This window comes from Siphateles boraxobius, unplaced genomic scaffold (assembly GCF_051911475.1).
Source record: "Siphateles boraxobius isolate OS27281-9 unplaced genomic scaffold, OSU_SipBor_1 46, whole genome shotgun sequence".
Taxonomy (NCBI): domain Eukaryota; kingdom Metazoa; phylum Chordata; class Actinopteri; order Cypriniformes; family Leuciscidae; genus Siphateles; species Siphateles boraxobius.
In genome coordinates, this window is record NW_027509097.1 from 2,130,046 (window position 1) to 2,274,224 (window position 144,179).

Genomic DNA, 144,179 nt, shown 5'->3' on the forward strand with positions numbered 1-144,179 from the left:
ATTTCAACTATTAATTTCCTTCTCTGTGGGCCTCTAGTCAGTTAACGTAGTGTGATTGCGTAGAGCTACGTCACACGTAGGCTCACTATTGGCCGACGCTGGTCATGTGTGTGATGCGTGTGACGTACAACACAGAAGCGTACGCTGTTAAACTAGTGAACTGACTAAAGTCCCACAGAGAAGGAAATGAATAGTTGAAATAAAGTCGTTATTTTAGTTTGTTTTTGCGCACAAAAAGTATTCTCGTCGCTTGATAAACTTAAGATTGAGCCACTGTAGTCACTGGGACTATTTTAACCATGTCTTTAATAACTTTTCGAAGCCGGCAAGTTTCAATCCCTTAGAAGCCTATGGAGGAGTGATCCAGCTCTCAGATTTCATCAAAAATATCTTAATTTGTGTCCCGAAGATGAACGAAGGTCTTGAACATGAGGGTGAGTAATTACTGACAGAATTTTCATTTTTGGGTGAACTATCCCTTTAAACATTTATGATGCCTTGTTTCCTTCCCATAACGCATTGTGGCAAGCTCAGTGAAAAGGTTATGAATAAACATTTTGTTCAATTCTCCAAAGAACAGATAAAATTGCTCAGTGTAATTAAAAACAGATTTATGCAAATTTATGCTTATTAGAGTACCATGCTATTAGCTTAGCAGCGTGTTATCAACTTGTATACTAAATCAATTCAAATCTGAGGGTTTTATAAGTCACCGAGGGTTCAGTTTTTACTTTGATTTCTTCCAATGTCAAGTGGTGCGAAAACATCAACATTATCCTTGAATGCCCGAGTGTGCAGATCTCAATTATCGATTTCGAAAATGTTTTCAACTTTCCAAAGGATTTGATGTTAGATATGACAACCTGAAATTACATTTCATGAAATTGTATAGACTTGATGACACCTCATTTTAGAGTGGCAAAAAATGCTGCTTTTATTTATTTATTTATCTTTTTGAAGAAATCACAATAAAAGTCACACACACACACACACACACACACACACACACACACACACACACACACACACACACACACACACACACACACACACACACACACACACACACACACACACACACACACACACACACACACACACACACACACACCATCTTTGATCCGACGCTCTTGTTGGCTCGTCACGTTTTCCTCCTCGGATCAAAGCGCACGCTTTGAAAAATAAGGATTCTTTAGTTGCATTAATGGTTCCATGAAGAACCTTAACATCCATAGAACCTTTCCAGTGCACAAAAGGCTCTTTATAATGGAAAAAATGTTCTTCGGATCATATTGTTCACACTGAGAAAAACCAAGGTTCTTTGGGGAACTCCTGACTTTGCTCAACCATAAAAAAACAGCAGAAAAGGAACCACAGTTATTAGACACTAAATATCATAGAGATTTATACCAGAAGGTAACCAAAGCCCTAGAAACCATTTAGAACAACCTATATAGCATCTGGGTAGATGGAATATATATTTTAACAATTTCAAAAACATTTGTTTGAGAATTATCAATAACTTGAGGCTTTCCACATTACCACTGCAGGCAAACACACTTCAATGGTAAGAAACAAACACACTTAACAAGGAGGGGTTAAATGAGTTAAATGGTAATAAATGTAATAAACAATTTTAATATTAATAATAAATATTTTATTTAAAATATGTTTTTTTATTAAAAATAATTGCTTATTTTAATGCTCATTGGCCTCTCCTGTTATACATTTGATTAAAAACATTAGATATTTCATTAAAAATGATAAAAATGTTCATTATTATAAAACATTTTTTAATAATTGCTTACTTTAAAAATGTTGTTTGGCCTCTCCTCATATAATTTGTTAAATATATTACTGTGTATTTTAAAGATACAGTGCCTAGCATAAGTGAACACTCATAAAGTTGACTAAAAAGAGGAATAAAAAAATCATCTTTTGGAAATTGATCTTAATGCCTTAATTTAAAAAAATGATGAAAAATCCAACCTTTAAGGACACCAATTGTCTTTGTGAATGAATAATGTATCGTAAATAAATAAATGTTCTTCCTTAAAATACAGGTTGCGTAAGTCAGGACACCCCTATGTTAAATTCCCATAGAGGCAGGCAGATTTTTATTTTTAAAGGCCAGTTGTTTCATGGATCCAGGATAATATGCATCCTGATAAAGTTCCCTTGGCCTTTGGAATTAAAAAAGCACCACATCATCACATTCCCTTGGGACACTTTCCTTAAGAACATCTCTCAATGAAAATCAAACCAGCTCTAACTGAAATAACACAATGTTTAAAATAATTTATTTTAAACATGTTCATTGACCTCACATCTTATACAGTTTATTTAATACTATATTATATTCTATTAAAAATATGTACTTTTGTTTCATTTTTATAGGCCGAAACATTTGTAATCTTTATCTCCTGTTTGCAATAAAATGCAAGCTAATTACCCGGGAGAGCGAGCGCGTCGAGCATTCTTTTGATTATTTTTATAATAAAATTGTTTTATAAAACAATTGCTTATTTTAAACATGTTGATTGGCCTCTCCTCTTATACATTTTATGAAATATACTTCATTAAAATATATATAAATGTTTATTGCATTATTTTATTATATTAATTTTTAAATAAAAAATATGCTTAAATGTTCATTGGCCTCTCCTCTTTAAATCTCACTTATTTATAAAAATAATAAAACAGAATTACCAAAAATGTATACAGCGTGATTCTGGTCACACTTACTGAGCTGTGCTGAGACCACAGACAATATTTAGCAATATAGCAATATTTCCATGCTATGATTGACCATATCAGAACTCTTGCTCACTCTTTCATCTGACACCCAAATAGAATAACCCCATGCACATTATCATATGAAAAATCAAGTCTAAAGCTACATTATTATTGAAGAAACTCAACCTACAACACTCAATTGATTTTTTAAATATGTTTCTATGGTAACAGGCCAGTTTAGTATTCTCAACTGTGGGCGATAAAAACAATATTTGGCTTTCTGGCACACAGAGAGGTGATTTGGCATCCATACTGAAATTCAGCCCGCTCGATCTCTGAAGAAAAAATAGAGCGAGCAAAAAAAAAAAAAAAAAAAAAAAAAGCTTGTTCAAGGGATGCAAAAACACATTATTGAGAAAACAGAAAATACAGTCCCAGAATCATCAATCTCCAACTCACTGGCGTAGCCACGGGTGTGCCAGGGTGTGCCGGTGCCACCCACAGTAGCAGCTGGCACACCTAAAATAGATGGAGAATTCTCTTTTAAAGTTTTAATAAAAATGTTTCCTAAACTTGGACTATTGTTGTTTACCTAAAATATTTGTACATTTAAAATGTATTTTATTTTTTTAATTATTATCGTTAAAAAAATATCTGCCGACATTCGCACTGACAACCAATCCGCAAACAGCCGCAGACTGGTAATTCGGTTGTGCTGTTGAGTCTCGCGCCTCATGAGGAGAAATAGAAACAATGAGCGCAGTTCACACAAAGAAACTTAATGAACATAGAGCGGTTAAAAAATTAATGTGGAGTTTTCATATTTATAATATATGATATGATACAGTTAAGCACCACGACTGCTGAATACCATCACGATTGAAAATATGACACTGATTTCATATGACAGTTCAATAAACAAGTAATCAATATCAAGTCACTTACATTTTAGACACAATATTGACTGTTTTTCTATTTGAGCAGCGAAAATAGTTCCAAACAAACATCCCAAGAACCACAGCGCAGCTCACCGGAACATAACTGCATTAATGAATGATTCCGCGCTTTGAATGAATCGATTGAGTCAAAGATTCAATGACCCATTAAACAACTACCTCATTCCTTAACGATTCAGCCGTTTGAACGAATCATTTGAATAAATGACCGAATAACTCACTCATTAAGACAGTCACCTGACGCCCCCTACTGGTGGTTTAGTTTCGTGTTTACAAGTTGGCTATAATTCTTTCCAATATCTTTTTTGTATCTTCAAAAAATATTTAAAACAATCTCGTAACATTATTTAATGCAGTTGTAATTTTTCAGTGTAAATTAATTAATTTGATTGGTAACAGCATAGTGTCTAATTTTTTCAATTGAATTTATTGATCAAATCTAAGAATTTAAAATGAAAGATGAAGCATACGTTTAAACCGATTTCTGCATTTTTACTTGGACAAGAGAATGGCTGATTTACTTGTTCGAAGGACAAGCACAAGTAAAGCCTTAATGTTGAACCCTGAGTTATATTTTATATACTGTAGGCCTAGTATTAGGCCTATGTTTATGTGGCAAGCCAGTTTTACACATCAGCCCAGTCTATTCTGTAAAGTTAGTGATAAGCCGGGTCCGAGTTTTTTTTGCACATTAATTTGACAATAAATGTGGCACACCCAATTTTTCTTATGCACACCCAGAGACGCTTTTTATGGCTACGCTAGTGCTCCAACTGCTTTCACGCAGTGACACATTTTGGACATTCAATCAAGATTCAAGACTCATTTAAAAGAGGACCGTCCTCCATTTCTCTTGCCCCAACGCCTGTAGAATAATCAATTCAATTTCACATGATGTTCAACAAGAAAATGTTGTAGAATGGGACTGGTTTTTAATCATAAGAAAAAAAAAAAAAAAGAAGAATAAAACCAGAAATTAGAACATGAATTGGAACCAGAAACATGTATTACTAAAGAAAATGATGTACGTAAGCTGGTCAGAAGCAAAGGGAAACTCAATGCATAAACTGCTTTCTATTCCAATGCTCCATTAGCTACATAGACTCCTCCTCATGCACTCTGGGATCCTGTCATGTGAGGTTGTGTAAATCGCGTGTTTCCGGGATCTTCCAAGTGTGCACACAAAACTATCAGCCTGAAGTCATGCGTCCATCTCTGAGAACTTTACAGATTGCAATCTTTATGGTGGGATGCTGTGCAACAAATAGTTTTCTCCTGATATCTTCAATTGGCAAACATGTTTGTAATGCTTTGAGTATTTAAATTAGAAAGTTAAATGAATTAAATGGAGATAATTCCGTTAAATGTTGAAGGGTGTTCACCCAAAAATGTTTAATTCGTTAATGGAATGTCGTTCCAAACCCGTAAGACTTGTTAATCTTCAAACACAATGAAGATCTTTTTGATGAAATCTGAGAGCTTTCCATCCCTCCTTTGACAGTCTACGCAACTATAAAGCTACTTTCAAGCCCTAGAAACGTAGTAAAGACATCAATTTTATGAAGTGATGCGAGTGCTTTGTTTGCGCAAAAAACAACAACTATCACTTCAAATACAAAATGTGAATCTACCGACAGTAGATTCTCTCGCGTCAACACCACGCATGCGTCGAGAAGGTGCTCTCGTGAACACACATTAAAAGCCAGGGGTGGAAACTTTCACACAGGATGATTGGAGGAAATTTCTGAAGTTGAGGTAAAGATTTTTTAAGTACTGTTCAGAAGCTACATAACATACTTACGTCACTTTTCCACTGCGTGGTACGACTCAGCTCGGCACTGCACGGCTCGGTTTGCTTTTCCACTGCATTTAGTACCGCTTCAAAGTGGGTGGGATTATAGACTGATCGTTATAGTTTATCCGCTCCTCGGCAACCAACAAAGGAAACGTCGGCACTTCGTCCACTGACCACGATTCAGCCATCTCTTTTTTGGGACGTTTTTTTTTCTTTTTTCCTTCAAGCAAGTAGTTTTAAAACAGGTGCTACAGCCATTTAAATCTAGCGGGTTTGATGTCTCACTGTATTTATACAATGACGCTGGTAGTGACGATTCAGTGATCTGCAGTGTTTTCAAGTCACATTTAAATATCGGTACGGTACCTCAACAGAGGTGGTACCATTTAAAGCGAGCCGTACCGTACCATGCAGTGGAAAACACCATTACATATTTCCTGGACAACAAAATAAGAACACTTTACCCCCAATCATCCTGTGCAAATGTTCACACCGCCTGATTTTTAACCCAATGCGTTTCCTTAAAAGTTTTCACCATTTATAATAGTGTGTACGAGTCCCTCAGTTGTCACCAGTGAAAAGATGAATCTCAATCAGTATCATTGTTGAAAAGGGTTCAAATATGCAGAAGATGCTGGAAAACCAAAGAATGTGCAGGACCTGGATAATTTTTTCTGAAGAACAGTGGGAGGATTGCTCAAGACAAATATGGGACTCATGAACAGTATTGAGAATCAATTACTATTGTCCATCCATCCATCCATCCATCCATCCATCCACTTATTCACACAATGAAAAAACAACTCATTAGTTCACATATAACCTGGGCTTTATTGTCTGATTCATGTTTGAATAGTCACATATCTTTTTTTTCACTTATTCAATAATATTTTTTCTTTTTAATATTTTCCATATTTTCTCATTTTTTGCCTCCATCCAGATCAGACTAGAAACCCCTGGAGGAGGATGATACAGTTCAGCCAGTGGACTGGGCATCAGAGATCCAAGCTCCGGACAAGTGTGTACCGCAGGCACTGCGGCCTTGACCCGGAGCATCCTCTTCACGGAAGAGACTGAGCAGGACGTTCCCAAAGGAAGGCACAACTTTTAACTTGTGGTTTTTGTCAGGCCTTGAAGTAGTCCAGAGTCTGCAGGATTAATGCGTTTAGAGAAGGCCAAGGAGATGACGTTAGTTTGGCATCCCCCTCTTTTGCTCCTTCTTGGTCTTGCGTCATAAACCGGAATGATGACTCGGATGCAGCCGCGCTGGGCGTTATTGACTGTTGCGCGTGACGTTTAGCAACAAAGAATGAAGTCTTCCATTTTTGAAGCGCAAAAGACGCTTCACCACAAGAAAAAAAACAAGATACAAAAATAACTCTGTTGTACAAAGAAATAAAAACGGGGACAAACCAGTTTCAATCGTATGAAAAAGGAACTGAATTTATACAAAAAGCAGCAATAAATCAACTAAAAAAAACAAAAAACAATTCAAAACAATAGTGCTTAGTTGACCCGGAAGCCTTGGAAGCTCCCAAAGTGAAGACTTCATCCCTTGTTTGTCTTTTTGTTATTATTTGGGATGATAAAAATGGAAGATACCTATAACCACCCCCAAAAATGTTATTTGCCCTCCCAATAAACCCTGAACCTAAATGGCGTCAATCCCCCACGTTCCATCCCTCGCAGAAGAGGGGAAAATTAATAAAAAAAAATTAAAATAAAAACGATACGGGGGGAAAATGGCATGACACCATTAACGTTCAATCCGATTCACAGTGTGAACCAGTCGAAATGTGAAATTCAGGAATTGACAGCTACCTAAACACTCACAACACCGCAGGAAACAACCGAGGGGCACAGTGTACGAAAAAAAGAAAATAACGAACATAAAGAACAAATATTGTAAACACGGCACAATAAATAGGTAGAACAGCAGGTTTCCTCACCATGCACGATTATTCACACACTCACTTTTACCTGACCTCACGGTTCACTCACACACTCGCCCCTCATTCGCTTTTTTCTATTTTTGATTCCCCAAGTGCAAAACATCACAACTCAACAGTTCTGTATTCAAGTAGCGTATATACAAGGGTGGTGGTGGTGGTGGGCTTCTACAAATATGTAGTTCTGTACATTGAATATTAGCCATATTCTTAATTTACACATCTCTTTTCTTAACAGAAACAGCTTATGTTCAAAACTAAAAAAAGGGGGTGAAAAAGAAAAACAAGAGACGGAATTTTGTGTCACGTTCAGACAGTTGCTGTGGAAACCCGCTGTCCTTTTGCTTCCCCAAACCCAATTGGTGCACAGCACCAGAAGACTGGACTGGGCAGAAAAAAAAACAAAAGAAAAGAAAAAAGAACGCCACCCAGACAACAGTCACTACGTCACCTCCATGGCCACTGTGTTCTCTGCTATACTGTTGAGGGACTGCTTTTCCTGCTCGTGATTCTCCCTGTAAACAAACAGGAAACGGATCAATAACCTGGTAATTGATTAAATAAAACCTGACTAATGTACTTGCTTAACGCAACATTTCCAACATTGCGCATTTGCGCCCATGTAAACATGAGAAAGCAGAAAAGCAAGAAGAGTTTAGATTTTGGAAAACAATGACCTTTTAAAATGAATTCAATTTTTTTGTTAAAAAAATCATCATTTGACCATTATGGGATCTAAACAAATATCTCTTTTTACGGAGATCACATTTTGCAGCCGCAGACGTCATCAAGGCTGTCTCATTTCAGAAAAACAACCATTATAAAATGGTGTATATTGTTGTAATTTCTTTATGACTTTGGAATGAAATAGTTATTTTACTGAAATGAGGCAGCCTAGAGGTATGCGGCCAACAAATGCAACCCTGTGGAGGACACGGGCTTCGAGAGACAGATAAAGTTACTTTTAAGCCAAGTCAGTTCACTCAGCAGTTCCCCTGGAGTACAGCTCCTTTAAATCGGCTAAAATAGGGACATTTTACCATACATCTGATTCTTAAGCTCAACTTTCAAGAGTAAAAAAAAATAATTAAGCTGCCATATTTGCCTCGCAATTTCTCATTCATTGTGGACAGACAATTCATTACCATTTATGAATATATTATTTATTTTCAGTTTATTCAAATTTAAAAGACAAAAGAGTGATGTGAATCCAAATCAAATTTTCATGCTTTAAGTCAGGGTGAGACTGCACCTGGATTGCTACTGTTATAAAAACAAATATTTGCAATACAAAAAGCTATATTGAAAAATGCTGGACTGTCACTGTTTGGAGAAATTGACAAAAATGGCAAAACACATGCTGAATTATTACTAAAATATTTGCAGAAAAATGCTGGATTGTTACCGTTATAAAGACAAATAAACAGAATGCGGCGCTGGATTGTTACAATTGGCTGAATATAGCAAAAATAAATATCTGCAAAGAAAATGACATAAAACAATGAAAAAATGCTGGATTTGATATAGTAAAAAACAAAAATGAGTCACGCAATAGTGAGGTAATATTTTTATATTAAATATTTATATAGTAAATATTGTATAATTTTTTTCTCAGAATAGCAGCTCATTAACTCGAAATTACGAGAATGATAGAATTGTGAGCTGACTTTTCAGAACTGGACTTCATACCTCGCAATTGCAAGTTGATATCTCACTATTTCTTAGAACTGAGTGTTTATATTTCTATATTTTTTTATTCCATGGCGGAAACGAGCTTCCATTGGATTGTGTTTGCTAAATATAGTAGTGTGCAATTTTTAATTCAAACAAAATATCTGCAAAAAATTCTTTACCCAGTGTTGACTTTGGGGAGCTGACAGTTGCCGGCGGCGGCGAGCTTCAAGGCAGCGGGTGGCACGTTGCTGAGACTTCTGGGAAGGTGTCGGGCATTCAGACTGGCGATAGAGGGCGTGGTGACGCTGAGACGTAGGTTGTTGCCGATCAGGACCTGAGAAGTGGAGTTGGCTGTGTTGTTGCCTATAGGGTTATGGACCGTGTGGGCGGTGCTTGTGTTAGAGTTGCTAGTGGAGGAAAGGAAGGTGGGCGGCGCAGCGGTCGATGTTGGTTGGCTAGTGAGGACAGAAGCAGAGGACGTGGCGGAGATGCTCATCCCCTTGTAAACGCCTGTCAAAGAGAAAAAGATTAATTATACAAATGTGTACATTTATAATGTTTCTCAGGATGAGCAAATGCGAATGAAAAAGTTTAAGCTTGTCCAAAACACAAACCTGAAGCTTGGACGACACCATTGACTCCACCTCCTATGCCGTCCTCTTTAACCTTTAGGGTCAAAAGCTGGTCAGAGGTCATGAGGGCAGAGGCGGCAAACTGGGCGCTGACTGAGTCCAACGTCTTGGACACAAGAGACTGAGGGCACACCAGCAGATTGTTATATAAAGCAACTCACTTTCAGACGTGAGTGACACTTGTGTCTCTGCGTTACACACCTGACTGGAGCCCGTGTCATTGGCCTGTTGTTGTGTCTGCTCCAGCTGCTGTTTCTGCATAAGGGCCAGCTGTTCTTGATGCTGCTGATACTGCTCAGCTGTGAACGCTGGAACAAACACACATGTAAATATTAGACATCTGACATACAGAACCGCAATTCCACAGCATTTCTTGTTGAATGAAAGAGACTAGAAACATTAAGGAAAACACAATGTTATTTGCAACAAAGGTGTTGTGTTAGTTAGGGTTATGATGTTATTCCTATAGGGCTGGTCCGAATACCATTTTTTGAGCTTCGAAGCTTCGGTAGTAATGAACATCGAATATTCGAAGCTTCGGCGAGAGGGGGCTGAACATATTCTTTTCACTAATAAAGGCAGGAATCTCTGTGTTGGTCTGTCTTTTTGCATTTTGATTATTTCGAGAACCGTTCATCCAACCGACTTCACAAGGGAGTGCAGTGTTGCATTTGGTGCAATATAGATGGACACGCGAGACGCGACACATTCAGAATTAATAAACTTTTAGTCAGCTACAGAACAGCGTGAGCGGGAAGCAGCGCACCTCACGCGGGCAGGGTTTATATGCTCCGAGAACGGACACTCCACTATGATATAAAACGCACACACACAGGTCTGTTAAATTAAGCAATACTTTTAAGGTAGTCTAATATTTTTCTGACTAACAAATTACTGACACAGTAAAGGGTAGATTTAAATAAAGAAAAACGAAATTTAAATAAAGAAAAAAATAAATTTAAATAAGGAAAAATGAAATTTAAATAAAGAAAAAAATAAATTTAAATAAAGAAAAACGAAACTTAAAGAAAAAAGAAACTTAAATAAAGAAAAACGAAATTTAAATAAAGAAAAATGAAACTTAAATAAAGAAAAAACGAAATTTAAATAAAGAAAAATTAAACTTAAATAAAGAAAAAACAAAATTTAAATAAAGAAAAACGAAATTAAGATAAATTAAAAACGAGATTAATTTAGATTGATAATAACGGGTAAAAGGCTAATACATTTTGTTTCTATTATTCTATTTTCCACAATGTCAAAGCAACGCAGCTTAACCCAAAACACAAGCTCAGGCATGCACTTCGGTCCATACAAACTCCGCTGTTCTGCGCTCTAGCCAGAGAACACTCCCGTTGCAGTTAGGCGTCGGTTCTATTTCTAGCATGCACGCATTTTCCGCGTGGCTCGAGCCGCGCCTGAGACGCGTGTTTCACACAGGCAGTGTGCAAACTCCAACCTGTTAACATGGGAGCTGAAATAAAAACGTACATGCCACACAGCTGAGACGCTCACGCCATGCAGCCAGTGTGTCGCCGGCCTTATTCAAGCGCGAGTGAGAACCGTTTCGCGGGGGATCCCAGGTGTGCAAAAAACCCCCCCAAAAAACGAATATTCGAATGTCAAATTTTCAAATCGAATACCAACCCACCGAACGAATATTCGAATATTCTGGTCCAGCCCTATATTCCTAATATAGTTTTATATACAGAAATGGAATTTAAGAGGTGGTGAAAGTTAGCCTAGAAATCTAGACGCACCCTAGCGGCAGCAAAATTATTTTGCAGCAAAGTGTGGTCTAGCAACTCTCCGTTGGCATTCGAGCTGGAAAAACCAAACTCTGGTCAGGCCAATCACATCGTGTATAGAGTTGGTGGGCGGGCTTAACATAATGACGGCAGAGTTGTGACGGTTCCGTGTGATTTCCATAGGTTATTTTGAAATCCCTGCTACTTGAAAACAAAGATGTTGCTGGCGAACAGCGGTCTTTCAAATCGGCTCTGGCCGCGACTCTGGATGATTTGGAGTTAAGAGAACGTCACTCAAGTCATTCTTAAAAAAGGAAGATGTGTTCGGAGTTTTGGCAACAGGATACGACAAAAGTTTAATATAACAACTAGCTCCTGGTGGAAAAAAGCATGGGACTCAGCCACAGCCGTTCATTGCTCTGGTTGGTTGTAGCGTTATCCGATTGCTAGCGGAGGGAATTTGGAAGACAACCGTTTATCCCGCCCCTCGGATTGAGGTATGCCAATTGGTTCCCAGACCTAACATCTTGATGTAGGTCTGGCTTGCCAGGCTAGGTGAAAGTCATATTTTGATGAAATAATACAAAGAAAAACATTTGTTTAGAATAAATGTGAACTGATTAATTCTGCAAATAGACTATAAGACTAGAAATAAAAGTTTGACCAATCAATGTATTCTCTCATAATAATGCAAAACACTTTTTTAAAAGAATATTCTTCCTCATTTAGATACTAATACTGCAAATACTTTTCAACAAATAGAGAGGAAAACAAGTGAGCTGCAACCATGTAAATATTAAAAAATGCAGCTGATCACTGAAGCATTACAGAAATATGAAACAGGAGAATAGACTAGGCTACATAATTTGCAAACACTGTGCGCTCGCCATCATCTGAAAGTTTCATTTAATGCTGGACACATTTAATGAGGTTTTATGAAAAGATGCAGCTGTGCTTCTGATGAACAGTTGCTTCTGGTATATTGGTTTTCTTTTGACAATGAAGAGCCAACTGTCAACTGATTTGTTCTCATTTAAATATTTTGCAATACAATAGAGAATAGACTCTTAAGTAGAGTTGGGAATCAAGAACCAGTTGCATTTAATAAAAGATAAAAAAAAAAAAAAATGAAATCAAATGGTTTATATAACATATGGTTCTGTAAACCGCTCATAAATCTTTGCTTAAACTGAAATTAAACTAGATAATATTTATTTATGTATGCATGTATTCATGTATGCATGCATAAATATATATACACACACACATATATAGATACACACATACACGCATACATACATTTACACACACATGCGCACACACACACACAGTGTCAATATAAAGACAGCATACTACCCATTGGAAAAGCCGCTATACCGCTCTATTAAAACAGAAACCCCAACAGACATTTTGGGCCATTGTGTAATTATACAGTGCTTCCTTAAAACGTTCCCAAAGTCATTTAGTCAAGCTACCAAGTTATTTATAAAAATATAAAGTTTTGCATATCCCTGCTGAAAAGGGTAATGCCGCTGAAGGGCCCAAAATAACATTCCCATGCATCGCTGCAGCAAACACTGCTTTGTCAATTACAATAACCATCAATCATGCAGAGTTTATTTCCAGTTTTCATTGACGACGATGAATTAAACATGAGCAAACAAACAGTTCCAGCACTTTGCATGCACACTTAGCGTTTGAGTTTACTCACCGACTGCAGGTGGTCCCATGCCCGCTGTTCTGCCCAGTGTACTGCCACCCGGCCCAGCGCCGCCCCTGACCAAACCCCTGAACGGTCTCCGGGACAGTGCATCCCCTGCGCCTGATTGGCTGGTTAGTGTCCGTGGTTTAAAGTGCCTCCAGCGACACGCTTTGATGTTTCGGAAGATTTGCCTCAGGTCTGAATACGAAGTCTGAGAGGAAGAGGGTGAGGATTGCGATAAAGAGGATGTGTTGGTTGAGGTAACAGTCTGGGAAGTGGTTTCCGTATGGAGAGGAGAAGCAGGTAAAGAGAAGTCCGGCTCTGAGTCCAGACTTTGGAATAATCCGTTCAAATCCGAATAGGCCCGATCCAGAAGAAACCTGAGGAACAGAATTAATCCGATTAAGAAAACATGAAATACAATTCAAGAAGTCTGAATGAGACCGAAAGACATATGGACTTGACTCACCTGCCGCCCCGTCCCAGCCGTCGCCGTGCCAACCCCACACAGCGGCGGGGAATGGTGAGACTGGTGAGGGAGTATCGGAACCGTGGGTCACATGACGCTCCCTCTGTTTCCCCAGACCAGGGCCAGTCACCACTCTGATCTAAACGGGCCTGCAATAACAACAGAAACCAAACGAGAATGAAGTGACCTTCAAAACAGAGGGAAAAGGGTTAAACGTAGCAGTAAAGGAAATAAAATACTAGGGATGCACCGTTACAATTTTTTCAGAACAGATACCAAAAACACTAGTTTTTTTTTTAAAATCAAGTTGAATTTTTATAACTGATAATCACTCTTTTGTGTGTTAAACACAATCTACTAACTACAGGCAACTTCATTATAAAGAAAAACAACAAAATTAAAAAAATATTTTTACGTAGTAAAATTTACTAAAGAAAAATCAAGAGAGCACAGCACTTACATAGAATCTGAACATTTAGTGAAAAAAAAACATTTAGTGGGGAACAAATAAAAGACAACAAGTGTAGCACTAAATCTGGTAAAACGTTACAAATTGCTCTTTGTTTTGTTGTAAAATACATTCATGAAAAACAAGATAAAAAAATGTATGCTATATATACTATAAAATTAAGAAATTTTTTAAATTTATAGCGCAGCTGTTTGATGAGGCAGCAACATATGACAGATAGGACAGAACAAGAAAGGCTATTAATAAACTTTCATTGCACAAAAGTATTATGATATGAAAGGCTCCAATACTGTGCGGCACAAAGCGCTTATGCGCATCCCGTGTGCAGAATGATGCGCTTAAAGCAACATGGAGTCACAGCGCTTCGAGTCCGCATTGAAAAGTTCAAAGCACTAAGAAAAGACATTGACGCGTAGTGTATATACAGCATACATCTATGCAATAGTTTATTCAGCTTTTTCTTTTAACAATTTAAAATTTCAGTTACTGTGTGCGTGAAGAACAATTATAGTGCTCTCTTACTCCTGTGTTGTGATTTAACAGACAACCGGTAGAAAGTAACATGATTAAGGTACAGCAATACAGTTCAGCAAGATAATGTCATTTTATGCGAAACCATAGACTTTTATCTACAGATCAAGTATAATAATAGTAACACTGAATAATCTTGGAGAGAGTTTAATCGTGTTGACTGTCATAACCGAGAGTGACGCGCTGTTTGAACGCTGAATGACTGACAGCCACAGTTTACGTGAACTTGAATTTAACGACTTAAATATTAATTTCTACCTCACATTATACTATGGAATGGCTTCTGAACACTTTTAATAAAGTGCACGGAAACTTTATGGGACTTTGTCAAGTCCCACAAAAGGCACAACAACATTATAATGACAGAATAGAATACGCACAATATCGGATTAGGATAGGCCTCGTCTAATCGATACCCAGTATCAGAGAAGGTAACAATGCTAAGTTTCGGATCGGCGCATTCCCATAAAATACAGGGAATAAAGGATTGTGACTTGGTCGAGGTATTGTGAACTTATTCGTCAACCATAAAAATGATTTACAAACGGAAGTCTTAAAGGTACAGCAGCAAAAACAGAATCAGTGTCAGTAATGCCTAGGGAGCCACCAATGTTGGCAGCATTTAAAGGGATCATCTATGTGAAGGGATTATCGCATTCTTGTTTGTTAACTTTAGTGTTTCCATGGCTATAATGCACATCAGGATACACTGAGGTGTAGAACAATAGTGGAGAGGAAAGAGGAATGATGAAAGGATGTAGAAAAGAGGAAGTGCAAGGTATGAGATTTGAGGTCAGTGCTCGACACCTACAGCGTTATAAACACATCCTGCTTTCCGCCTGAAGGCAAACACTCCATCGGGCTCGTTCTCTTCCTCGGCCTCTGACGACCCAGAATGTATCTGCACAACAGGAACAGGATGTCTTATGCACCGATTGCATAAAAAATGAAGTTCAAAGTTTACAAACCAACTAAATTACTAAATTAATGTAAATTAAATTACATTAATTTAAATGTAAAGTGCATACATTTCTGTGCAACCAGTGGTAGAGGTACTTTACCGTTCAAAAGTTCGGGGTCGCTAAGGGTTTTCTTTAAAGAAATGTACACTTCTATTCAGCAAGATTTAATTAAATTGGTCAAAAGTAAAGACATTTACAGTAAAAACATGTAACGAAAGATTGATTTAAAAATAATTATGTTCCTTTGAACTTTCTATTCATCGAAGAATCCTAAAAAAAAGGTATGTTTTCCACAAAAATATTAAGCAGCACAACTGTTTTCAACATTGATAATTAGAACGATTTCTGAAGGATCATGTGACACTGAAGACTAGAGTAATGATGCTGAAAATTCACCTTGCATCAAAGGAATAAATTAAAATTGAAAATAAATGAAAATACAAAACAGTTATTTTAAAGTGCAATATTTCACACTATTACCGTTTTACTGTATTTTTGATCAAATAAATTAAGTCTTGGTGAGCTTGAGAGATTTTTTTCAAAAAAGACACAAACTTTTGAACAGTACTGTAGTTCTGCCCCCCAAATGATGCCATTGATTAAGCCATTGTAGGCGTTACAGTAATTCAAAACTTCACCTTTAAACTGTGATACATCTAGGCAAGCAAATTCCCCGTGTGTGTACCTGTGAAAAGGGCTCGTCATCAGAGCTGGGGAAGTCGTACTGGTTGAGGTCTTTGGGGTTAAACAGGGAGGGGCCAGTATGCAATGGGGCAGAGAAAGGCAGGATTTTGGTTTTCTTCTCGTACTTCCTCTTTGTTCTGACCACCTCTGTCTTTTCAGGCTGAAAGAAAGAGAGATACGGTGCATGTAAGTACATGATTTTTCCAGAATATAAGTCACAAGAACCCAAGGTTATTTGTATAGTGCATTTCCCACAAGCTGGTAGTTTCAGTTTAGGTTTAAATAAATTTATTTAGGCTTTACATTTATAATTAATGCTTAGACTTAAAGCAACTAATTTGTATTTGTTTTACACATTTTAATTCCTGTTCTGAATACTGTTAAATTTAAAGGATTTGTTGTGGAGGGGAACAAAAAGGTTTATAAATGTTAATAATAAATAAATGTTAATAATGAATAAATATTTTGTTTATCGATATTTTACACCATTTCTGAATATAATAAAATAATGTGACTTATGTGGGTTTTTTTCTCTCTCAACAATGCATTTTGACCCAGTGTGAAGACATGTTGTACCCACCTTGGTCTTGTAGTCTTTGAAGTCCATGTGGTCCTGGTGGCGGTACTGACTGCTGCTGGAGAAGGGCATTATGGGAATCTTGTAAACAGGTTTTACCATAGCTAGTGCTTCTGCCATCACCTCTGAACCAAAGTCTGGCATGGTGTTCCTGAAGGGAAAAAGTGGACATTAAAAAAAAAATTTTTTTGCAACTGGTGTTTTCAAATTGTTTATCTTTTTTTTTTTTTTTACGTTGAGAGGTATATTTACAAAGGATGTCACGATCAAGCTTTTTTGTGCCCCCGATCTAAGTCATTGGATATCTGTCAATATCAAGTCCCTATCCAACTTGTATTTTACTTAGTGCTTGAAGCACACTTCAAGTACATTAAAGATATAGATCAATTCAATGTATACAGAGATGTGGCAAGATGTTTCAAAAAAGCTAATAAAAAAAAGAAGCTTAATCTGCCCTGATACTGATCCTTGATAGTGTCTTGGGACATCCCTGATATTTACATATGCATTACAAATTTCCCAACATATCACAGTGATTAAAGATGACAAATGAATAATGGAGCCAGATCATGTGCCCTTTATGAACAAGCAAGGTGATGCATAATCGCTCATTTAGCCATTAAAAACAAGGCCCTTAATTAGGGTATGCAATGATGCCTAAGCCAATTAAAAATACATGACCCGTTCTCATTATGCATGAATGCACACACAGTAAAACACAATTACAGAGGCAATTAAGTAAATTCTAGAGTCAAGCAGGTTAGGCATATTAAAACGCAAAACAAAGTTAAGCTCAAACATGTACATTCATCAAACACATGCACTCGACACCACTGATGAGACTTTTGCAGTTCTGAGAGTTTGTCTATGTACCTCTTTTCCACAACCTCCAATGTGAGGTGAAGCAGTTCTCGTTTGCTCTTTTCTCGCTTCTTGATCATCTCCAAGATGGTGACGGCACGACTCAGGTTCCTTCTTAATTTGAGCATCTTCTCATAAGACGCCTCGTCATTCTTACGGTTCTTGGGAGTAATGATGGAAAAATGAGTACACTTCATATTAACAACTGATATTTAGAGGCATCAATTGCATAAGAACACATAGAAACCGAAGTCAATGATTTATAATACTTTAACCTTTGATTTATGTCGAATTGAAGTTTCGACAATCAAAATTGTTAAATGTACTGTTGTTGATACCAATTAGTGGTCGACCGATATGGGTTTTTTGATGGCCGATGCCGATATCTTAGAGAGCAGGGTGGCCGGTGGTCGATATTTATTATATATATATATATATATATATATATATATATATATATATATATATATATATATATATATATATATATATATATATATACACACACACATATACATTATATATATATATATATATATACATACATACACTCACACACACTTTAGATTTATATAAATCAATATTTAATAAATTTGATAAATTTAATACATATTTAAAAATCTTTAAAATAAACATGCTTAGGCCCTATACTAGATGCTTCTTGAATCTGTAATCCTATTACAGAATTTTTCACAAATAAAGTAATTGTTTAAAAATAAATGAATATTTGAATAAAAAGGAAGTAAACACTGTAACAGGGCACTCAGTAATCTGGTAATTAATCAGTAATCACTGATAATCATATTTTTTCAAATAAAGACTTTTTTTTTTACTTTGACTTTTGACAAGGTAACGCTAATTTTACATACAGCACACAGTGAAAATGACATGAATATGACACAGTGGGCCACTGGATATAGCACAGCGTATTTTAAAATGAAGGATTTAAAGTGTTTCGATCGCATCTCCTGTGAAGCTGATCTTCTGTTCGCATTCACTCACTGCGCACGGACCGTCACTCGCAGGAACACGTTTATGCAGGCTACAAACGCACACTTCACAAGATATCACAGCTGGATTCGATTAAATCTGCAAGGTTTGTGAAATTAAATGTTTATTAGATATTCAGAGATTTGTTTAAATTATGTAGATGCGTATTTGCTGAATGTTGACAGTAAATGAGAAAGTATTTTAGGCTGATTGTTTGCCTTTTCGGTTACAAATAATATAAAAGCAAACGCATTACTTTTTCACATACCATTTACTTTCCTTGACCAGTTCTGTAGCCACTGGTTCTGTCTAACAAAATATTAGATCTGACTGACAGAGATCGTAAACCAATGAAGACGGAGAATGTGAGTGAGCGCTGTGTTCTCTTCTCAGGTGCTGGTGTTCTCAGCGCCGCCCGTCAAAATAAAAGTCAGTAGCGCCGTCAAAATAAAAGTCCCGCTTCCAACACATCGGCCAATCAGAAAAACTTATCGGCCGTGGCGATATATCGGTCGACCACTAATACCAATACAAATGAAATTTCACAATTCTTTACATCAATTTCAATACCACAGAAAAATAATGGGCCCATTTACACCTGGTCACTTCATGATTTTTTTACTGATCGGAATATTTAGTCTCACTACCTTTAACTAAGATGACCGTGCTGAGCTTCAGGATCTGATGCCAAATTTTCAGTTTCATTAGCGGCAGTAATACACGTTGGCTTAATGACGAGAGAGAGTCGGCAACTCATCTGCAATGGGCCAAATTTGCTGCGAATGTGATGCGTGTTGCAGTACCAGGCGTGTACCAACATGCTCTCACACATTTACTTTTTTTACCATTTTGGAAGGAGTAAAATTGACATCTGTGCCTTTCAAAATTTCGATCCAGTTTCGATTGGAATGAGTCTCAAACAACCTCAAAGTTTGAGTGATCAGATTTAAATCAGTCTCTAAAGCATTTGAGGGCATTTACACGCATCAAACGCATGAAGTGACCAGGTGTGTAAAACGGTGTGTTGAGCACAACTCCTGTTTTAAGCAATTATTCTGGTAAACAGTCCGTAATAAAATAAAGCAAAACACTAGAACAATGGCATAAATTAAAAAGATATGAATCAATTAAAAAGCTGATGGCAGTTTCAATTATTCAAGCAGTAAAAATAAAAAGTAAAAAAATTATAATATATCATTAGCAGTAAAATAAGAAAAAAAGAAAGAAGGTAAAACAAGACATCTATCAACTCTTCCAGGAGATGACTAATTTATATAATACATGATATAATACATGCACACATTTTAAAATTTGAATGCCATACTAAAAAAACTGCTATTGTCACTACTATGTAAGATTTTATTTATTTATTTTTTTAGTTCAGTTATGCTCAAAACTCAGTCAACAAATAATGCCAAAGTTTAGTGAGGAGAAAAGACCACACAGAAGGATGATCATCAACTAAATGCCTGGTTGTTTAAGGCAAACTCCTGCAAGTCACTATGAGACAAAATTGTGTGGACTTTTTTGGAAAAAAACGAAAGTGTCATCAAAGTGACTACTGTATTGAGTTGCTTTCATCTGTCCAGTCCGTTAGAGGATCAGCTTTAAAGGATTAAGAATAAAACATCGATAGGGCCACAGCTCTGACAGATCGCTCACCTTTCTCGTCTGCATCTTCTCGGTCCTGCGCCTGAAGGCCACGTAGGGGTCACTGGTACTGGATCCATCCCGCCTTTCCTGCTTGATAGTTGGGATGAGGGATCCATTTTTACACAGTTTCCTCTTTCTGCTCCAGTACTCAAACACCTCCCTGATCAGATCGTCATCTTCCTTCAGTAAAAGCTTCGCTTCCTGTAGGGTCACCAGCTGGGGGACAGAACAATTTTATTATTAATAATAATAATAATAAAACATAAAAAAATAAAGATTAAATAAACATAACGACAGACCAATATAAATAAACTTACTCTACGGTTCAAAAGTTTGGGGTTAGTAAGATTAAGTAAAAACAGTAACACTGTGCATTACCATTGCAATAATTGGTTTTCTGTTTGAATATATTATAAGTGTAATTTATTCCTGTGATGCAAGGATCATTACTCCAGTCTTCAGTGTCACATGATCCGTTAGAAATCATTCTAATATGCCGATTTGCTGCTCAAGAAACATTTCTTATTATTTTCAATGTTATCAATAATACACCCAAAATGTTTATTTCTGTCATCGTTTACTCAACCATGTGTTGTTACAAACCTATGAGTTTTTCATCTGTTGAACACAAAATAAGATATTTTGAAGAATGTTGGTAACCAGACAGTTGACCGCAGCCATTGACTTCCATAGTATTTTTTCCCTCCATACTACGGAAGTCAATGGCTACCGTTAACTGTCTGGTTACCAACATTACAATATCATCTTTTGTGTTCAACAGAAAAAAGAAACTCAAAGGTTTGGAACAAAAGGATGAGTAAATTATCATTTTCATTTTTGGGTGAACAATCCCTTTAATATTTATGAAACCTCTCAGGATTCTTTGTTGAATAGAAAGTTCAAAAGAACAGCATTTATTTGAAAAATAGATATTTTGTAATAATGTAAATGTCAATTGATCAATTTAATTAATCAGTGCTGAACAAAAAATAAATTCTGGGAAAAAGTTAAAGGGGTCCCATTATGCTCTTTTACATAGTCGCATATTTGACATTATTACAGCACCTCTCTCCCCAGTCTGTCCCGAGCGCATTGTTTAGTTCTGGTTTCGATGAAGCCTCTCCATCCAAAATATAAAATGTGCTGTGATTGTTAGCTGGCCCAGTGTGTTGTGATTGGCAACGTTTAGCGAGCGTTTAAGAAATGCCCCACCCCTCCATGGCTGCGAGTTCAGCTCTAGTGCAAATACAAAGGCTGGCGGCAATTTCAAAACAGATTCAGACCCTGACAATGTTAAAAAACAAGAGGAGCATCCAGAACTGACTTCATGCAAGGAGTTTGCAAGCACGGATTTCACAGGACGTTTCAGAGTGGTATGTTTTTCTTGTACATTATAGGTATGATGTTATCCTAAATTTAATCATATTTGTCGGAAAACTATGGTTTATACAAACAGTAACGATCACAAAAACATGATTAATTTTCCTAAGGGCCAGTGAACAGCCTTACAAAAGATATACTAAACAACACTATATCAACACTAATGTTGGCTAGAAGGCGAGTGTAGCAACAACATAAAACTTATAATCAGAACTGTTAATAGAAAACGCAAATTAGATTGTCCCGATAAAGTAGAAACTGCTCCATTTCAGGAGAAGCTTTTGTGTGTAGCCTGCTGTGTTTCTGGAAGCTGTTCTTTTTAAAATGATCAGCGCACAGATAAACACTGAGATTACAATGTTCAGGAACAGCGTTTAAAATACATTTTACACATTCTAAGTTCGTCAGCCTTAGGAAGGTCAAACAAATGAGATGTGTAAAAATCAGCGTCTCTTTGACATAGCAGCAGCTCATTCAGGTCTCGTCCGCTTTTCTGCGTATTTTGTGGGCAGGGATTATTTAAATAAGGAACATTATGACTTCATAAAGCCCGGGAAAATCGCATTGTAGTCCAAACGAGCCGTTCGTTGTAGTTCTTGGAAAGTTCATTCTGATGAATAAAATATCTCCCTTTGGAGTGGACATTGAGCTTTGTAACCTGTGTCTGAAATCTCCACTTCAGTAGCACATATATACACACCGAACTTTCCAGTCTTGTACCTAGTTATATTAATAAGACATTTACAGAGGGATTTGTAAATATATTATTCCTAGCCTGATTTATATAACATTTTATTCCAAAAAAACATGGCGAAAATCAATTTAAGGCTATTGACAGTATATTCTGATTTACAGGATAACCAAAGATGATATCCATAAATCCCTCTGTAATTTTTTCCCATCTAATATGTGAACAATGAAAAAATTATTTTGAACCTGGCTTTTACAATACTCAGATTTAGTTTAAAATATATGCAAATTAGCACATATTTAATTAGATAATGCCTAATTTGCATGTTTAAACATTAAATTACAGAACAATTGTAATAAATTTAAATTAATGTAGGTAATCAACTGGGAAAGTTTCATGGTGATATCTGCTAGTTAAAAATATTACTCTATTCACCTGTAGTGTCTCGCCTTAAATGTTAACGTCTTTTTGGACTTCAAGTTTATTTAAGGATTCCACACAGACATCCAGAATTCAGACGGAAAGGTTTAACAGAAGAATCACTTCAGCTTTTAATTTAAAGTTTTGAGCGAAACTGTCTGAAATCCCCAAGGTTTTTATTTATTTTTATATGCAGTTCACATTGTAAGCGGTGAATATTTTTAATAACCTGCTGTCCGCTGCCTTTCTCTAATCTGTCAATCATCTCCTCGAACTGCAGGGCCTCCACCTCCAGCTTCTTTTTCAGCTTATTCACAAAAACATCATCTTCCGAATCCAAATCGTAGTCCGGCTGCTCCGTATCCAGACTGAAAGCTGTGGAGAGAGACACTGGAGGTTAAACAAGCTCAAACAAAGCTTCGGTCTCCTTTCTGATTTTAGCTTTATGTTTTAAGTTTTAGTTCGTTTTAGGAATGCACCGAAATTTCAGCTGCCGAAAATTCTCCTTTTTGGCCGAAAGAGAAAAAAGGCTGAAAATATAAGGCAAAAATATGCCGCCCCGCAGTGTTCGGTGATCAGGTTTCACACTCTCGCAAAGCATATTTTCATGAGCGGCTCTGCTTTTCCGCTCTGTGTGTGCGCTGCGCTGTCCATTCAACGTGTGTGTGTGGGCGCGCAGCGCTCTCTGCTCAATGTTACGCTCCGTGTGTATACTGTGCGTAACCCTGCTTTGTGGCTCACGGCCCAAACACTCCAGCACTCATGCACTGATCACACTCACCAAAAAAGCAAAATCCGCTCAAATAACGTGCCGATATGAAATTTCTCTGCAGTAGACTTCCGTTTGCAATAATCCTACTGTGCTGTAACATGGCATAGCCGTGCTGGGCAACGCTGGTAAAATGACGCTGTACCCTCTCGTTTCACTGATCCACACCCTGCCATCTGCTCACATGCTCTGACAATAACGGTTTTCTAGGACTATACTTGATTTTGATAATTAGTCAAAAAATAAATCTGTTATCCGAGACTATAAAGACTTTAAAAGTCTAATAATAATAATAATAAAAAACACTTCTACAAAAAATGTAAGATGATAAATTAATAATTATCTTAAAGTAATTTCCGGTTTCGGCCAAGTACATGCAGAATTTTCGGTTTCAGCCAAGAATTTTCATTTCGGTGCATCCCTAGTTCGTTTATGTTTTTTATGTTCCTCCACTTTTTAATTCTTTGAATCTTTCATCAAGGTGCAATTTTGTTTTGTTTTCATCTACACATCATCAGAAGCCTTTTGCACAGATAAATTGCAATCACAAGCCAAAATAGCCAGTTTAAGAGAGCATGAGGGAACATGCGTTTAATATTCAAAGGAACAGGATTTTGAAACGAACAGTTTTTGACGACTCCACTACATACATATTACTAAGCCAGACAAAAAGGTTTAAGTACAATATCACAACTTTTATAATTATCATAATTTTATAATTTTAAAATATCTAATGTTCAGCAGAAGAAAAATTCATACAGAATGATTTGAAACAACTTGAGGGTGAGTAAATGACAATTTTCATTTTTGAGTGAACAATCCATTTAAATAAAGCGTGAATGATCGGGAATCGACCTTAAAATCGGCATTAAAATCATGAAATTGGTAGTTGTATCGGCTGCAAAAATCCTGTCCGGAGCATCCCTATCTTCTTACAACCTTTCACAGACTAATTTCTCTAAATGGGATACCACTTTGTTGTATGATAGTCTATTTCTCTAAATGGGCTACCACTTTGTTGCATGGTAGTCTATTATTATGGTAGCATCAATTTCAGATTTACTTGCTCCTCTTATGTGCCATTTAGGAGCATGTAAATCTGAAATTGATGCTACCATAATTTTTTTTAACCCCTTTTTTTGGAGACTTTTCAAAAGGGGTTAAAAAAAAAAAACTCATATGAGTGAGTGACGCAAAGACACATTTTAATCATCTTGTATGTTTGGCAGATGCCCTCAGAGAACCCAAGAGATGTCTCTTAAACACACTTCTCCATCTGAACCGTGTTCCCACTACAGTTCCCAGTGCCTCATCCTCAATTTCACTCCCCCTGCTTGTTTGGTGTGTGTGAGAGCGTGTGCTCAGAGACTCTTCGACAGCAGGACACCTCCTGCTCCTATTACAGACACTCCAGGGGCCGCCAAACTCACTTAAACTCAACAAGTCACTCCATTTCCCCCTATAACACACACACTCAAGATAGACGAAACAGCCAAGAAATTAAGTCATGTCAGTTAAATATTAACTACCCCAGCAAACCTAAACCAGACTAAGAGGTATCTAAGAACACGGCACACATTAAGTACCCTATATCAACAAATCATTTACTGGGAAGTACAAAGTTACAATAAAATTAGGGCGGTCACGTCTCCTCGATTAAATTAGAGTACTCGATTTTAAAAAATCCTCGATTGCAATGTACCCGTGCCGAGTAACCGGCAAAATACCGGAAGTGGCGCATTCCACGGACAAGAATCCATGAACCGCATTATTAGACCGTTTTCTAAGGCTGCACAATGTATTAAACCATTTTAAACATACTACAGCATAGATCATGTTATTGAGAGTAGGGTTGGACGGTATTTCGGTAATATCGTATACCGCGGGGTCTTAAAATAGCAACGGTATCAGTTTCAATACCGTCATTACCGGCACTTATATATAATATATAAATATAATTTATTCAATGCCTAAAAATGCTTATGTAGTTGTCATCAAGTGACAGTGTGGAGAGAGAGAGAGAGAGAGAGAGAGAGAGAGAGAGAGAGAGAGTGAGAGTGAGAGTGAGAGAAGGTAAATACTGACGAGGCAATTTGTAAATGTTGCAATGAAAAAGGTGACCGCGAGAGATGGAAACACCTCTAACCTAATGTCGCATCTCCGAAACAACCACCCACTCACTGCTGCGAGGATGCATTTTGCCCCGAGTTCATTAAATAAGCGCATTAGTTTATATTTGTTAAAATATTATAATGTTATTTTTTTTTACGTTGATAATGAAAACTGAACAGCACGAGTAAGATGGGATGCATCGGGAGTCAGACATTGACAACTTAATTAAGTTTCATTTTGTAAAAGGTCTTTCTTTAAAGTGAATTTCGTTTTGTATAAATTGTATCTTAATTTTAATATTTTTTTATCAACCAATAATAAATAAGAATCAAATAAAGCAGACAACATAATCATGACATGATCGTGCGCTGGCGCGCCGCGGTCACTTGCATTGAAATCTCATCATAAATTAACAGAAACTCAGTGTATGTCTCACAGACATGACAGATATCTAAATAAAGCTTAAAATTTCATTAAACGAAACAATTCAAAACGAAAAGAAATAGGCCACTCGCTGAATTAATCCATGATGTGCATTTCTCTCTATGCGCGTTCATACGGAAATGGCAATCATCAAATTAAACGAAACTATTCAAAACGAAAAGAAATAGGCTAGCCTACTATCTGATTATGTAATCCATGATGTGCATTTCTCTCTATCGTTCACTATGGAGATGGCGATTCGTCAATTTCTTTAAACGAAACAATTCAAAAGGAAAAGAAATATAGGCAGCATACTCTCTGATTAATCCATGATGTGCATTTCTCTCTATAGGCGCGTTCACTACGGAGATATCAATCGTCAATTTCTTTAAACGAAACAATTCAAAACGAAAAGAAAAAGGCTAGCCTATACCTTCTGATTATGTAATCCATGATTTGTATTTCTCTCTATATATGCGCGTTCACTAGGAGATGGCGATCGTCAACTTAAGCTTTGCAGCACTGACAGAAAAGTTGTATTAATAAAAATCAATGGACGCGTGTCACCTGATTTACAAATGCACTTCTTGCTTGTTGCTTGTTAATTTAATTTAAATTAATTAATAAAATTAATACAATTGACATAATTAAAATAATTAAATCTTATTAATTGTGCCATTTTTGCTCATTTATAAATAGTATTTATATCTACCACCCCCTCAGCACCTGGGTTAAAAAATTATTTGGGGCCACCATATTATAACGGCCCACGTATTAAAAATAGTCAGGTCTAAATAGGGCTCCGGCTCATATTACATTTAATGCCGTCAGCCGGGATCAGACACAACGTGCACGGGTTGGCCTTGATTTTTTTTTTTTGCCCGATCTGGTATTCAGTTTCTGAACGGTGTAGACACAAGCCAACAGTTTGGTGACGCTGTCTGAGCCTTATGTCATAATTTTTAATTAGTCACGGTAATACCGTAAACCCGGTAAAATAGGGAGGAGGTTTGACGGTATCAAAATTTGGATACCGCCCAAGCCTAATTGAGAGCTTAATTTATTTGCATGCGCGTAGGTTACGTGCGTCTCAGTTCACAGATGCTGCTCCACGTGAACTTATTCACATGCGTGGAGAGCGTTTCAAACTCCATCTCTGCATATGCGGCGAGTTTGGGTTGCTTATAACGTTCATCTGGGAACACAATGTGTGCCGTTTCATCAGATTTGAAAGGTGAATCATTTATAAACCTACGGCAACACAGGAGGATACATAATTATGTTTCTAAATATGCAAACCATTCATCACAATTTCAAATTAAAAGTCTAAACCCTCGCTCTGAGTTTACATGTGTTGATGATGTCCACATTTTCTTATTCAAGAAATTACAGTGGCTGTAGGCCAAATATTAATTATTGAGTTAACATTTATTGTTTGGGAAATATTAAACAAGGAGGTGATCTACTTTAAAATGTAACACCAGGTAAATCGGGACAAGAATCTGAGCAAAAGTCATGTAGTGTATTCCAGCCTTGACTCATCAATAGGGCTGGGTATTGAGTTTAATACTTTTTAGGCACCGACCGAAATGCCTCGATACCATCGTGTATCAAAAAGTGTCTTGTCATTCGGAACCAAATTTCGAGCCAATGCAGCATGATTAGCTGTGGCAAAATAAAGGAAAAACACTAGGGATGCAACGAAATGAAAATTCTTGGCCGAAACCGAAAAAGAGGAAACCAAGGCCGAAAGACGAAAACCGAAACACCGAAGAAATTATGCCAATTACTAGTACAATTGCATTTATGGCTATGACTGTGTACTAACTTTACTAAATTCAAGGCATTGCAATTGCATAAATTAATATTAAAGTTTCAAAGAATAAATAAATTACAAATTATGCAAATATTTATTTAGCACATTGCAACAATGCACAGTATAAAATAAAATTCAAACTAAAATGTTTAACTTGACCCCACCTATGTGTACATTAAATAATAATGTACAGGCCTACTGTCCTGCAGAAAGGTTTTAAAAATAAATGTTCTCTCATAAAAACGAAGTGCATTTAGGTCAAGTGCATTTAAATTTTTTTGCGGTTTTTAAAAATAGTGTGGTTAGACTGAGCATACCGGTAATGGACGTCTGAGCTCGATAGGGTTCCCCATACGTTCATTTATTTGTGGCGGCCCGCTTTGACTAGCTTTCATGAGGCACACACGCAAGGTCTCTCGCTCTCTCCCTCTCTACTGTGCGCCCGCTATACGGTTTGGAGCACAGTATGTTCTGTCTGGCATGCGCGCTATAGATTCCGCGAGATTTGAACTAATTTGCTGGCATCAAGGAGCCGCTATCAATATGCGGAAGACTCCCGAAAGTTAAGAGCTAAGTTATTGTTAGAATACAGCTGGATCTTCGAGGTCAGCACGCTGTAGCTGGCAGTCAATATCGATGCACGTGCGCATCGGATGCGTTTTTTTTTCTGTGCCGCGTTCCTCTCATATTCAGCGTAGCGATCGGAATGTTTGGATTTCAGGTGATAAATTAAACCCGACGTGGAGAAAGTCTTTGCAGGTGCACCCCCTCTTGTAATTTCGGCATTACATATTTTGTAAATCGCTGTCTGTGGGTCTTTCTCAGATATAGCCTACTGAAATACGTCCACACCGCAGACATGTTGCTTCAGACAAGCACGTGCAGGTCGCCGCCGTTTCTGTTTGCGTCATCCCAACATTTCGGCCGTATTGTTTCGGTGATAAAAGGGTTTCGGCCGAAAACCGAAAATGCACTTTTGGGTCATTTTCGGTGGCCGAATATTCAGTGCATCCCTAAAAAACACTAGTTTACGCCAGTTATGCCCAGAGACGTAGCTCTCACGTGAGGCTGTAGTGTGCAAGTTTCCCATTCCCCATTGATGTAAAAGATGTGGATAAGTTGAAAAAATAAAGCCAGTTTTTTTTTTTAGGTAATATGTAATGTAATCTTGTTAAAACGGATTTTTATAAAATTGGTCACTTAAACTATCGCTCAGGAACTGGTATCGAATCAAGGTATCAATAACTATTACCCAGCCCTACTCAGGGTTTCTGCACACTTTTTACAGTCAAATTTAAGGCTTTTTAAGACCTGAAGAAATCAAAATGAATGCCGTGCATTAAGGGTGTGCAATATTGACAAAAATATGTCTTGATATTTTCAAAGTTTTGTTGATAATAATTAGATATTTTACTGATTGTGTTTTAGTGCTTGGTGCCATCACTGGTTTAGGCCTGTTGTTGACAGCTGACTCGCGAAGATGGTCAGTGGTCAGTTCACAAGAGTGACAGAAATTAACATTTTTTTATTCAGAGGTAATATTCGTCACCTTAAATTGATTTCCAGGGGAATTTTCCCCTATATATGGACATTTGTAGGATGTATGCATCATAATTCTAACAATCAAATTAAATTCTATTAGAAATAACATTATAACAACACAATACCACTGTTACCAGTCAAATTAAATCATTAAATCAAAATCCATCTTTGCAGTGCAGAAGTGACACAGAAGCGGCATCAGAACTGACAGCAATAAATTTACACTGCATTTACAATGGCATAAATAAAGCTATGAGATTGTTTTTTATAACTCAATATTTAAATTTGAACTGATTTCTAATTAAAGTTCTAAATTAAAGGGTACTATAAATGTGAAACTAAAACCGCCAGTAGTTGGCGGCAAGTCACTGTCTTGAGTTGAGGGAGTCATTCATTCAACCGATTTGTTGAAACGGCTGATTCATTCGGGAAAGGAGGATGTCATTGTTCATTGAATCATTAAATTGAATCGTTCAAAATGTGGATTTCAGTCAAAAAATAACTATAACTGCACACATCGCGCAGTGAAAGCACGAGAGACAAAAGCGACGTCAGCTCACAGTGCCTTTTATATAGTTAAAACATTGATTACAATATCATAATAGACAATACACATTGCACACCACTACGCACAAAGAATAAACTTAAAATTGAACTGACATTTGACAACTTGCTTCTTCTCTCCTCCTGTTTCGCGTGCAGGAGACATACGTAATGCTGCCAGCCACGAATGTGAAGCGAAATTTCACGTGAACAAGCAAATCCACAAAGAAAGATTAATAAATAAAAAAGTAAGCTAATTAGACAGTTTTAATTTGGAAAACATTTAGAGATGTCTAAGTCAAATAACCATCGAAAATTTAAGACCTTTCATAAGTAAAAATAAGACAGACTTTTTATGGCCTTACATTTTTAAAATCTAATTTAAGACTTAAGGTTCCGCGGAACCCTGCCTACTTCTCAACATTTAGTAATTCCGTTGTCATGTGAACAAAAACACTTTTTTTTTTTAAATAAATGATGCAGAATACAGTTTAATAGCAGTGAGAATATTTATGGCTAGGAAATTCTCTTAATTCACCCAACATTCATGCTTAAAAAGATGCTCAGAACGGTCCATGCATTCAAATAAACACAGTTTAAAGGAAAGGGTAATTTCAGGGACATCTTAATCAGATTAGTTGAAAACACCAAAATGTATAAGACGTGGCAGATGGCACAGCCTGCAATTCACAAACACTCACAAAGAACAAAAAAAAACAACAACAACAACACAAAACACCTGCTGTTTAGGAATTGGCTGACAGATTTTGGTACAGGCTTTAATCACTTTGTTTTTCCCATTCAAACACTTCCAATACCTGTTCCCAATAACAATCCTTTTGCTGGTACTAGGGCTGTAATCAACCAAAGAAAGTCTTGGTCGACTGAAGTCCTGAAATTTCAACTAATTAGTCGACTTGGGGTGGGGGGGGGGGGGTATTTATTAAACAAACCAGATCAAGACGAGAGCAGAAACGAAACAAAGTGCATAACTGAAAAACAAAGCATATAGTGTAGGCTCAAAACAAATACAAGCAGTGAGCACAGCGCAATTGCGCATTAGCCCCAAAAAATAAATGGTCACAATAATAAAAGTGAACCATAAAATGTTTCCAGTGTGGTCTGGGGGATGCTACCGTCGTTGCGTGTGTGCACCTTCAGTTATAAAACGATTATTACTAGTTGGCATATTTCAATGGTTTATGCCAATTCTGATATGTTCACTCATATAGCCTACTCAAAACAGACGGGGCAACCTAACGCAGACAAGTTAGCCTACCGTTTTTAGGTGTGTTGTGGAAATTTTTATAGTCATTGATCCCAAACAGGTATCATAAGAGAAAGAACCTATTCAATGTATAAAAGTATATGTGTGTACGTGCTTGTGCGTGACTTTTCAGGAACATATGGGACAGGACCTCTGACCTTAGGGACGGTCAGTTTTGGCCAGTTTATTTCAGTACCAGTTTGTGTCTTTAAGCAGAAACTGAACAGCAGTAAGGACCTTATCTGGGTGGGTGAAACGTACAGCGGGTGAGGAGGAACCTTGAAAACAGTATAAAGGCTGTCTCATATCTTCCTGTTGGGTGTCACTCTCTTGCACAGCGTAACTTCTGTGTACTAGACTGAACCTATTCTTGCAAGAATAAATACTTTTCTTTTTATTAATTTGACTCTGAGTGTCTCTTACGCAGTGATGATGTTTAACAGAATTTTTGCCACAACAGGTGATATGCCATGTTTGATGTCGAGCTGTGATATGCAAAATGTTTTTTCCGTTTTCTATTTTCATAAAATGCTGCCACACTCCCGATGTCTTTGACATGGTAGATTACTCTGGCAGTAAAAATACTAAATTCAGCAAACCACCATGGATGATGCAGACCAATGCCTTAGTTCTTTCTTCAATCTGTCTCCAGTGGGTTGGGCTATTCCAAAAAAGTGAAAATAAGAGGGGTGTTCTGAAGACAGACTGTTACCTGTGAAACAGGGGTGCTCTGAAAACCCCCCCATTAGCAACTAGTGATTAAAATAATGTAATGAAATTAACGCGGCAAAAAGTCGACCAATCAGAATTTTAGTCGAGCCAGATCGTATCGACCAATAAATCGACTAGTCGACTGGGAGAGTACAGCCCTAGCTGGTACCACTCTAGAACACTGCTTCATTAGAGAAATACGCCCTCATTCGTTTATGCTCATTAGTGTACTCACGCTGTAAGTGAATGAGCTGCTTTGGCATCTTGAAGTCTCCGGGGTAGAGCGAGTCATAGTAGGCGATGTTGCTCTCGGCCTCTGGGACAGGAATCACCATGTTATCCCTCTTTTCTCCGTACACCTGCTGGGCGGAAATCGCCCTCTGGAGATGGTGTTCCTATGGCAACCATAAACAGAGACATATGCTTCAGTAAACATTCCCATTCACAAAGTAGAGGCATCTCTCAAAAAAAAAACGGATCTTAAAGTAATGTACAAAAGACTATTTTGTCGCATTGTAAAGTCTGATTGATTTTAGCGAATTCATTCGAAAATAATGAAAAAAAGAAATTAACCACAATATTCAGATTAAAACATTTTCATTGTTTCTAAACGGTCATTTATAAACACTTTACAAATTGTACCAAATGAATCATTGAAGACTCAAATCAAAAGAACAAATCTTTTCGAACAGAACGTCATTAGTGCTTACGTATTGCAGGACAACATTGCCATTTGCCAAAGATATTTACAAAACAGTTGACAATATGCAGAAGCAGCATGGGATAGAGATCAAAATATAAATATTTTGATCATCATCATGACCAGCTTGATTCCAAACAATTCACAACATAATTTTTTCCCACAAAGATGATAAAAACATGCCGCAGTAATCTCCCTTCATTTTCTCCCGATAACCCCATTTATACAAAAACCTGTGCTGACTCAGAAGAGGCAATGCAAGAATCCTTCAAAAACAAAGCCAGTTTTATCTTTGAGCATTTATCCTGATCACTAACTTTATCATTATCGTCAACAAAACTACACCCCATTTACGCAACACTTTGGCACTTTTCTTTACCTCCCCTATGAATTTGTAATAGCCTATAAGATCAGAACACAAAAGAGATGAGCAGTGGTTTCAGAGAAAATGGCAAAACCATTTTAATGCAATAACCTGAACCGGTTTTCAAAAACCCCCCTAAATAAGTAGGCCATAAACAGGCTGCATAAAACATAAAACAAACCTATTGTAAAAAACACAAGAGAGCACATTCTCCAAAAATATCCACATCATTTGGCCAGTTCGCCTGACATCATGCACCCCAGGAGCTCATCTGAAATGATTACACTTGGCATAAGGAAATAAAATAATAATAATAAAAAAACATTATGCATGACAGCCTAGAAGCATTTCACCAGAGGAGCTCAAACAAACTTGGTGACGTAATAGCAGTAAGAAAGCAAACAAAATGTCCATTTACTTTTTACTAACATTTTTCTAACTTTCAGTAGTTTATTAGTCACAACTCTTTCTCTCGCTCGCACGCACGCACACACACACCTCGTCTTAAATGACTCAGCTGCGAGCCCTCATTGAAAGGTCTCTCGAAAGGAGGCAATTATCAGCAGACAAAAGCCAGACTTCCTTTGGCACAGTCCTCTGAATAACCTTCGGATTGCAAATGCTCCCCCCGCCGAGGGTGACCCCGTCACTGACCTTAGAGGATCATAATTACAAACAGATGAGGAGAGAGAGAACAAAATAGTCATATAAAACACAAAAAAGCTCTGAAAGAGACCACAACACGATCTCCAAGTGTTTATAACTAGGATCTCTTGTGAGCAAATCCTGATTATGAATTCAGACAGCCATATTTTCTAGTTCTTTTCAGAGGGTAGTTCAATTAAATATTTTAGGACAAAGAGGTTCAAGCTGACCAAAAAAAAAAAATACTCATTTGATTTTTTTGTAATGACTAAAGCTCTGCATTTACATTATGTAACACAAACTTTTTTTTTTTAAAAACACAAAACATATAATGCATTATAAATTACATGTCTGAAGCCAGTTCATTTCAGTTTAATTGCAATAAAGCTAATAGTCCCAGTCTGCACCACAATAGACTTTTTTTTTTAACCGCACAGTGGATTTTTTGTGGTTTTGACTAGGGGTGCAACGGTTCGGTTTGTATCACGGTTTAAGGGTCATGGTTTCGGTATGGTTTGGTGCTATATTCAGGTTAAAAAGGACTACTGCTAAATAAAAATAAAGAAAATAAGAAAAAATAAGCGAATCTATCTATCTACAAGCAACAGCACAAATAAATACAATAGAGTAGGGCTGGGCGGTATATCGAGTTTATCGATATTTAGTTTTTTTAAACGAAATGGAATGAGGCAATACCACAATCGATACAGTAACATCTGAAAAAGACGCAGTGTGAACTCCTGCAGTGAAAGTACATACTACAATTTGTCCTAAAAAAGACACAAGCTTATATTAAGTGCTTCAAAATAACTGGTAAAATACAGTTAACAAGTTTAAAGCAGCTTGCCCTGTCAGATGCTCTGACGGATACTGTTGCTGACTGACAGATACATACTTGCGCTGTTTAATGCCTTTGAGACGTGGTGCTTTCCTCAGTGCTTAACTTACATTTCACAGGTATATTCTCCATCTGTGAATGTTAGAAAGTCAAACAAATATGTCCATGTCACTGTCAGGAGAGGACGAGCTTCTGCAAGTGAATCTCCGCTAAAATTCAAGCTTCCGTGAACAAGCGCCAAACAGACGAGCACAATAGAATAGTAGCGCAATAATTCTGACTAAAATATACATATTGGCAAAATATTTGTTGTTGGAGAAAATAAATGTGCCATTAGGGTTGTGCCGATAGACGATAGTATCGTGTATCGACGATAGTCTGAGATTTCGCCGAAGGCAGATGCCTTTGACGATATCAATACGATATTGGCTCGTTTTACCATGAACATATTAAATTATTATTATTATTATTATTATAAAGCTAGTATTGTTATTAAATTAATATTAGGAACTACAATTAATTTGACTTGCCTAAATTCATAACGACATCACTTGCCTAACACTTGCGACAACACTCACACGCACGCGTATGAGGACTCCTCTAAGAAAATGTTTTTAAAACATAATAAAAAACTAGGCCTACAGCCCACATCAACATTGAATTGCAAGGTGATCCATTCACAAATTGTCAAGAGTGCTTGTTTTAACAGACGCACGCATATCTTATAGCCTACAGATCCAAGATGAAAATGGCATCGTTGTTCATCGTCAGTAGCCTATTTTGTTTCCTTAGCACATTAACAAAAAGTTTAAAGACACTAATAACACTAAAAACAATACAATTACTAAATATTAATAATAATAATCTCACTAAAATTATATAGGCCAGTCTTTATTTCACAAACACAGCATAACTCTGCCATCTGTGAAAATCAAAAGCAGCTTCAAACACTTGTTTAACAAGAAATATTCTTGTAATTTTTTCACTGTCATCATATAGGTCCACAAGAGAAATACTAAGCCAGTAAATTAAGATAGTCGCTATAGCATACCGTTATATCCCATCGTCGTCTCTGAGAGAACGCGGCGTTAATGCAGCGACAGCCGAAAGCTCAGTCCGTTTCTACTTTCACTTTGTTAATGAGCGTGTTTACAGGCACGTTCTTAACCCGATTATTCTGAATAAACTGACAATGCATGTGGTCATGTAAACGCATTAACCTGTTTTCCTTTATCGGAGTCAAGTCATAAGTTTAAGTATAAACCGATCGACTTATTCTGCCAGATTTCTGCCCCTTACTCTGATTTCTCCCGGCATGAACACCCGCGTTCTTCGGGCTTATTGAAGTGCGCATATATGAAGTGCATCCAGACAGAGAGAGCACTGGTAGGATGACATAGATCGAAAACTTCGACTCTTTCTTGACCTTAAAAATTATTAAAACGTGTTTTCATCTTGTGCAGAAGTAAAGTCAAAATGCTGCATCGGTAACGGCATGAGAGGATAATGAGTGTCCGTAAATTTCCTTCTGACATGTTGAAATGATTAGGATCTTTTTTTACCTCACTATACCGGGAAATAACCTGATCTAGCCTAGTAATAAACACTCCACCTTTGCTAGCAAAATAGAAAAATATTCTCGTATAAAATGAAGTAATAAAACAAGCAAATTAATGAGTAAATAATCAAGTTAATAATCAAATAAGTAAGCCCCGCCCCCTCACGATAATATCGTGTATCGCCGATCTCACAGGCTGACGATATGAAAATGGAGCATATCGCCCAACACTATGTGCCATATGTGGAATTTTAAACCTACAAGTATATTTTTATGAAAGTGACCATTATAATTGGGTAATCAAAGGCAGGCTAACCTAGGCTAATTAGTTTGTGCTTTAGTCATTTTAAAAACAAAAGATTGTATTTTTGTTTTTAGATTTTAACGTTACAATGTTAGAATGTAATGTGATTTTAACCACCTTTCTGCAGATAATATATTGAATAGCGTACATTACATTCCCTATATTTGTTTCCATATCCTTCAATATCAACATTATTTGGATATCATTGAGCAGGGTGTGAAATAACATTTGTTTAAATAAACACAGATTTTCTATAACCAGTAGAAAGTACCGAGATATTGTATATCGCCATTTAACCAAAAAGTACTAAAACATGATTTTTTGGCCATATCACCCAACCCTACAATAGAGCAAAAGATACAAATAAAATAAACCGAGCTTTTCAGGTATCTAAAATAGGCACAGAAATAGAATAAAGTAAATCACATGTAAAATAACACTGCATGTTTCACGGTAAAGATTAATCCTTATTAAAGTTACAAAAGCTATTCAGTTAAGAGCAGTGAGTGATTTCCTTTTTGGGTTAACTTTAAAAGCACTGACAGCAGGAATATTAGCCTGATGTCACTTTAAGACATAACACACTAATACAATATACTGATAATGTAAATGAGTAGGGCTAGGTATCGGTCAAAAATGTTCCGATATCGATATCGGTTCCTGAACGACACTTTTTTCGATACCAATTTTCTGAAATCCGTTTTTTCCGTTTGTTGACACTTTTACAGACTCAAAGACTCATATTGTTGCAAATATTGCATTGCACAATGTTGGCATAGAGCCTGGTGAAATTTAGTCACAACTTTTATTTTTTCCACATCTTTTACATTATGGGGAATGGGACGCTTACACACTACAGCCTCACGTGTGGTATGAGCAGGGTCCGAAATTAACTTTTTGGCTCACCTGCCACGGGGACTGGGAGATGAAAAAAAATCCACCAGCCAAGCATATTTCTTACCGACCAAAATAATAAACAGCCTTTTTGTGTCACATATAGGCTACATTAATTTCAGTACATTTAATTGAAATAAGATAGGCTAAAATATGTTGAATGAATAAGAGTACATAGAAGTCAAAACAGAGGAACAAATAGTAAGACATGAAAGATGTGAGCATGGAACTAGTGCTCATAACAGTACATTTGAAGGTTTTGTAAAACTATCAGATACTTTACCGAAAGTAAAAAAAAATACAGATTAATACTATCAGTTAAACGAAAAGTAGCTACTGTGTGGGATCATTTCGACAGAAACGGTGACGAAGTTACTTGCAAAAAATGCTACGCGGTGTTAAAATAAACCAGTAGGCCTAGTGCAAGTACAATGCAATATCACTTGCGAAGCAAACATCCACAAGCAAATGAAAGGCGCTTTCCGAAGTTGGCCACTCTAGTGAGACGTTATCTCTGTATTCCCGGGACATCTGTGCCATCGGAGATCCAGACTCACCCCACATCATGTAGACATTTTACTTTAAGTAAGAACTAGACAAGCTGTGGGTTGAGTTAGGCCTGCTATTTTTATTTGAAGAAAAAAATGTAGTCTGATGAAAAAAAAGCCGTTTTCAAAGCTTCAAACTGATTCAGTAGCCATGTTTCCATCCTCTTGTCAACCGAATTATCTGAAGTTCGGTAAAAAAACTAATGCGAATAAAGCTGGTGAAAGTGTGTTTCCATCCAACGGCTTTAAAGCGAATAAAAACCTGTACGTAATGACGTCACATGCTGTTTTGCGATCAAATTGGTATATCGAATTGATTTGAGACATTTTAAGGTGTTTCCATTCATTTTCGCACTAAATCGAACAACATTCAAGCAAACTTTTGCGAACAAAGTTTTGCTAGACAAAACGGAGCCTAATAGTGCTTATGTGCCAGCTGATAGCGACATATGTAAGGGAAAATGTATATGCCAGGCGGTTGTTAGCCTGAAGGGGTTGTATTCGCTAACAACCGCCTCGCTATACATTATCCTGCTTATATTATTACATGGCTACCTACCAAATTAATCAATAATTTGACACAAAATATTAACTTAAAAAGGAGTTTATTGATTTAAAACGAGTAGTGCTTCTGCTAAAGAAAATAATCTGTTCCGTCTCTGAACTGCGTCCATGGCAACGGTGTGTTATACTTAGCAGCTCCGCAGTCTGTTAACAAGAAATAACACACCGCATTCTACATTAGAATTCAACCAAGCCACGTAATAACAAGCAAACCTAACATAAGACATAACATAGACAACGACTCTATAAACACATTGCTATGATGATGCAGATGCACGTAAATGCCCGACGACAACGGAGGCAGCCTGTGGTGTGGGAACGACAGCGCTCCATCAGTTCTGGGAGATCGTGGTTCAGAGACACTTCACGGAAACCCTTTGGTTGAAGCATTTTTTTGCTTTGTCCACTTACATCTGTCTTTGTTGACATCCGCCATGTGTGCGCAAACAGAGCGGGAATACTAGCCGGAAATGAACTCGTCTTCTTCTGTTTTGTGGCGTGTTGCAACCATAAAAGGGCCTAAAACTTAATCGCAATTCATTATTTATTCGGCAAATAACGTTTCCATCAGCTTTTATCGCATTTGCCGTATATCGATCAAGATAAAATCCGATGAGACCGAACGCATTTCATTTGAGTCGATATTCATGAAATTTAATCGTATTTTACTGTTTCCATAAGGCATTTTTCATTCGATATCACTTAATTCGGATAAAAAGGTGTGGATGGAAACATGGCTAGTGTTTTCTTTTTGTCGTCTTAATTTGTTAATCAAGTTAAAAAATATATTTAGTGTAGGTCTATTTTAGGTTTTTTATATATATATATATTATTTCATTCAGTTTTTCTGTTGTCACTGTCAGAAATGCTGCAGGTAGGTGAAAATGTGATGTTAATCCAGGTTCTGTTGTTGATCTGTTCTGCATGCTGCTGTTTGCACATTAATATAAACCTGTGATAAAAAAATTATTTTTGTATTTTTAACAGGTCACAGACACTCGTTAATTTTATTTTTATTTAATGTCAATTCAATATTATAATCTTATCAGTAAATGGTTAATAATCGGATAACGAGCGGCGGTTGTCAGTCGGGAAAATTAAACGAAATGAGAATCCCTATGAGCCATCATGCCAGATATTTTATAACATTACAAAAGGCAATTGTAATAAACATTATTACATTACTATTTTGGTATGAACATTCACTTGCCAGTGTGGCGGATAGCCTTTTGAGATTTACTTGCGAAACGGAAAAACTACCCGCATTTGGCGCTTGGCGGGTGTTAATTTAAGACCCTGGGTATGAACCACGTCTCTGGGCATAACCAGCGTGAACTAGTGTTTTTCCTTGATATTTCCAGCCAATCATGCGGCATGCTTACTGGCTCACTGACGTTCAAGCGCAAGACTGGAGAGAGAACTAAATATAATTGCGCGCTGTTTGAGACGCGGCTTTTCCATGTGCACACTTCGGATGAGTGCGCACACAAATCTTCTCAGCGCGCCAGTTCTCTCACGTCTTCTTGAGCTTGAATGTTTAAAATGCCAAGGCTTAAAAATAAGTGCAAATGAGTTTAGTTTAAACGGACTGCAATTTGCTGTTCAGGTGTCACCAGCACGATCAACACCCAGCAGACGAATGACAGGTCATGTTTGAGCATATGGCACTCGCATTGAACAAAGTCAACAAAGAGTGACTGATGTCCACGTTTGATCATTGCTGTTGTAATGTATTGGGAAGCCAGAATGTAAGTAAAAAGACCGAATAAATTTGACCGAACAATGACGTTTTTGATGACGAGATCAAATAGTAACCAGCGTAGAGTGAGAGGCGCGCGCTTTATAAATGCAGCAAAACATCAGCAGATAACAAAACAGAAGCTCAACTGATGCATCTGTGGCAGACGTTGTACCCTTACTTGCAGCACTTAAGCGTCTTTTAAACCTCTGTAGTTGACAAACGCGCCGCCGCGTTTTACTGGATTTTTTTCACATATAGCAGCAAAATAGACTTAAATACTGTCATTTATGGTCATACAGACTTAAGAAATATGCAAAAATAGACCGCTAAATGTCTACTTGTGTCCACTACAATCGAAACAAAACTGTGCTTTTGTAAAATCGAAACAAAACTGTGCTTTTGTAAAATCGAAACAAAACTGTGCTTTTGTAAAATAAAGAAAATAAACAGGGTGTGCCTTCTGCCTCTCCGTTGACTTTTTTTCTTGGAGCACGTCTCTAAACTTAAACAAAACTCAGCCAATACTTGGCACACAGGCAAAGGCAATATATCTTTATAATCATTTAATTGTCTACTTTTAAATTATCTAATTCAAAACAAAAACAAATATTCTCTGTTTATGTAATCTGTATGAAAAGAGAGAGATGTCAGCCGTTCTCAACTCATCTGCTAATCGCCACGTAGAGCGCGCGCTATATTGAAACGATCTGTGGCAAATCCATGCAAACCTGTCAACGCCCACGATAAAGTGTAAGTAAACCGCAAAAGTAGGCTTATGTCTAGGACAGTTATTCATTTGTTGTGGGTTCATCCATATTTTTTTTTTTGCACTTTTCAATGCACTTTTTTAGTTACATTCTTTCAACAGTCAGTTATAGGCCAAACATAGACTATTCAAGATGGCCAAATAAAAATATTTTTTTTTATTTTACTAATTTATTTATTTTAAGTTATATTGTGCTTTGTTTAAATAATATCTGCTGGAATGTTACAAAAATTCAGTGTTAAATAAATTGTATTTTTGCAATTTGATTTTTTTTCTCTGAAAAGCAAGACAAAATAGTAAAAAGCATATTTTTACCATTTAATTAAATGCAATGATGAAAAAATTGGCAAAATAAATGGAAAAAATTTGAAACACCGCGTTTGGTATTCGGCTAAGCGTTTCATTATTATTCGGCTTCGGCCAAGAATTTTCATTTCGGTGCATCCCTAGTTTCCATTGACAGAAACGTGTATTAGCGGTGTATTAACTCTGTCTGTTTTACACTTTATTTTCAACAAAACTTAGGCTATGCGTTGTCTGATTTGAGATAAACCGCAATGCAAGTGTATGGAGACCGGTACAATTTGATTTTTTTTTCTTTATAGAGAACCGTTACAGCCTTAGTATTAACTTACTGTGAAGCAGAACCTACTGACTGACACATTGTTACCATTCAATTAAGCCCTGCCTTAACACCATTACTTCAATTTTAAGACAATGGAGCGTGAAGCCCAAATCCACACGACCAGAATCATCGAATCATCATACACGGTAGGGCTTTGACTTTTGCCCAAAAATCATATTTGAAGTTTGTTTGTTTTAGGGCTGCAGCTATCGATTATTTTTGTAATCGATTAATCTAGAACTTAATCGATCGATTAATCGATTATTCTGGTAGTTTAACGCTGAAGAAGAGCTGTAATGTGACTTGTTGAACACGCAGTAAAAGCTGACGCACTTTTTGTTCCGTGCGTTTTAACTGAAAAATGAGTACTCCGAATCTTTATTAAAAACCAACAGACTTGGGACTTACATTTTTTGTTGTCGTCTGTAACTATTTGTCAGACGTGAAATACAAACAAGGTCTCACAAAGACTGCAATACAATATTTGTTCCTCCATCACGTCCCGGTGTGTACAGTGAATGCATGCTGAAATGATTGTTGCGTGGCTACATAAAAGTTTAAGCATTTGTGATGCATTGCTGCAATTGGTCTGACTGGTGTGTGTGTGTGTGTGTGTGTGTGTGTGTAGGGGTTCTTTTTTTAGGCTATACTCTCTTGCAATTGAACGTGATAGTTACGTTTACTACTTAAAAATGTCATCAAAGCTAAAAATCATATCTAGTCAAACCGCATCACGACATCGCTACAAATACAGTATGGGATTAAAATCAGCGAACATCAATAGGCTTAGACAACGTTACCTTGTTTCAGCAAGTTAAGTGTATTAAGTGAATTAAGTGTGTAATGATCACACACTTTAGACAATTTCTGCCGTTTATTTAAATATTTATTCTCCGCCATCGCGCCAACTAAATTCAAAATATATGCTTCCTGAACAGGTCCGTGTGAATAAACGGTCCGTGTGAAACAATCAAATCCCTTCGCCGCGTGTATAGTGCGCGTCATAGGAATTTAACGAGGCTTCGAGGCAGAGTTTTTGCCTCGAGGAATTTTTGTAATCGAATAACTCGAGGAATCGTTTCAGCCCTAGTTTGTTTATTAATATTCGAATATGAATTATTTATTAATATTTTGACCATTAAATGCCGCAGCGCTAGGGCTGGGCTAAGCGGGCTTAAGCCCCGAATGTTTTAAGTAAAGCCCAAAATATTTTGTTACCTTGTCTTTCTCATCGAGCAAAACAATTAATCAGAAAAACAAATGTGAATAAGTTTACAGCAGCCGCGATTAACTTACCTAATCATGGAAAGTGCATAGGTTATTGCAGTTTTATTTATATTTTTACCTCTGCATTAAAGGTACTTGCAAAGTGCTTTTGCAGCGTTGAGCATTGTAGCCAATCACAGACATTTCTGTGGAACGCATCGGCCAATCAGATGCGTTTAAATGAGTTCTTGTGCTGAAGATGTGTTTGCGCGAGCTCACCGTCACAGAGTTCTACACATTATTATTGGCAATAAACTTAAGATGCAAATAAGAGGTTCTCGGCAATGTATTTGATATTCTTGATTCTGCTCTGATGCACTCCACTACGCACCGCTCTGTTTGTTTTCATGATGACTAAAAGTTCAGCGGTCTAACGTTAGCTCATTGATGTCAAAATGATTAAAGAAGACGGGGCTTACCGTTCACAGAAGGATGTTAACATTGAACGGATACCTGGTAAAATGTAAGTAGCGCCACACGTTGCTTTTCAAATTGTCAGAAGTGTAGATTTCGAACTCCTCGTCAGGAGTTGTTGTTGTAGGAGTTGGCGCGGCCATTGTTTCGATATACAAAATAGGCGCTGCGCTAACCAGGACACTAACGTCACCCACAGGAGCCCAGATGACCAATAATTGCCTTGCTAATGAGCTCGTGATTCACAACTTCACCAGACGTGAAAAAGCCTCGGAATCTGAATTGAAAACAACGTTTACAAGCAAACACATTTACAAAACACAATGCCCATAACAGGTTTGAATATTAAAGCCTGCCTAATATTCGTTTGAATATCACTATTTTTTTTTAAATATTCGAATTCTATTTGAATAAGGAAGTTCGGAGTCAAAGCACTAATACACGGTGACCAGCTGTTGGCCTGGCTGATCCAGAATCAACTAACGTGACATTGTCCAAAGCGACTTGTAACAGGGATGAACTTATTTTGCTTCAAATGAACTACATTCAGATATAAGCATAGCCTATTACATACTAGCATGGGGATTTTTCCATGTCTGATGCAGATTTCTAGAGTGCAGGATGACAGAAATAATGCAAAGACAGACATAATACAATTTAAATGGCAATGACACAAATAGCCAAATCGTCCTATTGTCAGCAGAACACTGATACACAATATCGTTGGGGGTGGCGGAGCTTTTTTACTTGGGCATATGCTTAAACAAATGAAAAGCGCAATGGAATGGAAAAACTGTATATTGGATTCATGCATTAGGCAAGGTCTTAATGTGACAGCAACCTAGTATTCCTGCTCTCCGTTTTTAATGTTAATCTGAGTCTGAGAAGGGGCGGAAGAATCAACTCTCTCTAATATTTAAAATTTTGACTGCAGTGCGCATTTCAACCGCTAGGCTAGCTTTTAGGTAATGGGTCAAAAACACCAAAAACAATAACAGGCCCCATTTTATTTCATGTAGCCCATTTATTACTTTCTTTGTGATGGCATCCAACATGTTAAAATTGAACCACTGGTACGACCGGACAGTGGAAAAAAAAACCTTAGTGTAGAGCCTGGACTGCTGTTTGAAGCAACAATGCTAATCTTACAGAACATGCCGAGTCATTTACAAAGTCCTGGCATTCTGTCAGGGAACTAGAGAGAAACAAGCAGGTCACACTTGTCTGGAATACTGCCATGACCTCTAGCCTAGACGACAGACCGGAATGAGGAAACCATCATCTCTGGGAAAACCGGCTTGCTGGAATGTAATCTGCCAAAGCCGACACATCTGCCAAACGTACAAGGCCTACATAGGCTACTAACATAAACAATAACCACAAATCACAATACTGAAAATGAAGCATCATGCTTGGCAACTGTGATGAAAAGACAAATAAATGTAAAGAAGTTCATTACATGATTATCCAACTGAACTCAAAATCGCAGACATTAAAAAAAAGCAATTTTGCAATTCCACTTGTTACCACTAGAGACAGAAAATAGGGATGCACCCATACCACTTTTTTCAGAATCGATCCGATACCAAAAATTCTGAGTATCGACCGATACCAATCCGATACCAACCCTTTTTTTTTTATTTAAGTAGAATTTATATAACTCTCTGTGTGTTGAACTGATAATCACTCATTGTGTGTTAAACACAGTCTACTTAATACAGACAACTTCATTATAAAGAAAAACAAATCCAAAAAAATATATGATAATAATCTATGACAAAAATGCTTTTATAAACTAGATTAGTGGATAATTCAGCAGTAAAATTTAGTCTAGAAAAATCATAAGTCCACAATAATTGTATAAAATCTGAACATCTAGTGAAAAAAACAAAGAGACAATAAGTGTAACACTAAATCTGGTAAAACGTTACACATTGCTCTTTGTATTGTAAAATACATTCATGAAAAACAAGTTAACAAAAATCAAAAAGATAAATTTTTATATATAGATAGGCTACTATACAATTGAGACATGTTTTAAATGTATAGGACACCTGTTTAATGAGCCTGCAACATATGATAGATAGGAAAGAACAAGAAAGGCCATTCATAATCTTTCATTACGTCACTGTGTTATGATATAATGAAAGGCTGCACATACAGTGCGGCACAAAGCGCTTATGCGCATCCAGAGCGCAGAATGATGCGCTTGAAGCAACATGGAGTCACAGCACGCAGCGCGACGAGTCCGCATTGAAAAGTGCAAAGCACAAACGAAAGACATATTGATGCGTAGAGTATTATACAGCATCTATGCAATAGTTTATTGAGCCTTTTATTTTAACAGTTTTAAATTTCAGTTACTGTGCGCGTGAAGAACAATTATAGTGCTCTGACTCTATTCTAGTGTTGTGATCTAACAGACACCCGGTAGAAACATGATTAAGTTACAGCAATAAAGTACAACAAGATAAAGTTGTTTTATTCGTAACCATAGAGCTTTATCTACAGATCAAGAATAATAATAGTAGCCTAACATAGAATCATCTTGGAGAGTTTCATCATGTTGACTGTCGTAACCAAACGCGACGCTGAATACTGAATGAAGAATGATTGACAGCCGCTGCGGAGGGAAAAGTTTACGTGATCTTGAATTTAATTAATTTCCATCTCAAATTATACTATAATAGCTTCAGAACACTTGCAATATAGTGCTCGAAAACTTTATGGTGCTTTATAATGTTTTTGGTGCTTTTGTGGGGCTTAACAATAACACAATAGTATACGCACAATATTGGATTTGGTACTGTAAAGCGCGATGTAGGCCTACATTCACATCCCATTTAACAACACAGCGGCAGGTTTACACTAACATGACATTTTAGTTTTTCACCATCACAAAAGCTTATTATTTGCTTGTTTTTTTAAAGCCTTGCCAGATAAAAAAATGCACATGCAATTCTGACATAAGCTTTTTCGAGTGTGTGTGTGTACACATGAAGCGCGCACACACACACACACACAGTAAAAGCCTGTCATACAGTAATGAAATAAGTTCTTTCGCATCTTAGAATGTGAGGACAGTTCGGATGTGTATCAGTTTATTAGATCCATTCATTACGTCTTAAACTGACAGCTGCTTAATAAACCTGCTGTCTGTGTCACTAATGTTAACCAAACACTTACTGCTCTTGACTGAATAACTTCAGTAGCTTTAATAAGATTCAGTAAGCTATAGCCTAGGCCATTTAATTCATATGGTGAAAGTCTGTAGTTTTCTTTTTACATTTGTTTATTCAATTTTTTTGAATGCTACTGTAATGAAAATATTAATGCACTATTTAATTTCTTATATTGTATTTTTCCTATTAGGCAATTTGTGGGGTTGTCACAATACCATAAAAATGTCTTGCAATACTTAAGCACCTGAAGTAGTATTGTGATACCATGCAGTATTGTGTTAATTTATAATTCAAATCTACAAATTAAACCGAACTTTCATAAATACATCTATGTAAGCTAAATGTAAACAGACCATATTTTCCTCTGAATACTTCATTAATGAGAATGAGTAACTGGCTATTGTTACCAATCAAATAAAATCAGTGTAAACTAAATTATTTAAAAATAAACCCAAATGCTATTGATATTACAATTGCATAATGTTATGAGAATGTTTTAAATATATAAAAAAAAACCAAGAAAAAAAAAGAAATAGGCCTACTTTTAGATGGTAAACTAAAGCCGCCAGTAGGTGGCAGCAAGTGTTAATGATTGAGTCACTGAATCCTTCAATTCGTTATAAACGACTGCTTCATTCAGGAACAAAGTAAATGACCAGTGATTTGCTAGATTTGTTCAGAAAAACGGATTCATTCAGAAACAAAACAAAAACAGCACTGTCGAAACATCAGGAGCATGTTTGCCCGCATATTATAAAAATTCCAACCCTGACTGGAGAGCAGTATTTTATACATGGGGGCCTAATTAATTTATAATGTTAAAATCACATAATGATGGATGTGATTGAACGGAGTGCAAAGCCGCTATGTTGATGAATGGAATTGCATTAATGTTTCTAGAAACAAACTAGCTACACCTTTGTAGGTGGCTACATCAGAAGTGGTCAAATGAGCAAACGGAAAACTGAGAGAATACATTCTTATATATGATGGTATTGATTAAGTGATGCTTGAGCTGCTATTTTTTCTAGTCATTTCAGATCCTTTCTCTAGATAAACTTCAGCCCCAACAACAAATATTAAATGACATTTAAAATATATTTTTGTACAGAATGCTTATGGAGGTTTAAAGGTAACTCAACTATTGCAAACTAGCTACTTGGAAACCTTTGAAAAAGCAGCATATCAGAGCACAATCAGCACATGAAAGCACAATTATAGAGTTATTTATGGTTTCAGAGAGTTCCCACGCTGTTCAGAAAGGAAGTTCTTGCACTTAATATCACCTCCCAGTATTCACAGTGAATCCACTAAAATGGTGGTTTGGGCATTAACATGACAAAAATAAAATGTGACCGATACAAAAATAAAAGCCACAAAACGGAACAAAACACAATAGGCTATATTCTGACAAACTTTGTGTCAGTGCTTGAAAATCACATCTTCGGGGAGTTGTAAAAGCTTGTGACCCGTGACATAACAGCTAGAGAACTAAACAGACAGTAATTTGGCCTAGATTAATCCAGCCTTTATGGATAGCAAAACATTTAACCGCTGGGAGAAACCCACTCTGCCACACATTCCAAACAATCCGTAGGACAGAGCTTTAACCAGTTAGACACATCCTACAGTCAATTGCTGTCAGAAAAATTGTCATCACAAGATTTGAAATGGCTTAAAACGGCTAAGAAATGTCAATTGATATAAAATATCCCCCGTGCCTGTAGTAATAAGAAAGCCTGCAAGCATCCACCAAACAAATGGTACAACGAAACAAAACTGGTTTTCTATTGTTTTTCCAAGAATCACCGGGGCTTGTTGAAAATCAGAGTCAGGGGTCACACAGACCACCAATATTAAGGCTAAGCTGTAAGTTGACTCGTAGAAAATGCACACTTCAAACTAGGGCTGTCGTGACAGCCCTAACTAAAAGTGTCAACCAATGTTTACACTACAGTACACAATTTTTTAACTAAAAACATGCGTTTTGGCTGTTTATTTACACGACAGCACTGTCTGTCCCTCTATTGACAGCTACGCAACGACCACTCTGACACTTCAAAAGGTTCATAGGACTGCACAATATATCGAAATATCGCAAATGTATAGCCTATACCGCAATATGCATATCGCAACGTCTTGCAATAACTGAGGTCATGAACAAAAGACAAATAGAAAATCACTCACTGCTCGTGGCTGAATAACTTTTGTAGCTTTAATAAGAATCAGTATAGGCTATTAGGGGTGGGAATTGGCAAAAATGTGACGATTCGATAGTATTGCGATATTTGGGCCACGATTCAATGCGATTCTCAATATATTGCGATACAGCAAGTATTGCGATTCGATTCTGCGATATTGCGATTCACGTCCCCCGTATTATTCAAAGGCATTACAAAAAATTAGGAAAATAAGACTGCTCACCTCACTTTAAATGTCACATTTAATTCTTTAAACATTATCTTCTACACATTAACTGAAGTGCAAAAACTGAAAAACTTGTTCTTGAACATTCGGGACACATTGCAACACTGGTTTCATCACTTGCCCACCGCGGCACCGCAACAAAAACAAAAAAAAAGTTTAAAGCGTTAAAAATGTTTAATGCAATTACGCAGTATCCATTAAATCCTGCCTGTATTACACACACACACACACACACACACACACGACCCACAGAAAAGACACGCGTCAGTATCAAGTTCTCTTTCGGGCTTGAACAAACCATAACACACACAAATTATGCCAAAATGTCAGTTTTGTCGAGTGTTCTCATAAGAGCAATCTTGAATTATTTAAATAAATGTAGAGATTTGTGAGAAAATGGGACGCGTGTCAGATCGCGTCTCTGTCCCACATTGCACTGCATTAACGAATGTACAGCTTATGTACGCTCAACGCCTGTCGCTCACTCGTTTTCATTCACTCCTTCAAGTGAACAGTATTAGTGGACTAACGTTAACTTAGGGAATAGGCCTAACTTAGTGAATGAGGGTTTAGAGGGCGATTTCAACCCATGTTCTCAAGCAGTGAAAAATAGAGGACAATGACAACGCGCTGACAGACAAGACCGAGCAGGTAATATTTAATATGGAACAAACAAAACTCACTGAGCTCCCAGCACATAACTTAAAATTATTTAAATACAATAGAGTAACATAAAGCAGACATAATAGAGTAACATAAACCTGAGAATAATCATAAAACCGAAATTTACCCACACTTTCGATTTGAAAGATGCGGAGCGTCGTGTACAACCGTAATACTGAAGCCATTTTCATTTGAATTTGCTGTCGAATGTACGACAACAAAGCACCGCAACAAGCGCCACCTTGTGGATGTAATACGCAAATGTAAATGATCAGAGTAAACTCTGAGAAAACCGGGAAGTAAAACAGATAATTTTATAATTAAATATCGCAATACTTTGCGCTACTGTATCGATATAATTGCGTGCGCAAAATATCGCGATACTGAACAGAATCGATTTTTTCCCCACCACTATAGGCTATATATTTAATTCATACAATGAAATCTAAGCAGTGTTTTATTTTTACATTTGATTATTCAGTTTCTGTTGTTAAATAAACCTAATTTAGGCTTTATCTGAAACACTAAACGGATTCAGGCTACACTGATGTTAAAATAACACTTATTTCTTATGCTACAGTAAAACACTGGCGTTCACTCTCAGAAGTTTCAAGAATGTTTTCTTGTCACAAAAAGAATGTGAAACATATGCAGCTTATATAATTTTAAATATATTTTAAAGATTATAATTTTACACCCTTTACGGATTATGGCATTAAATATTGCATATCGCATTTTTCTTCAATATCTTGCAGCCCTAATAAAGAGTTTGTAAAACTAGCCTAATCAAAATGAATTGAGCGGTTTAGTCCAAATTGTCTGAAGAGACTCGATCACTTTATATGATGACAAAACTATTTCCGTTTATGTTCGCTGATCAAAACTTGTTAATAAAAGCCTAATTTCAATCTGTTTATCATAAAGCGATCCAGTCTCTTCCGAAAATTTGGACTAAACCACTCAATTCATGTGGATTAATTTTAAAATCTCATGAACTTTTTGAAGTGATTAAGTCAAGTGGTAGTTGTCTGGCCTGTCAATGGATAGACAGAAATCTCTCAGATTTACTTTAAAATATCTTCATTTGTGTTGCAAAGATGAACGAAAGACTTATGGGTTTGAAACGACATAAGAGAAAGTAGCCTAATTGATGACAATTTATTTTTATTTTGGGATGAACTATAACCCTATAAAAACAAAAACACTTAAAAACTAGGCCTCTCCATTCCAACGAAAGAGCACAAGTGTGAAAAGGTGTCAAGAGAGCACAACCAGCATACACGCTTCATCTTTCACAAGGGCCTCAGGCTTATTTTGTATTTCTATTAAAAAAATATTGCATTAATTGAATTCTTCAAACAGTGCATACAATTTAAAAAGAAGAAAAGCTTCTCCAACTAACCAAACAAACAGCCTCAGACATTAAACAGCCACTCTTTATGAACCTCCACATCAAGCAAATACAAGAGACACTTGACATGCTGCTGTCATAGACCACGTTTGTAAATAATTTTCTGATGTTTATTCTAATAAAAGATGCACAGATCCAACCAGCACAAAATCAGAAAACCAAAAATATTCTCTTCTGGAAATACTAAAGAAGCTCACTCAGGAATTTAATGATCTCACTAATTTTCATTAACATCCATTACAATACACAAAAGAATGCAATGAATTGAAAAAGTAGGCCATGGTGTTTCTTTTTTAGTAAACTGCAAGGTGACATGACCTCATATTCAGATCAATATTTGCATGTGCCAGGGGTATTTTTTGGAGATAAAACAAGAATTTTGTCTTATTCTGGTTAAGGCACTGACGTTAATGTGTGAGTGACCAAATTCTGAATAAGATGCATGTAAATCCAGTCATTGATGCTAGCGGCCCCGGGGCCTAATAAGAATGGAAAGAATCTTATTTAAGGGGCCTTTGGCTCAGCCTCACTCTCCAAGGTTTCCACATCTTTAAACAAATAGCCTACATTTTTCATTCATTCATTATTACATGCATTCAAGGATTTTCTGTATAGAAATTGCATTCACAAAGAGCAATTTACAGGCGATAAATATTTTCACAAGCATCACTTGATAGTTTTCTACACAGAAATACCGATGACTTATCCATGTGTGAAAAAACGAGACAATTGTTAAATGGATAGCCAATTCACTAAAAAAAAGAGAATAATTATTTTATTTACGCAGCCTCACGTTGTTCAAACCATGTATAACTTTTAGAAGAACACAAGAGGAGACGTTAGGTAACATGACAACCTCAGTGACCATTCAGTTTCATTGTATGGGAAAAAAACAAAACATGGAAGTCAAGTGAATGGGGACTGAGGCTGTCAAGACCTAATATTCTCCGTCTGGGCTTCCCAAAGAAGAAATGAAGTTACACAGAATTGGAACAACAACAAGAAGGAGAGTAAATTACAGAATTTACATTTTTGACCAAAGTATGGCTTTCAAATTCGCTGATATTTCCAGATTTCCCACGACAGCGGGAATTCCCGCCCTCTGTCTGCCGTTTGTCGCCACTACAGAAAAAAACATCCAACAAAATGTCGGTACCTCCACGGTCACATGACTCCTTTTGTGTTTTGCTGCACGACTCGGGTCCGAAAGGATTGACACAACCCTACGTTCACACCGCGAATAGCCATCAAATAAATCCAACTGTATATACCACACTTAAAACTAGGTGCAAGCTGCAAAACGGGCACAAAACACCGTGTAAACGCTTCACTAACAGTCGGCCATTTTGTTGCATCCAAACCTGCGCAGACTGACAGAAAAAAACAAGTTTGTATCGCAGAAAATCGGAAGTTGCATGGTTAAAATCGTACCGATTCCTCGTCCTTCTCCATGCCTGTGGGCATCTGCGGCACGGCGCGGTTGATGGACGCGTACTCGTGCAGGTCGGGCAGATCCTCGCAGCGGTAGATGGGCAGCGGTTTGAGAGCGTCCAGCGCCCGCGCCCTGAACGACAGTTTACTCATTTTACTCTATAAATCTATCCGATCCCCTCACAATCTCCCATAAAACCGCCACAGATCTCATGGAGGAGGGTGGATGGAGTTGGAGAATGAGAAAAAATAATGGAATAGAAAAGATCCAGCGAGGAAAAGCAGAGGCGGGTGTGTGTGTTTTCTCTCGCTGCCTCAGTGCGCCATTCACAACATGGCGGACATTAAAAACTCCTCAGCCGATTGCGTTCTTCCCTCCTCCCTCACAAACTCCCGTGAACGCGCACCTCAGCCATTCCAGCACGGCCCATGCACGCGAGCGCGGTCACGAAACATGTGCACGCGCGCACACATTATACGTATATCAGATATTATTTCATTATTAAGGGGCTTTATTTACCATCCAAACAATAGGCTACACAATGTCATACATTTGTCACATGCTTCAACTGAATTAATTCTTATAGCTGTTAAATACAGGTCTATTAAATCGACACAGTAACTGTAAATTAACGCACAAGATAGCATAACATCTTATAATACATACTGTTTTGAACACTGGTGTATAGGTTACATGTTTAGTTGTATTGCCAAAATGAACACATGCACTTATATGAACTAACTCATATGAAGTACAACTTCCAACTCTTATTTTTTTCTTTTTTTAGCTAGCAGTTCTGCTCCGTGCCATATTATTGTGCAGTTGGTAAATAAACTGATGGGCTATAAAATACACCCAATGTTGCATTTATATGCATTGTCACCTTACAATTCAACATAGACTTGTTTTCTTTTAGCTTGAAACTTTGCAATAACTGTATAGAGCATATTTATATCACAAACGTGCATTTTGTCAATTATGTTACAATCAGTTTTATGTTAGGATACTGCGCCCTCTATTGGTCAAATTAAGTTAAACCAATGAAATTAAGTTGATTTCACTAATTATAAATTCATACTGCCTTTACAAACTCTTCGAGATTATTCAAAGCCTATTAAGTTGTCCTCCCCCCCCCCCCCCCAAAAAAAAAAACATACAACGCAGTCACCACATTAAAGTACACAAAATATAGTCAAGAAAAGGAATTGTTTACAAGCTGAACAATGATTATGTTTTACAAGAAAAAAAAGGTAATTTCCACAAACATAAGAACAAAATACAGCAATAATGGTTTAAATGGAACAAATAACACAATGTATATAGCTTTTAATGGAGACTAAAGTCACGTCATCTTCAGTGTAAACACAAATGAATGGCTTTCAGAAAACTGCCACATGGTGGTGTAAGTTAACACCATTGAAAATAACACACTTCACAGAACAAGTTTCATAAGGCTGCAAAGACATCAACAAAAGTCAGTTCCATTTTATCTTAAGGTGACGTAGTTACATTGTACTGAGTAATATTAATTAACCACTTACTATAGAGTTACGGTTAGGGTTAGTTTTTGTTATGCAGCATTAACTATTATTACAAGTACATGTAGCCTATACCGTGTAACACCTTAAAATAAAGTGTCACCCAAAAGTCTGAATGAAAACTATCATATCTGCACATCTTTATACAATGACATTCTGACTATAATTTCACACCAGTTTATTTGCGCACTAATTAAATAATTAATAGCCTAAACAACCTGGCAATCTCATCCTGATGACTGAAGTTCTTAAATCATGCACATATTGTCAATTTTAATCACGGACCATTATTTTTAATGAAGAGACCAGAAACTAACAGATAGTGAAGATATCAGAAAGTGAGAAAAAGAGAAGTGAAAATATGGTAGAAGTGGGCATGATAAATAATTGTTCATCTGTTATCAGATAAAAAAAATAAAAAAATAAAAAAAGACCAATTGGGGCAATCTTGTGCTTAGTAAATAATAATAATAATAATAATAAATGTAACACATATAGATCATATTTGCACACACCACAAAACATTTGCTTGTTGATATGACATTATACACATAAATTGCTTCTGAGCAGGAAGAGGACTTGAAACTGAGGCGCAGTTTAAAAAGCAGGTCTCCTGAAAGGCCAAACTGACCTTTTCACTGGGTTTGAGAAAGATAACAAGCAAAGAAGCCAAAAACAATATGCGTATGCTGCTTCAATTCTACCCTGTCATTTAGACTATAATAAGACAATAACACCTACCATAAAAAAAAAAAAATCACCCTCAAAGGCCAACCAAGTTTACGAGTCTGGGCTGAACACATAGATAGGTAGTTTTTTTAAAACTCATAGTACGAGAGACTTGGGGTAAAACCCAAATGATGGTATAACCAGAAACTCAGGTCACATTGTAAAACAAATTTTGAATACATATGGCCCTTTTAGTGGGGCATGTTGTCACATTAATGAGTACGATGTCATAATAGCAATCTACTGTTTATTGGCACTGCTTTGAGATGTAGCCTATACATTAAATAAATGATGATGCATTTGAATGCTTCAAATATCACTTCCTCTACATTTCTGGTTAAAATGCATTCTAAGGTCATTTAAATAGCTTTGCGGATCAAATTTTTTAAATATATATATATAGAAAAGCAAAAATGCAATTAAACAGCACATAGAGCACTAAAGAAGCTCTGCCTTATATATATGACATTATTTATAATGAAGCTTCAAACTATAAATACAGGATGCTTCGTCAGTTTGGTAGTCGAGGGCTCAACTACAATCCAGACAATATATCTCAGCGTAGTCTAATAAACAGTGATATATTGTGAATAATCATAGAAATATCTTCAAACAATGCCTAATTAAAGAGTGCAAATGTACAACACTTGTTGTGCAAATCTTCTGAGGAATTTAATTCAAACACATCTACAATGAATGCTGAAGAAACACACACTAAAACACAAAGTGTGATTGTCTGCTAAAACACATCAGGCAGGGAGACCAACAGTTTTAGGCTGGTTTTAAGCTGTTTTTAGTAGGAGTATACGTATAAAACACATTGTGACTTTAGATTTTACACATATGCACAATGAAAAAAGTACAATTTCCATTTGTGTTTAACTCCAGAGCTCCCAACAGGGGGAAGAAAAAAAAAGAGAGAAAAAAAAGAAAACAAATCTGGCAACAACACAAGAACAACCCTTATTTAAAGAGGTCCATCTTTAACAGCAATGTAATCATTGTAATGAGGTCAAACAGAAGGAAGGTGGTATATACACAGTAACAGGCCATTAGATGCCGGTTTATTAACATAAAGAGCTCTTGACCAAACCAGGAACAACATAATCTGAGTGGAGCTGAAATCGACTAATCCTTCAATCTAATCATAAAAAAAGTTGTCTATAATAACACTGAAAAGAGTAACTCACCAGTTTTTCCACTAGGGTGGATGGTGATAATTCATCATAAACATGTCAAGACCAGATTTCCAAAGCCATACGAGGGGGATTGGGGAGTTGTGGGGAGAAAAGAGGACATACATCAAAAGCATGTCTAAGTCTACAATCATCTTTTTTGGAATAAGATCTGGATCATTGTTGCGGTAGAAAATCCGTCTTCATAAACCCGATGAAGATATAATAATCCGCGCGCCAAGATCACCGACGGCCGCAGCGCGCACTTATCCACTGCGCTTTCACTTTAAATTAAACTCAACTCGAGACTGCTGGCAAAAGTACCGACCAAACGTTTGTTTTACGATGAAGTCCATCTCAGTCCACAGTCCTGGAAAGATCTGGTTGTTCCCCTAAAGGGTTAATAAGTTTCGCGTCTTCATTGGTTGGAGAGAGACAGCGATCACCTGTGGAGAGCAGCGGGGTTGGTCGAGCTCTGAGACAGGCAGGAAGAGTGCTCGCTTCACACACACACACACAGGCATTTAGGTGGACATTTTATAAGTATTTATCACTTTTATTAAGTGTTTTATTTAGATTGTTTTTATTATAACAATTATTTATTTTTATTCTAATTTTATATTTTATTTAATTAGTGAATAATTATTTTTGCATCTTCATTGGTTGGAAAGAGACACACTCATCAGATAGATTATACTGTATTATATATTATAATATATAATAATATATAATATGTATAATTAAAAAATATTCATATATAAGTGCTGTCGAAATGATTAATCGTGATTAATCGCATCTAAAATAACAGTGTGTAAATGTGTAGCCTATATGCAGTATATATATATATATATATATATATATATATATATATATATATATATAGTGCTGTCAAAACGATTAATCGTGATTAATCGCATGTAACAAAAATTTAAATATATAGGTTTACATATACACATACACACAAACTTCTATGTTAGATGCGATTAATAGATTTGTCACACACACACACACACACACACACACACACACACACACACACACACACACACACACACACACACACACACACACACACACACACACACACACACACACACACACACACACACACACACACACACACACACACACACACACACACACACACACACACACACACACACATGTAATAAATAGCCTATAAATATAGTGTCTCATGTGCAGAGCTGAATAAAACTGAATGAATTCATCAACGCTGAATGAAAAGTATGTAATATTTTCTGGGAAGGAAAACTCTTGCTGGGTTGATACTGTGTGACTCAGAGTTTAATAATATCTCACTCAGAACAAGCAGAACAGTCCATCACGGACTTGTCTCAACATGTAGTTAAGCCCTTTATGACTTTTTACACCCACAACGCACCTCTGACAGGAAATTATCTGTAATTTACCACTCTTCACTTCAATTCCACATATTTGTACATGTCTGACACTAGAGTTAAATGTGAGTAATATTGACATGGATTCCAAAACTCACACTGAAAATCTTTTATTTTTTTATTTTTATAAATGGTTGGGTCAGTGTTGATTTAAAGGGTTTCCTGTTAGCTAAGACTACCTTCTCTTTTGTATTTAAAATAGTGAAGAATCGTGAATACTTATTTTCTTTGTTTAAATTAATTCAAAATCATACACCTTTTTTTTTTTTTTTTTTACCTTTTCTGTCCCTGGTCTTACTTGGAACGATTCACTATGCATGTTATTTATTCAACACAAAAAGATTTTCTTTGCAATCTTTAATAATAATAACTTGCTTTTCCTCTGAAACAATTTTTGAATGTGTCTTTACAGATGTAATGGGTGTGAAACACTGATTCATGTGCTTTGAATATATTTCATTTTAAGTGATTTACATTTTTAAAATGCTCATAAAAACATGTAACTTTTGCATAGTTAAATCCAACAGCTTTTACCAACCAACAGTATACGTATGTGAAGTTGACAGCAGGCTACAGTAGTGTTGCTCCAGAGCCCATGTTTGTCTGACTCTAATGCAGTGTGTGGTGTCTGACTCTCATTTGCAGTAAGAGGTTGTTTCTGTGTTATAACACATTTGCTGGGGGAAAAGGCTGTATCTCCCTCCCAAAAAAGCCTTCTTCTGTGTCCGTCTTTGTCTAACAGTCTCTCTTCCTTGTTTTTGTTCTTCTTCTTTTTTTAAATTCTCTTCTTCTTTCCTGTTGCCTACTCACACTGAAATCCACAATACAGGAAAAGGCATTCGTTCATATGCAAAGTAAGGGCAAAATACTTCCCAAGATTCTTTGACTGTATCCATGTGCTATCAAAAGCTTTTATGCATAAATAACCAGTAACCCTTAGTTTAGCATTAATTTTCACTGAATCTGTTCTGGCTGGCCTTATTTAAACTTGTACTCCTTGTTGTGATGCAGAATAACAGCGGTCAGTCACGTGATTGTCAGACCTTGATCTCCTTCCGCCCTCTAGTGGTCAATAATAGACATGCGCATTGTCTCCACTTCCTCATGAGATTCATGCAGACGTCCACACATAATAATAAATAATTGGATTCGGTTGGTTGCATCAATGTCGTTTTCATTTTAATTCACAGTTTAAGGATAATGTTGGCCAGAAATAAACATTATGTCATAATGTAGGCTACTCACTGTTCCTGGAGTTTTCTTCCATACAATGAAGTGAACGGGCTCAAGAACCGTCCAGAAATAGCAAAAAAAGCACCATTAAAGTAGTTTATACAACTCATGCACTATGTGTGGGAGCCGCCATATGGTGGAGTGGAAGTAACACAGCGAGCGAAGGTCAATGAGCAGAATTGGGACTTCTACATTTTGCTTGACCTTTACATTTGTTTAGCAGACCATCTAATTCAACAACATAAGCAATTCATTTCGTTCCTTCATCGACCTTTGACCTTTAATCTGTTATAAGCCAGCGGTTCTTAACTGTAGGGTCATGAACCAACTGACCCAACATTGAGTTCTAACAGAATATAAATAAATAGCCTACATACATATAATAATGGTAAAAAATATCAAATGAGATACTCCAGATTCTATCCCATTTCTATTCCATATAGGCCTTAGGAGACAGTGTTGCTTTAGTGTCATTGAGATACTATTATAGTTTTAATTAATATTTTGAATGTTTTTCAACATTTTTATTAATTCTGCTGTGTATTTTTGACATTTTTGTTATTGTTTATGTTTAAAAAATGTCTATATAGTTTATATTAATTTTGATTTCAGATTTAGTTGTACGTTATTAAATCAAGTTAAACTAAATGAAAATAAGAACTGTTGCCTTGGAAACTAGCTAAAGTGAAAATTAATTAATTTTAGTTAATAATTACTTAAAAAGTAATGAATTACTAGCTACTAATTACATCTTCAACAGTGTAATTGGATTACTATAATTACTAAATCCCATCAACCTCGAACGGTTAAACATAAACAGGAACTTCTCTTTTAATTCTTTCAAATAAATAATGTAAAATTACATCATTAAATAGTATGTTTATATACTATAAAAAAATATATAACAATAATCACATTATTCTTGAACTGACAAAAGTATTTAAAGGGAGGTTACATTAAAAACATACATTTTGACATTAGACATTACATTTTGATAAATATTCTGTATTGTATTATATAGAATTGTTCTATAGTCAATAAAGTATTTATTTAATGCAATTACATCAGAAGTTACTGTAATTCATTTCAGTAAAATTAAGACTAATCCCTTACTTTACATTTTAAATAATTAAAATACAGTCATTAATTACTTATAATGAATTACACCACTGGTTTTAATTAGAATGATGATGGAGCCAAGTAAAAATGGCAGAAAACCATTAAGCAGTTTTTTAAAATTTTTCCTCATGGTTTAATTGACAGACTGAATTCCTACATTCATAAATAAAGCACAGGAATTCAGAAGGTTTTCATGGTTATTTTATTGCTAATTCTGTTTAATGGTCAGGATTTTTTTAGTAGTCATCACACACGTCATTAACAGATATTGAGCTGAGAGCATTACGGCCCAATGCACAAAACGGCTTTATATGAAGCTGTATATTGAAGATGTTTAAATATTTCCCACCAGAGCAAAAGAAAACAAATGCAAAATGAATTAGAAAAAACAATGGGTAGAAGAAAACAAATGTAATGACGATTAAATCTAATGGTGAGAAAATGAAAATGTGGTTGTTTCTCAGTAATATAATAAACATAAGAAAATGTTGGTCCTAACAGCATTTTATCATATATCAGAATTATTGCAAAATGATGCATGTATTCGAATAAAGAGACATCATTATTTTCCTACTTATGTAATGTAAAAAAAAAGAAAGAAAAAAAGAACTCAAGCAATTGAATATTTGTCCAACAGGGGGCGCTCACTGGCTATTTTTCTTTTTCTCTACAAGGGCATTACCATATTTCATCATAAAGCCACTTCATAACTCTAAAAAAGGAAGTATAATATTACAAGAGTTTTACAGAAAGTACTGACTTAATCGCATCAGTGATGTGGCAAGGTAAAACTCCCTATGTGTCAAAGATCAAGGCAAAATGTCTGCAGATATGCATGTCTTGTTTATCAACTCAAAAAGTCTAACTTTAGACAACTTTTAAACAGTTATTCAAGTCAGAAGATAGCTATGAGGGAGTTTTTGTAAAACACTGACCTACATTATTTCCACTGATTGGTGCTTTCAGAATGTTTCATGCATGTAATACTGTGAACTTTTTTTCAATCAGCACACTGTTCAAAAGCCGGTGTCGGTAATATTATTTTTAATATTTTTGAAAGAAGTCTCTAATGCTCCCCATGACTGCATTTATTTGCTCAAAAAATACAGAAAAATAACTATTATATTTGAATATATTTGAAAATGTAATTTATTCCTGTGAATTTTCAGCATTATTACTCCAGTCTTCGGAAATCATTCTAGTATGCTGATTTGCTGATCAATTTAATGCATCCATTGCTGAATAAAAGTCTAAATTTCGTCACACAATCAATCTGCAGGGGCTCTTTGCAAAGTAAAAACAGTAATATGAAGAAAAGCAGGACAGAACATCTGCAGATCAGACCATTTGAGGTTACACTCCCTTTCCATTTTCATTTTAGTCCGGTGCGCGATTCTTCAGGGGTAGAAACATGTATATTTTAAAATAGAATGGTGAGTTTATATAATCAACTCATCCTCATCTGATTAATGAAGGAATGAATGTGGGAGAACCGAGCAGAGGTGCTGATCTGTGCTTTTCTTTTTATAGAGGAGACTTTAAACTCCTTCGCTGTTCATCATGAGTAGGAGATCACAGATATGCTGAAGAGACTATGAGCAATGCATCATAAATATATTAGTATGGCCGCATACATAAAAAAGTCAGTATTTCTACATTAAAGGTAATTATAAGTTTTCAGGGATCATGCACATTTTTAATCCTTTAATAATGTTAGGCATTTTCATTGAGGATTTTCAGAATTAAACTTATTTTTTTCTCTTTTACATGTGAAATGAGTGACAGCACTTTGGGCCTCTCACATAGAAATCTTGTCCACTGGTTCAACGCTAACCAGCCAAATCTTGACCCTATACTAAGCAGCGAACTTCAGGCACTGTGACCTGTCGCTGTAACCGTAACCCAGACCTCATCGATATCTGTGACCCAGGAGTGGAGCCCGAGCTGGGGCAGCGAGAGGAGCCCCGTGACGCCCGCCGCTGGAGATTTCGGGAAATGGAGCGGTGTAAGTTCTTGTTAGAGGAACAGGCTGCCATGCTGACCAACCACGGGTGCTTGAGAGCTTCCTCAGCGGTCATACGGTGCTCGGGGTCAAGGGTCAGGAGGTGATCGATGAAGCTTTTGGCCAATGTAGATACTGATTTCCATGGCTGAAACAGAGAGATTGAGAGTTTGTCTGTTTAATAAAAGTCCATACATAATGTTAATCAAGGTGTTTTTTTTTTTGCACACACGCGCACGCACGCACGCAAATATAGTGCAAATAAAACACCCCTGGCCTTCTGATGTAAACAATGAAACAAAGATAAAATATCAGAACTTTTGCAGCTTTAAAAGCGAAAATTACAACCTATATGTAATACAAATAACTTGACTGCATAAGTGTGCACACCCCTGGCTGAACTATTATCTTTGCTTCATTTTTTTACATCACAAAAAAAAGAAAGAAGCTGTTTTAAGAGGGGTGTGCAGAATTTTTATATCCGCTAGTGGATAGGCCTATGTATATTGCATAAACAAACAAAACTAGCCGGGAAAGTTTTGAGTTGTGAAAGTAAAAGTATATTTTCATAGCACATCTTTTGTCACAAGGAAAATTGTATTCCTTAAAATAACCCCTTCAAATAAGAAAGGACATTTTTAAATGAACACCAATTGTCTGGAGAGAATGTTTTACAGATCTGAGCATGATTCAATAGCCTTGAAAAGACTCCAAGTAATGAAATATCTTTATCAGAATCCTTAAACTGATCTATAAATCAGTAACTCAAGTTCGTAGCTCAGTCCAGCAAATCCTCCAGCCCACACTTTTGTGCATGAAAACCAACACTACTTTCCATTCATTGCTGGTTTTGCATTCAGTCTGTGTTTAGAACAGCATCAAATCATCACGGATCTGAGAGCAAACACAGCACATCTATGGCTGTAAATGTCACTGAGTACATGCACACGCACGCGCACGCGCGCACACTCTGTCTGAATGAAGACCACCGCCGGCGTCTGACCACCTCTGACCTGTGCTACCGACGCTTAGATGTATAACTTGGCATTTTCGCCTCGTCGCAGTCTGAATGTGAAGACATTAGTCAATAAATGTCACCAGTTTTGAATAGATCTGTGACTCACCGCTAATTTGAAGAACCATTTATCTGAGAAGCTCTCAGAGGAATTTATTTGATGGTAGCCTATAACAAAGAAAAACAAGAAAAGCAAGCGAGAATAAGGGATCGAGCCCTGTGTGAATCAAAAAGAGTTTATAAAAGATGATTCTGATTCTGAATTCTGATTGGATAAGCAAAATACAGGAAGTTGTCACATCAACTTCCTGGATGGGTTGGACATGATGTGAAGAATACACCTAATAAAAACAAAATTACTGTAGAAATAATTAAATTCATGATTTAAACCTTTTTCCTTACTCATTATTTGCATGGACTGTAATAAAACTTTTAATACAAACTGTATTAAAAGACAATAAATGGATGCCACATGTGGAAATAAACATGCAACCTGATGAGGTCACATGACAATGTAGCGTATACATAATACCAGAGAATTTCTAATATGGGGAGAAGTTTCCATAGACAGTAAAATAAATGGACACAGCGACCCCCTTGATTTCAACGGAGAGAATTGAAGCCCAATAGAAGCACTCACTTCCTGATAGCCAAGCGTACTGCGCGGGCTCAAACTGAGCTTGACTACGTAGATGTGACGTGAGCAACCTGACTGACAGTTGTAAATAATCTAGTAGCGGTGCCAAGACAAATCTGAATCACCTAATCTTGCAGAGACGGCGAAGCGTATCCTTGAGCAACTTTTGGTAAGTATTCTGATTAATTATTTTGTCATTTTGCTTAATATTTATTTATTTTTAAATGCAACGGCAGTACGCCATATTAAGTTAATGCATAATATTAAGAAGTTATGTAAAAGGATATTCAAGAACTTGAATTCGTGATATGAATTCATACCCAATAGGTATATGTAAGGAGATAACATACTAGGCAAAGGCTAATTATTGGTAACTAAATGATATTTAAGATTAGTAGTTAAACTTAAACAGCTAATGCAAGTCGAATGTAAGTTAAATGAGTCATATTTATTTAACCGCCCAGGGAGCGAATATTTTAAATATAATTCAAGCACGGTGAAATTAGGCATTGGTAAAGATAGCATGCTTGCTGGGCATATAATTGACATGATTGTTTGATGCACATGATGTTGTATAATGTTAATGGTCGCCGAATATAACCACAAAATGGCGTTAACTGTTATCTACACGGAGACAGTAAAAGATCTATCGCAAGAGAAATGGACGAATCAGTCATATAAAAAAGTCAAAATCAAAAATGTTGTTGAAATATTTTGTCGCGTTGCTTTTATGGACTCTATCTATGCCATGGGCTGACTTTAGACAGTAAAAGATTGCCTGCGAGCTTCTCCTCCTGTTTATACGGTAATATCTCTATTGTGCGACGTAAAGTCGCGTGGTTATGACGCAATCGTTAGCCTATTTTTACAAAAACGGCTTCTACGGGGCCATAACGTAAGAAACAAAGTAATGGAGCCTTTTATACATTGTCGTGTTTCTTTAGAAATAAATAATGGACAAATGGAGTCTTTGGACGCCTCAGATGTAAAGTTATTCGAAAATGAATGGGAGTCAATGGAATGCTAACAGCAGGTGATAGTCTGCTATAATGGCGGCCCCCAGAGGAAGCTTCAGTTTCCGGCGGATGGATTACCCCCTTGGAAGTTTCACTGGCAGTAAACTTCCGGGTTCTGAACTGGTTGCAGTTCCACTCTGGCTCCATATGAGGGCGCTCACAGGACGAGTGCAGAATGAATGGAGGTCTATGGAGCTATATACCCCTGAAAATCCACTTTTCTCAGGATATAATTTTGTCTAGTAATTTGAATGTTGTTTTCGAAAGGAGATGCAAAGAAATTACAGATTACTTGGTGTTAGATTTTTTAGAGTCACTTATTTGCTTTAAAAAGTCTTTTAAAATGGCAATGACGTCATACACATCGTAGGACCAGAGACCTCTTTAATGGCAATCCTTCAGTCACTTTGGTGCTTTCGCGATCTGCACTTTCTTTTATCTCGAGGCATCGACAACACCGCTGACACAGGTAAATACACGTGCTAGAAGGGTTTTTGTTTTGTTGTTTTAAAAGACCACGCCGAAAATACTTCGGATGCCACGATGCCACTTCACTGACCAATCAAAGTCCATTAGCAGAATGCTAGCGTGTTATGGGCAACCACAACTCATCCTGTAAGAAATCGAAAGGACATAAGTACTTGTTCATTCAACGTTGGACCTATAACTCATGTTGAACTACATTCAAATCTGAGATTTCTCAACGGCAATCGGGTGAAAGAGACAAATTTGGCCGTCTAGCCCCATTCTCTTGGTCGGCGTTACGTCACAAATCATGTGACCTGCATAGCAACAAGCTGCCGCCGTGTATGAAGGGTAAAACAAACCGAAGACACAGCCCGAGGCAAATCAAAAAGGTATCTATTCACAGAAGTTTTGCTGTGGATTATGTCAGTTATGGGTATTAAGAGACTACTTTGTATTAATGATGCATGGTATGTGAATGTATGTCGGTGGTGAGAAGTGAATGTAATAAAACACTCATGTAAAGCGCTTTGTGACTAGCTAACGTTACCGCTACATGTCTGATAAAGGCGCTAGCAGCTATATGAATACAGATCTTCTTCTTCTATTACAGAATGTCTTATCAATATATATAGACAGTCTCCTAGCGCCTGCATTGACCAGGTACCACAGAAAGCTGTCGCTTGTAGGTTTAGCATTACAATCTTGTCCCTATCGGCATCCAGCTGAGTCCTGGGAGAACAACCCAAAAGCATGGCCCAGGCTCGAGTATCCAGACATATACAATTACCTCATCAAATCACCTCGTATGAACACCATGTGTACATACCATGTGTCCTACACGTGCAGTCATGTTTAAATACCCATCAAGCATCGATTACATTAACTATGTAATCGATTTTTTATTCATTAAAAAAAAAACTGTTCATTCAAAAGCACTGTACAAGCTGTGCCACTAACAGACTGAGCTCATAACAGCCACTTTGTAACACAATGTCAGTGAGGGACACCGTTTTTTCAAAAAAGCCAATAAAGGCTAACTGCATAAATGTATAGTTTTTAGGCATGATACTCGGCGCTTGTTTATCTTCCGCTTTCGTGTTGCTTTATGGCGGGCGCTTGTTTGTTTTACCCTTCGCCGCGTTGCTATGCGCGCGCAGTGCATTATAGGAGTAAAAGTCCCGGATGTCCGACCTTGAGAATAGACTCCCATTCATTTTGCACTCGGACGATCGCCCCCCAGTGGAACTCTGGTGGAACTACAACCACAATTCGGTACAATAGGGCTTAATAGGGGAGTGGCCAGGCTTTCCTTAGACGGCTTTGATAATACTATACTAACGCACTGCAAGTAGGCTAGTTTTCCACACACACACAAACCTACATAGAAAAAAATGGTACAAAAGCTGTCTCGTTAAAAAGGTTATGAGGATACACAAGGTCAAAAATTACTTTTTTTGTAAAAATTACCCCCCCCCCCCCCCCACACACACATCCAAGTAATGACAATTAATCAGCCATGAAATTGACAATTGCAAGTCTGTTGCTGACAAATGGATTTTAAAGAGCAAGTTTTATTCAAACACACAGAAACACATACATTTAAAAAAAAAAAAAAACGTGTATGAGTTTTACAAGAAAACATTAAGGTGAATTGGTCTTGCTGTGGGCTGTGTCAACTGAAGTAAAGAATCCAACAATGTCATCAAGGAAAAGAGAGAAATCTAACATCAATAAAACATAGTGAGAGCCGAACAACTACCTCTGGTGTTCTGCGGTTCAATCTATCATTCTGTCCTGCAGAGTGAGATTGTGTATTCATGTGGTTAAATATATATCTGCGCAGAAACATGAATCTGTGCGCTGCGTGCCTGCATGTCTTTAACCTATAAAAGGATGGCCGACTGGTTTCTAATTACACACCAAAGCACAGCATTTCAATTCACTTTGAGGCGCAGATAAAAAATGAATTCTGCAATGAGGCTTTAATGAAAAAAAGGTTCAGTCCTTATTTTAAGTTGTTTTTAAACTTTGTTGTAGCGTTCTCCAGAGTCATTAATGAGTGTGAGTATCACCTGTGTAGGCTAGTATTAAATGAGAGAGATGAAACACTTTTGAGCTAAATGATCAGGTGTGTTCAGAGCACAGTGTGTCGCCACTGCAAGATCTTTTGAATTACTTTAACATTAATATACAAGAAATAGAAGTAGCCGCAGGGTTTAAAAATAGAATGCAAATGAAAAATCCATGGAAACATGAATAAATCAGAAACTGTAAGCAAATCAATAACAAAACTGCACATACCAAGTTCTTACAATTGTAGTTTTTATTCTTTACCAGTATTTAAAAACAGCTGTTTTCATATATTTTTGAAAAGAAATGCATCTTTGGTTACAGTTTATTTTAAGGTGTCCTTGTTACTGCGTAATTATACAATTTAAGTAGCTACAGTGTAACATTTAGGCTACTTACAGGGTAACTAAACCCTAAAACAACTTTTTTTAGTTAATGATCTGTAAGACTGAGGCTTTATTAGTGCGCTTCATTGATTCGAGTACATTTTTTTTTTAATTTTAAAAACATTGGGGTTTTAATTCTACAATGTGTAAAAATGCCTGAGTGCTGCCCTCTTCAGGTTGACTGGTGGTTACTGCAGTTGAATTTTCCCATTAGAAGTTGTGGTGCCACATGACATAAGCAGGCACCAGCTCACTACGCCCTTGGCATCGGCTCAGCCCCTGGTATAAAAACATCTTGTTCCATCAAAACCACTCTAGCAAGTCAAGAGTTGGAATTGTGCGCATTGAAAAGAAAACGATCAGGATAGCGTATATTAGCATCTAGTTAGCATAGCATTTATTTAGTCATTTAGATTATTTAGTGTAAGTTAGACTAGGTAGTTAATTAGCATAGTTGTTAGTGTAGTATTGTTAGAAGCATAGTTAGTTAGCATATGTAACGGAGTTTAGAATGTTAAACTACTAAATAATGGGACAGCGCCATCTGTCTGATGCGTGATGGCATTTAGTGTATGGAATAGGGACCGCCAACAGCAGAGAGAACAAGACATGCTGTGGGTGAGTTGCACGTTTTGAGCACTCAGGGAATTATCAGTAAATAACGGCTTTATTATGGATTCATCCGGCAATGAACCTGTTAGGCAACTTTTGATATGTGTTTGGCGTCGAGTGTTATTTCATATCGAGTTATTTTGACTTTGTATTACGATGCACAATCGTAAATAATTTGTGCATTGTCTTGTGTTTTATTCATTCTCTATGAAGTGAAACCCCTGATTTCCACGTTTTATATCTCCATTGTGCAGGTAATGTGTATAAAATGTGTTTTTATAATGTGTTTAATGGATTGTTTTATTCATGTGGTATTGTGCATATTTACCACAAGGTGCGGATGTTTCCCTTCACATTTAGTTTAATTTTAGTTGTTCAGCATTTCATTGAGTTGATTTGTGATTAAATCACTGAAAATGTATTATAATTGTCAATCTGCAAAATTGTATTCACTATACGATCACAACGCTAAAAGATTACATTAATTTAAAAGATTAAAAAGAAAGAGTACTGTTTTAAGTAAATAGAAGCAGAGATAACGAGACACGCTGTGGAACTGATTCATTCTCTCTGAAGTGAAACCCCTATTTCCACGTTTTATATCTCCGTTGTGCGGCTCCAATCGGCAGAGCCTGACTCCACCCACTCGCAATATTTGAAAAATGCTGGAAAAGTGGGCAGAGCCCAGCGGAGGGGGGCGTGCACCTGAGACGCATCTCTTTGTATGGAACCTCCCACAGTCACCAACAACCGCTGCGTCACGAACCACCGCAACCAACAATAGGAAAATTCAACTGCAGTAGCCACCATTCAACCTGAAGAGGGCAGCACTCAGACGTTTTTGAACCATATATTGTAGAATTAAAACAATTTATACACAAATGTCAAAAAAGTTACTCGAATCAATAAACTACTAATAAAGCCCCATTCTTACAGATCATTAACTAAAAAAAGTTGGTCTAGGGTTTAGTTACACTTTAAACAAAACTCAGCGAATACTAGTCACACAGACATAGCCTAAGCAATACATTTTTATCATCATTTACGTCTCTGCTATTAAATTATCTAATTCAAAACGAAAACAGATATTCTCTATGCAATCTGAATGAAAAGATAGAGATGTCAGTCGTTCTCATGGCAACTCATTATCTGCTAATATAAACATGCCTACAGAGAGCACGCGCTATCGAAACGTGGGTCTCAGGTGCACAACCCCACACCCCCCACTCAGCCCCGCCCCCGGTTCGTCCCCTCTGTCTCCGCTGGACTCTGCCCACTTTTCCAGCATTTGTGGGTGGAGTCAGGCTCTGAACAGGGGTTAAGTTACCCTTTACTATAGGATTAGGAATAGGATTAGGGTTTGATTTAGAGTTAGTTGCATGTAATTATCCATAATTTTTAGATATTACTATAGTAAATACATGTAACGTGTAACAAGGCAACTGTAAAGTGTTATCTTTTTACAAATGTGAATTAAAAAAAGAATAAAATTAGCATTTAAATACCAAAACAATGTATGTCAGTAATTTTGTTTATTATAACATTTGATTTAATCTAGTAATGTTTTTCAGGGGATCTTTTTTTTTTAAGCTTCAGCTATTTAATCACTTTTATTTCTCTTTTTTATGATCTCAAGAAATCATTTCAAAATTAATTACATTTGGAAATTAAAACATGTTTATTAAAGAGGCGATTGTCTGTATAAGCACACAAGACAACTTCATATGGATGCATTGTAAAGCCACACACACACACACACACGGTCCGAGTTTAAATGCCAACTCAAAGACACACCGCAATACTGTGGCTTTAGCCTTTGTATCTGTGAAAAGGCAAGACACGGTGGATATTAACCTATTTATTATGATCTTTCTCTACAACTACTTGTTATTTTGTGACTCAGTAGTCCCTCAGTGTAATATATATATACACACACCGGTATATATATATATATATATATATATATATATATATATATAATAAATAACAAAAATAATTCCTTCATGTGCTGGATTACTGAATCGAGCAGCAGGATTATAAAGAGCTTCTAAGTTTATGCTCTTTCTCTTTAAGAGAACAGCAATTATTGCACCTATAATTCCACAGCTCTAGGGGTTGGAAGTGATAAAGAAATGTGTGTGTCTGTGTTTGCAGTTTAAAGGTGATAAAAGCCCTGTGGTGAAGCTCCTCTCCCCTCTCCTTCCTCTCTGATTACCACACACACACACACACACACACACACACACACACACACACACACACACACACACACACACACACACACACACACACACACACACACACACACACACACACACACACACACACACACACACACACACAGTCAGGTAGCTGGTGGCTGTTTACACAGGTGACCAGATTTCACCTTCCCACACACACAAACTCTGTTTGCCCTTTACTTTACACTTGGCTGAATGTTTCATTGCTCTGGTTCATTCCAGGTGTCTAAGTGCTGGTGGTCTAGGCCATCACAAGCTCAATTTTGATTATGAAGATCATGAACAAAGTACGCAAAGAGAATATAAATATACCATAACATATTTGCCCCAAAAAGTATTTGGATATAGTTGATCAGTTAAAAATGTATTAAATGTCATTTTGGCTTTACAACGGAATTTATACATTTTTGGGTAGGTAAGATTTGTTTGTTTTTGAAAAAGTCTCTTAAATCGTGATATAATAGTTGGTAACACTTTACTTAAAGCTGCATTTGATTTGATAATTTGTAATTAATGCAATGAGATTCAGACAATTTTAAGTGTGTCTTAAGCAGAGATGCAATAATGTATCGGCTATAGCATGAAAAAGGCCGATGTAACAAACCGGTAGTTTATTAATAACTGCGTGAAGGCACTGAGTAATGTAGTATAATATATAATGTCTGTTGCATAATCCAAAAATGTTCTCTGGGTAAAATAATATATATTTTTTTGGGCAGAAATAACCTCTAAATGTCGTAAAACTGCCAAAAGTTAAAATCTTTATCGGCATTAAAAAAATCCATTCGGTGCATCTCTAGTCTTATGTGTCCAAATACTTTTTAGGCCACTAAATGTGTGCATTTGTACTAATTGTAAGATAACTGTGAGGAAAGGTATTGTGACACTCACATCGCCATGGAAACTGCAGCTGCCCCTGAGAATGGCCCTGAAGAGCCTCGGTCGGCTGCTCTGGTCGAAGGGCAGTGATCCGCTCAGCACGATGTAAGTGATGACGCCCAGCGCCCACATGTCCACAGCGCTGCCACAGGGTCTCTGAGCCAGCATCTCAGGGGCCAGGTACTCCGGTGTCCCGCAGAGTGTCCTCACAGCCCAATCTTTACTCTGACGGCTCTTCTCAAAGTCTACAGTGCTAAAGGACGAGTCGCAGTTTGTGTCGTGAGTTGAAACACTTGGATCTTCCTTGCTTTGAAATGAGGCCGGCGTCTTGTCCCAACAAGCGAGTCCAAAGTCTGTTATGATCAAGCGCGAGTCCTGTCCCGGGTGGTAGTACAGTAGGTTTTCAGGTTTGAGGTCCCTGTGGATGACGCCCAGAGAGTGGAGATAGCACAGCCCGCTGGCCACCATCTTCAAGGCTTTGGTGGCGTCCCGTTCTCTGAAGGTTCCTCGAGCGAGCATGCGCTCCAAGAGCTCTCCTCCCGTGGCCAGCTCCAGAACCAGGTATACGCGATGTGGCGTTTCGAACACCTCAGCCAGGTGGATGACATTGCTGTGGTTCACCCGTCGCAGGACGCCAAGCTCTGCTTGACAGGCCTCGTGACCCTCACGACCTTTGACCTCCAGAAGTTTGATGGCGAAGGGTTGGCGCGATCGCCGGTGCTCCGCACGAACCACATGGCTGAAGCTCCCACAGCCAATCAGAGCCTTGATGTCATACCTAGAACAGATATACACACTAGTGTTATCATTGAGATACTACTAGAGTTTTTATCTAAGAGGCCATATAATGCCCGTCTTGATTTCGTTTTTTGTTTTTGTCAGTCTTTCAGTAACGCTCTGTTAAGTTCCTGTCTTTATGAAGCCTTCTGAATAGCGCAATATGCTCTGATTGGTCGGCTGGAGCAGTGTGTGTGATTGGTCAACCGGTTCGAATGCATTTCAGAAATGCCACAGCCCTTACCATAACTTTGAGTTTCAACACAGTGCTTACACAACTTAACCAGGCCTCATGCCGTTTATTTTGCATGTCTTTGGCAGGAATTATTCAATTGACATGTTCACATTCCTGTAAAACTCAAGATAACAAGTCAGGGAGTTCAGAAACAGTGACACTGATATAGAGAATAATGCCTTTTGGAGTGACTTTGTAACTTTGTAGACCTTTGTCATGCTCGAACAGCAACATTACACACTAAAGAAAGTTGAACATTTAAAAAAGCATAATAGATCCTTTTTTTATAGATAATTTTTGTTTTTGTCTTTTTTTTAATATGTGCCTAAATAATTTACTCATTGTTATTTCAGCTTTATTTTAGTACATATTAAACTAAATTAAAATGAGAAATGTTTCCATGGCAGCTAGCTGAAATAAAATAAGTTATACAATAAATAATACAATTATAGTGATTTATAATTAAGTGATTTTTCTTTTTCATTTAATTTCAGTTATCATTTATTTCAAGTAATGAAAATGTTTTTTTATGGTTTTAGTTTTAGTTAACTAAAATAACCCTGTTAAACACTGAAGCATCTGCTAAGATAGACTATTGTGCTGCTGTAATTGGATGCATCAAATTAAATTACATCTCATTATTTCTTAAATTACATTTCATTATTACTTTTAGCCTGATATTAAATGCTGAGAGTGGCACTGGTGGACTAATAAATATGACAAATCATTTCATTATAGCAGAGATCTTTAATTGACATGTCTTGTTTGATATCTTAATTCTCTCATCCAGTCTAAAGTAATAAAGTTTATGGCATTGTCAAGAATTTTTCATAAAGGTTATGTTAGGAATGGAATACTAGCTCCCTGTTTACTGCATACTGCGTGTACACTGAATTCTGGCTACTATTTATCGAAGAACTGCAAGTGAAATGGAGTGTTACACTGGACCAACAGCTGTCAGTCAAATGACCGACCTCACTACATCAATGTTTTATTCACTGAGAGGCATCTAGTTATTTTACATTATATAAAATGTTAATTCTATAATGTATAGTGTCTTATTTACTGGCAGTCCAAACAAAAAGTGAGTCCTGATTAAAGAAAAAGATTGAACAAACTGCGGCTGAGATTATTACTAAATCATTTGTCACAATAAAAAAATAAAAGTGCATTGAGCAATGCAGCACCATGTCAAATTATTTGGAGCTTGACAGTTGTGCTCACTTTTGTTGTGAATTGTTGAAAACACACTTGCAAAATTCTTGCAAAATTCGGTTTGTGTTACTCTGAAAAAAACAAAACAAAGTATATGCTTTCTAAAGGATCATGTGACACTGAAGTAATGGTTGCTGAAAATTCAGCCATGCATCACAGGAATAAAAATGACATTTTAAAATATATTACAATATTAATTGTAATAATATTTCAAAACATTACTGTTTTTACTCCATAAATAAATGCAGCCATGGTGAGCATAAATAAATATTTCTACAAAAATCTTACCCGCCGAAGTGCATAAAACAATATTTGTGCTAAATTTCAACAAAAATGCAGCATTACAAATACACAGAAAATTCAGATACTGTGCACAATAAAGTGTCCATTCTACATACTGCTCATTCTATTTTTTGCAGTATGGTTCTGAACTCATCATCAGTACCTCGCTGTGACGCGTGGATCAAACTTTGCACGGAACTTTGCATTAGGATTCCTCATCTTCTCCTCCAGATGAACCAGTTCCTTGACTCCTGATATGCCTTCTCGGGAAGCTCTTCTACCACTTCTCCTCCTCCAAACCCAAGCTTGTCGTTTCTCGTCACACTTTTCCCTGTCAGTCTCTTGTTTCTTGAAGTTCACAACAGAGTTGATAAGAGAAAAACATCCATTTTTGGAGGGCTCAGGTAACACTTTGCCAGAACTACTTCCCATTATAAAGACCTTACAGGGTGAGAAGCATGGAAATAATCCATCCAGATGGAGTTAAAGAAATGACACTTGCCTAGCTGAATGAAGTGTCACAGATCCTTCTCTCGGACACACAGGGCTGGTTTGGAGGATCATGCGCAGGGAACAGCAGCTGTAGTGCACTTGCACACGACCGGTGCATTTTCAGCACAGGTGCAATAACTCACACCTGAGTGATGGGTGTTTGATCCACTGCTATTTCAGGGGCCTTTTAACAACGCTAGCATTGCCCTGTAACATAAAACAAAGGCAGCTTAATCACCTGTGGCTGAAACCATACATACTTTTTAAAGTCACAGTAAAGTTTGAAAACGAAACACTTTTTTTATATAGGGTTTTATCTGTAAAAAATTGGATGTATGAATCTAAGACATAAAATCCATGAGATATTGATAAAAACTCTAAAAGAAACTTACCTCATGTAAGTCATGTGGGCATAATTTTATCTTGTCACTCCTTCAAAAATGTCAAAAGAGGAAACCATGATAACTAAAATAGCAAACTAAAAGGGCAAATGTCATGCACAATTGTAAATAAAAATATGTAAAAAAAAAAAAAAAAAAAAAAAAATATATATATATATATATATATATATATTACATTTTCTTATACACTGAAGAATATAATTGTTGCATTTTTTAACAAAAAAATATTCTGTTTTCAAACTCTAAAGTCAAATCTATAAAGTCATGTGACTCAAAAACAAGACGTTTAGTTTGCACAAAGTTATATATGATGGCACTCTAGGATTGCTCCAATTTCGCTATACCTTCGTATAGTGACAATAAATAATCTTGATTCTTCATGTCCAGAAGCCTGTTATTTTGTCATTAAATGAGGCCTCTTAATTGTCTGTAAAAAAAACCTGCAACATTTACTGAAAAGGCTCCAAGACCTTTCATGTAGGCGGAATGGGAATGGGACATTAATATAAATGCAATATAGCTGGCTATAATCATAGACAAATATCCACCTATTATAGCTCATGCACAGTTTAATGGTATTTTTTCCAATTATCATTAAAATTTAAATGACAGCCGACCAAAGACTGAACAATTCCATGGGAAGGTAAAATCCCAAAAGACTGATCCGGGCAGACATGACAGTTCTGTGAATTTCCTGGACTGTCTGTCTGGACATTCCCCTTCTTAATTTTAATTAGAGTTCATGACACCGGCGAGCTGTAATATACCTGCATAAACAGCTGAGCTTTAATCATCAAAAGTACAAGGATGTTTTCCATCACATTCAAGTGTGCTGTAAATGAAGCTGAATAGAATGAGTGCATTTAAAAGAATCTTTCCATGAAATGAAGCCACTTTTCAGCCTGATCATTCTGCGGCACGTTGAGTCAAATCGTCTGGATCCTTATTAATGAAAACACATCTGATATTTGGTGCTGACACTATAAAATAATATTAATATAATGAATGCACCTTCAATCAACGAGTCTGACTAATCAAGCCTCAGTGTAATTTCCAATGCCTCCACAAGAGTGCAATATTGAGTTATCTATGTTTATCAAGTTGATTGAAATAAATGGAAGGAGAGCGTAATTAACTTGTTTTGACTGCTGCGATCATCCATCGTAATCCCCAGATAATCCAAGCCTAATCCATTGCCTAATCTGAAACTTTAATTGGCATGGAAACGTCACAATACCGAGGAGCCCAGCAATTATGGGCAGATTTACACTCATATGAAGTGCTTGAGATTGCTTATGATGTCACTTATCAGGCAGCATGATAAATGCGGTTGACACATATGACAAAGTGAATAATCAGCCCATTTATAATCGTTCAGATGGAGTTGGCAAGAGAAACTTGAATTACTAACCTTTGTCTCGTACAAGACCTCATTATTGATAAACACGAAATGAGCAGGATGGGGTGTCAGTAAGTATCCTGTTTTATGAAACTCACCACGTGAAGTGGGCATAACTGTCTGTGTAAAATCAATGCAAGTAGTCAAATATTCAGACTGAATGCTCAAACTGACCCTTACAAAAATTAAGTTTATTCAAGTGTGCTAGGCTATTACTAGAAATAAGCTAGCTATTTCTTAAAGTATAGCCTACTCACCTATTTCAAGTTTGACTAATTTGTAGCGTTTATACGCCCGTATAAATATAACTAATTATTATTCATAACGGATTATGATCAATGATTAATAGTTTAATTATTTTCAGAATTTACTGTAGCAGAATCAATAGTATGATCATTTTATCAGTTCATCCAATGAACGGAAAGCATAAACAATTATTAATTCTAGCAAATATAATATCTTCCTGGCCAAGAAAGACTAATTCCCAGTTATCAGCTAAGAAATAATTCAAGGGTAAAAGCATAGATAGCTTTAGATCGCAGATCAAGACAATAAATTCGTAAGCATATAACACATGTAGCCTAATGCTTCTCTTTTCAAATACAAACAATACTTTATTGATTATAAGACTAACACATAAAACGAATATCACACACACACACACACACACACACACACACGAGTTGCAGAAAGAAAGAGAGTGAGGAAGAATGAGTTTTAGGAGTCAGATGGTGACATCCCAAATTTCTATATGCACTTAAAAGACATGACCTGAACGAACCATCAATCATTGATTTAACCCTTCTTTCGTTTCTTATGCAGGTTATTCAATTTTATATTAATTGCACCAGTTCAGTTAAGAGTCTGAAGGCTACTTGCTTGTCTTCGGTTTGCTTTGCGTCTATCACAGGTTCACGTTTAAAGTCTGTTTAGAGAGAACGGTGTCGTCTTAGCGGCCCCTAATTTAATAACAAATGATCATTTAGACGGAAGTGAATCAATCAAAACTAACTTTAGCTGGAAAATACTTTTTTCAAGAGCCACTATAAAACCAAACCAATCTCTGTTACCTTAAATTATATGTTTATCTCTGTAAAGCTGCTTTGAAACAATCTACATTGTTAAAAGCGCTATATAAATGAGGATGACTTGACTTGACTTTGGGGATTCCCTTTTGTCAGTGTAGGGGTTTCCCGGGTCCGTTGCTTGGCTGGCGGTCTCCTCGTGCCTGCTAGATCTTGGGCAGCCAATCACGTGGTGTGTTGGCGGATGGATAAAAGTCTTTGAAGTTGGTAGCGCGTTGCAGTCGAAACGTTTAAACGAATCTTTGCAGCAAAACTTAACTTAGAACCGAGACTTTTTACCGGAAAAGAAAACAAAGGAAAATAAAGGAAAAGTGAGACGAGTTAGATGGCTTGGACGAAGCTGTTTTAAACCCTGATCTTGATTTGGGTCATTTGTCTCTATGCATCTGCATGGTTACTAAAACCATCGTCTGCTCCACCCGACTTGTTCTGCCAAGACTTTTTCCGAGAGAGTGCACGAGAGAAGAGAGCAGAGCAGCAGGAGAAGAGAGAACTTCTGTGTTCGGGTCTAAGATTTTAAACTCAAAGTTTGTCCAACCTATATATATAATATATAATATATATATATATATATATATATATATATATATATATATATATATATATATATATATATATATATATATATATATATATATTTGCACCTTACGAGTATCTATTCTATGTATAATTACCTCTTTTTGTATTTTTGTATACTGTTGTATATTGTAAATTGTTGTATATTGTATATTGTTGTATATTGTATACTGTTGTATATTGTACATTGTATATTATTTATTGTTCTGTTAGTGTATATGGTACTGTGAGTAATTGTGCGCACATTAGATGTGTAATCTATGTAAATCTGATGTTTGCTGTAATTGTTTTCGTCACATCGTGTCATACTGCTATGTTGCTCGGAACTGCACCTAAGAATTTCACCCACTGTTGCACTTGTGTATATGGTTGTGTGACAATAAAAGGATTTGATTTTGATTTGATTTGAACCTCCAGGATGAGTTCTGTCCAATTAGACACTGGCTTAATTTATGAGGTGGCTCTATTTTCTTCTTATCGTAAATCATGCGTTATCTGATCTCCTTGCTCTCCAGCACTAGCAGAGAGAACAAGAGGCCACAGTTTAGCCATTATTACTTTTAATAGAATACAAAACATTTTACCCAGATTTCAATCAAGCCAAGAAGAACATACGATCCTGCCGACAGGAAGCAGGACACACTTTCATTCACACACCTAATATTTATAACAATTATGAATTGTATGGCATCTAAGCATATTAGACACACACATATATTGTAGAAACAACATAGAATTATGTAGTTGCATGATCTTTGATTAAAAGTCCATCGAGAATTGTTCTGGGATGAGTTTTATGGATTTTGATATGTAAAGTGTGTTAAGTGTAAAGTTTATGGGGTTTAAGCCATTCCAGTCTGAGGTCAGGGATAGTTCCTGCTGAAGTCTGTTTTTGTTCATCTCTCATGGGAACTTGGTCCCTAAGAAAGACGTAGTCTGTTAGTCGCAGGGGTCAGGTGACCTCTTGTTTCACCATTTCTGAACAGATCTGTCTTGCCAAATTATAAAACGTTGACAGCATTCTTCCTTTAGTTAAACAATAAAACGTGTTTTTGGTTACAGACTCTCTGGAGCCTAGGGGGTATTTATGTCTCTGGGTTTGGTGATTTGAATCTGGAATGTGAAGCCTCTTTAGTGTGATTATGTATGAACAATCACCTAAAAGATTCAATTGTGTTCATTCTCATTGTCGCTACAACTTTTTATGCACTTCTCAGAATGTACCTCTCAGAAATATACTTAGAAATACACTTAAATACTTGACTTACTGACAGAAAACTTTGTGTAGTAAGGTGTAAAAATGAATTTAGGCTACTTCAAATCTTAAATACTTTAAACTTTACTTCAAACTTATACAGTTAAAGGTATATTTTAAGTATAATTAATACCTTCACTGGAAATTCACCTAAAGTAAACTTAAAAGCAGTATAAAACTACCAAAGAAATAGTTTACGGAGAGTACTCCAAAGTTTACTTTCATAAACTAAAAAAAATGTGCTACAAGTATTTAACTAGTAAACTATCATAAGTTGTAACTATTTTGAGTACTCAAAGTTTATTACTGTAACACTTAAATCATTAGGCCCAAGTACTACAATAGTACACTTACAAGTATACTATAGTCCATTCATATTGTTAGTATACTTACTAGTATACTTAAACCTCAGAGCAATCCGTGACAATTTTCAAGTAAGATCCAAGCGCAGCTTTATTGGAAAAATCCAGAATCTTAGTCATGCCAGGCAAAGGGTCAAAACACTTGCAAACAATCCACAAAAAATAAAAGAGACAAGGGAGAGTGCTCAGACATGCAGTGTAACAATTACAAAATCTCGATGAGAAATGACAGAGAAAACATGGTATAAGTAGGGTGAGACAAATAATGTAACGACAGCAAGGTGAATGCAATGATTCATGATGAGTCCGGGCAAAGGTCAGAGAAGGAGTGCCCTCTAGTGGCCAACCTGGGCACACCAGCTGGTGACTGTGACAAAAATATCCTTACTGAAGTATACTTAATAAAACTAACTTGAAGTAATCTTATTTTTGTAAGAAGAAACAACTTTGAAACAATTTCATCTTGAAAAATAACACTTGAGCCTGAACTCAACTGCATGCTACAGAGGGGATATACACATATAATATAAATATACTGTATACCGTTTTTTTTACATTTTAAAATGGTAAGTGACTTTATTTTATCATAAACATTAAAAAGGGTAACAATGACTTTGCATGTGGCATCCAATTTCTATACTGAAAATAGAGAGGCCTATGGCTATTTTTTCACTTTTCATTTAATATTGTGTTAAAATGCAAAACCCTTGGCAGTCTGATGAAATTAGTCAAAAAAGACATGCTGAAGTTTCTGCAATTACTCATTCAAACACTGTAAATGGAAGGTCAAGTATATAGCTTGGATATATTAATATATATATATATATATATATATATATATATATATATATATATATATAAACACTGTTTTTTATTTATGTATTCTCTTTTATTCTTATTTGTGGTTATAATATTTTAAATTAGATTTTTTTTCTTAAGATTTAAATTATTTTATGAAAGCACCATTGTGTGCTACAGTATATTCATAAACTTGCCTTGCCAATATGCACGTTTAGCAAAATGTTGCAGGTCATTCTGGTTTTATTTGTTCACAGTATGCATATACTGTAGTATAGTAGACCTATATTAGTATTTCTATTCTGAACAGACAATGTGATTTAGCCCATCTGAATCATATTCCGGTTAATCAGAGAACTTGCTAATTAGAAATGCTCTCTGCCTGTCAATCATTTTGAATGTTCCAGTTTGGCTGAAATCATGTTGGACATGTCTGTGGAGGGCGGGGTTTTGGAGAGATTTGCAAAATCACTTACAGCACCTTTAATACTGCTGGCACACACGAGCAAACACATGGACCTGAATTCTACTGAAAATAAAGTTAAATCACCGTTCAGATGTTGCTCTCTCTCAGGCTGTTGTGCTCTATTGAACTGATTATTGCACTGCCCACTGCAAATAAACCACTCTGTGTGTGTGGTGTGTTGTTTGTGTGTGTGTGTGTGTGTGTGTATGTGTGTGTATGTGTGTGTATTGCCTCCACTATTAAAGTTTATACTCCGCCAGTGCAGCAACACCAAAATGTGATCCCAGCTGCTGGACATATGAGTAGAAATGTAATGGAACATTTTTTTGTGACTACCAATAACAATCCCAGTTTAAATCCAAAATCTGAGTCTCACATTCTTGGCAGTGAGATGATGAGGGTGCTGGGTGGAAGGATAATTCACCCAAAAAGGAAAATTCTGTCATCATTTACTCACCCTCATGCGGTTCCAAATCTGTATGGTGGTATTTTTTCTGTCAGACACAAAAGGTGAATTTAGAAGAATATTCACATACATTAAACGTTTTCCAATGAATCCGAACATGATAGACCTTCGCTCTTAATACAGACTAACATTTTATCTATTCCTCTCACAAAGCTGTCATATGGCTTCAGAAGACTCGCATAAAAGTTGTATGAACTAATTTTAAAATACATTTATAGGACCTTTATGGTGCTTTTTACAGCTCGTAAACTAAAGACATGCAGCTGTTGAATGGCTGTGAAAGATATGTGAAGATTCTTCAAAACTCACCTTGATTCATGGAAAAACTGAACAGCATATGGGTTTAAAATAACATGAGGGTGAGTAAATATTGACAGGGTAAAATACACACAATGTTTGGGGTTGGTAAGATTTTTGAATGTTTTTGAAAGAAGTCTTTTATGAAAGCTGCATTTATTTGATAAAAAACAGTAATATTGTGAACAATTATTACAATTTAAAGGGGTCATGAACTGGCTTTTTAAAAAAAATTATATTGTTGTCTGAGGTCAACTTATGAAGTTCGCTTGGTTTTTACATTCAAAAACATCAAAATGAATAAGTAATAGGCTATTTTCTACCCTAGTTTTGAGCCTAGCTCAAAAACGCTCGGTTTTTATGGGCGTCTCGCATTGAAGACTTGGAAATAAACGCCCACTGCTGTATGTGGATAACAGTTTTGTATAATAATGAGTTTCAACTCACTCGTCAGTGCACGTGGGGGAAATTGTTTTGAAAACTTCCAATGTTGTAAAATGGCAACCGGAATGATTCGCCCATACATGTTCGACCCAGAGTCCGATCCCGAATCGCAGGACAATGAACCAACAACACCTCAAATACAACGGATACTTCAGCCTGTGACAGCGTGGTAAGTTATTGTTAATTGTTTATGCCACTTCTAATGTAGGCTATCTTTAATGTTTTTATAGAAATTTTACTCACATAAGTGTGTTGCACCATTCCTGTCGGATCCAATATAGAAGGCACAGCACCGTTCCCTTTCGAGAGGTCTCTCCTATTGCGTAAGTATCTTACGCTATGGGAAAACTCCTTTTCTCGAGAATATTGAAGTCTTTATGTAAAACGCATTGCAGCTGCACAGCTGACAGCAATGACCAAAGGAAGCTCGGTCATTGGCTGTGCTGCGGCAACTTGCTCGAACCAATGACGGGGCGACTCTGAATGCGCGACCAATGAGCGCGCTTCGCGCCCGCGCGCGTCAGAGCCCGCCAAGATGGGCGTGGCCAAGAGCTATTTATTGGGCGCCCCGTCATGAGAGTTCTTTAGATTTAATCTCCTTCAGCGAACACCTTCTTCGCTGGATCCTCCGGATTATTGAAGCCTTCGCCGCCGTCGAAAAGCATACCAGCGGGATTGCTACGAGGACGTCGGCACCTTCAGCCGCCTTCGAACGCCATCCTACTGAGCCATCCGGCGTGCCACACACGCAAGTATCTTTACATCTGTTCGCCCCGCGACACTTGTAAAAGAGCAATTTTCTGAGGCGTTGTTTCAAATGCCTTCCTGCACGTCGTGCAGAGACCTTCTCCCGGACGGGGATCGTCACATCATCTGCGCTCGCTGCCTGGGCCGGGACCACGCAGAAGCTGCTTTGACCCAGGGTGGATGCCCGGAATGTGATGACCTGGGTCTCTCCGCACTGCGGGCTCGCCTCGCCGCAGGGGCGCCAGCAGGCCCCTCGGCAAAGGCCTTCTCCCTTCTTCCCGGAGGTTCATGACGAACTCACCAAGTCATGGAAAGCCCCCCACTCTGCGCGTCTGAAGCCTTCTTTTTCTTCGTCCCTCTCCTCTGTGGACGGCGCAAAGGAAAGAGGCTACGAGGGAACGCCGCCCCTCGAGGAGGCCGTGGCCAATCATCTCTGCCCGCCCTCCACCACCGGATGGAAAGCCAAAGCTTCCCACCCCTCGAAGCCCTGCCGCACTACTTCTGCTCTCGCCGGTCGCGCCTACGCCGCCGCCGGCCAAGCTGCATCAGCGCTTCACTCAATGGCGGTACTTCAAGTGTTCCAAGCTAAGCTTCTCCGCTCTATGGACGAGTCTGGCCCCGAACCCGAAGCCTTTAAGGACCTACGCAGCGCAACTGATATAGCTCTGCGAGCCACGAAGGCCACCGCCCAGTCTATTGGCCGCGCCATGGCTAATTTGACTGTTCTCGAGCGCCATCTGTGGCTGACTCTGACGGAGATGAAGGACGCGGATAAGGCGCCGTTTCTCGACGCGCCTATCTCCACCAGCGGGCTGTTTGGACCGGCGGTTAAAGGTTTCGCCGAACGCTTCACTGAGGCCCAGAACGCTTCACAAGCTATGCACCATTTCCTGCCCAAGCGCTCCAGCTCATCGCAGAGCAGACAGAGACCGCCACAGCCGCAGCGGGCTAGAACAGCTCCCACCGCCTCTCAGCCCGCGCCTCATGCTGACGCTCGACGTCGCTCGCGCTCCCACAACCGCAAGCCGCCTCCTGAGCGACGGGGTCCTCGGCCCAAGATTGTGCTGAACCCTGAGCCTCGAAAGCCGTCCTAGCCACAGGAATGAGAAGAGAGAGTGCGTGTCTAGCAAAAGCCGGACCACTCTCTCTGCAAAAGCTCAAACATTACCCAGTCCCCTTACAGGCGGCTGGAAATGTCCATACAGCAGTCAATGGGCCAGTCACAGAGCTCGCTCACCTGCAAACAAACGCCGTTTTTACGGCGACGCACAGAAAACACAAAAAGAGTCTTTTTCTGCCTGTGTCACTAAGGGTTCACATTTCTACAAAGTGTGCATTCCCAGATACTGTCAAAACAGTGCCAAATTCATTCCCAGCTCAGGCTGCGCGCCCCATGAATGTAGATCACGTGCCTACGGTCATGTACGCACCACTACACACAAGCACTGTTCACACAGTTATGAATTCATCCCCAGTAAAAGCGGGAAACATTATAAAAGTGACGCGTGTGCCTACCACTGTTTATGCACCCCCACTTATAAACACTGTCCTTACAGTGTCAAACACAACCCCAGCTCAGGCTGCGAGTTTTACAGACATAGCGCGCGCTGTTGTTAGCACACACGCGCCCATTCACTCAGCTGCTCAGCGCGCGCCCGCGCCTCTTAGAGCTACGAGCTCAGGCGATTCGCTGGCCGGGTCCCTACGTCACAGCGGCCCGCCCCTAGCCTGTATTCAGCCCATATCTGTACACGCAGCGGCATGGGAAAACATTCCAGATATGCCGAAATGGGTATTGAATATAGTAAAGCACGGATACTCGCTCCAGTTCGCTCGCAGACCACCACGTTTTACGACTGTGGTCGAGACGAAAGTGAGAAAGGAGTGTTCACAGGTTCTACGCACCGAGGTGCGCAAACTAATAGAAAAGGGCGCTGTGGAAACTGTTCCCCCCTCTATGAGCGAGGCAGGTTTTTACAGCCGCTATTTTCTCGTCCTGAAAAAGGATGGTGGTCTCCGCCCCATCCTAGATCTCAGACACCTGAACAAAGCACTAATGATTCGCTCGTTCAGAATGTTAACAACCAAGCATATCCTCGCGCAACTACGCCCAGGAGATTGGTTTCTCTCAGTGGATCTGAAAGATGCTTACTTTCACATTCCAATAGCGCCTCATCACAGGCTTTTTCTGAGATTCGCTTTCGAGGGACAGTCTTACCAGTACACAGTACTTCCGTTCGGCCTGTCCCTGGCTCCCCGTACATTCACGAAATGTATGGACGCAGCACTTTCCCCCTTGAGACGAAGGGGAGTGCGAATACCGAATTATCTGGACGATTGGCTGGTCCTAGCACAATCAGAGAGTCAGTTAATAACACACAGATCTTGGATTATCAGCCATTTATAATGCCAGGGTCTAAGAATCAATTTTGCAAAAAGCATACTATCTCCCAGCCAGAGGATTTCTTTCCTGGGAATAGTTCTAGACTCGATGCAAATGACAGCGCGTCTCTCATCAGAGCGCGCGCTCACCATCCGGCGCCTTGCAACATCATTCAGGGCGGGCGCGCGCGCCCCCGTCAAGCGGTTTCAGAGGATGCTCGGTCTCATGGCCTCAGCATCGGCCGTACTCCAGCTAGGATTGTTGCATATGCGCCCTCTCCAACGCTGGCTCAAGAGCCGCGTCCCTACTCACGCGTGGCGTTCGGGCCACTTTTTAATCAGAGCGAACCACGGCTGTATAAAAGCCCTGACGCACTGGAAAGCCGCCGACTGGTACCAGTCAGGCGTGAGTCTGGGTGTGAACACAAGGAGAAAGATGATAACGACAGATGCCTCCAAAATAGGTTGGGGGGCCCTTTACGAGGGCAGGCCTGTCTCCGGCTTTTGGTCAAACCCGGAGAAGCGCCTACACATAAACTGTCTGGAGATGAAAGCGGTCGCTTTGGCTCTCAGAGCCCTGCTTCCACATCTAAAAAACGAACACGTCCTGGTCCGAACGGACAACATGACGGTAGTGTCGTACATAAATCGCCAGGGTGGACTCAGGTCGAGCTCCATGCATTCAATGGCCAGGAGACTCATTTTATGGTCCCAGCACAACTTGCGCTCGCTGAGAGCAGCGCATGTGCCTGGCGCCCTGAACCAGGGGGCAGACATGCTATCCAGAGACAAGATTCTCCCAGGAGAATGGGGTCTCAACCCGCTGACGATTCAATGGTTATGGAAAACCTTTGGCAAAGCGGAGATCGACCTCTTCGCCTCCAAGGAGAACGCGCACTGCTCTCTTTTCTTCACGAAGAGCACGGACGCGCTCGCCCAGAGATGGCCGAGCCACCCCTTATATGCCTTTCCCCCGATCGCGATGCTGCCACAGGTCATCAGTCGGGTCAGAGAGGAGAAAAACGCAGTGCTTCTGATAGCCCCACTCTGGAAGAACCAAACATGGTTTCCAGATCTGATGCAAATGCAATCTGCACCACGGCCGATTCCAGACCTCCTCAGTCAGGCCAGCGGGATGATATTTCATCCCCGCCCCGATCTGTGGGCCCTTCATGCATGGCCCCTCAACGGGTTCCCAGGAACCTCACGAGCGGAGCGCTAAAAACCATCGCTGAGGCGCGGGCGCCCTCCACGAGACGTTTATATGCCCAGAAATGGAAAGTGTTCAGTGACTGGTGTAATGCCAAGGGCCTGAACCCTGAGACATGCGAGATTACGAACGTACTCGCTTTTCTACAAGGGCTTCTGGAGGCGGGCCGCACCCCCTCCACGCTCAAAGTATATGTGGCGGCCATCACAGCGTCACACAACCCTGTAATGGAACGTCCATTGGGAAGAAACGACCTAATTATTCGTTTCCTAAGGGGCGCTAGGAGGATGAACCCTAGTGACCTAGCTACTGTCCTAGACGCTCTTAAAGGGCCCCCGTTCGAACCACTCCGAACCGTGCACCTTAAACAGCTCTCGCTCAAGACTGCGCTCTTGCTGGCACTCGCCTCGGTCAAGAGAGTGGGCGACCTGCACGCGCTTTCGACAAGCGCTGCCTGCCTAGAATTCGGAACAAACGACTGCAGGGTCGTCCTTAGACCGAAACATGGGTATATTCCTAAAGTGCTCACCACTCCCTTCAGAGCACAGGTTATCTCCCTAACTGCGCTATCGTCTCCAGCAGACGAACACGACGCTAATCTATCTGCCCCGTTAGGGCTCTCAGAGTGTATTTGGAGCGTTCTGCCCTATTCAGACAGACAGAACAACTGTTTGTATGCTTTGGCGGCCGTACGAAAGGTTCCGCCGTTTCAAAGCAGAGAATCTCTCACTGGATAGTTGAGGCTATAGCGCTGGCTTATGAAGCTAAGGGACTTCAATGCCCCTGGGGAGTCAAAGCACACTCCACCAGGAGTGTGGCTTCTTCCTGGGCATGGTCGAGCGGGATACCGATCGAGGATATTTGTGCGGCGGCAGGCTGGGCCTCACCGTCCACATTTATCAGGTTCTACAACCTACAGGTCCCGACATTGCATTCCAATGTACTATCAGCATGATACTAGTTGAACTACGAGTTCGTATCTAGATTATGTATGTGCTTGTGTCACACTGAGCGCCTTCTAGCCGCTCTGTATTTTTCCCACATATAAAGCTCGCCTCTGCCGGCTAGTTGGATGATAACTTTGCTTTTCAGCTCAGGCACCTGCCTCTGGCTATCATAAGGCGAAGTTCAGCACGCACGGCGTTTTGCATGGTGTTCCCATAGCGTAAGCTACTTACGCAATAGGAGAGACCTCTCGAAAGGGAACGACTCGGTTACTAACGTAACCTCGGTTCCCTGAGAGGAGGGAACGAGTATTGCGTAAGCTGCCGTGCTTGTGCTTGGTTAGTTCGCTTCAGTCGTTTTAACCTAAAGAACTCTCATGACGGGGCGCCCAATAAATAGCTCTTGGCCACGCCCATCTTGGCGGGCTCTGACGCGCGCGGGCGCGAAGCGCGCTCATTGGTCGCGCATTCAGAGTCGCCCCGTCATTGGTTCGAGCAAGTTGCCGCAGCACAGCCAATGACCGAGCTTCCTTCGTTCATTGCTGTCAGCTGTGCAGCTGCAATGCGTTTTACATAAAGACTTCAATATTCTCGAGGAAAGGAGTTTTCCCATAGCGTAAGCTACTTACGCAATACTCGTTCCCTCCTCTCAGGGAACCGAGGTTACGTTAGTAACTGAGTCGTTTTTCAATCTTAATCGGTCTGCAAATCGTGTCTCGACCTGTGTCTTGTTTACAAAACAGTCCTCGGCGGAATGAAGCGAACAAACGGACAATGTTTTACCCACATCAGCTGGAACCTCATTAAAAATAAATTTTAACCATGCATTCCTATTGGAATCCAGAGGAAGCTTATTCAGCGACTGTCTTCTTCCACAACCAGGCACTGCACAATATTTAGTAAACGGCATGTTTACTGCTCGGTAGCTCGATCCGGTTTGTCATCACGAGGTAGGCCTATGTTATTTAGCTATGCGTGTAATGCGCGAATCGGTGGGCGGGGCTAAACCGGCCGTGTTGAAGTAGGCGTTGATCTTCTTCTGCGGGGGTGGTCTTTTATCCTCTTTGACGTCATAGTTCCCCAGTTTGAAAAACGAGTCGTTTGCTGAGCCTGGTGTCAATAAAAGCATTTATTGGACTAACAAGGACGTTTTCAGTTCTGAAACTTACAGGATATTCTTATAATATGGTGACCTCTTAGATGTCAAAAGCTCAAGGAAAATTTGATTTCTCAGTTCATCACCCCTTTAAAATAACTGTTTAAATGTATTCCTGTGATTCAAAGCTGAATTTACAGCATCACTACTCCAATCTTCAGTGTCACATGATCCTTCAGAAATCACTTCAACATGCTGATTTGCTCTCAAGAAAAAAATTATTATTATCAGTGTTGAAAAAAGTTTGTGCTGCTTAGTTTACCCTAGTGAAAAAAACCTAGACCAAAATGTCTTTAAAATACCTTTATTTCATACTAAGTATACTACAAACCCATTAACATATTTACTGACATAGCTTGAGACTTACTGTTAGAAAAATCATAATGAAACTTTATTTGGAATATTTATTTATTGAACATTTCCTAAAATGAATCATAAAATGCGTTTTAACATCTATTGGTAAGGATAGTATGATTTATTTATAATATCAGTCTTTAAATGCAAGATATTTAAAGTGTAGCCTACCAAATATATACTCGCAATAGTTCCACTAGCACAATCAAATATGCTTAAGTATTTCCTTAGTTGGACCTCAGCACTATTTCTGGATAACTAATTTTGCATTAACTACAAAATTAGTTGTTCCAATTTACAGGACTTTAAGCATAACAATTTATTGCACAAACAATACAGTTGCAGGGTATTTATATTATGTACGTAATATGTAAATGTGTTTGTAGTGTACATAGCATAAAATAAATGTATTTCACATAAGTATAATTATTTTTCACCAGGCTGTGTGTGTGTGTGTGTGTGTGTGTGTGTGTGTGTGTGTGTGTATATATATATATATGTGCGCGCACACACACACAATATATATACACACACACACACACACACACACACACACACACACACACACACTCACACACACACAAAACCCAAACATTTGAAAAGTTGTACTTTTTAAAGAGACTAAAATCTGATGGAACATGATTATATTCTTCATATGAGATATCCTTTTTTTATTTAATGGACTCAAAGGGCTTTAAAAAAGTGATATTGGCTCAAGGTGCTGCTGTAAATACATATCCATTCATCCATTTGCTTTTAATGAACACTTCAAACTATGATGTGCTCTGGGTCTTACATTTTAGCAAGACTTGTAATTGAAGAATTGATTGTAGGCACCGTTGTTCGTTAGACATCAGTGGGGGAAAAAAGGACTTATTTACCTTTCAGGTCTTTGAGAACTGGACGAAATCAATCACTCGTTCCACCCACTCTCCTGTTCCTTGCATCCATTTGCCTAGTTTTCTTTCTTCCTGCAAAGATCTGGCGAGGCTGTTTTTTCTCCTGGTCATCCTGCTGAGCTGCTTCTGCAATAAGGAGCTTGGATGTGGCCCTGCGGCGTGAAAACTAAACTAATCAGTGTGAGGAGTGGGTCCGGCACTGGCTCTGTCTACTGCAGCAGAGACTCCTTCGTCACAGTGATGGCCTATTTCTCTCGGGAGACCCTGATGAATACTCTCATTTTCCTGTGGACAGTCTGTTGGAGGAACAGGGGCGAGGGGAGGTGGGGTTGGAAGAGGTCAGCAGACAAATAGCCCATGATGCCTTGATTGAGCAAATCATGAACATCGCACCAGTCGGTAAAAACTTGATTAAAGTGACTGATTGCAGCGCCTGTGTCTCTTGCTTTGTGAAGCCAAGGAGATGTGCAGCTCTCCAATGTGCAATTAATGGACGTTTCTGCTAATTGGTTTCTGCTGGTGTTGGCCTCGGGCAGACCAGCAGGAGGGGTGGAGGCACAAAGGGGTGAAAGGCATGTACAAGCAGATAACCAGGAAAAGGCATCCATTCGTTGCTGGATCATGTTGTGTTGTGGCCGTTCTGGTTGTATTTCAGGACGGAGCTTTTGCATAGGACATCAAGTGACACAAAACAGCGTAGTTTATCAAACTAAAGTGAACAGAAATTTGCATAATTACCAGGAACTTCGGATGCAAATTACACAAAGTAGACCCTTCAAAAGTTGATTGTTTAACTATTATTCTGAAAGGACACTTTAAATTGGTCGAAAGTTACAATAATGACATATAATGTGACAAAATAATTGTATTTCAAAGAAATGCTGTTCTTTTGAACTTGCTATTCATCAAAGAATCCTGAGAATATTTTCCAAATATTAAGCAGCGCAATATTTGTTTCTTGAGCAGCAAACCAGCATATTAGAATGATTTCTGAAGGATCATGTGACACTGAAGACTGATTAATAATGATGTAAATTCAGCTTTGCCATCAAAGGAATACATTACATTTTAAATTGTAATAATATTTGACAATATTACTGTTTGATCAAATAAATGCAGCCTTGATGAGCATAAGAGACTTCTTTCAAAAACATTAAAAAATGTACGGTAGTGTATATTTATATGAGATAGACAGACAGAGAGACAGAGGTGGATGGACAGACAGATAGATAGATAGATAGATAGATAGATAGATAGATAGATAGATAGATAGATAGATAGATAGATGATGATCTGCAGTACAGGTCTCCATGTTAGTGTTTTTCTATAGGAGAGGACATAAGTAAAGTAATGATTCTGAGACATTTGATATCTGAAGAAGGTCTCTTGGTGACAGTGAGGGGGAACATTACCTCAAAGTGGCCAGCTAAGGCCATAACAAGAGTAAATATTGCTACCATACATCTCGGTGATAAAGCGGAGCGCTTCAAAGGGGTTAAAATCACTCCTCGCTGAGATGTTGCATGTTGTGACAAACAAGGAGTGTTTTTAATGCATTTCTTTCGATAGCCTTGACAGGCCGTGACAGATTAAACCATAACATTTGAACTACAGCAACAGTAAAAAGGCATTCCAGTACTATTTCTCCTACTATATTTCATTCACATTGAAAGAAAGTTTACTCAAAGGGGTAAAATTAGTCTGTAGGGAACCATTCAATTAAACACAAGAGATATGCCACTTATGGTGGAGCTTTCAGAAATCTAATATCCGTTCGGCACATCCATCAAGCCGCAGGGCAAACTTATTTAAGCGCAGACCCGTCCAATGCGTAAAAAGTCTCATGCATTGAAAAGAAGCAAATTTAATTTGAAAACGGGGTTGTCAAATTACTTCAATTATACTGCACCCTGAATTTCCATCACATGGATTGCACTGAATGGATTACGTTTCCTAATTACTGAGGCACTTTTCAAGGGGAATGATTTCTGTCACTTTGATTTGGTTAAACTTCTTTTTCTCCTGCTTAAGTGCACTGGTTGCTACTGTGAGGCACTTAGCAAGAAAGTAGCTTAAATGTTTAATCATCAAACATTTGCACCTTATTTAACAAACTCGTTTGAGGATCTTCATTCCGCTGCTTTCAATATCGTGGAGCGGAAGCATTTGGGCAAGACGAATGCAACTGTGACGAAACATGAACTGAATTTATAATCAGCTGGTTTTAAAGCAACAAACACAAGATGAGGCCCAATGAATATTTCCCCTGATTGTTTTCCACCAAAAGTTAAATCTCACATCTGCATTTGTGTTCAGGTTTAAAAATGGCACTTTGAACGGCACTTCAGGCATAGCAGTGAATAAAGACTTATTTGTCTGTTGTGGTGTAATCCTACAGTTTAAAATGTGCTGCTCAATTCCATATTACTCTCTTTTTTCACTTTCTTCACTAAAGACAGGATGCTTTTAGCGCTAGTGCAATCTAATAAAGAGCAAAGCAAGCATGACTGTGCAATTGATGCTTTCTCTCTATATTTCATAATTTTTATGCTGCCACTGAGAAGTTTGGGGTCAATAAGATTGGTTTTAGAAAGAAAGTAATATTTTTACCCCACAACGAAGCTAAACTGATCAAAAGTGGCAGTAAAGACATTTATAAAGATTGTATTTCAAATAAATGCTGTTCTTTTGAATTTTTTTTTTAGCAAAGAATCCTAGAAAAAGGTGTGACAGTTTCCACAGAAATATTAAGCACTGTTTTCAACACTGATAATAAGAAATGTTTATTGAGCAAATCATCATATGTGACCCTGGATCACAAAACCAGTCACAAGTCGCACAGGTATATTTGTGGCAATAGCCAACAATACAATTGTATGGGTCAAAATTATCGATTTTTCTTTTATAGCAAAAATCATTAGGATATTAATTGAAGATCGTGTTCCATGAAGATATTTTGTAAATATAAAAAAACATTTTTATTTTTTTTTGGGTGAATGCAACACAATCGCGTACATAAATGGACAACTTTAAAGGCGATTTTCTCAGATTGCCTGATGATCTTTCAATATTTACAGCTGAACTAGTAGCAATCACATGGGCTCTGTGGTGGGTGGAAGAAGGTGGGGTGGAGAAAGCCATCATTTGTTCTGACTCACTATCTGGCTTGATGGCGATATGGGGAGAAAGAGGAGGGGCTAGGTTAGATTTGGTCGGGGAGATCTTAACAAGGGTTTATAGATTGGAGAGGCGGGGGTGTAGTGTGGGTTTCTTGTGGGTTCCAGCACATGTTGGGGTTGAGGGGAATGAGGCTGTTGATGAGGCTGCTAGGGCAAGTTTAGTTAGGGAAAATGTGGAGGTGGAGGTGCCATTTGACCGACTGTAGTGACGTAGCATCATTAAGGAAAGACTGACACAACAATGGCAGCACGAGTGGAGTAAAGACACTAGCGGGAGGAAGTTCTATGACGTAAAACCTTTAGTCAACCCTGGGAATACAATTATCCTGCCTCGGATGGATCCGATTAAGTTGGCCTGACTTAGACTGGGTCATTGTGGATTGGCAAGTGGGCTGTTTCTGGTGGGAAAACATAGGGACGGCAAGTGTCAAGTCTGTGGAGTACAGGAGTCTGTCAAGCATGTCATCATGTTCTGTACGAGATATGCTGAGGAAAGGAAACTGTAATTCACTGGTCTAAACGTTCTGGGAGTTGATCTATTCTCTGTTAAAACTCTGATGGGTGATGGTCCTAATCAAACAGAAAGAGCATTGGAACCATTTCACTTCCTAAAGGCCGCAGGCGTATATTGGAAAATATAGGCTAGGGGGAGCATTAAAGTAGACTGTTTTTTTTTCACCAGTGGGAGGCAGCAATGCACTAACAGTGCCTAGTCTCCTGGAAAGGAGAAGAAGAAGAAGAAGAAGAAGTAGTTGTTGTTTTTGTTGGTCGTTGTTTGCTGTTGCTTGTAGCTGTCTTCATGTTCCTGTCTTGAGTTCCGTGTTCCTTTGTTTTGCCCTGGATGTTTGTTTCATTAAAAATAGTGCTTGCATTTGGATTCTCTCTCCGCTTCATTCCTGCCTCAACGTAACAGTTTTACTGTATCAATTATCAAATAAATGCAGGCTTTTGAGCATCTTTATTAAATAACATTAAAAAAATATTACGCTTCTTTCAAAAACATAAAAAATATCTTATCGACCCCAAATTGTTCAATGGGAACTGTACATTAGGAGTTTCAGTTTAGCTTTAATGTCAAGATAAAATGCATAAAAAGTAAATGGTACTGTCAACCTTCACAATTACAAGAAGTTGTAAATTTACTTTTTATGCATTTTATGACCAATACAAATCATCTTCCATTATTAAATCTTTCATTCAAACATTTCGATCTCCCAAATCTTACAATCACACAAATAGTGCATGATAATACTTCATAAAAAAAGGTACAATCTGTCTCTGGGGTCGTACCCTTTCAAAAGGTACTAAAATAAACCCTTTAGGTACTAATATCTACTTTTAAGATAATAATATGCATCCTTCAGGGGTAAATAAGGTACAAAGCTACCGCCCCAGGGACAGCTTTTGTGCCTTTTCTTCTGAGAGTGTATGGACCATTTTTATGCCTTTATTCTGTGTAGCTGTTTAAATATTGTTCAGAATTTTCATTTTGTGTTGATATAAAATAATGTAGCCTACACATTTGGAATGACACGAGGGTGAGAAATAATGACAGACTCAGACTTCATTTGTGGGTGAAATATCCCTTTAAGAGAAACACACACACACACACACACACACACACACACACACACACACACACACACACACACACACACACACACACACACACACACACACACACACACACACACACACACACACACACACACACACACACACACACACACACACACACACACACACACACACACACACACACACACACACACACACACACGGCTGTATATTAGAATGACATATTGCTCCAACAACCATTGAAAAAGCTGATATCTCAGCAGAGAGCATCTTATCACAAGAGCACAGTCCCTCTACATTACATCTCATATATTTATCTACATCTCCACTTCCCACATGTCATATTTATTTACACACTTTAACAAGACGGGAGGATCTTGGTGTAAACTCAAGACCTGCAGTTGTGCTGTTATGGACCAAAGTGCACCAAGGTCCTTATCCACATTCACTACCCCAGTAAACTCAAAAAGTAAACATACCTGGGGAAAAGGACGTTAGAGGTGACCTGTACACCATCTTCACTATGATCTTGGGATTTTCCCTTTACTTTGCACTATACATTTTTACACAATTTACTCACCCTCATGTCGATATATATATATATATATATATATATATATCACAGCGTTTTCATTTAATACTATTACTGTATCTTAGTACAGCCAAGGATGTCTAATATACCTAGAGAAAGCAATCTGTTAGCATTATCTACATTTCAGTTGCAGATAAGTTGAAAGTTTAATCTGGACGCTGTCATGTTTGCCTCAATTGGCACTCAGTTATATATTTTTTTTAAATCAATCCCATGAGCCATAAATGCCTGCAAGTCCCTGGCAGCAGATACAGGGAAAACGCCAATCCATATCCCACTGTTAAGAGCTTTAAAAAAAAAAAAGTCTTACCAGCCAAACCATAGTACTTTTTTATTCATTCAGGGGTGTGATTTATCGATTGGATACACTGGATGCATCTTTTCATTCACTCTAGTTTCTGCTGACTACCTCTGCTGTGGTCTTGTTTGGTCTGCACCCTAAAGTGTCCAATGTGTGATTTATCCAAAGCCTGCTTCATCCCAACATCACTAATGTTGTGGTATGTGTTGTGGTATGTGAATAATCTCTCCCCAAACAGCGCAGGGCTCTCTACAGTCTTTAAACACTTGAGAAACCACTCTCTTATGAAAGCCACTAGATAAATGTAGGAGCCTCTTGTTAAGATGTAGTTTTCTAGGTCAGAGAAGTGATGTGGTCTTGTTCAGCTAGCATCTTGAAACAAGCTGATGAAAAATAAAGGCAGGGGAACAGGAGACGGCTTGTATTGCTTTCATTTCCAGCTCTCAGTATCCAATTTATATGCTCTGAGAGGTAGCTTTCTAGCCTGTCTTCTTGATTGCAGATTTGTTGGTGCACCAGGTGCTGTCCAAGGTGCTGGATCCATGGGGTGCAATAAAGCCGCTGTCCATGGTGCTGAATTCAGCAGCACTGAGGTCTGTCAGTAATTCTTTTTCAGGATTTTGTGCCATTAATCCTGTAAAACAGAACATATAACTTCAATTTTAGGGCTACCAATAAGCTCATGGCTTTTATCAAATTATGTAAAAACAAACAAACAAACTAACAAAAAGACAACAACACCATATGCATGTTGTCAGTTTATATCAATGGATCTTAAATGACTTGTGAGTGATATTTCATACAATTTGCAATGAATTAAATTAGTTCATTGTGCCACTCATATTGAAAAAAAGAAAAGAAAAAAAAGAAATAAACTATTCAAAATAAAATAAAAAATTCAACATAAAATAAAACAAACAATTAAAATAAAAATTAAAATAAATAAATAATTCAATTATATGCAATTCAATTTAAATAAATAAACAAATAAACAAACAAACAAACAAATAAATAAATTACATTTAATGTCTAATTAGGGTGATGAAACAATTTGTTTTCACCTCAGTTTTTTTTTTAAAGGTAATCATTGTAATAATTGGCACTTTAATAATACTAATGATAATGCTACATGACATCCAGTTTGAGTTAGTAAAGAATTGATGTTGATGAAGGCATATTTGAGCCTTACTGTACGGAGGCTATGGAGGAACATAAGAACAAAAAAGATCATTGAGAAAGAAAAATGTCGAGGAACATAACTGGATTGAATAACACTTCACACTGCCTTCCTTTGATTAATTTAATTCGAATGAAATTAAATGGTATTGCTGTTAAATTTTCACTGTCACCACTTTCAATGACGACTAACAAGAATAATGTAAATATTTGTAATGCAGACATAATGATCGTCAAGTTGTTCTTCTGCTTGTGTAATTATAATAAAAGTAGGCTAAGGAAGTTTTGACAGCAAAATAAGTTGTTGTGATTGATTGCATGTGATGTAATACAATTAAAAGAAATTAAGGATTTGCATTTTAATGACGTTATTATCATCAGTTAGACGGATTCATTAGTCTTTATTAGTTTGGTATCAGCGCAGACAAGTGCAGTCAGCAGAGCATGAGAAATGTAATGACATGAAAACACTTCAGTATAGCAGCACACACACACACACACGCACGCACGCACGCACACACGCGCACACACACGCGCGAGTAGATATGCTGCGGGCTGTCAGTGAAAGCTACATAAACTAACTAGAGCTTTAAATGGAACTGTCATAACCTTAGATCATATCACACACACACACCATCATCAACATATGACATCACTTCATATCATCTTGCCTTTTTTTAGTAGACATGGCAATGACAGCTAGCAGATGGGTCAGAGTTGTCATGACGACAGACAATCATGATCTAGTGACTCAGATAGAAGCAGTATGTGTGTGTTTGGAATGTATATGTTTTATGGCCACCCTTACCTGTATTTTGTATTATAGAACAAACACACACACTTTTACTCACACACCTTTTAGTTATTAGCCTTAATTATAAGCCTTTTTGGTATCTGAACAGGGTTAATTAATGGAGTCAAAGAAGCACCCTCATTTTCCACATTGATTATCATCAATTAATTTAGTGTACACACCAAGATAAGACAACTCTGTCTTTGACTCGTGTAGGGAATTAACAAAATCCCACCATGAAATATTGCAAGTGCATTACCATTCCAAGTCTGAAGTCATATGTTTGTGTGAGGAATAGACTGAAATTTAAGTGCAGTTCTGTTTATTTAAATGATGCAACAAGGAATAACCAATGACATTATTGATTGACCAATCAGCATTTTAGGTGCCATATTTGAAAGTTTTAAGAACCTGGCTGTAGCAAAGGGCTTTTTTGAGTGAATAATATATTGATTTCGGCCTGTTCAAAGCTATGGCTTTATATATGTGGATGTCATATGTACTATTTTTCTGGTGCTTTTCTGGTGTGTTTTGATCTTTTTTTGAGATAAACAGCTTCAGTTGTTGTTTAATAAAGAAGAACACCTCTGAGATTTTGTGAAACGTCGCTTTTCTTATATGTGTGAATATTTCCTTTCTAGGTTGAAAATAACATAAATCCTGCTTAACCCCCCCCCCCCCCCTCCTCCTGTTTGCAAACAATCAAAGAATCTCTTTATTTTCATGCTGTGTTTTGGAAAGCAAACGGAAATTTCCAGGGCATGAAAGATGAGATTGATCAAATGCATTCTCACAGTCTTTTCTTTATTGGTATGCGTTGAAGGCTCATGCTTGGCTGTGCAACAAAAAGTGCAATTTCTAATCTATCTGACAGCTAGCGTCTGGCACATCACTCAACACCCACATCGTTTGCATCCTCCCCAATGAATGCACTTAATAGTGAGATGTCCCTCTCCTGCCTGCCCATTGATCATCTGGCAAACTCACATTCTCTCGACTACAACATATTAGGGTCGATGACAAGCAGAAAATGCTACAAATGAGCTCTTACACATTTGTCTGGTAGTGTACCATTAAGGATGTACAGGGAACCATCTGTGCAGTGCTTTGTTTCTTGTAGTTTTCCTGTAAGTATGCCAATGTTACTTGCTGACTTCCTGGCAATTTCTCTGTTTCATGTTCGCTCCACCTTCTCTTTGATTTCTCTCTCTAATCTGTCATGTGTAACATCTCTCTCACACATCTCTTTCTCATGTACACCTACACCTTTATGAGTACTGTGAATTTGGATAAACTTTTTTTTGTCACATACTGTTTTTTGCCCTACTATATAGTAGGGAAGTATGCCATTTCAGATGCAAGTATGCATTTTCAGATGCAGACTATTACTCACTCATAAACACATTAATAAGTTTCTTTACTGAATTAATCATTGTTTTTGTACAAATTGACCGAGTGAATGATTCAGTGATTCACATGAAGAATCATTTGTTTTTTTACTGAATGATTACTTAAATGAATAATTGAACAACCCACTCATAAAGAGAAAATGCTGAATTTGGAACCACATACTAGTGTACTACTCTTTCTAATTTTACCATATCTTTCTATGACAGAAATAGTAAGAGTAGTATGCTGGTATGCGGTTCTGAAATCAGTCACTGTCACATGTTCATTCCTGAATTAATCATTTCAGTGACAGTTACTTGTCGCCACATACAAGCGCATGGATATAACATGCAGAAAGAGTCAACACCACTATACACAAAATGTCTGGAAGGCGCAAACACACACATCTTTACGGGTTGAACAGACTAGTGGATTTTAATGGTCTGCCATGACGCTTTAAGCTTGACGTTGACTGGTCCCTGATCATTCATGGCCTATAGAGGGTGCAATAGGATGAGAAATCTTTGTAGTCCGCTTTTTCAATTAAACTGACAAAAAAATGCATACTCAGAAAGCGTTCCACAATTCATAAAAATGAAATCTTTACTGTGCTACTTTACCTATATCTGATTTAGAACGAGCCGAAATCTGTGAGAAATATAACGACCCAAAGACAAAAGAACTGATAAAAACAAGCTGTTATATGCCATAGCTGTGCACAAGGCAACACGCGTTCACGTCTCAGCTCGAGGTTCATTTACTTGTTCATCAATGACGTCATCAGAGACTAGTCGACATCGACTCTACTTTTCTTAACATAAAAAAAAAAAATCTTGTCAAGAAAGTCGTTCAACCCCTAATATCTATATAGACATCTAAATGTACACACAGATATACTTTACATACACATAGCAAGATACTAGTAGCAACCTACCACCCCCACAGTCTCCTCTGAAACCATCTGTGGAGAGCTGCATCTCTAAACTCTCTCATATTTCACAGTGGGTGGAGGATGTGTCTGATTGAACTCAACCCATCCTCAGAGACGTATAGGGTGTAGAGCGAGCCCGAGTGAGGGAGGGGAGAACACGGATCATGATAAATAACGAGAAGAGGAATGAGTGTGTAGTTGTCCTCTTTTCATGCCCTGAGATGTGTCATTAAGATGGGGAGGGAGGGAGTTTGCTGAATTCACTGACAGTTTTTTGACAAATGACCCTATGACTTATAAAAGACCGTTTCATGCACGAATCTTGTTTGGCAGATTTAATTGAAAAAGAAAGATGCGTGCAAAACAGTGATTTTTTTTCATCCTGATTTAGATTTGTCAGACACCTACAGGTTTCCCTCTCTGCAGGCAAAACTCATTAATATCTGTCTAAGTATGGCTCATTTCTCTCAATGTCTCTATACCAGACAGCAAGAACAGAAGTGAACACCCCTCAAACTCATAGATATAATAAACATCCCTAATCAGTGTCATTCAGCTGATGTAATGCAACACATGCGCAGTGGCTTAAGACTATACCAGCACTGTTTAAAATCTTCTGAGCGTCAAATATTTTTCTATGACTTTATTATACTACTAATGGAAATCAATGACCTTAACCCAATAATGTTTTTCACTGAGGTCAGAATAGGAGACAGGTGAACATAATCATTAACTCACGAATAACCAAGGATACTGAAGGGTAAGGAGAACGCTACACTGAAAGAATATACAAGAAACCAATACACATAACTCTGACGCTCCTGTGCTCCAAAACACCAGCTGAAACTTGTCTGAAAAATAATTTCTGCTATTTTTAATTACATTTATTAATGAGTATGGTAACCGTTTAGTTTAGGGTCCTGCTCTCTCTCTCTCTCTCTCTCTCTCTCTCTCTCTCACACACACACACACACACACGTACACACACACACAAACACACACACACACACACGTATGTATGTATGTATGTACGTGTGTGTGTGTGTGTGTGTTTTAAAATTATATATACGAGTATATCTGTAAACATATTATATATAGTTGTGTATTTTAAAATACAATAGCATCTCAAACAACCCAACACTGACCAAATAAAATTCACTCTTCAACCTTAAATCACCCAAAACAGATGTTTCTGATATTTGATATTTCAAGAGGAAGTAGAAGATTGAATTGCACTTGTAAAGATCTGATATGGCAACACTGAGAGCATTGTGTATTAAATAATTACCCATTTTTAATATATTGAGTGATATGTTTATAACACTTTTCCTCTACCTCCATGCAGAATCGCTCTCTGGTGTTCACAGAAGTATTAGGGTGAAATTCAAACATTTGTTGCACCTAAGTTTATCTGTCCCTTAAGACACGACCCGAGTAAACATATAAAATAGTATGTGTCAGTTTTGGTCGTATCTCACCTGCACAGAGGGTCCAATCTTGCGTTTCTTTCCATCATATGCACACAGTCACATACCCACTCTCTAATGTCAACAATGGCAATGCTCTCTTCAAATGTACTATTAATTTCCCCTGGCGTATGGCAGGGATTAGTACAGAGATCTGTCTTCGGGGTCATTCAGAGAAACACATTAGGAGGATCTTTCCTGTTGGCTTTTATCTCCTCACTGATCTGCGGCCCTTTTTAACATGGCACTGCGTGACTTACACTAGACACTTGGAGCCCAGCAGGAATTGGTTAAAGCTATATCAAGACACCAATCTTTGACATTTTGATGCTGGGATTCTTCTATATAGCCGCTGGGAGTGAATGTTCAGGGACATGTGAAATGATCAGAATTCCATGAGATTCTCAGGTCACAGATACAAAGACAAACCGCGGTTGATTCCACCGGTCTGGACTCAAAGTGAACTAAAACAGGTGCTGATTCTGGAAACTCAACTTGAACTGCTATTTTATAGCGTGGTTTCTGAAAATGAAGGCTTTCAAAACATTGCATGGTTATTTTTGGTGTCACATCACACATTAAAAAGGGAATACAAAGCTATATACAAATAGCAATAACTTACACTACCGCTCAAAAGTTTGGAGTTTAGAGTTAAATACTTTATTCAAAAAGGATGCATTAATTTGATCAAAAGTGACAGTGAAGACATGTATAATGTTACACAAGTTATCTATTTCAAATAAATTCTGTTATTTTGGACTTTTTCTTTATCAATGGATCTTGAAAAAAAATCCTCAAAAACATTAATCAGCACCAGTGTTTTTTAACACTGATAATAATAATAAGAAAATTGTAATACGATTTCACAATATTACTGTATTTTTTATCAAATAAATGTAACCTTGGTGAGCATACCAAGAGACTTTTTTTCAAAAACATGAAACATTTATACCGACCCCAAATTATTAAATGATACAAATAGTGTATCATTTATAGTGTACAAATAAACAACAAAATAATACTATAATCCTTAACCATACAGTTTTCCTTTCTTCTAAAAGACCCTTTATTCAACTGTAACATTGCCAAATAGTTCACAATAATGTAAAAAGACAAAGTCTGTGAAACAGTCTGGAAATATTATAATTTTTTTTGGAATTATGTTTGGTGTCACTACTTTATAATACTCTATACTATATTTATACATTTGGCCTGCCACAACTCTACACAGTCAAGCTCTTTGAACGGGTCAATATTTCCATATCAATCGCTAGCTCCATTTTCCTTGCAGTGGGAAGACAGAGGCTCCGATTGTAAACTACTGAACTACTTTACACTTGTATCACAGTGAAGCTGCCCTGATATGCTACTCTCAATTTTTAATATGAAACAATAGAGACAACGTTTAGAGACCGGCTGACAGCAAAAGATCTAGTATGATATTATGAAGGATTAAAAACCTCATATCATGTCCGTAAAACGCCCTTGTCAAATGAGTGTACTCATTAAAAATTCAGATTCTGAATATTACAGCACACATTGGGATTCAACATGAAGAATGTGAGATAAGTTAATGCATAATGTTTAATGCAGAAAGCAGTTACAACACACTACAACGAACAGGACCGCAGTCTAACACGAATGAATACTTAATTGTGATGTATTTAACACAGACCTAATAGTGTTAGCTCTCTGGAGATAATCATATCGCATTAACAAGCCTCTGACATACTGCAGTGGAAACAACATCGCATTAAAATCTTATAAGGCATAATGCTTTTGTAAACAAATCATGTATAATCCTAGCTAACAGGGAACGTTATCAGAACTTTATCTAACGTTTTCTGAAACGTTTTATTTAGATGTTTATCAAACATTTTTTACTTGCATCAGAATGTTAGAAAACATTCAATGGTAAAGTTTCCATAATGTTTGCGAATGATAAAATTAAGCTGTCGTGTTTACAACTGCGACAATGAGTGCTTTATCAGGATTAACTAAACACTGGATTTTCAAAAGTATGTGAAGTACTGTATGTGAAGATCACAGCATAGACTCTTTGAAATATGTATAAGAGTTTTACACATCTCTCTGTTATTGCAGGGACATCCATGTTGCATTATCACGCTCTTAAACATGACGTTGAACAAAACGAACAGTGATTGGTTGCTTTACATGTCAGTCAGACGGCCTCTGGCTGGTTCCTTGCCAATGAAAGCTGCTTTGGATTCAGACCTTCTGCCATCAGTCTGAAGGTCTGCCTACGTGAGACTAGCTGGAATATGCCACAAGATACTGTCGATGTTCTAAAGTTAGTGAGTTGCCTAAATAGGCAGCATTTAAAGCATTACAGACACTGAATGTGAAGGCTGATTCAAAATGGTGCATCTTCTATGTTACTTTTCTTTGTCTAAATTCTAAGGTAGCATCTGTATATCTTTAATGGAGAAGAATAATCCCAGAATACATTGCAACAACCTCAGAGGCTCAGATGATAGACAAAATGTTTATTGTAAATAATCCATTAATTACTGAAAAATTATTGATTAAAATAAAATAAAATAAAATCTGCTAAATTAATAATAAAAGTAAATTTTAATTATTGAGATATTAATAAAAACAAAAAAACAACAACAGTATGTAACATGCAAATACTGAACTCAATTGAAATCTACTCTAAGTTTAAACTCCTGCATGGTGTTGCTGCCTATGTACTGTAGAGAGTTTGAAATCGTCTACTTGATGTTAAATTTCAGTTCGAATGCTGAAAACAAAGGCTTCAACCAGCCTGAGTGTGGTTTGCTTTAGAAGGGTTTTAGGCACTTGTCAGTAGCTATTCAGGCTGAAATATCAGCTGGCAGGAATGCTAAACTATATTCAAATATGTAAACAGTAGAAGGCAGCTATATGTAGGCAGCAGAGAGTTAAGCAGCTCACTGAGTTTTGGAACAGAGCCACTGTGTTGAGGCAGATAGGGCAGGCGGAGAAGTGCGAGAGAGAGAGAGAGAATTGGTGTGAATTTATTTGACAATACACATAGCACTTTTCGATAATTGGAAATGTTGAAAGGAATGAGGAGATTTTCCATATTCATAATTCAGTAAATGGTTTAGTCTTGGCCAAGTTCTAAGAGTTCAAGATAACGGCACACACGACATGAAAATAGACATGAAGAAGCGAGTTGTGTGAGATCATTGGTGAGGTGTTAGTCGGCATCTCAACTATTAACCTGCATGTCCTTATAAAAAGAATGAAATTTCAATCATTCGTGCGGATTTGCTGCTGAAGCTTTAGTCCAATAAGAATGTGTGTGAGAAAAAAGCGCTTAGAAACTCAGAACAGTGAGTGAAAAGTGAATGTGTGAAATAGAGGGAGGATGATATGATGCCGATCTGCTGTGTGCTGCTTTGATGTCAAAAGTAATGAAGAAATATATGCCAATGGATTCTCACTTCCCTTTGTAGAATGTGTGCGAAACATAATAATGCTGCTATTTGGTAAACTTTAGCATATTAGCGCTGATGAAGAAGCACCCATGTGTGGAAATCAGAGGTCTTTGCCCATTGACGTTAATCTGTGCATTAGCATCTGCTGGGCCATACGTGCACAGATAAACCTTTAACCAGGCCCATGGATCTTCATTACCGCATGCCAGTTAAAGCCGCAATTACTGCCAAATGTCTCTGTTAGCCAGATGCTACGTTTAAGAGTCACCACTGCAGGGATGCGTTTAGGTCAATATCATCAAAATGCAAAAAGCAGGACACTTTCGAGGACAGTGAAAAACTTGTTTAGTTGTATAGTCAAGAAACGTTCTTATGCCGGCGGTAACATTCAAGAGTGTGTGGGGTGGTGAAAGAAAATACTCCTGTCCTGACAGCACACAAGATGACTTTTTGCCTAAACCAGTGATTCTCACATAGTGGGGAAAAAAGTCTAAATTAAAGTAATGAAATGCAACTTACCAGATAATCATGCATAGTTCAGATAGCAAAATAAATAGGCAAATCAATTTTAATAGGGAGGATACATTCTATAATTTTCGTTGACATTAAAGGCTGTGCAACTCAAAATTTGAGTCCTGAAGCAAAACTAGTATTTGACTGCTTGTCTGCTCAATTTAAAATGTTTATCACATATTTGTTCGCAAAAAATATAAAAAATTTAATATGAAACGTTGCACTTATGTCTCAGGTTGTGAGACTACCGTGAGCCCTTAAGCTCTGAATGACTAAAGGTTTGCATATATAAAAATGAGCAAACTTCTCATAGAATGCACAACAAAGTTGAGTGACTAATGTATTCTACTGAGGATTGTATCTTTCAGATGCACAACATAGCAAATCGTGAGATTTTCCATGAATTACTATAGAAACAAGGACTAAGCCACCTTTTTCTTGCTTCTATTGGGAGTTGAAGTGTCTTACGCATCAAAAAATACACAACTAGTCCGTTAAACTGTTGCACATTTATTTTCAAGCACACAAAAATGCAAAAACATGTAAAATAATTTAGATTTGTTCAGTAATTCCAAAAAGTACAGCTCAAGTATGGCTCCAATACCTGTGAAATCTTACATGCCTAAAGTCCGTACAATATTTTCCTTAGATTCCGATTCAGACAATTTTCTCATTTTTGACATCAGCCAGACAGTAAGATAACTGTTTCTCCTTCCCCTTCTACCTCTTGAATATTTTTAGCTAAAACAGCATATACTACTTGTCTGACCATAAAAGGAGGAGTTACTTTAAAACAGACTTCAAGTAAAATATACAAAGACAACTTTAAGTAAAAGCAGTACAGGAAAATTTCAAGTACATTTTTAAATGATAGCACTGAACATAAAACAGAAATAAGTTGAGAATAATAATAGTAATAATAATACAATTTGAAAACATATTGTATTGGCTCTTACAATGACTTTGAGGTGTTGTTCTAAGAATGCACAAAATACAAGGTTGTGGCCATGCAAATTTATTCAAATAAGGATTCAGAAATCCTGATACTGTATTTCCAAAAACAGAAACAGTGTAAGCAAATGAACGACTGGATGGCATGTATTAATCTGATTAGTGCTATTATTATAGCAAAACAAAAACTTTGTAAACTTAGAATTACATAATGCACACAATTCATCTGGATTGCTGACATGCATGTGATATAGGTCTACAAATTATATTAATATTTAAATGTATACAATGCAAATGAAGGCTTATAGTATATATTTTTTACTTAGAACTTAAATATTACTATTTCAAATAAAATGTCATACAGTGAGTGGCAAGACTGAATAAATAAATAGATGCACACATAGTTTGCAAAAGCTATTTGAGATCCCAAATAAATAGGGGCCTTAGTGTACAGTAATGTATTTGTCAGCTACCTCCTGGTTATCAACTATAAACCTTGTGAGTAAAACACAACATGCATAAACATGCATGTGCATTTTTTAAGTGCCGTCTGAGTTTTGCAATGAAATACATATTTACACTTGCTCTTTACAGTTTCTCAGAGCAACAACAAGGATGCCAGCTGTGAATGAAGATACATTTGTTTTCCGAGCTATAAGTAAGATTGCACTCTATTTGTCATCGTGTTTTATGAAACTGTTGTGGATTTCAAGCTCCGCTCGTTCTCAGATCTTCCTCTTCAAAGAAAAACATGTCCCCAGGTAACCGCTGGCAACCTTTCCTGCAAAAAGGGGTTTTCTATGTCTGTATTATCATTTTATTCAGCTCATGCCTAATACTGAGTGAAAGGTCATTGGAGCAAAGCCACAAGGTCACTGATATTTACGAATGAAAACCCCTCCTGGTCAACCATAAAAGCTTTCAATGAATCTCCATTTCTCTCATATATCAACAGATATTTTACCTCAAATCCAAGAGAATGACAACAGTAACAACTATAACCCTGTAAAGCCTGATATATGTAAGAGATAATACACTGTTTAATGCACAACGTGGAGGCAAAGACACGAAGCAGAGGGTGGTCCTCTAAGAAAATCAATGATTAAATGTGGATAAAAGCCTAAATTCAATCTGTTCATCTCAAAATAATCACAAAATGATCCATTCATTTATCAAAATCTGTCAGACACACATTTATGTTCCATAAAAATCTTGATTGTGATGTTTGCTAAATTGGCAAATGACCTGCCATAGAAGAGTAAAGACGAATCAAGTCTGAAAGCATGGAGCTTGTTTGGGTGCCATTTTTTTGTGGCAATTTTCTGTTGTGGCGATCGAGTCTCTTCAGAAAATTTCGACTAAACCGCTAAATTCAAATAGATTAGCTACGATCTCTTTATGAACTTTTTAAAGCACCAAAGTATCAGTTGCGTAGCTGTCAATGGAAGGACAGAGATTGAGAAAAGCTCTCAGATCATCAAAAAGATTTTCATTTGTGTTTCAAGGATGAACGAAAGTCTTACGGGTTTGGAACGACATAAAGGTGAGTAGTCAATGAGTTAATTTTCATTTTTGGATGAACTATCCCTTTAAACCGCATCTGGCAGAAACATCAACAGCGTTGATGCCTGTCTTTCAAAATAAAAGGTTTGAATTAGAATTTAGAATTACGTTGTTGTTGTTTCTTTGACTACACACTCAAAACGGTCTCGTGACCCACTTTTGGCTAGCGACGCCCCAGTTGAGAAACACTGCTTTATAAATTTAAATTCGCACAGGGACATTGATCTAAATAGGCTAGCTGGCATTCAACCAATCCAAACATTGAGATTTTCAACTTTGACAGAAGACATTTCTTTCGGCATGGCTGACGTCCTGTCTCTTGCTCTTGCTGAAAAGTGCTGTTGTCAAGCCCCTCCTGAAAAAGAGCAATCTGGATAAGACCCTATTAAACAACTATAGACCGATCTCAAATCTTCCTTTCATAGGCAAGATCATTGAAAAAGTTGTCTTCAGTCAACTGAACAAATTCTTAAGCTCGAATGGATACTTTGACAATTTTCAATCTGGTTTCCGACCGCACCACAGTACAGAGGCCGCGCTCATAAAGATAATAAATGATATTCGCTTAAATACTGATACAGGCAAATTATCAGTGCTGGTACTACTCGACCTCAGTGCTGCATTTGACACTGTCGATCACAACATACTTCTTGACAGGCTGGAAAACTGGGTCGGGCTTTCTGGGATAGTCCTAAAATGGTTCAGGTCATACTTAGGAGGCAGAGGTTATTATGTGAGTATAGGAGACCATAAGTCTGAGTGGACATCCAAGACATGCGGAGTCCCTCAAGGCTCAATTCTTGCGCCACTCCTATTCAACCTGTACATGCTCCCAATGAGCCAAATAATGAGAAAGAACCAAATCGCTTACCATAGCTATGCAGATGACACACAGCTCTACTTATCCCTATTGCCTAACGATTACAGCCCCATTGACTCCCTTTGCCAATGCATTGATGAAGTAAACAATTGGATGTGCCAAAACTTTCTTCAGTTAAACAAAGACAAAACTGAAGTCATTGCGTTTGGAAACAAAGATGAAGTTCTCAAGGTGAACGCATACCTTCAGTCTAGGGGTCAAACAACTAAAAATCAAGTCAGGAATCTGGGATTGCTGTGGGGACAAAAAGTAAGACTGTTAAGTTAGCACTTTTAAACATCCGCTCACTTAAAAATAAATCACTTCTAGTCAACGACTTAATAACCACATACAACCTGGATTTTATGTTGCTAAATGAAACTTGGCTAGAAGACAGCTGCAGTGCAACAGTCCTCAATGAAACAGCCCCTCCTAACTTTACTTTTATGAGTGTCTGCAGAGCTGTCAGAAGAGGCGGAGGTTTAGCTGCTCTTTATAAAGATGTCTATCAATGTAAGCAAATATCATTTGGGAATTACCTGTCTTTCGAATATCTGGGTATTGTGTTAAAAGGTGCTCCACGCATTTTACTTATCATTGTTTACAGGCCTCCAAAATACTCTCCAGCTATTGCTGAGAACTTAACAGAACTGTTATCAACAATTTCCTCAGAGTTTGACTGCTTTGCCATTGCTGGAGATTTTAACATTCACATAGATGATGCAGAAACCAATATGGCAAAAGAAATCGAAACTGTTTTAAAAACTTTTGATCTGACTCAGCATGTACATGGACCCACACATAATCGTGGACACACTCTAGATTTACTTATCAGCAAGGGTCTAAACATTTCATCAATTGTTATTAAGGATGTAGCACTGTCTGATCATTTTTGTATTTTCTTTGATATATTGATCTCTCCTGCCATTGAAGCTAGATCTGTGTCTGTCAAGAAGAGATGCTTAAATGAGAACACTAGTGTACTATTTATGAAGGCTATATCTTTAACACCAAGCATATCTGCTGACTCTGTTGATTTTCTCCTTGATTCTTTTAACTCAAAAGTTAAGAGTGTAATTGATGATATTGCTCCTGTGAGAGTCAGGAAGAAGAATGGCAGACAAAAAGCACCTTGGAGAAACTCAACAGCAGTGCAAAATATGAAAAGACAATGCAGGAAAGCAGAGCACATGTGGCGGAAGACAAAACTTGTAGTCCATTATAACATCTACAAAGACAGCATCCATGCTTTCAATAAGGAACTAAGCAAAGCTAGACAGACTTTCTTCTCGAATATTATAAACAGCAATATAAACAACACACGCACTCTTTTTGCTACTGTAGAGAGACTGACAAACCCCCCAAGCCAGATTCCCAGTGAAATGCTCTCAGTGAGAAAGTGCAGTGAGTTTGCTTCTTTCTTCTCTGAGAAAATCAATAATATCAGAAAGGTGATCAGCTCATCCTTGAGTTGCGCTGGGGTCAGGCAGATCAGACAACAGCCTGAGAAAGTAGCCACTATGTCTGATTTCGAAGAAATTGATGGCAACATTTTGGAAGAAACCGTACAGCACCTAAAAACATCAACCTGCGCCCTTGACACACTTCCCACATCTTTTTTCAAAAATGTGTTACACAGCTTAGAAGCAGATCTCCTAGAAGTGGTAAATGCCTCACTTCGCACTGGGAGTTTTCCGACCTCCCTGAAAACTGCAGTTGTCAAGCCCCTCCTGAAAAAGAGCAATCTGGATAAGACCATATTAAACAACTATAGACCGATCTCAAATCTTCCTTTCATAGGCAAGATCATTGAAAAAGTTGTCTTCAATCAGCTGAACAAATTCTTAAGCTTGTAAGACTGGAACAACTGGTTGATGGAATCAACCTCACCACAGGTCTATAAGACAAAGGACCTTGCTTGCACATTAACATTTAAACATCTCACACACACACACACCCCGCATCCCCCTTCCTCGGAGCACCTTATCTACATTTTCTCTCTCTCTCAGTCAGTAACACTAAAAACTCACACAAGAATATATATGGTTTTAATGTGAATGTGATTAGCTTTAAGGATTGTTTAGTATTATTTGAAATGTCTCGGTACGACTGGTACAAATGTCTCATTCCCAAAGAAGTAAACCCAAAAGGTAATAAAGTTCTTAGGAAGTTTAGATATCTTCAATACTGGAGGGTGTGTCTTTGAGTTAACACCTTCTGACCATTTGACTGAATGCTAATTTTCCACTGCTAGCAAATGGTGACTTACAGGTAAATTTCCACTGTGAATGATGTTTAGATTTGAAATGAGGTCTGGGTATATAATGAAACGCAGCGAGAGCTCAGGGCCTTTTCTGTATCTGAGATCGGCCCGTGAGGCTGAGAGTTGCGAGTCTCTCTGCCTCACGCATTTCTTGTCGGGTAAACTTTTCCTCTTTGTTCTAGAGCATTTGATGTTTTGCATTGACTATCCTTGAATTGATGATCAAATTATAATGATTCATTTACCTGACATATTAAATTGTGACATTTGATTATTCTAATTGACTTTGACATTATTTGCATTCAAGAGTTTAAAAGAATAGTAAAACATTCGCTCACATTTAATGATGCACAGATATCATTGAAAAACCTTTTCATTTTATGGAGTCAGATGAAACGAGTTAATACATAAGATAAAATGTATTGCATTTAACCAAAAATACTTTGCCACGAGAAAAGACAGTAACACGCAAAGACCTTCACCTGTATTATTGGAAACCCTCATTGGACCAATACACAGGCTTACAAAGTGGTGACCTTGACGTGATGTCGCAACAAATGAATTTCACGAGCAACGTCTTTTCCAGCAAAGTATGGGGATTTTAAAATCAACACGAGGTTTGAACATCTTCTCTTTCTTCTGCCGCTGTGGTAAGTCAACTTTTTCTTCCCTTTTGAGAAGTGTTGAGAAAATGTTGTTTGCATTGTTACGGATCGGAAAGCCATTTGTTTAGTCCGGAACTGAAAAACGTGAGGACGTGATAGTGGCGGCGCAGATGAAGAATGAAACCCCTTGTTAATAGATTTTAAAGATATCCTTGTTTGCCTAAGCAACAAAAAAAAAACGAAACCTAAAATCGGAATAACATCTTCCAAATGTTTTTCGTGTAACGTTACTTGATGAGGAGCTGTAAAACAAACCCTAAAAGTTTTCAAATCAGCCGCATGTTTGTCGCCATTGTTGTATTGGCTTTGTTGAAACAAACCAGCAACACGTGAAGAGAATCAGCAAACAACAGAAAGAAAAATCTAAGTTTGTAAACGATCGGAAAACACATGATTTTATAAATAAAAGACAGGCCGATGATGCATTGTTTATAAAAAGCTAAATTTGGAAAAACAGGCATGATATGATTTACAGGCTAAAATCGGATCTCAAGGCTAAGCTAAATGCTATTGTCCATGCTGTTTCCAAAACAAGGCTAAGCTAAATGCTATTGTCCATGCTGTTTCCAAAACAAGGCTAAGCTAAATGCTATTGTCCATGCATTCAAAAAACGCTTAACCCTTTGTGTGACCACCAGCACACCATGGGCCCTAGGCCACATTGAATAATATTCTATAATAAACCTAAACTAATCTTTACAAACTTTATATTGCATTTGAAAGCTTCCACTTTAACACAGATGGGATTAAAAGGCAATAATGCAATAATTTGTATTTTCAAATTTGGAGTTGTGCTTCACACATTGTAATGCACTCATAGAACACACTTTATAGTTGTTTGTGCTACTATATGTGCACATAGGCTAATTGTAAGTTTATTCTTTAAACACAGGATTGCTTTATTGTGGGTGTATTTGGAACACTTAGGTAAAGGCTGTTGATGTTGTATTCTAGGCCATGTATCCTGTGTGAACTGAATTGAACAAGTGTGTGTCTATGCTGAATGTGGTTATAATGTGATTCACAATGAATTTGAAAGTCAGAAACAACAAACGCGCATCTCATTAATTCTTGAAAGTCCCGAGACAGAAATACTTTTCATATTCGGAGAACGAAATATTATCACGTTTGAACTAATTCTGGATTGCTCTGAAATTATTTTTCAAAATAGATTACAGGATTCGTATATTTCCACAAGTTTGCGCCAGACATTAGTGACGACTAATACTGAATATCAGATTCAAGTGTACTTGAATGAGGGGAACGAGTTATTTCCGTCCAGAATCAGCAAAGTGCTGTTTGATCAACCTGGATTCGGGTGCGTTCCATAACCTCTGTTCCTGAGGTGGCGTTCAAGGGGGCTATTCAAGTGCCTGTTATTGTGTACGTGTGAATACGGCACATCTCAGATATTTAGCCAATTACCTCTGTTTTGATAAGTCAGACTGGCGAGATTGTGTCGTGCATCCTTAGAAGAAGGACTGCAAAGTGATATAGTTTCCTGATCTATAAACGAAAAATATAAAGTAAGAGAAAATAGAATAATCAAACGTTAAAATGACTTTGCCTTCATATAGTCTGAATTTTTGTATCCTTGGTGGAAAACTCCCATAGCTGCGATAAAACCACGCAAAGGAACATAGATGAGAATCAGAAACTGTGAACGCGCATCTCATTAATCCTGAAACAAAAAACTTTTTCATATTCAAAGCTTCAGGGAACGAAATTTCCCCAAATATAAATTGGAACATGTATAATGATCCTGTCCTGTTTACATTATGGGCCGAAAAGGTCGAGCCTACACTGTATAAACTCAATAAAAAAGGTCTTAACATGGACGCTATTGAGAATGAAATTTCCACTTGGTGGAAAACGGTGGGTAGTAAGCAGAAGAAATCAAAACATGGTGAAATAATTGAGGCTTTAAACTTCATGAGTTATAAACGGCTAGATAAGTCAACAACATTTCTATCTTCGCTTATGGATATTAAATGTGAAGAAGTGCATTCTAAAAATGCAGAGGCAAAAATGTATGAGGCAAAGATTCAAGATCTCCAAACACAGCTAGATAAATTACTAGCTGAGCAGTTAGCCCTGACTGAAAAGTGTAAAAATCACAAATATACCATTGCAGATCTTAAGAATAAACTAAATGCTAAAAAGTGCATGTCTCCCAAAACGCTCAACAGCGATGGGACTAAAAATGTGCACTTCTTAAATGAGCCAGCCTGCTCTAACAATCCTGTATCTTTTCAGACAGGTGAAGCATGTGATAAAGTTTTGAACAGAGTGCCTGTTTCAGCCTTTAAGGTGATACGGCACCCAAATGGCACAGAGTCAACCATTCGGCGTCCTCTAACGGTAACTGAATGTAGCTTGTTTAAAACAGAGATCGGACCATTCCCCTTGAAAGGGCCATTCGAACCATGGTGGAGACGCATTGTTAGTCTAAAACATGCATTTCAGCTTGAACCAAAAGATATTTGGCAAATTGTTATCAGCTCAATTCCAGACGTTCTGAACTATAAGATACCACAGGCTTTGATGACAGGGAACATCGTGCAGTCAATGTATCAAGATGAGCCTGAGGATGAAATCTTTAATAGACTAAAACAATGTCTTCGCGATCTACGTGGTTGTAGTCCTGTTGGATGGGAATTGATTTTCAATCGGAAACAGAATACTGAAGAATCGTTCGAGACGTATGCAGAAAATATGTTTGAACTGTTTGAGGAGTATTCTGGAATTGAAGGTGTTAACCACAACAATGTAACTCTCCTTGATTTACTACTTACAAATGCAGGACCGCGTGTACAGCAATCGCTCATGTATGGTGCTTCTCCAGCAAAAAATACATTCGAAGGTATTGTTAGCTGGGCAACAAGAATTGAGTCACGAAAACAGATGCATGGTGAGGTAGCTGTGTTAGAATGTCATGAAAATCCTCCATTTGCAGGAGAATTCAGAAAGCCACACAGTGAAAAACTGAGCAGACTCTGTAATTCCTGTCACAAAACAGGCCATACAGAGGAAAAGTGCTGGTCATTGGGCAGAGGCAGACCTCCACCCTATTTCAAAAAACGCAGAAAACCACACTCTGATGACACAAACCAGCGCTCTGCAAGCAACCAAAGCTCAAATGCATCCCTCAGTGAGCTAACAACTTTGGTCACTCAAGGCCTTCAGCTATTAGCCTCATTTGCTAGTCGGGTAGCAGCCCAATAGCAAATGACTTAATAGTTTATCATCTAAATTAATTGAATCTGTCACATTTTTCCCTTAAATGTATTGAAACAAGAACGAGCAGAGACTCTTCAGAGACCAGAAACAATATAATTTCATTTATATTCTTAAATCATAATATACATTATATTGTAATCGCCAAACAGGGCATTAATTTGAAAAATATGACATTAACATTCATCCTTACAGTTCGATTTCGTTAACCTGCTACCCAGTGCCAAAAGGGCGGAGGTGTGTTTTAATTTTTTGCCTTTGAAAAACACTCCCGGAAGTGTGGCACAGGTAAGCAAATTTACAAGGAGGGTGTGAACTAAACATCAGACAGACCACAGCCTTTTGCAGGTAACTAGAGACCTGCACTAACCAAACGTGTGAACGACACCATGAACTAATTCATGCCCACAGATCTGGCTGTAATGAAAGCAACTTGTAAAACCCGAAAACTGGGATCTCTAATGCTGTGACACAGCAGACTGTGAAGGCTCGACTGCAAGAGCAGCTTTAAGGTGTCACACACTGCACCGAAAAAACAGCAATAATTCAGACCTGGTCTATGAAACTCGGTTTCATGTGACAACTGGAATTAAAATTGCAATGGACATGATAATGGAGCAAGCTAAATAATTCCACATGTCTGAATTTGAAACTGTTTGAAAACATCAGAATTAACTGTGGTTCTCTCTGCATTTGTTTCTGTCAGGTTTACTTCTGCAATTCCTCGGAGGACGGATGCCAGGACGGGCCGGACCTCACGATTGTTAGAACATAACCTTCGGGAGATGGGTGAAAAGACACTTCAAGAGGCCATTAACATCTCACAATAGCACATCACTATATAAGCATGGCCTCCCAGTATAGAACTGGAACTAAATTTACAACACAATTATCATAGATTAGATATCACCCATCTCCTAGACATGAACACTGAACACACACCTCCATCACTACACCCTCACATCACCATCACCTGGAATAGATCAAGTCTATCCAGACTGAACACTACACATCATGAGAAGATAAAGATGACATAGAATCCAAAAGTGTCACTTCACTAAAGATCTATTGTGCATCTTCACACTAACAGAACCGGATAGCTTCACACACATAGGATGGGAAAGCTGATCCCATGACATAGCATACGCTATTCACAACACTCTGCCAACTCATGGGAAAACACTGGAATATACATATTAATGGCTACAGTCACAAATCAATGCAATGCATCGAAAAGCAGAGGCAGACCTGCTATTCAATTTTCAAAATGTTAAAATTTTCTGATTGTTATTAGGGTGGTTGGAAAATCAGAGGGCCCCTGATTTCTCAATAAACCACTAATAACAGAAACATCATAACTAAGTAGATCGCTTTGTGTGAACGCTTCAATCAATTACAGAATTTACAATTCAACCCTGTCATTGACTGTGACTTAGCCAACAACACACACACACACATACACACACACACACACTCTCTCTCTCTCTCTCTCTCTCTCTCTCTCTCTCTCTCTCTCTCTCTCTTTCTCTCACACAAACTCTCACACTCTCACACACAGACACACACACACCCTCACACAAACACACACTCTCACAACTGTTGCAAGGAATGAACAATCTCCATTCTTGAATACATTTAAGCATGTTCCAAGTCACTTCTTAGATTTGCATAAGTGGCTGGCATTGGAAGATTCCTGAACAAACACTGATTATTATATACAAATCCATTTATTGAATAGTATTGTTGTTATTACATGACCTCTTGATCCATAGAATCTATTTGATTGCTTTGATTACACTGACCTCTTGCTGCATTTCCTTTATATAATTCAGACCAAAAAAATATTTATATTTAAGAATTGGATATTTAATATGAGACATCCTTACCATTCAGGACCTTGAGAAACATATGAGACAGATGTACCATTCACACTTGCTGACAAGAACATGGTATTTTACATTGAACATGCATGATTTTGTTTTGTTGCATTATGCGTTTCTATGCATTTCTTCACGAGTTCAAGTTCATATGTGTTCAATCGTGAAGCGGACATTTAAGATGCTTTTCAGATGTCTCACACAAGGCAGTGTGAAGCCAAGGAGAGCCCCTTCACCCACTGAGGTCTGCCCAGACAACCACACCGCTGGAGGTGACAGGATTGGTCAAGAAGGGACAGATTATCACCCTGGGGAAGGTGCCAGGGAAACGGAAGTTTCTCCATGAAGGAATGACACGTCAACTGAACAAGTCAAAAGGTCCAGATTGACTCTATGAACTTTGCTCACATCACTGGATCACCGGAAGAAAGCCTGAATGCCTTCTTCCACCTGCTGGACTCAAGCTACATACACCTGGTGAGGCCAGGTGTTCTGCAGGTGAACAAAGCCCTCTGAGCTTCTACAGATGCTAACATTGCAAAGACAATTTTTGAGTTACACCAAGGATTACGACAAACGTCTTACTATGACCCCTTAAGTGTCTGAATGTGACCCACGGGGTCAAGGAGGGATCTGTAAGACTGGAACAACTGGTTGATGGAATCAACCTCACCACAGGTCTATAAGACAAAGGACCTTGCTTGCACATTAACATTTAAACATCTCACACACACACACACCCCGCATCCCCCTTCCTCGGAGCACCTTATCTACATTTTCTCTCTCTCTCAGTCAGTAACACTAAAAACTCACACAAGAATATATATGGTTTTAATGTGAATGTGATTAGCTTTAAGGATTGTTTAGTATTATTTGAAATGTCTCGGTACGACTGGTACAAATGTCTCATTCCCAAAGAAGTAAACCCAAAAGGTAATAAAGTTCTTAGGAAGTTTAGATATCTTCAATACTGGAGGGTGTGTCTTTGAGTTAACACCTTCTGACCATTTGACTGAATGCTAATTTTCCACTGCTAGCAAATGGTGACTTACAGGTAAATTTCCTCTGTGAATGATGTTTAGATTTGAAATGAGGTCTGGGTATATAATGAAACGCAGCGAGAGCTCAGGGCCTTTTCTGTATCTGAGATCGGCCCGTGAGGCTGAGAGTTGCGAGTCTCTCTGCCTCACGCATTTCTTGTCGGGTAAACTTTTCCTCTTTGTTCTAGAGCATTTGATGTTTTGCATTGACTATCCTTGAATTGATGATCAAATTATAATGATTCATTTACCTGACATATTAAATTGTGACATTTGATTATTCTAATTGACTTTGACATTATTTGCATTCAAGAGTTTAAAAGAATAGTAAAACATTCGCTCACATTTAATGATGCACAGATATCATTGAAAAACCTTTTCATTTTATGGAGTCAGATGAAACGAGTTAATACATAAGATAAAATGTATTGCATTTAACCAAAAATACTTTGCCACGAGAAAAGACAGTAACACGCAAAGACCTTCACCTGTATTATTGGAAACCCTCATTGGACCAATACACAGGCTTACAAGCTCGAATGGATACTTTGACAATTTTCAATCTGGTTTCCGACCGCACCACAGTACAGAGACCGCGCTCATAAAGATAATAAATGATATTCGCTTAAATACTGATACAGGCAGATTATCAGTGCTGGTACTACTCGACCTCAGTGCTGCATTTGACACTGTCGATCACAACATACTTCTTGACAGGCTGGAAAACTGGGTCGGGCTTTCTGGGATAGTCCTAAAATGGTTCAGGTCATACTTAGGAGGCAGAGGTTATTATGTGAGTATAGGAGACCATAAGTCTGAGTGGACATCCAAGACATGCGGAGTCCCTCAAGGCTCAATTCTTGCGCCACTCCTATTCAACCTGTACATGCTCCCAATGAGCCAAATAATGAGAAAGAACCAAATCGCTTACCATAGCTATGCAGACGACACACAGCTCTACTTATCCCTATCGCCTAACGATTCCAGCCCCATTGACTCCCTTTACCAATGCATTGATGAAGTAAACAATTGGATGTGCCAAAACTTTCTTCAGTTAAACAAAGACAAAACTGAAGTCATTGCGTTTGGAAACAAAGATGAAGTTCTCAAGGTGAACGCATACCTTCAGTCTAGGGGTCAAACAACTAAAAATCAAGTCAGGAATCTGGGTGTGTCTCTAGAGTCACACCTTAGTTTCAGTAGTCATGTCAAAGCAATAACTAAATCAGCATACTATCACCTGAAAAATATTGCAAGAATTAGATGCTTTGTTTCCAGTCAAGACTTAGAAAAACTTGTGCATGCTTTCATTATCAGTAGGGTGGATTATTGTAATGGACTTCTCACTGGCCTTCCCAAAAAGAGCATAAGACAGTTGCAGCTCATACAGAACGCTGCTGCCAGGATTCTGAGCAGAACCAGAATATATGAACACATCACACCAGTCCTCAGGTCTTTACACTGGCTGCCAGTTACATTTAGGATTGATTTTAAAGTATTATTACTGGTATATAAATCATTCAATGGCCTAGGACCTCAATACATTGCAGATATGCTCACTGAATATAAACCCAACAGATCACTCAGATCATTAGGATCACATCGGCTAGAAATACCAAGGGTTCACTCTAAGCACGGCGAGTCTGCTTTTAGCTACTATGCCAGCCGCAGCTGGAACCAGCTTCCAGAAGAGATCAGATGTACTCCTACAGTAGTCACATTCAAATCCAGACTGAAAACACATCTGTTTAGCTGTGCATTTACTGAATGAGCACTGTGCCACTGTTCGTCCGACTGTTTGCACTGTATTTTATACTGTGTTTTAATTACTCTGATTTCATTTGATTATTTCTGTATTTTATCTTTTACTCTAAACTGTTTTAATTATTCTGACTTCTTTTGATTATTTTAATTTCTTCTATGTAAAGCACTTTGAATTACCATTGTGTATGAAATGTGCTATATAAATAAACTTGCCTTGCCTTGCCTTGCCTGTCACTCAGGAGTCAGAAAGTCTGGAGTAGCAAAGTGCACTCGGTCCCCAGCGCATCTGTCAATCAATCACTCACTCACTGTCACACTCGTTTCCCTCGCACGCTGTCACACAGCAGCTGGTGGTCCAGCGGAAGACAGTCGAGATGGTCCTTCATTTAGACGGCAGATGTTGGTTACAAAGTGACATCGCTAACTTAATACATCAAGCCATTACGTCTCCACCCATCCAAATGTTGCCCTACTTACTGGAACAGAGTAGGAGGGAAACGGATTCACTAATATTAAATAATCTCAATATTGCATTTCGTGCTATTACAAGGAATTTGCTTCTGGGATTTACATCTTACTACCTGTATGCTAACACAATCTCTTAAAGGGATCTATAAAGTATATTAAATATAAAAGCATCATGTTGTGTCATATAATGAATGTAGCCTATAAATTTAACTGCATTTGAAAAATAAATACTTAACTAAGTGGCTTCTTCAAAGTAATGATGCTAGAGCTTTTCTTAAAAGCATCTTCGCTTTTCAGAACCTTTTTTGCACTTGACTTTTCACTAACCGGTCCCAAGGTGATTTTTAATGGATGTATGAAGTCAGTCGCATTCAAGTTCACACGGTCTTTATCATAGCCCAACCAGTTACAGTTACGTAATAAAAAAAAAGAAAGAAGAGCTCTGAACAGTGTGTTGGTCACACAAGATTTGAATTTCTTATACATTTAAGCAATGTGTTTTGGTGTGTGTGCAAAAAAGTAAGAACAAATCTCTACAGTTTGCACAATAACAATAATGCACATGTCATATTCTTAATAACTTCTAAGCATTGTTTCACTGTGTGAGCCATCATTTGCAAAATTATCCATTCATTTATCAAAATCTGTCAGACACTTATATTCCATAAAAATCTTGTTTGTGATGTTTGCTAAATTGGCAAATGGCCTGCCATAGAAGAATAAAGATGAAAGCATGGAGCTTGTTTGGGTGTCGTTTTTTGTGGCAATTTTCTGTTCACTACATACTAAGACTTTACATGTAAAAAATTTGTAAAAACACCATAGGTCTTACATAAAAAGAGAGAACAGATAGATAGAATAATAGACAGACAGACAAATAGATAAATGGATGGATGGATAGATAGAAAAGTTCTATCCCTGTTTTATTTTTATGCCTCTGCAGTAATTATTTTTGCTTTGTTGTAATTTTTTTTTTCCTATTGTGTGCAGGGGACTGTACATTGAGTAAACACAGGCTTTGCTCTCGGCAGAATGATTGATTGTTTTGATGGTGAAGTTGAGAGAGAGTGTTTTTTCTTCTTAAATATACTCATGCATTCTTTCCACTTTCTTAAGCTTGCATCCACGATAGTGAGAATGTGAATGTTCTTGCAGTTATAAAATGGGATATGACATGAAAATGAAAATTGAGGCACTCTTGTCATTCCTTCATGTAATTTAATGTTAGTTTTAAACATTCATTTGGGGATGTTGAAGTGAAGACTACAAAAAAGGGGTAAAACAGTCCTGTCAAAGCACTAGGCAGCAGAATACAGTAGAAATTACACACTTACATTTTCATTTTTGGGAGAAAGTTATCCCCCTTCTGAATACAACTGTTTTTTAAACCAACCACAGGAGCCGGAATGCAATGTGACTAATCTTTGCATTGATGTAAGGCATCACAAGAATGAATACAGTCCCACTCATTTGACTTTAGTGATGACAGAGAAAATATAAGTCCATTTCATGCTTATAAGAGCCCTGCAAAAAAGAACTCATGACTTTGCCATTACAAGCACAATGTTCAACCATCTGAGCTGCATGAACCTCCAATGTTATAAAACCACATACTCATTTTTGAAAACACAGACAGAAAAACAGATTGATAGAGGAAGGGGAGAGAGAAAGAAAGTAAGAAAAGTCACAGTCGGGTGCCCATGAAACTATTGATTTCATAGGCAGCCTTGTGGAGAAACAAAAACAAGCTCAGGCTTTCAGACAGTCCTGTGGCACCGTCCTTAAATGAAGCCACAGTTGAGCCGGTTCTGTTGTCTTCATATGCGCAGTGACAGCTTTTACACCTCGACTGCCAGAGTCTCGTCCCAGTGCATATCTTTCCCCGGAATGTCGACTCAGCGCTCTGCCCCTGACATATTACACAGAAACACAAAACACAATTTCCCCCGCTACCATGTATCTACGTCAACCTGAAGGAAACAAATCAGCACTACAGTGTTTCTATCAACTAAATCATGTGTTTCAGACACACCAACCAGACAAGGGAGACTAATTACTCTAGAGATGTACATGCAAAAACGATGGTTTTGCCCAGGGTAGCATTTTCATGGCACCTCATAAAGACCTATTAATATAGACCATACATACTTATACGCACATGGTGGAATGCATTAAGTGCATGCTTGGCTAACAACTTGATTGATGGGTTAAAAAATTGCATATTTGATGTTAAATTATGCATGAAAGAAAAAAAATGATATTTGCATGACTACAAAAAATAATTAGCTTGCACACACACAAATAGAGAATGTCTGAAGAACCTCTAAAATGTAACATGAAGAATTTTATGAATCTCAAAAGATTTCAAACGAGAAAAATTAGTTCTCGATACGAGGAGCATTCAAAGGAAAAAACATCAATGTACTGCTCATTACAGCAATCTTTCTGCCCACATACTGTCTTGTTGTTGCAGTAGCATGCAGAAAGCATTGCATCTTTGGCCAAGAAGTTTTCTGACCAAGAGTAAAAAACAAAAAACAAAAAATTTAACTCACATAAATACACAAAAGAAATGGCCAATTGTTCACGGGACATTGCCAGAAATGAGCAGCTGGCCATTCAAGTGTCAAAAATTGGTTATTTATGAGGAGACAATTTAGACTTTATTTTCAGCGACATATTCTTTTTACATGTAAACTGTGTTTTTTTTTTTTTTTACATCTTAACATCTTTTACAATCTTTACATCTTTTACAATTTAATCAGCTTCATTCTTAATATGAGTTTCAACTTTCTTCATGCCCATGTTGGCTCTGCTTTCATTTCACTAATATGACAAAAACTTAATATTAGCAGAGACACAAAACTTTTTGTAGAACTATATGGCGTAATATGATAGATGAAAGATAGATAGCTAGAACCAAAAATTATAATATTTTATACTATTTTCTCTTTAAAAAACTCAGTGAATATAGGCATCACAATATTGTTATGCACAATATGAAAAATGTATATTTATTTTGAAATTTGGATTCATTTTGAAAAATTACATTATAACACTTTTGCAGACCTCAAACCTTCATCTGCAATAGCAAAATCATAGCCAAAATTGTTTTGTTACAAAAGTTCTGCTAAGAACCAGAGGAGGAAAGGAGGTAGAGGTTCTCTTTGCATGAGGCAAATGTAAAACTGAAGAACATAACATAATGTGTGAGGAGGAATATACATTGAATGTCAGGTGCTAAAAAAGGAACAAAAATTATGTTATTTTGGGGATTCCTCTGGGAGAAATTGAGAGAGAAAGAGAGAGAGAGGGGGAAGGACATCTGTTCCTAAAGTAGTCCCATGCAGCCGTGAAATCTGCAGTTCTGGCACTTTCAATAGTTTTCCTTAACTAATTTTGTACCCTGCGACCTTTCATGCTCTTATTACTTATTATTTGGCCAGATGGATGAAATATACTCGTGAGCAAAATTCACTATCGCTTCATATAGTGTTGGTACAGCGCTAATTTCATTTCATAACTGGCTCAAGCATTGATCAAAGGCTAAATTTAATTCCACTGAAAACACTGTGCGAATCCCACCAAAGAGGAGCATGTGTTAAATGCTCTGGCCTGTTCTCTGCCTCAAGATGGAGAACATGAGAAGCTGTGTTTCCATGGAATCAATTCTGGCGGCATGACAACCAATGTTCCCAGTGCAGTGCTTCAATTGATGTTCTAATGACCAAACATGGAATATCTGTGTTACTAAAGGCAACGTCTACATATTTAAATGTTTATAAAGAGTCTCTTATAAAATAGAGTCTATAAATCAGTATAAAGATGGTTGGTTGCGGCTGGTATTATCTTGTACCCAACATACTCATAAAGAGACTGTCTGACTGACACAAAACGGCATGGATATGCAAAATAGAATATACCACAAGAATATACCACAAAAATAGACTAAAATGAATTCAAATAATGATGTGGAAATCTTAGGAAATTATTGTGAAGAGTGTGACATTTTACTCTATTACAACAATAAGTTCAGTCCATCCAAAAGTAACAATACTGATAATTTCATTTATACCAGGGTCTGTCTGAATACTCGATTCTGATTGGCTGGAAGGTGTTCACAGGTAATGCACAGGTAATTCCAAGTCCGTGTTCTATATTAATGCGTTATTTTCAGTGAAGGTTAGCGCACACACTCGCGCTGCGCATGGCACACGCACGCACACACACACACACACACACACACACACACACACACACACACACACACACACACACACACACACACACACACACACACACACACACACACACACACACACACACACACACACACACACACACACACACACACACACAAACACACACACACACACACACACATTCAGGTCCACAAAAACCTACCAACGCTGCCCCGCAAATTTTAGCAATAAAATAGCTTGGCTACTGATTCGCTACATTATATTTCTCAGGAAAAAGGGGGCTACATCGCTATTTTGAAATAATTAAACTCACAGCTTCATTGTCAATATAATTGCTGTAGAGAGAGAGGCACGACTTCCCCCTCCCCCCTCTCTCTCCATAGTTAATTCAAATAAATTAATAAATGCTATTTTTAAAGCGAAGAACTTCCCAGAACGGTCATTTTCGTCAGTTACGGCTCTTTAGATCTAGCATTCTGTTCCCTTTGAATCAAACACAGAGATAAAGTAGTGCGTAAGATTACATTTATTTGAATGAATGAATAATAGCATCCATTCAAATAAACCAAATAGCATTTGGGAAGTTCTTTGCGTCAATGGTTCTTTGCCTCCACCTCGTGCATTAAAGGGGTGGTAAAAAACAATTTCACTTTTCTAACTTTAGCTAGTGTGAAATATTGCTGTTTGAGCATAAACAACATCTGCAAAGTTACAATGCTCAAAGTTCAAAGCAAAGGGAGATATTTGCTTTTAAAGAAAATAACTACAACAAACGTCTGGTAGGGACTACACGGGTTAGTGACATCAGCAACCCTAAAATGTACATAAACCCCGCCCCCGGGACACGCAGTCCATGTTGAGAAGAGGAAAAGTTGTTGTATAAGAGTGTATTTGTGAGTCAGCTCAAACTTTAGCATCCTTCTTTTCACATGCAATAAAAAGTCACTCTGTGTGCATCTCACAACAGTACCTATATGAGCGATTTATAGATTATCATGACAGAATATGCTAATTGAAGATAGTTAACTCCATTTCAGCAACATAAATTCATAAACTAACCATTCAGAGACGTCCTGTTGCATTCTACATGTTGTCACTTCTTCTTGAGTCTCTCCATCATTGTCTGACTCTTTTTTAACATTAAAGGCAGAACAGTTTCTGTCATTTTATTGTGTCTGCGTGAGGTAATCGGTAATCGCTCTGCTAACACACAAGAGCTCTTGAAACCCCACCCTCTGAGGCAGCTCATTTGCATTTAAAGGGCCAGGCACAAAACGGTGCGTTTTTGCTAACCCTCAAAAAGTGACAACTTTAACATGCTATATAAAAATATCTGTGGGGTATTTTGTGCTAAAACTTCACACACACTCTCTGGGAACATCATAATTATTGTTTAATCTTATAATTATTAAGATTTTACATCTTATTTTACATCTTGTGAAAAGGGCATTTTACCACCCCTTTAAAATAGTTTTATGTACAGCTAGCCGTGAATTATCCCCTTACATGGGAATACATAATACACAACTCAGAAAACAAAGCATGGATATCGTGTTAAGTTATTACAAACTCCTCAATCAAAAATTTGTATAGTATTTTGACACCATATTTGATACCACTAACCTGGGTAAATTTACAGCTGTTTTAATTGATCAAATCAGAAGAACAAATATTGTTACAAAATGCAATAGCCTACTCATATGCAGGAAAATAAACAACAGCGAATAAATATTTGCGGCATTGCATTGTTGCAGATTGTTGATGTAGTAGACAAATTAGGCTACTTGCAAAATAAACTTGGGTGAATAAAAATTGCTTGCAAGCTCATTATAGCTATCATGTGCTCTTACGATTATAAATCTGCCACTTTTTGAGGTATAATAGATGGCCTAATAGTGTTCCGCTAGGACATAGTCTACAATATGTTTTAAAATTGCCCTCATCCTTGTAATATTATGAAAAAGATGAAAAAGGAATAAAAAAAAAAAGAGAAAAATACCCTGACTTGCACAGAGGAGCAAATGATAAAGAAAACAGTGTAATGAGCTTAAAAACACTGCTGCAACATAATAATAGCCTGAAATCCTCAATCATAAGCTCTTTTCCAACATATAGCAAGCTACCCTGCTGATTACTACCTATAGGAAGCTGCTTTTTTGTCATGGAACTTCATAAGGGAGCGATTTCATTTTATACTTTTATACACAAATACTGCATTAGATTTTTTTTAACAATATAGGATATATACACAACAATATCTGTTCACAAGTTTGGGGTCGGTAAGATATATTCTTTTTTTAAACATATAACATCGAGTCTCTCGATGCTCACCAAGGCTCAGGTCGTTTAAATATCAATGTTGAAATTTCAAAAGAACAGCACGCTTGAAATAGATTTTTTTTTGTAACATTATAAATGTATTTAATGTAATTTTTTGATAAACTGAATGCCTTACTGAATACAATAATGATAAATAATTTTATAAACGCATTCTAGTAGGGATTGCCTACTAATGTGACAGTTTTATAATCTGGCAAAAAGAAAATATCTTAAAAGGCATACAGCAACTATATTGCCCAACTTTTGGTGTGTCAGCATGTGTCAGGACTCGGCGCATGTCTTAAAAAACTGCCTCTGTAGGCAGCTGATTGGGTTTTTGATCAGAGCAATGTAGATGTCTTGTTCTGTTTTTAGTGAAGATATACGGGTTAATTACTCTGCAGTGAATATTCCCCGAGGTCTATGCAGCAATGCAAATGTATATGCAACATCAGGTTAACCTCCTGCTCCCAGCTCCTGTCTTGTTAGTATGCAATCCCCTGCTTCCAGATGTTTGTACAAACGCGCACTTCTTCAAATGTATGAAGAGAGCCTTGCCTGTTTCTCTCTCTCTCTTTCTGTCTTAAACGGGTGATAACTAATCAGAGCTGAGTGTTTGCTTCTCCTTTCAATATCACCTGGCACACTAGAATGCAGATCAGTAACTGACAAATAGCTTGTCACTCAAGAGGTGCACGCTTATTATTTAGAGACAAAGACACACTTACACACTTTTGTCTGGGACATGTGAATGAGAAGGTGGCACTCAATTTCACACTTTAATGAAAGGTTTTCAAATGGGGGTCAAATTAGTTTTTTTTTTTTTTGGGCATTGTGGTCCATTCTCTTGAAAAATAAATGAGTCAAGATTGACAAAGGCACCAGTCATCTGCTCAATGCACACTTCAGCACCAATGATTTCTGTACAAAGATGAAATGGACATTGAGTCTGAAAATAAATGTAGAGATGGAGAATTGAATACTGTAACAACACACACACACACACACACACACACACACACACACACACACACACACACACACACACACACACACACACACACACACACACACACACACACACACACACACACACACACACACACACACACACACACACACACACACACTCACGAAAAAAACATGACCTTGCCCTAAAAGACAGCGCTCTAGGTATTGGAACAGAGCCTTTCTTGCTATCTGTGAATGCACTATGTATTCTCATCATGTGCATGCACACAGTAGATACTGATACGCTTTTGAGTTTGCATTAAGTAACAAGATGGTGCATTTAATTTCCTTTCTTGCCCTTTACATCATGTTTTTTAAGAGGACTTTTGATATTCAAAGCGCACAGCTCGAGAAAGGATCAGTCCTGTCAATTTCACACTGCAAACACGTACAGGTTTATCCATTGAACTTGAGCCATTCAAACGGCACTTCCAAACCTCTTCTCGCTTCTCACTCAATGCTACGACAACATTACTCCAAATTATGACTTATGCTAATGGCTCCCGAAAGACCATAATGAGAAGTGAAATGGCAAAAGAGGAATCGTTGAACCACACAGATAAACACAAGGGGATGTTAATGGCCACTGGAATGAAAAGTCAATGGGAAACATGAATGTCTCAATCCGCTGGACCATCGCGGGTCCATTTGTATCCCAGTGGACTATAGCTAATGCGCAATCACGATTTCAAACACAAGAACCCAATGAATAATGCACTTGATGATGTTTGCTCTCTGAAATGACGCAGATCCAGATCCTTACGAGTTGCCTGAGGGATCAGACCCCAACCTAAGAGAACCGTTATCGAGTTTGTATTGACCTCAATGAAAGCAAGCGGAGACCCATTAGTGGTGGGTGTTAATTTAGCCTGAGGACAAATTGCAAGAGTCATATATATTTAAAACTAATTCCTCACCCTTTATGTGGGTGGTACTGATCTTTCAGTCTTTACTATCTGGAAATTAGCAGTGTATTTGATACTGTGCAAGGACATATATATATATATATATACATATATATATATATATATATATATATATATATATATATATATATATATATATATATATATATATATATATATATATATATATATATATTATAATATAATAATGTGGTATTGGTTATATTCATGCCCCATGAAACATTCATGTATTGGATTGTGGGTATTTTTTTATACAACAAAGCATTTTAAGTTTAAAGAATCACCTAAGATCAAGCATATTCTCGCAAATTCTGCAGTCAGTCCAGTTTAGTTTTGATATATGTGATTAATAATAAAAAAAACTTACAAGCCTAAAAATAATTACTTTATAGATGCAAATCATAAATAACAATGAATTGGCATACATGATAGAGATGCGTGGATGGGCTATTATTTCATCCGCAACCGCATCACAAAACTCATCATCCGTCCGCCATCCATCCGCACCAATGCTTTTGACCAATTTTTCCGCCCGCCATCCGCTGATACAAGGCGCTGCTGATGACAGCCGCGAGACTAGAAACCGCCCGCCACCCGCCCATATTTTATTAAAACATTTTTTTTTGTCACGTCATCTGCCCGATCCGCGGTTTATCCGCGGAGTCCGCGGCTAAAACCGCCAACCGCGCATCTCTAATACATGACATACACACACACACATTCCATTTTTTATGGGGACTTTCCATAGACATAATGATTTTTATACTGAACAAGCTGTATATTTTATCCCCCAACCCTAAACCTACCCATCCCAGAAAACTTTCTGCATTTTTACATTTTCCAAAAAACTCATTCTGTATGATTTATAAGCTTCCTTCCTCATGGGGACCTCAAATTAGTCTTGTATGTAGACACGTATGTAGACACACACACACACACTCCCTTTGGCAGAGCAGATCACACTGTTTATATTAGCTATAATTTGTCTTTATGTTTGTCTTTGATCTGCACAGTATGGATCCTAGAGTGCTGAAATACCAGTGTGTTGAGTAGTCATGTGACCTACATCAGGCGTCAGGCATCTAGATGAAAATACACAAACCACACGGCATACTGTATATTAATGGAACCATGTACTCTCCATTTGCTCTCAATTTAATCTCATTGCCTTCTCTGAGAAAAAGTCGAGATATTAATAACATTTTCTTTTCTTTAGGGAATAAGAGAGAGAAAGGAGAGAGGAAGAAAAATGAGAAAGAGACTAAAGGGTCAGAGGTAATTAACCTTAAATGACTGTTTACTTTAACGATCCTCCAGGGTCATTAAGATTGGAATGCGCTGCAGTCTGCAGTTTATAAAAACATGTTTAATTTTTCATTTGCTGGAACGCTATACCAACACATTCCTAGCCGTAATATTTCATTGCCCCCGGATATTTCCAATACTTAAAAGATTCTGCTGCTAGATTGGCCACTTTTTTGGGTGGCTTTTGAGGAATCATTGGGCTAAACAGACACACACACACACACACACACACACACACACACACACACACACACACACACACACACACACACACACACACACACACACACACACACACACACACACACACACACACACACACACACACACACACACACACACACACACACACACGTTTAATAAAAAAGCATAATACTGATAAAATTGCACCGCTCTCTGAATTAAAAATGCATGACATAATAAGGACACTTGACAACAATTGAGTAGACTATTTTACATTACAGCATGTAGTGAAATTAACTCTAGTATTGTATTTTAGTATAAACTCTTCACTACTTTCTTAAGGTCTGAGATGAAAGACAGCAGACTATAAAAAAAACTATAAGACATCTACTGTAATATAACAACTATTTGCAATCTGAATGTTGCTTACAAAATAATATATGCAATTAAATAAATAAAATAAAATAGACAAGGTGGATGCAGCTATATCCAGCCATTATTGACCCCCTTGGTGTCATTGACAGAGCATGTGTGCCTTCATTTGTACCTCAAGATGTTTCAATAAGTAAAACATCAGTTATGCAGATGAGAATTGTTACTTCTCACAGTAAACAAGAGCTTGAGATTTCAAGAGCCCATTTTAAATTCTGCTTCTTGAAAATAAACTAAAGAATTATGCGTGCGAAACCCATTTGAGATCCGTGTTCTCAAATAAACCCCATAACTCTTCTGACAATAAATCTTAAGCATTCACCTGCTGAGAGATTTAGCAAGCGTTCTCAGCAATACACTTAAATAAACAGCTACCCAAAATGACTATTGCACTCCATCTGAGATGGTAGAGCCTTGGGATTCTATTTGACACACATTGGCATAATTTAAGCTCACATCTTATTGACAAAACTCATGTGCAAGCCTCACTCCTTCAGGAACATTAACAGTATTGTAATATTCTCTCGCACTAATCGGACAGGCTTCTCATACATAGTCAAGTCGTCCTGCGCCTCCCCGTTCTCCTCAGCATAAGCTGTCAAACTCAAAGCCTTTGATAATACTGCTTCCAACTCTTTGAAGTAATTTAAATACAGTTGGCTCCGTGTTGAATTAAATACAATCGGATGGATATACTTCTGCACAACGAAATTGCTAAGTTTCAGTCCGACGCAGTTATCATTTTCACGTCCTGCACCATGTTGTTTAATTGAATGTCACCATCCCACAGGTAGGACGTTTATATATTTAAAACAATAATATCTTAGTAAAAACCTACAGTATTATTGACAAACTATATATCATTTGAAAGCTTATAATATATAGTTTTCATGTTTGGTGGCTTTCTAAAATAAATTACAGAGAGCAGTAATTTTCAAAAAAATATTTCATATTCATTAGGAGTGTTTAGGCCTTTATTTTGAAGTAGCAATAAACATGAAAAATCATTAAATATTGGTAGAAACCTCAGTTTGTTTTCATGCCAAGAGTTCAAAAGATAACACCAATTCAATTTTATGAGAAAAAAAGGTCTGAAAATGTTTTAAATATAACGAAAAATATTATGGATTCTCAATTTGTGATGCGGCTGCGAACTATAACGCACATATGTGCTCTTTTTATGCATTTATTGGAGGTTGATTTCAAATCAAATACTGCCAAACCACCCATACTACTTCTGAACAGGATGTCTACTTCATTAATCATATGGAAATTATGGAAATACATGGTTCAGATCAAAACATAGATGAATATGGAGACACCCTTATATGGTCAGTAATGGAGTCTGGTGTTCACCTAGTGAAAAAGTTTGGTACTGCGCCCAAATAAAATCTTACTGAAAGGTCATTTTTTGAGATATTAACCTAAAATTTGGAACTCAACTTGTTCAGATTTTTGGTTTTCATTTTCTTGCAGTTTTAGAGTAAAATATATTTTGTAATATATTTTATATAAAAAAATAATAATTATATTTTTACATTGCACATGTTCATAAACTAAAACTTATATAACTTTTTGTCTGTTTCACTTTCATAATTCCTACACTTCTACAATAATCTGGCAAATGTCATCTTTAAAACAAGACCAACCATAGGTCTATATTCCAAAGCATTCTGAATTACAACCATTTAAGTTTGGATAGTGATTTTTATGTCTTTGCGAAAAGGGGGTGGGAGGGATGCAGTTAAAGGGTTAAATAGCAAATTTTATTATGCCCATCTGTTCGCCCATGGGCGTGCTGGTCTGAAAACGAGGTGTGTTGTGTGTTGTTTGGCAAGTATTGTTCTGAGACAAGGTGAGATTACACTTGCAAACTTCACTTTACTTCACAGTCTCACACATGGACTTGAAGATAGATAACCTCAGGTGCACAATGCCCAGAGGTCGTTTATTTGTGCGGATGCCGTTTCAGTGTGTGACAGGAGGGTATGGAAACCCATTTCTGTCTCAGAGTGAAAAACAAAATGGGCAATTGTAAAAATAAAATAAAAAAATAAAATTAAAATAAAAGCCCAGTTTTGTTATTGTTAATTAAGTTGTGCACTTAGAGGTGATTTTCAAGTAGAAATTTGGAGTCCTACAGAGGAGAATGATGGGAAATGACCCATCATCATCACCATCACCTGCCCACTTGCCACAGATTCTCGGTAAGAGGATCTGGCAACCACACGCACATCATCAGACAGCTGCGGTCACACATTCACACTCGTACTCACATTTGGCCTCGCTCTTATTCTCATGCAAACACCTACACACACACACACAAAGCGTGTGTGTGTCGGCCAAGTGTGTGTGGGGGCATACATTAGACACCAGGACCTAGTCGGCTGGTGCCAAACACAAACACACCGGGGAATGCCAGATGTGGTTCCCCATCTGGGCCGCTGTATGTTTGCGCCACTGCTGGGGTAGAAGACACTTAGAAACTGTAGATTTCAAAGCTATAAACTTCGTCACACTTTTTATAGGATGTCCTTAACTACTATGTACCTAACTTAAACGAAAGTGCAATGTACTATTGTGTTCATATTGTATTACAAAACACTTGTGCTGCTATTGAGGTGTGATATGGGTAAGGTTAGGGACAGGTTATGGCTCATTGGTTCTTGTGGAAGCTCAAACGTGCTGCATAACACGAGAATGAATCTCATTGGTTCTCGTACGTCTAGCAAACATGCTCGAGCTTCACTTTACCATATCTGATATGTGCGTTAATGAATGATTACATGTGAATAAAAGCTTAAATTCAAACTGTTCATCATATAAAGCAATTGTGCCTCTTCAGAAAATTTGGATTAAACCACTCAATCCATATTGATTAGTCTTACGATCTTTTTTAAGAACTTTTTAAAGCTTCAAAGTGGAAGTTGCGTAGCTGTCAATGGAGGGACAGGAATTCCTAGATTTCATTAAAATATCTTCATTTGTGTTTCGAAGATGAACAAAAGTCTTATGGGTAATTGATTACAGAATTTAAATATTTGGGTGAACTAACCCCTAAACCACAACCTTTGATTTTAATAATGCATTAGTATGGTATTGCTTATTGTCACAGTATTAATAAAATGTAGGCAGTATACTGTACTTACTGCACTGTCAGCAGAAAGCTAGCATTCCATTCTGAACACAAATCCATGTGATTCATTAACAAATCTGATTGAATCACTCGATTTTATTGCTTGAAATTGTGCTTGAGGAACCTAAACACTCAAAGATGGAAGAACATGAGAGATTCTTACAGTCTTGTGCATTGATTATATAACATAAATGGATGGACCAACTTCATTAACAGCAATTTAGAAGAAAATCACTCACCCCAAGTAGAAGTTACAGTAACTTACCCGTAAACCGGCGAAGACCATGTTAGGTCAGCTTTAATGCTGAAGCACAAGGAGACATCTTAAAGACAAACAGAAGATGAGAAAGAATTAGGAGAAGTTTCATGATAATGACAGGCCAGCGGAACAATGTTAAACACAGATTTATTTCTCTGTGACGAAGATTAAGCGAGCACACTGAAAATACTGGTTCTAGTGTCATAACACTCCTCCAAAATCCCATCTTTGAAGCTTGCATCCCAACTGGCTCTTTAATCTCTGACCTTGATTCCAGCGAGGCATGTTTAAGGCTAAGCAGATGCCATGAAAGGCTCTGAGGAATCAGAAATACTTTAATAAAAGCACTTTGAAGATTCAAAGATTTTTTCTCCTTTCAAAAATAAAAATTCAACAACCCTCCCTCCCTCCATTCTTTTTTCTCGAAGGCCTCCCTCTCTCTTTTATGTTACTGAGCCGAAACTTCAGAATCTGCCATCAGGACACTAGTGAGTGGAGAGAGCGATTTAGCGGTTGATAAGCAGTCAGGCATGGCCGACCTCCACAGCGGGACACCGATACTCAGCCCAGAGCAAACCACTCTCCCGGCAGCCCTTAATGGACAATATTATGTGAAATTGTCCCCATTGTTGAGAAGCATGGAGTCAGGAAGTATCAAGGCGAAAGAGAAGCATCTGCCTCAGCTTGAGTGGAAAGCCTGTTCGATTAGACCGGATTTCGAGTGGTTCCCTTTGTGTAAACAAGGCATGGATGTTAAACGTAGTATTGCAGTCAAGTGGTTGAGAACAAGAGCAGTAAAGGATTTTGAGAGGAAACCAACATGCATTAGTACGTATTCATCGTAACTAACAAATCTGCCGCAACTGCATGATGATGTCATATCAATATGGACCAAAATCTCTGAGGAACATTTCCAGCACCTTGTTGAATCTATGCCATGAAGAATTAAGCCAGTTTTAAAAGCAAAAGGGGGTCCAATCCAGCAGTAGTACAGTGTGACTAGTAAAGTGACTGGTGAGTGTGTATACAGTATATACATGGATATATATGTAGTTCAATGTTTTATATAATACACTGTGACACAAAGTAACACCTGGCAACATTTCTGCTTCAATACAATCATTAATTATATCCAAGTGCTCTGGAGCCATACAATATTTGATATGACTGGATGGATGCTGCCTATTGCATGTTATTGATTTTTCTAGAATGTAGCCAGCTGTGTGTATTGAACTGGTATTGATGGGATTCAGTCGGCCATACATACCACAAAATATGTCACACATCTACTGCACCACCTGAGATTCTAGTTATTTTTATCATGTGGTGAAAATAGCATCAGATTTGCTGTGTGTATGTCGGAGGCGGAACGTGTCGGTGATGTCGACGTTGACGTGGTCTTTGAACACTTGACTTCTGAGCGGGTATGGAAGGTGTGTGTTTTCTATTACATTGGGATTCAAAATGCATTTTCTATTGTGGTTTTGAACAATGTGTTTAAATGTGGGATGATGTATAGTTTGCCTGTGGAAAATCAATAGGGGAAAGCGTCAGTATGGTTGTTACACTGTCACATCTGCATCCTCCTTTAACATATTTATACAAATGACATCAGAAAGACATACTCATGCCTACATTCAAAGTGGAATATGATTCAGCTTTCGGGCTGACGACGCACAGTGATGTAAGACAGTCAGACCCGTGTGTATCTCATCGATCAACCCACAATGAAAATCAAGCTGAGAGCTGATGAGAAATGTGTGTGGGAAGCTGTGATGCATTCTGGGAAATGGCTTCGGCCCATCAGTCTCCTGCAGCTCTCAAGTGTAAAAGAAGAGAAAGAGGAGATTCCGAAGCATGTGGTTTATGTTTATAAACCTGTATGTAACATCAGTTGTGATAAACGCGTTAGTCCTCCTCGTTGCCTCTCAAGAACTGCAAATGCATTTTCCGAGCAATGTGGACTAGTTCATGGAAACTACTTAACTAAAAAAAACACACATTAAAACCAGGTAATAAAACTTGTTATTGCTTAAAAATATTCCATTACACTGCAGATCTTAAATTGCAATATCCTTTCTCTATATTCAAACTGTTTTGTTTGTAAAGACATTCTTAATATGTCTTTGAATAATGAATAATGCATTCATTTCTCTTTGTTGTACGACATCTTCAGGCCTCGATTTCATGCATGTGATCAAAGCTGAATTTTCAGCATCATTACTCCAATTGTACCGTCACCAGCTGGAGTGCCCTTGAGAGCCACTAGAGGGCACTTCACATCGGACTATTGTCATTCTCTCCCATAACTCACTGCCCGGACTCTTCATCCATTATCACATTCAGTGTCTCATTATCTTGTTTAGCTCACCCCGTATAAGCCTGGGTTTCTCATTCATTAAACACTCAGTTTAGTGTTACACTACAATTCTGAGCATTCTCCCTGGATTCTTGCCTCTTGGATTTAGGATTTAGGATTTTGGGTTTCTTGCCTGTTCCGTGGATTTCTCTTTTGCCGTGTTTCCTGCCTTGTTGTGTTTGTTTGTATGGTCTGCCTGTGTTTGACCCTGCCTGTACTTTGGATTACCCTTTCAATAAAACTGCATTTGGATCCTCAACCTTTGTGTCTCGGAGCAGTTCGTAAAACCAGTCTTCAGTGTCACATGATCCTTCAGAAATCATTCTAATATGATGATATTAGTTATTAGATACAGTTTTTTGCTGCTTAATATTTTTGTAGAAACCATAATTCAAAAGTTTGGAGTGAGTTCTTTTAAATGTTATAGACTAAATAAATATTAAGGGTTAGTTCACCCAAAAATCAAAGTAGAATTTGCTCACCCTCATGTCGTTCCAAACCCGTAAGACTTTCGTTCATCTTCGGGAAACAAATTAAAATATTTGTTATGCATATAAAGGGATTGTGTCTCTTTAGAAAATATGGACTAAACCGCTCAATTCATATGGATTAGTTTTACGATCTCTTTATGTACTCTTAGAAGCGTCAAAGTAGTAGTTGCGTAGCTGTCAATGGAAGGACAGAAATCTCTCAAATTTTAATAAAAATATCTTCATGTTCCAAAGATAAACGAAAGTCTTACAGGTTTTGAACGACATGAGGGTGAGTAAATTATGACATAATTTTAACCCTTTAAGCAGCAAAAACCGTTTTCAACATTGATAATAAGAATCATTATTAATAAATCAGCATACTAGAATGAGTTCTGAAAGACCATGTGACACTGCAGACTAATTTATATAAATTAAATCTGTACCCCCAAGACTAACAACAGAAGGCATTTTATCCAAATGAGAACCTAAACTACAAGAATGAATTTGAAATATCATCGTTTTACTCTGAATTGCATCAATATAATTGCAACTATCTAGTTGTGCACATATAGTGGTATTTTCAAAGACATTTCCTCCAAGAAGAAATTAGTTATTAGTGAAAGCTGTTGGCAAGTTAACAGTGTCAGTCTAAATGTCCCCCTCGAGGGCTGAAGTAATCGACGTTTGTTTTGCTTTGTTGTGATAGATACGGAGGCACCCTGGGGCCGCTATTAGTAAAACTGTCACACGCTCTCTGAAAAGAAGTCAGAAATAAGCGTGCAAAGGGGCTGAGACCTGCACCGTAACTGAATGTTACGCAGCCATTGAATAAAAAAAACTTTGAAGAGACACTGAAGATGTGGCTTGATTGCTTGGACTGTTTTACTCTTTGAAAGACAATTTATTTTTGTTCTGTCTGGAATATAAATCAAAGGGAGAGAAAAAAGATGGAAATTTAATCAAAACTTTGACAGATTCTTGCGTTATTGAAAGGAAATCACCGTTCTAGTTCGTTCGCAGGGCCATGACATTTTGGAGATAATTTAACAGATTGCGTGCCATTGTTCTGAAATCTGAGCCAAGCTCTCTGTGAAGATCTGACAGGTGCCTCACGCGCAACAAACTCCGTCAAACGACATTTATCTTTTCCTCCATAAATTTAATTCCATGGTGATAAAACGGTGTAGACAACCCTCCCCACTCTGGCAGTGGAACAAACATCCCAATGCATAAGAAAAAAACAAATTGGCTGGATTTATCATTTCATCGTACATCAATCTCTCATCCTTTTGAGAAGGTGTGAGTTTTAGATATAATTTCTCAGTTTACTGGCCTCCTCTGTTGAGTTCAGTAAAAATGAAAAATGCTACATTAAAGGACTTTATTATCACTGTTTATTTTATTTCCCCCTTATAGTCCACTTATTTTTCCATAAAAATGCAAATTACATTTCCAAAATGTGGATTTTTATGAAGTATAAAAACATGATGGAAACTCATTTAACAAATAAATTCTTATAGTACATGCATCTAGCCTGGTTAAAACCAGACCCTTCTCAGTCGTAACTGAGTTAGGGTCTGGGGAAGGTTCATTCACAGCTCATTTCCAAAGGGGGCATCACCAACGGACATCGCTCAAATGCCTCTGTAAGCAATTGCATAGACCTTAAAACCAATCAGATCGATCGTCATCTTGTAAAGCCCGCCTCAACGTTTGTGATTGGTGCCTCGATTTGGAAAGATTGGAAATGAGCTTAAATGGGCTCTTCGCCAGACTAACTTGCAGAGCAAATCTAAATTTGCCGGAAGTTCGTCTGGGTTTTCCCAGGCTAATATGCATCAAAAAAGTCATTGCATTTGTAGATTTGAAAATCATGCTTTCCCCCATTATTGTTGAATCACAGAAGCTACACCAGTTACTTTTGGCAAGATATTTCTATTTATTATTTTATACATGTATCAGACATAGAGAAACAGGCATAGCAGTATAAGGCTATAGATGAGGAGGTCTTCATTCCAGATTTTTCTGTTCCCCAATTCTCTATTCCCTCACCCCATCATGCCAGCTGTAAATGGTTTCTCTGTGTTTTTCCTTCCTCACCCCATCATCTCTTTATGTTTCTCCTTCCTCTCACCCCGTCATGTGTTTATGTTTCTCTGATTCAGCTTATGAGCTTATATACACCACTCTGGAACTTCCTTGTAACGAAGCAAAACATGTTGCTTATCTTTAAAAATGTAAAGTATACCTCATACTTACACATGGTAAAATCCACTTTCCATAATAAAAAACTTCCCTCTGTGTATATATTAGTGGTACATTTGCATCAGTTGAAACATTCCTTTCCTTGCAAAGAATATGCCAACTATACACATTTGAAGTATCATCATCAGTGGAACATCTCTGCTCAGAGAACATGTTGCATTGCACACATACATCTAAGCAAAATATAGCTCATCCCATATCTCTGCTCAGCACACATGTACTACATACTCTGACTTCACAAAATATATTATGAAATTATTAAGAAAATGAATAAAGAAAAATGATACTAAAAAATAACACTAAACAGTAATATTTTAGTCTTCACATTTCAGGAAACAGCTCTAAACCGCAAGTTTTAATAAAAATCCACAGGCTCACATTTTCTATTTGTGCCAGTTTCCCAGGAAATTATGATTTTGTTCTGTTGAACGCACGGGATGCAAATGTTGCTCGATTAAAAAATTGACAATTGGGTCTTGAGTCCTGAAATAAAACCAGAATCAATCCAGTATTTCTTCATAGAACAATGAACTCTTAAATCTCAAAAGATCGAGTTTGGTGAGGATATGATCCGTTTAGGACATCTCAATGAGTCTGGGTCCCAAACCCACGGCCCAGTGCATATTAATCAAATTTGCACCAATTGGCCTGCAATGATTGCAGTTCCAGCTAAATTGGAGGAGCACTTCCGAATGTGGCTTTTGACCGTCAATTGAACGACACTCCATTAAACAGTAAGAGATGCTGGAGAGAGGAAATGGGAAGCAGTGTGGGAATGTGGCTGTCATGTGGACACCATGGCTCTACTAACTAAATTGCAGCGTGTCATATTAGCCTGGCCAGAGATGTGAAGGATTTTTACCCTCTTTTTGAAACCACAATGCACAGTCTCTCCCACTCTCTCCTCCCGAACATTAGATTCCGGACAATTTAATTATTTAAACCACTCTGTGGAAATTCGGCACTGTGAAAAATCTAGAGAGAGGACAGAATGACAGGGAATGTATTTTAGAGAGAGTGAGAAAAGTGAGAGTGAGAAAAAGAAGATACTGAGTAACTAAAAAAAAGTAGTAATGCTATTAACTAGAAATAATAGTATTACAGTAGCTAATCCGTCTAGTAAACAACTTTTGCTTACTAGACACAAGTTAATAATGATTAACTTACCAAATGAAGCCACTGCAGAATGAACTTCTAGGAATCTCTGAGATAAGTTCCAGAATGAATTAGTGTTTTGGAAAAAAAATCACTTTAGCGAATGCTTCAGTAACTCAGTCATAAAGACAGTGGCTGCACCCAAATTCACATATGTCCCTACTATGTAGTATGCGTAAAACAGTATGTCAAAAAAGAAATATGTCCAAATTCAAAGTATCATAAAAGAATAGGCAAAAACTACCCGGATGACCTACTATTTCCGTCGAGATTCTGAAGTGTGCATTCGATGGACACTTTACTATCCCATGAGGCCACGGGAGAGGATTTGTGAATGGCAGAGAAGTGAAGCAACTGACACCGGTAGGTCACATGACAATGACAACATGGCAAATGTAGTACATCCAGACTACATTCATACTACATACATTTCATACATAGAACATACTTTTTTAGCGGTCGAAGGTACTTTAAAAATAAGTATCTACTAGTATGCGATTAGACGCAGCCAGTCACTTGTTTAATTCCTGAATGAATCAGTGTTTTTGAACGAACGTGAGTGATTCAAAGTCACTTGTCACATCCTATTAGTGTAACTATGTAACCTACAGCAATAATATAAAATATTTTTTTCTCTACCTCGGTGGACCTTTAAAAAGTACTTTAGTTTAAAAAAAATATATATATATATATATATTTTAATTAACTAATTACAGTTTTTTACAATCGCAATGACAATTTTTTTTATCAATACTTTTAACAAATTTCCTAAACTCTTAAGGCACCACCACACCTACAACACACAATTGGCAAAACAGTTAATTTCATGGTCAAAATCACAGATTGTAAACTAAACTCCAACACTAATTTTCAAAATACAATAGTATCAACAATACACTATGTCTACCAAAACACTGCAAACATGTCTTAAAATCAAATAGTTTTTCAAAACACTAACATTGTTGTTCTCAAAACTAACATTATGTTCTCGTCTAACAGGAAGATTTAGTCAATTATAGCACAATGTCATAAAAACACTAACATCAGATGGAATTACAGAAACTGCATTATTTTATGTGTCAGGTCTGCCCTTATACAACAGACAGTATATTGTATTGATCATAGATAGTGTTTTGCACTGGATTTTTTTTATTTATTATTTCTTTCCTCTCTACATTTTTGTTTCGTTGTGTTTAGGTCTTTTGCTGCAGAAATTCAATGAAAAAAGACCCATCTCAGAGTGCTTTATAGAATGTACGGTTTCTGTCATGAAAAACAAAGACAGAGACAGAATAAAGATTAATAAAGAAAATGCAATAAATCAAATAAATAAAAATAAATTTATATTTTTGCATAATTCAATCAGCTGTTTCTCAGTAACAATAGAATAAAATACAGGGGATATACTTGTGTTTCAATTCACAATATAAACAGCTGTTTACTTGACTTTAGCCTGTAAGGTTTGGTTTAGAACATGGTCTTTTCTGTTCTGACATACAGTGTTAAAGCATTGGTAAATTTGGCAGTAAAAATACATTGTTTTGGTCTTGTTTGAGCTTGTGTGTAAAAGAAGTTCAAGCATTTTACATTTGTGTTAATTGTATGCATTTTGTGTTAAAGCAACAAGAAATGTGTTAATAGTATGGCTTACACAGACGGATGTAGTGCTAACTGTGTTAAGAGTTTAAGAAATTTGTTAAAAGTATTAATAAAAAATTGTCATAGCGATTGTAAAAAACTGTAAATAGCTGAAATAGTGAGTTGACATATATTTATAAAACCTTTGGGTTTTTCCCTTTAGTTTACAGTCAACATTATGTACAATCTGTCTGGCAGAAGATGTAACAGACATGAGAACATATATACAGCAGCTCCATTATGCCACTTTACTGGTACTGGTTTCCAATTAAACACCACTGAGGGATACATCATTTAAATATGTATAGGCTTATGTCAGCCTGCCATGAATATGAACTCATGAACACACTCATTAGCCCGGTTGTTCAAAGAAAGACACGACCAGACATCTGCCATGTAATTCGGCAACTCTGTGACATCAATTACGCCGACACAAAACTCTGAAAAGTTGTGGAGCTTTCACCCTCTTCTTAATCACTTTCTGTCAAGGCCATAAAAGAAGGCAGCGGCAGCTTTTGTCTCGCTGTTTAAGTAAGCCAACAAGGCTGTACGCCACCAGGTCGACCCATCACTCAGTTGCTGCTAAATTAAATTTCCCATGCGTCATGTTGAAGTTGCCGGATCCTGTCTCAGCAGGAAGTCGCCCGAAGCTCTTCCTGTCAGCCTCCATATCTCAGCTGAGGTGTCAGGGAGCGCAAGGTTCCCGAGAGCGACTCTGCGAGGTGAGGCCAAGAAGAACCCTCACCTCTTTTTCTGTTTATCTCTCGCTGGGCCAGACACGCAAAAGGGCGAGATGAGCAGCTTTCCTTTTCTCTCCCCGCTTCTTATCTCAGCTGAAAACAGAGAGGGCTACTCACAAAGAGCTGTCTGTTTTTCACTCATCTTCTCTCCTGGCATTCCTCTGAAACAAGAAAACCAATCTTTACAAGGGTCACCTGCCAAGGAAACATTTTCGCTTTTCACTTTCAGGTGCTTTTCTCTCTGCTCTTTATTTCTTGTTGGTTTCTTTTCACCACAACACAAAGGAAGCTCATTTGGAGCCTTGCAATGTCAGATCCTTCGGTGTAAGCACTCTCATCTATACTATCACCAATACTCAGCCTTAAAACCACTGAATGAGACTGTGCACAAACAAACAAATGCAGCAAATAGCTGAAAAGCAAGGTCCCTTATGAAAGGGAGATATCTGAAATGCTCATTATGAGGTCCATGTCTGTTTCTTACATGGATTCAATGGATCACTAAAATAGAGCATGCATTTATTCGAAGGAGAAAATTCCAGGATTTTCTTTATGATGGTCTGTTTTATGCAGGTTTGGTGCTGGTCTACCAGTGTGACATGCTTTTCAACAGTAAAACTTTGACTAAGGAAAGCCTGATGGCTAAGAACAGGAATTAGAAACAAAATATGTCATTTTCGTTCGTTCTGAGCTGAAATGGAAATGTTAACATCCCTCCTTTCGAAACTTATTAGAAATAAAATAAATAAAATAATCATTAGAAATAAAGTTCATTATAACACTCTTTTTTTTTAAATGAGAGCGCACTGCCAGCTACATCGTTAAACAAATGCAACACACACTTAAATTTTGATACTTCACAATACATCTTTCCACAGTTGTCTTGGTACTGAATTTGGCACAGTCGCCACAGTCAAGTACTGGACTGGGGGACTTCCTCTTAAAGTCGGCATGACATTATTAGTTTCTAAAGTAATGAAATTACTTAAGATTTTGCATTAATGGCCGGGTGATAAAAAGGCTGTTTGAAGGATGGACCCAAGTACACTACCGTTCTCTTTGGGAAGATTTTTAAAATGTTTTTTAAACATTCCTCTTATGCTCACCAAATGTGCATTTTTTTTATCAAAAAATAAAACAGTAGTACTGTGAAATATTAATACAATTTACAATAACAGTTAACATTAGTTAACTACATTAGTTAACGTAAACTTATTATGAACTTGTAACGGTCACCAGTTGGAGCGCCCTCGATAGCCACCTCACAAACTACATTTCCCATAACTCACTGCCGGACTCTTCATCCCTGATTGCATCCACCTGTGTCTCATTACCTTGTCAGTCTGTTACCTTTACTGTTATTGTTTGGATTGCTTGTTTGTGTATGACCCTTGCCTGTTATTACGTTTTTGGATTACCCTGTTCAATAAATACTGCATTTGGATTCTCAACCTTTGTGTCTCAGAGCAGTACGTGACAGAACTGCACTTCTACAGCATTTATTAATCTTTGTTAATGTTAATTTCAAATGTTAGATCTACCTCAGCACCAAATTCCCCCACAATCCTTCCCTCTCCCACACCAATTCCTGTCTATCAGCTATTAAAAGCTGGATGCAACACAACTTCCTCAAACTCAACAGCAATAAAACTGAATTCCTCCTCATAGGCTCCAAATCCACTCTCAGCAAAACCAATAACCCCAATTTCACCATCGACGGCACCATTGTCTCCCCATCTCCTCAGGCCCGGAATCTCCGCGTGATTTTAGATTCAACCCTCTCCCTTGAGCCTCACATCCATCATGTCATTAAAACCTCCTTCTTTCACCTCCGCAACGTTGCCAAAATCAGACCCTCCCTCACACCCTCTGCTGCTGAAAGACTCATTCATGCCTTCATCTCCTCACGACTGGACTACTGCAACTCACTACTCCCTGGTATCAGCTCAACCTACATAAAAGACTCCAACTGGTCCAGAACGGTGCCGCTCGACTCATCACCCGCTCAAAATCCTGGCACCACATCACTCCAGTCCTAAAACAACTACACTGGCTTCCCATTTCCCACCGGATCACATACAACATCCTGGACCTTACCTATAGCCATTCACCACCTGGCACCCCTCTTACCTCACTGACTTCCTATCCCCCTACCAACCCTCAGATCCACCTCAGCCGGTCTCCTCTGCAGCCACAAGTCCAAGCTCTACAGTTTTGGGGACAGAGCATTTTCCAGGGCAGGTCCCAGGCTCTGGAACTCCCTCCCCCATGAGATCCGCACCTCTGAGTCCCTCACCATCTCCCAGTCCCGCCTCAAGACCCATCTCTTTACCTCTGCCTTTCCGTAGCCCCACGCCTCTCCCATTTTTTCCCCATTCTTTTTTGTCTTGTCTTGTTTACTCACCTGCCCTGTAAAGTGACTTTGAGTTCGAGAAAAGCGCTATACAAATTCAATTTATTATTATTAATGCACTGTAAAGTAACAAGAACAAACAACAAACAGCTGTATTTTTATTAACTCTGTATTGCTAATTGTAAGTTA

General features: G+C 37.7%; 2 protein-coding genes across 4 annotated transcripts; both read right to left on the reverse strand.

Annotated features, from left to right (window-relative positions):
- Nucleotides 1–6,298: 6,298 nt before the first annotated feature.
- Nucleotides 6,299–56,322, reverse strand: epc1a (enhancer of polycomb 1a). 3 transcript variants are annotated; one of them, XM_077200313.1, is made up of 15 exons: nucleotides 52,404–52,761; nucleotides 33,625–33,780; nucleotides 32,298–32,457; nucleotides 23,109–23,254; nucleotides 20,398–20,604; nucleotides 17,758–17,906; nucleotides 16,888–17,035; nucleotides 16,309–16,467; nucleotides 15,473–15,562; nucleotides 13,662–13,810; nucleotides 13,202–13,572; nucleotides 9,944–10,050; nucleotides 9,725–9,863; nucleotides 9,290–9,620; nucleotides 6,299–7,951 (listed from the first exon to the last, which is right to left on the reverse strand). In XM_077200313.1, exons 3-15 carry the CDS (start codon nucleotides 32,395–32,397, stop codon nucleotides 7,879–7,881), a joined length of 2,169 nt encoding a protein of 722 aa, XP_077056428.1. In that variant the 5' UTR covers nucleotides 32,398–32,457; nucleotides 33,625–33,780; nucleotides 52,404–52,761; the 3' UTR covers nucleotides 6,299–7,878. The 3 variants fall into 3 exon arrangements, with proteins under 3 accessions (XP_077056428.1, XP_077056427.1, XP_077056426.1); XM_077200312.1 differs by lacking the exons at nucleotides 33,625–33,780; nucleotides 52,404–52,761 and adding an exon at nucleotides 55,862–56,322; XM_077200311.1 differs by lacking the exon at nucleotides 33,625–33,780 and having other exon boundaries at nucleotides 52,404–52,808.
- A 5,021-nt stretch (nucleotides 56,323–61,343) lies between these two features.
- LOC143709703 (serine/threonine-protein kinase H2) lies at nucleotides 61,344–73,962 on the reverse strand. Its single transcript, XM_077200314.1, has 3 exons — nucleotides 73,614–73,962; nucleotides 70,954–71,719; nucleotides 61,344–61,766 (listed from the first exon to the last, which is right to left on the reverse strand). Exons 1-3 carry the CDS (start codon nucleotides 73,880–73,882, stop codon nucleotides 61,467–61,469), a joined length of 1,335 nt encoding a protein of 444 aa, XP_077056429.1. The 5' UTR covers nucleotides 73,883–73,962; the 3' UTR covers nucleotides 61,344–61,466.
- Between the last annotated feature and the right edge of the window lie 70,217 nt (nucleotides 73,963–144,179).

Excerpts from the sequence above, each read along its gene's own strand:
- epc1a (XM_077200311.1), bottom strand. The coding sequence starts at position 52,556 with ATGAGTAAACTGTCGTTCAGGGCGCGGGCGCTGGACGCTCTCAAACCG. Across the intron at positions 13,573-13,661 it reads CGGCTGGGACGGGGCGGCAG|GTTTCTTCTGGATCGGGCCT; the intron begins GTGAGTCAAGTC and ends TCTGTTCCTCAG. Across the intron at positions 9,864-9,943 it reads ATGACACGGGCTCCAGTCAG|TCTCTTGTGTCCAAGACGTT; the intron begins GTGTGTAACGCA and ends GTGTGCCCTCAG.
- LOC143709703 (XM_077200314.1), bottom strand. The coding sequence starts at position 73,882 with ATGGGAAGTAGTTCTGGCAAAGTGTTACCTGAGCCCTCCAAAAATGGA. Across the intron at positions 71,720-73,613 it reads GATCCACGCGTCACAGCGAG|GTATGACATCAAGGCTCTGA; the intron begins GTACTGATGATG and ends TATCTGTTCTAG. Across the intron at positions 61,767-70,953 it reads GCTGCAGTTTCCATGGCGAT|CCATGGAAATCAGTATCTAC; the intron begins GTGAGTGTCACA and ends TCTCTGTTTCAG.